At 33.5% G+C, this 127,874-nt stretch overlaps 7 protein-coding genes across 8 annotated transcripts; 4 read left to right on the top strand and 3 right to left on the bottom strand.

Moving 5' to 3' along the window:
* The first annotated feature begins 27,362 nt into the window (after window positions 1–27,362).
* LOC133338263 (23 kDa integral membrane protein-like) lies at window positions 27,363–108,657 on the top strand. 2 transcript variants are annotated; one of them, XM_061546438.1, is made up of 6 exons: window positions 27,363–27,371; window positions 98,159–98,217; window positions 106,677–106,868; window positions 107,000–107,161; window positions 107,230–107,424; window positions 108,574–108,657. In XM_061546438.1, coding segments are annotated over exons 1-6 (681 nt in total). In that variant the 5' UTR covers window positions 27,363–27,370; the 3' UTR covers window positions 108,646–108,657. The 2 variants fall into 2 exon arrangements, with proteins under 2 accessions (XP_061402422.1, XP_061402423.1); XM_061546439.1 differs by lacking the exon at window positions 27,363–27,371 and having other exon boundaries at window positions 98,158–98,217.
* LOC133338257 (protein transport protein Sec24A) lies at window positions 36,924–41,816 on the bottom strand. The gene is made up of 14 exons (XM_061546433.1): window positions 41,095–41,816; window positions 40,270–41,036; window positions 40,089–40,191; window positions 39,889–40,015; window positions 39,449–39,558; window positions 39,159–39,390; window positions 38,904–39,061; window positions 38,623–38,848; window positions 38,306–38,559; window positions 37,871–38,239; window positions 37,574–37,803; window positions 37,407–37,504; window positions 37,199–37,337; window positions 36,924–37,127 (listed from the first exon to the last, which is right to left on the bottom strand). Exons 1-14 carry the CDS (start codon window positions 41,806–41,808, stop codon window positions 37,016–37,018), a joined length of 3,639 nt encoding a protein of 1,212 aa, XP_061402417.1. The 5' UTR covers window positions 41,809–41,816; the 3' UTR covers window positions 36,924–37,015.
* On the bottom strand, window positions 49,344–51,694 carry LOC133338264 (GTPase-GDP dissociation stimulator vimar). Its single transcript, XM_061546440.1, has 3 exons — window positions 50,766–51,694; window positions 50,040–50,426; window positions 49,344–49,973 (listed from the first exon to the last, which is right to left on the bottom strand). Exons 1-3 carry the CDS (start codon window positions 51,373–51,375, stop codon window positions 49,366–49,368), a joined length of 1,605 nt encoding a protein of 534 aa, XP_061402424.1. The 5' UTR covers window positions 51,376–51,694; the 3' UTR covers window positions 49,344–49,365.
* Window positions 62,235–63,778, bottom strand: LOC133338256 (dnaJ homolog subfamily B member 12-like). The gene is made up of 3 exons (XM_061546432.1): window positions 62,811–63,778; window positions 62,478–62,641; window positions 62,235–62,362 (listed from the first exon to the last, which is right to left on the bottom strand). The coding sequence occupies exons 1-3, from the start codon at window positions 63,776–63,778 to the stop codon at window positions 62,235–62,237; spliced, it is 1,260 nt and encodes a 419-aa protein (XP_061402416.1).
* On the top strand, window positions 90,199–91,876 carry LOC133338261 (G protein pathway suppressor 2-like). The gene is made up of 6 exons (XM_061546437.1): window positions 90,199–90,403; window positions 90,490–90,818; window positions 90,884–90,971; window positions 91,072–91,119; window positions 91,187–91,653; window positions 91,718–91,876. Exons 1-6 carry the CDS (start codon window positions 90,271–90,273, stop codon window positions 91,874–91,876), a joined length of 1,224 nt encoding a protein of 407 aa, XP_061402421.1. The 5' UTR covers window positions 90,199–90,270.
* LOC133338266 (uncharacterized) lies at window positions 96,811–97,568 on the top strand. The gene has a single exon (XM_061546442.1). The coding sequence runs from the start codon at window positions 96,846–96,848 to the stop codon at window positions 97,566–97,568; it is 723 nt and encodes a 240-aa protein (XP_061402426.1). The 5' UTR covers window positions 96,811–96,845.
* Window positions 108,658–113,620: 4,963 nt separating the features above from the next.
* On the top strand, window positions 113,621–115,974 carry LOC133338258 (CD63 antigen). The gene is made up of 4 exons (XM_061546434.1): window positions 113,621–113,699; window positions 115,191–115,382; window positions 115,465–115,629; window positions 115,705–115,974. Exons 1-4 carry the CDS (start codon window positions 113,640–113,642, stop codon window positions 115,972–115,974), a joined length of 687 nt encoding a protein of 228 aa, XP_061402418.1. The 5' UTR covers window positions 113,621–113,639.
* Window positions 115,975–127,874: the final 11,900 nt, after the last annotated feature.

The raw sequence follows: 127,874 nt of genomic DNA, 5'->3' as shown, positions 1-127,874 counted from the left end.
TGCTGTCTTAATCATGGTGTCGATTGTCCGTTCCAACCTTTTTGGTGTTGCGTATACCGGGCTTGGGTATGCGTCCTGCCAGGCTTTGGGTGTGTAAGCGTTAGTGCCGCTAAATATGGTGATATATAGTCGACCTCTTTTTGTAAAAGCGCAGGGAAGACGTTGTCTGGCCCTGCCGCTTTATATGGTGAGAAGCTCTTTATGGCATCTCGTACCATTGATTCATCGATTTTGGGTTCCACAGATCTTGCTTCCATTGTTACCGTAACGTCGTCACTTATGGATGGGTTCGGTGGGAAGTGAGCCTTCATAAGGAGCCGTATTGTTTCTTCAGTTGTTTCTATCCTGTTGCCATCACTGTCTACCATCGTTTCGGCTTGAGTGTGGGTTTTTGACAGAAACTTTTTTATTTTTGAGACGTCGTTTACGCTATCGACCTGTATACTGTAGATTTCTTGCGGCGTGCTCTATTATAAAGTTTTCGGACCTCTTTCCCTTTATTTCGAATCTCCCCGGTCATCCAGGGTTTTTCGAAGGCAGATTTCCTTTCTCGAAGAGGACAACTTTCTTCGAATGACTTTACTAGTGCTTCCGCTAAAAAGTTGACATTTTTGTCTAAATCGTCAGTGCTTAGGTTGTCATAGTTTTGTTGCCCTAGCCTCTCTTTGAGTAGTTTTCCGAATTTTATCCAATTTGTTTTGGACTTGTTTCGAAAATATATGGGTTTCGGCGGTGGCCGTAGGATTTTAAACCTAATATATCTGTGGTCCGAGAAGGAATATTCTTGTGAAACTCTCCATTCTTGTACCTCGTCTATTAGGTTCGCTGAACATATTGTTATGTCTAAAACTTCTTCTTTCACCCCTTTTGTTAGTGTTAGTACTACCCCACGCAATGTGGTGTGAGTTAGCATCGCTACCAATCAGTACTTCGTTACCTGTTTCTTTTGCTCTTCTCACCAGTCGTTGCAGCTCCGCCGTTGGTGGTGGTATCGGCGAGTCAAACGGGAGGTAGACTGATGCCAGGTAAATGTTCCCATTCCCCTGCTTCAGTATGGTTGCGTCCGGTGTTGACAACTCTGGAGAGAATAAAAAGCATAAGTTTTTGTGACATATTATGCAGGTTCTCGGTCGGGAACCTGTATTTGCATAGAATAGTTGGTAATTTATGTGGTTTAAACCAGAGACGTTGTTTTTAACAGTCCATGGTTCCTGGATTAGACCAATGTGTATTTGCATAGAATAGTTGGTAATTTATGTGGTTTAAACCAGAGACCTTGTTTTTAACAGTCCATGGTTCCTGGATTAGACCAATGTGTATATTACCTTTAATTAGTTTTTCCATCAGAGCCATTGTTGCCGTCTCACTCCGATGGAGGTTTATCTGGATGACTTCAATCATTTTTCATCCAGAAGGCGATCTTCTTGGGAGTCAGTGATCTTCTCCTCGACTCCCTCGCCATTGTTGTTGGGTTTATCTCCCTCGCTGCTCTTTTTGGCTTCTTCTTCTCCGATCCTCGCCTTCCCGATCTTGAAGTAGACAGCGTTTGACACGTAGTGGGCCTTGCCTTTAGTCTTGGCCAGACTTGCCATTGAAGACCTGTCCAAGCCTACCACAAGGAGAGTCCCGTCTTTGTTCTCCTCTCTGTGGAAGACCTCCCATTTCTTCACTAGCAGTGTCTTGTTTTGCAGACCAAAGACTTCAAGCATTTCCTCTGTCTTGAAATCGCTGCCCCAACCTCTAACGAAGACCGTAGCTTTTTGTAGGTGTGGGATGTTCTTCCTCACAAGCTTTAATTTGATTGCCTCGTCCGTGGGGGCAATGCTTGCCACTAAATTCTTCAGGACCTCAATGCTTTTTGAGGACTCGAACTCCAGCATTAGGAAGTCTCCTTTGAATTCGCAGCTGTTCAGATCTATGGGCTCTCCTCCTTGCCGCAGGTGCTCCATGATCTTCTTGTTGACCGCATTCATCACCTCACCATGCGTCTCCTTTTTGAGTTTGCCGGATGCACTACGCTCATCGATTACTGCATAGCAGAGCTCGTCCCTGTAGCGCCTTCTGGCAACCTTTGCATAAGACGGCGGCTCCTTACCGATTGTTGCTACTGTCTTCCTCTTACGTGAAGGCTGGGTGTTCCTTTTGGGATTCCCAGTCTTGACGATTTCGATGTAGCGTCCGTCTTCTCGATATTAGAGCCAGCTTCGCCACTCTCAGTCGATGGATTCTGTAGACAGCCTCCTTGACTAGGGGTGATGCTTAGCCTTCTCTTGCTATCGGTCGACGTGAAGCTCCTTTTCTTTTTTGCAGGTTTGACATTGGTATGCTCCTCCGGAGACCTTATCCTCTTCGCCGCTTCCGAGGAAGTGGAGGGAAGGTCAAGCATATCCTTCAGGGCATCCTGTTCCTGTTTAATTTTGTTTCCGGTTCATCCAGGCTAGTTTTCGCCTTGGTGCCCCAGATAGATGCTTTCTTTTTGTTGTGAGCTTCGCTATGTCTTTGCTCACTTCTTCCACCATCCTATCGGCCTCTTCTCTCTTCCGGCATTCTAGGACGGTTATATCGGCCTTACTTTCTTGGTCAGACCCGGAGTTAGAGTTTGAGTCTCCACCTGCCTCTGAGGGTTGGGTCAGGCTTTCGCCTCCCCGGTGGTGACCGAAGTCTAAATTGTTTGTGCCTGCTGGCTGAGTGCTTGTAGCGATACCCTCGACTACAGATGCCAAGGCACCCACATCTGTAGGAGATTTTTGCTCACGATCGCTGGATAACGACGGGGCGTGACTCGTGGGCAGATCAACGACACCCGCCGGTACTGAGTTATTTAGGCTCTGCACCGTAACTTTTTCTTTTATCTTCTTACTTTCCATCTTTTGTTTTAGGGGAACACCCCCGTAGTCAGTTTTGGTCCGCGGGGCAAAAAAGCCCTAAAGTGGGGTGATCAGACTATTCCTTTACCTCCAGGTTAACCTGATAGTAATGAGATAGTCTGATCATCCTACTTCCCCCTATCCGCCACCTGGGGACGCGCCCGGTAGGAGACTGACAAACTCCCTCGGGAAATGTTTCTCTTAAATCAATCAACAAATTAATGATATTACAGAGTTTTTCATTTTGCATGGCAAAATAATACATGTAATCTCATTTCAAAACTATGGGATTTGTGTACTTGAGCCCGTCAAATGCTTTGTTGTTGTTCTTAAATGTCAGCAATGACAAAATATATTGTTTGTTTACCTTTTGTATATTTGTTCAAAAAAAGAAAAAGGAACGTCTTAAAGATTTGTTGATCGATATGAAATTTAGTATAAGAAGAACTGGAATACAATGATATATTTTTCACTTAGGTTGTTTTAGCGTCTTGCCATAATGTGTTAAATTCACGGCAGAAGCCCCGCCACCCAATATCTTCATGTCTTCTATAAGAACGCCACCAGTTCTTCCATATATAAGAAGACCACTATACATTCTAAAAGAATTGGATTATAAAAGATAATCTGATTCAGCTGGTCAGACCATTTTCGGTTGGTCTATAAAACAATGTTCACCAGGTCCATACCTTTAGGTGTCCTAAAATACTGTATTTCTCCTATAGTTCTTTAATAAATCGTCCTCAAGATCTCCTATTTGCATATCTCTCGTTATTTTGCAAGAATACCTCCAGGTCTACAAAGATCTCCGTAAACTAAAATTACAGCTAGCTCATAATGTTATTTATTAACTTCAAAAGTGCTTGCGGGTTATTTGGGATACCATGATGTCCACCATTAATCAACAACTTCGATTTAGGGTCTATGTTTGCTGTCAGGCTCACAGATGGACTTTATAAATACCAAAGCCACATATTAATTTTCCAGTTTTGATCTTTTAAAAATGTTCACATTATGAGAAGTTTATTATTTTGCCATCACCAGTACGTACATAACGTAGGAGGAAATAAAAATTATAATTTTTGGCAATGAAGCATGGCACAATGAATCAATGAATTATTAACTGTCAAAGTGGGTAATCTATATTTGAATTCGATGTGCAGTGTTGCCAACCATTTGAAATATTATATGGAAAATGTTGACAGATAATCGAGATAAAAGGTTCGTTCGTTTACTTTCCCAGTAATATTTACTCAGTAAGAATTTGCAGAGAGTAAATACGAATTTTTCCTTCTCAAGAGAGAAAACTGCAAAAAGTAAACGAACAACATCCAGTAAAAAGATTGTTTCGACACAGCTGATTAAAACAACAAACAAATTGGCGCAAACTAAAAAACAGCATTTTTATTAGAAAAATGGGTAACATGATGTTGTTTGTTCCCCACAAACATTTAAAAGGGTTGTGACCGGTAAGTTTTAACTATTTATTTGGAAATATATTGATGTTGATTGATGTTTACAGACATGTTCCAGATATTTTAGGGATGCACACTTTTTTGTTTGGATTTGGAACCTAAAAAATCGTTCGCCAATTACTCTTGTATTACCTTATTTTTAAATACTTGCGTTTTCTTCATCCATTTTGGTATTTAATGATACAAAATCAAAATAAAATTCACAAAACAATCAATTTTCTTGAGAAAAATTTGTTGTTTGTTTACAAAACATAACAAAACAGCTGATTAAATATCAGCTGATGGTACAAGAAAATTCTTACTGAGTAAATTTTCCTTGTTAGAATTTGCAAATACTCAGTAACACAACTGTCAATTCTGCTCTCTCGATTCACTCTCTTTTACTGGACTTTTGGGTAAACGCCACAGGCAAATTTTTATTTGGCAAATACTGAGTTTGTAGGCAAGAGGGGTGCGAGGCAGAAAAACAAAAATTTGCCTGTTCAGAATTTGCCGTACACGCAAATTCTGCTTTGCTCTGTTCGTTGAAAACAATTTTGTTGACATTTCCTTTTGAACCTATTCGCTTTACTGACACACAGCCGGCTTTTGTTTACAAACCTGTTGTTTTAATTTGTGCAGGTGAAATTTAATTTTTAATATTTGCAATTTATATAATAAAATATATAAAAAATAAATAAAATATTAAAAAAAATCTTTAAAATGCAAACACTTTTGACGTTTTTTTTCTTTCTTTTGTACTTTGATTCGCAAATTTGGCAAAGAAAAATTTGGTAATGGAAAAGCAAGCGAAAATTTCAAAAGAGAAAACAAAAAATTTGCCAAATAAAAATCTGCCTGTGGAAAAGCAGACTAATAATTTGTACAAATTCGTACAAATTATTGAGTAAACGAACGAACCTAAAAACAAAGGTTTTTGTTTTGTTACATCACCTTATTAGGTGTGTCTGATTACTTTTCCAGTAACATTTATTCAGTAAGTTCTATTTCAGAGAGTAAGCCTTTTTCTCTATCTCTCTTTTGTATTGGATTTAATATTAAAAATAAAATGAACAATAAAAGAAAAATTGATTCGGTATGTTCCCCGGGAACCCTCTATCTGGAACTTGCCTAAAAATATATAAGGAATTAGTTTCTAATTTAATGAAACTTTGCATTACTTACGAATTTTCTTCCATTTTCTGTAATTTTTATACAACTTAAGTTCAAATTGAACTTTGCAAATTAAAAAAAATATTTTGAATAATTTTTGTATTTGGTCATAAAACAGCTGATCTCAAAATGGCTTAGTTTGCTAAATCTTACTGAATAAAATTCTTTCAGTAAACTCCAGCAAGTTTGTTGCTGTTGAACTGTCAAACTTGCTCTCTCACTTGACTCTCTTTTACTGGATTTTTGGGTAAACAGACAACATTTAGTAACATTTTGTAACAATTGTTACCAAATATACAGTAAACAGACAAAGCTATTATTGCATCATGGCAATGAAGGTACAGTAACAACAAAATTTGAACATATGAGTGCATGAGACTACCTTCCTTATTATACCATGGAATAAAATATTAAAAAATTTTGTTTTTGCAAAATAATCAGGCTTAATCCCAGTTTGTTGTTTTTATAAAAACAACTATTTATTAGTGGGGAATGTATGGCATTGTCCGCCGAGGGGTAAGGCAGGGAAGACTCGGAGTTTCGGATCTCGCCACTGATCCTCATCAGTTCCCTTAGTTTTTTGTTGGGATATTCTCAACGAAACGAACTTCTCATTGGGGTCGTATCGCTGGTAACGTAAGAACTTCGAATTGTCACAAGAGACATTTGGGTTTGAAAGGTTTTTTGTAAAGAAGCTATTAATAGCTTCTGGGGAGAATATCCCAACAAAAAACTAGGGAACTGATGAGGATCAGTGGCGAGATCCGAAACTGTAGTCCTCCCTGCCTTACCCCTCGGCGGACAATGCCATATATTTCCCACTAATAAATAGCTGTTTTTATAAAAACAACAACTTGGGATTAAGCCTGACTATTTTGCAAAAACAAAATACAAATGGTATACCAAATAACCCGCCAAACACTACTGAATATTAAAAACTAATAATTTAATTATCGTCAGAATTAACAAAATTACAAAAAGTAACAGAAACAATAGGTTCGTTCGTTTACTTTCCCAGTAATATTTACTCATTAAGAATTTGCAGAGGGTAAATACGAATTTTCCTTCTCAAAAGAGAAAACTGCAAAAAGTAAACGAACAACATCCAGTAAAAAGATTGTTTCGACACAGCTGATTAAAACAACAAACAAATTGGCGCAAACTAAAAAACAGCATTTTTATTAGAAAATTTGATAACAAGGGAACATTTTAGATTTTTTATAAATACATGCGTTTTCTTCATCCATTTTCCTGTTTAATCATACAAAATCAAAATAAAATTCACAAAAGAATCAATTTGCAATTCGTTGTTTGTTTACAAAACATAAAAAAACAGCTGATTAAATATCAGCTGATGGTACAAGAAAATTCTTACTGAGTAAATTTTCCTTGTAAGAATTTGCAAATACTCAGTAACACAACTGACAAATCTGCTCTCTCAATTCACTCTCTTTTACTGGACTTTTGGGTAAACGAACAACATTTTGTAATAATTTGTACAAATTCGTACAAATTATTGAGTAAACGAACGAACCTAATGTTAATATAATTTATATAGTATGGCAAAACTATTTCGGCAAAATACCATGTTGACGTTTATTTTTGCTTTCGAAGATTTCAATTCACGTGTGAAGAAGAGCAGGAGATAACTTATGAGGGGAAGTATATGTGTGAAGTGTAAAAAACTCACCGTGTGTTGCAGAACATACCCGATTATTTGTTTTGAAAACTTCGAATTCGCCTCCCTGTTAACCTTATGAATAAACCTTGGTCTTGACCAACCGAAACGTTTCTTTTCATTATAGTTTGACGTTACAATCTTATATTTTTGTATTTAAATTTCAAATTATTTTTTACTTTCCATTAAATTTTTCACGTTTTCAAATTTTTCTTTTGACATCTGGCTACGTCGCTGCTTCAGAGTATGTGCAGATTACTCGGAAAATAATCGGGAAATATTTGTATAGAATTTGGAAAAAATCTGATATCGGAGCCTTTGGCATATGGGATGTTCCATAAGTATGAATGTATTAACTTGCAATTGCTAATCAAATAATGATGGAGGGAAATAAAACATTCTATAAAACTTATTATAGTATATATACTCGTATATTTGTATTACTATTATTGGTTTCATATTCCGGAACATACATTTTCCTATTAAAATCAATCTTTATTATTAGAAACAATTGCATATAAAATCACCACCGCAATGGCCAGAGGTATGGCCTAGGTTTTTACAGTATAGTATACAATTCAAATGGTTTCCAATTTCGTCACAATACACCAGGACTGGCTTCGTTCTACCCTGCATTTTGGAGTTGTCATCGAATTCATTTTGTTGTCCTACACAGATTGGAAATGGGAACCAAACAACGACAACATTTCAATTCAAACATAATTACACAAACAAACATACATATTAATTATCTGATTTGTTCAAATGATGTTGCGATGTATGCAAATGCTAGTTACCAAGTATGGGCACGGCTTGTCCAAAATTGCTATGATGCGTCATTATAGTCAACACAACAAGGAAGATTGTGAACAAGTTAAGACGTCGCTGCAACATCATCGCCTTTTTTATCGGATTTCGAATTTGGCAAATCAATAATATTGTCACGTTCAAAGAGACCACTGACGACTTTCAATTTCGTTCTTTCGATAGTTCTGAACAATGCACCGCGAAGCGAGTGAATGGAGCTGTGGTGTTGACACTTTGAGTAATCTTTTCCAACTGATTGAGGGACGCAGTCAACGCGCGTAGCCCACAGAACAATTAACAAATTTTTGTTTTATTTCGAAATTGTTTGCTTGCGCTTTTTCTGCGTCGTTGGTGATCTGCGCTCAAACGAACAGAACAGAATTCTGTGAGGGTTTTGGCTTTTAATTGAATTTCATGAATATGAAGCGATTGAACGATGTGGATTGAACGGCTTGAGATTGATTGATAGCGGCAAGAAAACGAAACAAAAACAATGTCTGGAACTCCGCATTTGTTTGTAAATATGAATATGGACGTTGTTCACATCTCATCATCCCCACAGAATACGGGGCAGATGTTTATTATTTGTATACATATTATCTGTGTATGCGGATAGACGGATGGATGGTTGATGCACCCTGATTACGGAAATGTAATAGAATTGAACTTGAACTTACGCAAGAGTAAACAAATATCGTTTATAATTCATTACATATGTACATACATAGTTATGATCAAATGCAATAACAAATAAATTTATTTTTGTTATTTGAATTTTTGTGATCATTTTGAAAGTGATTTTAAGTGATTATTTATACTCTTTCGAGTCTAGCTTGATGATCTAAATTTTGCAATTTTCCTTTTCATTGCAAAATTTAGATCATCAAGCTCGACTCGAAAGAGTAAAAATAATCACTTAAAATAAATTTATTTTTATATAAAGAAGTAACATTATTAGAAAACCAAGAATTATGTTTGATTGTGATTCGCCTGGTTTTTATTATTTTTCCAATATTTCGATTGTCATCGACAATCATCTTCAGGGATCTGTTGCAAAGAATACAAACATACTTACAATTTGATAAACGAACATTTTAAATCCACGAATCTTACATTAATATTATTATAGAAGAAAAGTGTCTTCATTAGGGTAACTTCGGGTAATGTGGACTATGTGTTTAATGTGGACCACCTCCATATCTTTGAAAATGCTTGAAATATGGCAGTGCCACCTTCATATATGTTTTCGTAATTAGTAAAAACAAACATCTAACATGCTTTTTAGTACATAATTGCAATGTTGAAAATTTAGTTAAGCTTTTATTGAAATCTGGGATTTGAAACATTTTTTATCACAAGAGTATAACAATTTGTTTTTCTCAAATATAAAAAAGGTTTGTAGAACTTCATTTTCCACAATAAAAATATACGTTTAGCTGTAATTATTTTTTAAGCCGATTTTTTTAATAAAAATAATTCAAAGTCGGGTAATGTAGACCACTATAAAAAGGGGCCATTTTCATGGGCACTAATTGAAATAAATTGAAATTTATAACAACCAATCTACAACCTGCCTTTTAACTTCCTGGTCCACATTACCCGCACATACTGGTCTACATCAATCCCACGGCGGCTGATTATTTGTACCGGATTGACTCAGAGATGGACTTCGACCAGAGGATGCCATCTCAACAAATACATGTTCGTGTGCGTCATTTTTGTCACGGGAGCGGTATTATATCCCGGAATGCCTGCTCCGAACTCTACTGGTTCATGCCGGGATTGAAAGTAACTCCGGACCTTTGTTCTGTAGTGTTTGCAGAAACCGGATCCACAATAAATCAATCTCGGTGAGATGCGATGGATGCATTTTCGAGGTTGCTCTGGACTGAACCGGATCCAGGAGTACTGCGAAGTGAGTTATGTCGCTTCATGCTGCGCCAGTCTGCCAGTGTGTCTCAGGAGTCGTCGTCTGATTCGCCATGTGAATCGTCGGAGTACGAGACATCCTCGCAGTCGCCTCAGCAGCAAAACCCCCAGCATTTAACACCGTATATTGCTGTTCCCCGCCTAGAAAATGCATAGTTCTTGCAGTTCAACTGCGATGCTGTTCAAAACCACCGGACGGCATAGAGATCGTAATGTATGCGGATGATTGTACGATCATGGCGTCGGGACCCATTATTGATGGCATATGTGAGAGGTTAAACTTCTACATCGATCTTGTAAATAATATGAAAATAGCCGCCACAAAATCAACAGCTACACTGTTCACCACATGGAAGGCTGAAATGAAGCTCCCACTGAACATAATGGTCGATGGAGAACTGATTCCGACCACCAACTACCCCAAGATACTGGGAGTAACGTTCGACAGCCTTTTCAAGTCGTCTGCGCAAGCCACTGCTTTATGTGATAAGCTGAGAATTAGGAGAAGTCAGTTTAATTATTTTTTCCGTCGGTACATTTAGGATGTGTAACATTTCTAATGTGCATCGTCTTCTGCAATTATTACCTTGTGCTACAATGTCAATATCTTTGAAGTTTGGTCAGTGTCCAGTCAAAGTGCAATGTATGTGCAGGGATGTAAGTTAAATTTTATACGCTTTTTCTTTCTCTTCTTCAAGTTTTTATTCTGCTTTGCATGTTTCAATAGGTCGTCGATTGTTTTTTTTTTTTGGAAAATCATTTTTTTGATATATTGGTCTCTTAGTCCCAATTTATATTAGGCGAGTTTACTTGCGGCAAGTCTTTGACTGTAGGAGAGAGGGGCAAGGGGAATAGAAATGGAAAAATATTGCTCGTACCGACAATTTTCTGGCAATTCGTTTTGTGTATTTCGTATTCGTTGACATTTTATATTTATATAAATGTGAAAAAACTATTGACATCAAATGAAAAAAAGAAATATTTTCGAAACCGAATTGCCTTGTACAGACGCATGAAGCAAGTTCAAAAGGGAACGATAATAATTGCCGCAAGTAAACTCGCCTAATATAAATCATGACTTATATTGAAAACTCTATGTATAAAATTTGTTGCCGTATTTATCTTCACTCTACGCGGTGATTAGAATAAGTCGTCCAGATGCTGTTGGTTTTTGGTACCAATCTAGTTTAAGTTTCTTGTCTCGTTTGATTATTATTGCATTTAGATATGTCATTTTCCTCTATTTTATTGTTTGTATTTTCGACTTCCGTTTTCTTCACTATACAAAATATATCGTCCATGTTTTTTGTTAGTATCCTTGGTTGCATCGACATCTTTTCTATAGAAGTCACCAATATTTCCTCCATTATTACGTCAGCTATAATCGGTGACGCCCATTGGAAGTCCTTTCCGTTGTTCGTAGACCTTGTCTTGAAATATACAAAAAATCAGTATTTCTATAAATAAATCATTTGGCATTTTGGTCTAGTCTTTCAATATATTCCATTTTCGGCGATAGTCTTAAATGCTAAGTTTATTGGAAAGAATTATAAAATAATAAAATATATGTATTTTATTTTAGAAAAAATACTAATAAAGGAATATCAAATTACTTTCGGGAAAGGCGGTTCTCCACTTCTATATCTATTATGCTGGAATAGAGTTTGAGTAAAATAAAAATGAACTCGTCTTCATATCCGGATTTCGTTAACCCTGTGTCAAATAAATTCTCATAAAGTAGGTTAACCAGGTAAAAAGTTCTAGTGTATATCCTTAGCTAAAATGCAAAAAGGCGTAACTAACAAAAGCATAATTGTGTAGGAGAAGCATCTTTTGTTTTTTTTTTTAATAGAAGTTCCTTTTTTGACCGCAGACGTGAAAAACTTTGTCAACACATGTAGTTTATTGACATTCACAATATTCATTCAAAAAGTCAATTTCAATATTTTGTTAGTTACGCCTTTTTGCATTTTAGCTGACGATATGCCGTTTTATTTTTTTTTTTTTAATTCGTAGTCAATAGCAAACTTCTTTATATAATGATATTGGTTGTGTTTGCACAATAATACATACAACAGATATAATAGACATATTATATATTGGAGGGCAATTGAAAAAATCGGACAAAATTAAAATTGTGATCCATATAGATTGTATTTATGAACCTATTTCCATCAATCCATACATATGTAATTCTGTATGAAATCATAGAAAAATTATGACAGTTCAACAACAACAAACTTACTGGAGTTTACTGAAATAATTTTATTCAGTAAGATTTTGCAAACTCAGCATTTTTGGATCAGCTGTTTTATGACCAAACACAAAAATTATTCAAAACATTTTTTTTAATTTGCAAAGCTCAATTTGAAGTTAAGTTGTGTAAAAATTACAGAAAATGGAAGAATATTCATAAGTAATGCAAAGTTTCATTAAATTAGGAACTAATTCCTTATATATTCTTAGGCAAGTTCCACATAGAGGGCAATGTATTGATGCAGGAAGCTTAAATGTTCCCGGGGAACATATCAAATCAATTTTTCTTTTATATTGTTCATTTTATTTTTAATGTTAAATGCAATACAAATAATTGTTTGTCCGTTGTTTGTTTCTTTATTTTGGCGCAAATAAAAATGTATCCTCGAATCAGATGTTTATTTGCTGAATCTTACTAAATGTTGTCTGTTTACATTCTTACTCTCTGAACTAGAACTTACTGAATAAATGTTATTGGAAAAGTAACCAGACACACCTATAGTTATAGACTCAATAGGATAAAAATAGGGAGTTCAGTGCATCATTTGCATCAAATCGGACTATTTTATATCTTAACCGACTCTGAAAAAGATTCTATACATATTCTCAAAAGGAACCATGGGTCTATCTCGTATCATTTTGCCTGTCACAAACATATGCACAAAAACATAATACCCTGTACCACGGTATGGTGAAGGGTACAATTATAATTAATTCGGACTGATTTAAAGAAAGCTTGACACACGTCATTTGGTATGATGCAGAACAGCGCGTTGTGCAAAATTTCATACTAAGCGGACAAACGTCGTGTATTTATTAGAATATTTTTTGTTCAAATCGAATTATTATATGTTAATCCGATTTGAACAAAATTGTATATACTTTATTCTAGACTCAAAACGTTTGGTACTTAGTGCGCCATTTAGATAAAATCGGTGGAAAATATTAGGTTGGGGAAAAGGATACCCATTGTTATTTTTTAATTTTTTAAAACAGTTATGGTCGATTTTTAGCACCTGGTCGATGTTACGACTGCTACAGCCGATCATTTCTCCGATTTTATCGACAATTTTGACGACCGGCCTACCTGTGCGAGGTGCATCTTTAACATCAATAATTCCTGAACGGAATCTACGAAACCAAAATTGCACATAATTGGCTGTTACAGTATCGGAACCATAAATAACATTCACAATTTTAGCGGCATTATCAAAGAAATACGGTAAGATGTACCGAATTTTCTCTTTTTTCACTTCCATTTTTAACACCCTGCTCCAAACAAAAACCAACAAAATATTTTTTTTACTGGGAAATATTACTCTTCCAACGAGCATAAATCTGAAATTGTTTGATCGATTTACGAGTAATCGATCAGTACAGCGATCTGCCAAAAAAATAATAGATTTCTTTTTCCCAAACGTAATATATATATATATATATATATATGAGAGCTATCTATAAATTTGAGCCGATTTAAGCAAAGCTCAATACACGTCATTCTTAGCTCAAGCGTTGGGTCTTTTGCACGATATATCTAAGTCTAATTCCGTCGGCCAACCAAATAAATGAACTGTGTCAAAATTAAGATGTTCCGTTATATCTTGCAAATACTACCTAGGTTATAATTTTCTTTAGGTATTTCTGAATATTTTCCCACTACTCAACATGTCGAAGACGTTTCTGACGATTGTATTAAGAAAATTAAAACACCTTATAGTAGCATACTTTTTGGCTTCTATATGAATTTTGAAAACTATCAAAAAGTCGTAATTTAAAAAAAAAACACTTCAAAATTATTGCAACGAACAATATTGGATATAACTTAAGGAAGTTAACTAAACAGTTTTTAAGAAATTCTGAAGAAAACGTAATTTAAAAATTTTTTAAAATTAATTTTTAGTGTTCAAAATTCGACCGATCCATGCCAGGATGAAAAAAATGTATCAAATAAATTGTTCAAGGAAATATGATGAGCAGAGGATAAGAAAAGATGGCGGACTTCTCATTCCTTTAGGATATAAACTATGAAAAAGTTACTTTCTAAAAATTGATTAAAAGGGTCATATCAAAAAAATATCGGTTGTTATATCAAGTGTTTAGTATTATATTTTAAATATTAATTATTTAATTGGGTTCAAATTACAAAATTTCAATTCCTTTGAAAATCTACACGCGGGGTCGATTTTGTATTACTTCCCAGTAGTTCGAGTAACTGGTGATGAACTAGATATTTTACTAATTACCCGTAAGTGCCACTAGTTACCACTTCATGCCCTAGACTGGTGAATTTAACATGGGTATGTCATTAGGGAAGTCAATTGTCCCCTGCCTCCGTTACCAGTATACAGTCATTTCGATAGCCGATTCATTACCCTTTGCATTACCAGTAACTACTGAATTGGTATGATGTGCGTAGACAACTTTTTCAATTGACAAAAAAATCCAACAGTATATTTTGTGTTCCTTTTTGGAGTATGAAGTAACTAAATCACCAAGTAACTAGCAATATAACTATATAATAGCAGACAATTGATATTTTTTGAACAACTGGGTTACTACTCTAATCGTTTTCAGCCATTTGCTGTATATAAGAAAACCAATGGGAATGTCTGGAGAAGAATTAACTTGTTCGCTATATGCGTGTCTATTATATCCGGTTTATACTATGGAAATCAAAGTTTTTTTCTCTCTCTCTCTCTCTCTCTCTCTCTTGTACATATAAATAAGGTGACCATACGTAATTTTTTTAGAGCACAATCATCTTTTTTATAATCTGTTATCTTTAGTCACCTATATTTTTAAAACGTTGATTAATATTTATATAGAAAATGTTTTGCAGTGCTTGTACTGTTCAAACTTTTACTGAACTCAAAAATTGTTCACACATTTTCTTATAATCAACTTTATGACTACGTGGTTATCACACAAAACATTTCGATTTTTAGTATCAGAACCTATAAGTAAATCTTAATGTATGTTTTTATATAAATATATTATTTTCTTGTATTAAAAAAGTGTTTTAAATGTATAAAGGGAAAATCGAAATCAATTGTGATTAGTCCCAAATTAGATTAGGAGAGATTCTTGCATGGACCTGCAAGAATCTTGAACTGCAAAATCGGAACAGAGCAATAAACTCTCAGAAATAATATTTTCGTTGTGATTGAAAATGTATAATTATTTCTGAGAGAAAGGTTACACAAGATGCTAAAACGACTCATTAGCGAAGCCATATATATATATATATATACTAGCATAGGCCCGCTACGTCGTTAGCGGATCTTTTTATATTTAAAATAAAAACATTAATTTAGCTACAAAATACACTATTGGATTAAGTATAAATATTTAAAATATTTCTAATAATGATAGGTCCTATAATTTAAATTTTTTAAGAAAGTATCAGATCATAATCCTCATTTCATTTGAACAGAAACGGTGATGCTTCTATCCTACTTAATCGAGTACAACTTGCTTATATTTTTTCAAGTGTAATATTTTCTCGATCCTCCCGATGGACCTATAGAAATAGTACCATAATAGCGCTTTTAGACTTTTATGTTCCTTTCTGTAATTTAATACTAATGGTAAAATACGAAGTACGTTTTTGTACTTTGGTACCCTTATAGTACGAATTCCTAATATAATATTTTGCACAGCTCATTGTTTATTATGCAGAGACATGCCTTTAGAGGAAAGATTTCCATTAAAATTTCAGAAATTTAGTATTTCTGATGCGTTACGTGTTACAAAATCCCCATTGTAAAAAATTGTCAGTATTTTTAGTATAAACGCGACATAAAGATCCATATTCATTACATCGGAAGTAGCTGTAGTATAATATATTTCCAGTGTGGTTGGAAACATCATTGGAAATTAATATCAGTACTGTTATTGTAGAAAATTAGAACCATTTGCTTATAACAGTGCCAACAATATAGTACTTGTGGTGTTCACTAGCTTGTTTGCATGGTTGCACCGGAAGTTTAAACCAAAATTCACATAATCATTTGCTGTAGACCCATGTGGGATTGAAAACTATATATCATATATTTCAGCACTTTTAGTAAAATTATTTGAAAAATATTTCCATAAATCATTTTATTTGCCATTGTCAAAGATAATTACTAAAATTCGGATATCTTTACTATTTAGTGCTTTTTGTACAAATTAAAAAAAAAAAAACTTTTTAATTTGTTACAGCTAAATATACATATTGTTTTTTCATAGAAAAAACCTTGTACCAAATTCTATAGCCCCCGTACCGTCGTATACAATGTGTTGTTCTTTTTAGTAAATTTTAGAACTTATTTCTGGAAAATATTTATGTATAAATGTTTATTGTTGTAGGTAAGTTTTTAATAACAGGTTCTTATCTTTATCTGGTCTACCATACACAATATTTAGTACTGGTTCGTACTGTAAGTACAATTTTCTAACTTTTTGACGTATTTCATTTGTTTTTAGTATACATAGCTACATACCGAATTTTAGAATTATACTTTTTCCCACACGGTGCAATATTTTGTATTTTTGGTGCCAATTAGTACGAATTTCCAATAAATAAACCCTCTTATTTGTACTAATTTTCAGATTTCAATCTCTAACTTTTCCGTAATAATTTAATATTATGTACTATTTTAGTATTAATTTCAAAAATTAGTACTTAAATGGTATTTGTAATAATAAATCTACGTATCGTTTCTATTATACTACAGTATTTAGTACATTTTAGTAGTAATTTCAAAAGAATTATGCATAACATTCTATTCGTAATAGAGTAAGCTACAAATTTCAGATTTCAAATTCTACCAGTTCCATTGTATTTTATTATTTAATACTTTTTAGCACCACTTCTCTACTAATTTCCAATAAAATGTTATGTATAGTATTATATTTATAATAGTTAAAGCTATATGCGAAGTTTCACTTTTCTATATCTATCTATATTTATATTATAAAATTTTTAGTACTTTTTAGTGCTGATTTCCAAAATTTGTTCACACTTTCAGATTTACTTATCATTGACAAAGCTGTATAACAAATTTTAGAGTTATATTTCCAACCGTTCCACAAGTTCCACAAGTTTTAGTACTATTAAGTACCATTTTAGTACTAATTTCCAAACAAATATTTTTGCACATTATTCTTTTTGTAATATCTTAAAATAAATACCAAGTTTCACAAATGTATATCTACCGATGCCATTCAAATATAAGATTTAGTACTTTTTAGTACCTCTTTAGTACTAAATTCCAAAATTTTTCACACATACCACTTCGCTCGTCATAGACAAAGCTATGTGCCAAATTTCTAAGTTCTACTTCTAACCGTTCCGCTGTATTACAGTTTTAGTACTTTTTAGTACAATTTTAATACTAATTTTCAAAAATATTTGTGCACATCATTCTCTTTGTAATAGCTTAAACTACATACCAAGTTTCAGATATGTATATCTACCGATTCCATTCAAATATAATATTTAGTACTTTTTAGCACCTTTTAGTCTAAATTCCAAAACGATTTCACACATACCACTTCACCCGTCATAGGCAAAGCAACGTGCCAAATTTCAGACTTCTACATCTAACCGTTCCCGCGCAATACAGTTTTACTTTTTTTTAGTACCTTAACTTTTTAGTACCTTTTAGTACGAATTTCCAAAAACCCCGCCTTATCACACGCCTACGCACCAAACCCCACCTACATGCCAAATTTCAAGTTTCTAGCTTTAGCCGTTTCGCCTGGGCGTTGATGATCAATCAGTCACTTATAACGCAACTCTTTTATATATATATATATATATACATGTATATATTTCAAGTTCTAATCGATGGATTTGGGTAAAATTCCTTACAGGCATTCATGATCGGACTGTATAAAGAAAATATATAATAACAAATTTATGATCCGTAAAATAAGGCTACCAGATTTTAAAATAGAATAGATGACGAAAAGAAAAAAAGGGTATTTATAATAAAAGTAATACTATGTGTATAAAACGTGGATTTACTTATTGTTAAGTCCGCACTATAGGGACTTGGGTGGTTGGCAGGTACAGTGCAACAGATTCTCCAATTGAGTCAGTACGCCCCACGCGTACTCGTGAGCAAATATAGATACTATTACAAGGATGTAATAAAGAGGAGTGAACAGATTTCAACGGCTATTGCCTTTCAAATCAAAGGCTAACTATTTAACTATTTTAAATAGCAATTCTTGCTTAAACATTTGCCGCCTCCCTTGAAACATCCATATGTTTTAACAAATACAATAAATTATAAAAAACGGCATAGTGCATGGTGAGCAAAACCTTTTACATTTTTTCAAATATTTTTTCCATTTTTTTTTTTTACTTTTTTCAAATAACAATCTTACTTGCTAACGAAAGGGCCATTAGAGACCCCGCGGTTATATGAGGCCAGAAAGGACCTGCGGTACGAAAGGGCCATTAGGGACCCCGCGAAACGATAGAGCCATGAAGGACCCCGCGAAACGAAAGAGCCATTAGGGACCCCGCGAAACGAAAGGGCCATTAGGGACCCCGCGATATGTGAGCCAAATTGTGTTAGGTTTGTTGAGGGTCGCCTTACAACGATTTAGTACGATATACGAAAACAATTTATGTTATAGGACCAGTAATTATCCAGCCAAATTTAGTATTTTGAGCGAGCAGCGATCCAGACGAATGTCGAAAACTATGATTTTTTACGATTTGTGGATATAAGTCTGCTCCTATCAAAATATCTACTGGACGAGATTCAAGGAAATCGGGATCTGCCAAAACTATATTTGACAAATCCGATTTAAGATCCGAAGTAATCGAAATGGATGGAAGATTTCCCGATATGGAATCTACTACCAATGCTGACGTTTCCAAACTGTGAGACCTATTACGACAACTACCCAGTTTAAATGAACATTTTCTCGACAAGTTGTGGCAACAGTACTATTTACTCCACGAATTGTCGAAATTGTGGGTTTAACCGGCGATTTCAATTTCTTCTGAAGTCGTTCGGAAATGAAAGACGACTCAGAAGCCGGATCTATTAACGCCCGAGCAGGAAAACAAGCACCATGGTGAACAATATTGACCATGGCTGTCCCCAATAGAACTGCTTTGTTCTGCGTGGCGTGAAAGGTCTGTCGAATAGCAGTGACCGCCGATGCGGGTGGACCGATCACAGTGGAAGAGAATGAATGACTACCATTAACATTTAAATTGCGTGGTCGAAAAGCTGGTGCCGAAGACGATAAATTGGAATTTGTGGGAGTCACCATCTGACTCGGAGTGCTCACCATACAGCTATCTCTGTGCAATAGAGTGTGATGTCTCTGATTGCACTTTCTACAACAACGACTATTACAATTTTTGACTTCGTGTCCCCTACGAAGACAATTAACACACAAACGATGCTTTTTGACCAATTTAAATCTATCGGCAGGTGTACAATTTACAAACCGATAGCAATAATGTATTGTATGTTGCTCTGAACAAAGAACGCAACATGAATCAGGCGACGAACGAGGATTGGAAGCTATACATTTACGAAATACGGAACTCTTTCTATTATTTGTGTTTGACACAGTATTACCATTTCTCATCTCATGCAAACACAAAAGAGTACGAATTCTCTCTGTCAAGAATGCATCTAACTCTTTCCAAGATGAAAGAGACGATTTGGATTTTACACTTTGCTCCCATAAAGCGTGTGTCAATTTGGGTAATTTTTGCAAACAAATAAATACCACGATCGGATCCCAATTATCCGTAGGTATGTCATAGATTGCCATTGCGGAAAGACAACTATTAATTCCGCGTTGAATCGACTTTAGTCCAGAACTACTTTCCTGATCCAGCACAGGAAGGCCAAACAACATTTTCAAATGGCTATGGACAATAAGACGTGGATTATCATACGTGGAATTCAATGCATTTCACGCAGGTTCAAATCTCCGATGAGTCAAAGGAAATTTCGAGACGATTTCTCGAGCCTCACCACTAGTTTTACTCACCAGATGACATAGACGCTCAATGTCTGTCAATTGGGAGTTATTAATATATACCGCACTAAACAAATCTCTGAATGTGGGCCAATTAAGAATATCTCCACTGAAAATGTCGATATTGCAGGGAGGAATCGCAAGATTATGAAGGTTATCTGTGTTTGGAGGATCTACGGTAAAGCTTTGGCCTATTCTAGAATTCCCAATATTCAAAATTGTGGAGCTAGATGCCTGCGTTCCCACATCACAAGAAGTTTGATTTTCCTCGACCGATTTCCACAGTTTTTTGATTTCATCACTCCTAACCTCCTAACCTAACCTAACCTAACCTCACTCCTAATTCGTCTTCCTTGAAGTGTGCGGCGAATCTCACCATAGAGTTGGAAGCACGAATGAATAAATTCAAGGAAGTGTAAGCCATTTTATAAATTTAACAAAAAATATGAGATAATTTTAAGTTCAAGACAAATCAGTGAACACACACAAGAAATGTTAAATTCAAATAAAATTAACACAAACAGAAAAAAACTTGCAAAATTTTAAATAAAAATCCAAAAGTTATTCCAGAGGGAACGAAATTGTCCAAAAATTTAATATTTTTAAAAATAGTCTGCGAATCAGATTATATTTATATTACTTTGAATAAAATTTAGCAAACGAAAACAAACTACCAATTGTAGCAGACAATAAAACAAACTAACTACCAATTGCAGCGTATAAATGATTAAATCAAACAAATAAGCTACCGAATGTAGCGTTTTTATAATAAATGATATTACAAAATGCGAAAAATTATTAAAATCACCAAAATCAATATGCAACTATATGCCAAATATACACCCCACACAATTCAAAAGTCCAAACGACCGATTGTAGGGCACTTTTAAAATTCGCAACAAATATAAAATAAATATTAAAAAAGAAAAAATTAAATAATATGCAACTATATGCACAATAAACACAAATAAATATTTAAAATCCACAAAATAAATATAAGCAACAATATGCTAAATATGTACCATACACTATACAAAGGTCCAATTGACCGATTGTAGGGTGCGCTAGATTTTAAAATGTCCAAAATTATGTAAATAAAATTCCCTGACACAAATATTATATTTACCATAAAAATATAATAATATGTGTCACTGTACTAATATACCAGCCGGGGACTGTGTAATAATACATTGGCCGGACAAAACAGAAAAGGGAATTAGCGAAAATGCAGTATGTATGCTTATGCCATGTTCTGACGGGCATCCGAACAACGTAGTTCGCTCTCAGAATTACGTACATGAATTAACCCGTTCATACAACACTATTCATAATTCATATCATCAGAGTTTTTTATTTCAAACTTTTTGTTTCTTGTTTTACACCAAAAATGTAACATATTTTAGTGAATTACATAGGGATCTAAATAGAAAAAATAATTCTCTTTCTCCTGACTATAGTATGAACCCATATCTATTTACTTTTCATTCATGTTTTCCATTTTTTCTGAAAATGTTGTTGTTTTTAATACATTTTTATATTTTCTCAATTCAAATGTCACATACTGTCACAAATAAAAATTTGGAGAATTTTTTGTTTGAGTTGCCCCACATTTGTTTCTTGTTTTGTACGCTAATTAGAACCAAGGGAAAAGAAATGCATATTGCATTATGTAGAAAATAAAATTTACATCCTGCTGCATATATAAAAACTATACAAGTTTTTACTTTTCATTCATGATTTTCAATTTTACTGAAAAAGTTTGAAAATTTCATAAATATTTTCAAACTGTCAAAATTAATTTATTTTCGATAAACACTCTCAATTGTTAGGGATGGGACAAATTTATTGGTTATTCAGAGAGTGATTCGAATTGAACAACGTACAAAAGTCGGTGTTCGCTCAGACAATTTTGTATGGGGAAGTAAGTAATTCCTTCATAATTAAGGGTCGAACAACGAATGAGAGAGCGAACAACGCTCGTCTGTACATGGCATTACATGCGTGTGTATATTTATTCGCATGCAAGCGACTGGCTGACCAACTAGCCAGAACAACAAAGCGACGATGCTGGAGTATGTAACAATACGTACGTATGTAAATTAAGAAATAGATAGGCTGTAAACGTACGTATGTCACACGCGTATATATGAAAATATTATTGTGTATTTCTGTAAACGAAAATATTCAAAGCAATATGATCGAGATGTAACAATAGAAAATAAGTTCTTCCACTAATTTTACAACAAATTATGGAATGTGAACGATAATTTCTCTACGAGTTTAGAGAAAAACAAAAAGTAACCAAATATAAAGAAGAAGAATTATTACTTTTTGTTTTGTTTTTAATATTCTCGTATGGTTGTCCGCGAATGGACTTTGACCGATCGTCAACAAAAGGAGGGAATCCGTGACGCGTTGTAATGACGGCCACACAAACAAACGAAACACTTTATTTTTTATTGTAATTGCTCACTTGCACTATACGTACCAAGATAAATATATTTAGGTGGACTGTATATTTAGGTTCCAGGAGCAATGCTGGGATATCCAATCCGACTCGAAGGACCAAATGTTAAGTCCGCACTATAGGGACTTGGATGGTTGGCAGGTACAGTGCATCAGATTCTCCAATTGAGTCAGTACGCCCCACGCGTACTCGTGAGCAAATATAGAAATAGAAATAAAACACGATATGTTTATGAATAAAAGTTTCGACCAATGCCGATATTTATTTGTGGTAAACGATATTACCTGTAATGTACAACAATATGTACGATGGCTTACAATTTAAGCGCTGGTGATCGATCACAACAATATGTGTGGCCAGTTGAAAGGTTACAACGAGAGTTATCCAAGTAATAATAATAACGCTTGTTGACATATAGATGCCTTAAGGTGGCGCAAACTCTAAAATGTAAACAAAGGCCGTTGAAATCTGTCAGTCTCATACTATTACAAGGATGTAATAAAGAGGAGTGAACAGATTTCAACGGCTATTGCCTTTCAAATCAAAGGCTAACTATTTAACTATTTTAAATAGCAATTCTTGCTCAAACACTTATAAATATATAAAATGAGTTAAAAAGTCGTTAAGTAGACCGGGCCAAATTTTTGGTCCGAAGAGAGAATAATCTTGAGATCTTTATATATGGAACATAGCAGAAATGTAGAGCTATGTCCACTATGTTTTCCAAGGATTTTTACCACAAAGAATATTAAATTTGTTTCGAGTCCTTTATGTAGCTGAGAGATGTCCATGGCTCGCCGACTCTCATGGGATGGGTACCATCCCGAAGATATATATGACACTACTGAGAATGCATCCAAACATATATTCTTAAAAAATCAACGACTTATAGTTATATATAGTAATCTTAAAATATAGTATTCTTAAAAAATCTACGATATTCTTTCAAAGTCCACATTATGTCATTCGAAAAATGTTATTTGTAATTCCACGCCCTATTGTCCCTAAGAAATAATATTAAATCTATGCCCTAAGCCCCTTGAAAAATTGTCTTCAAAATCCACGCTTATTGTTCTGATGGTCCCACGAAAATATTCTTAAAAATATCAAGCTCCGAAGTCCTTTAAAATATTCTCAAAAATTCACGCTTCGTTGCTTTTCTCATTGCCTTGAGTATAGTAAATTTGGTGAAGTGATCCACGACGATAAATATAAAAGCGCTGCCCTTTTTGGAACGAGGGTACTTCCCTAAGAAATGCTTGGTATCATGTGTATGTTACTAGATTTCGTTTCCTTGCATACTTGACATTTTCGTACATATTCCTTAACTTGTATTGTCATCCGAGGCCAATAGAAAAATCGTTTCACACGTTCAAGTGTCTTTACCATTCCACCATTTGCCAATATTATAGAATCATGAACCTTTTTTTATTAATTCCATAGTCATATTTGACGGAATCCATAATTTCCATCGAATTTCTTTCTCTGAATCTATGTAACACTTTTTAAATACATATCCGTTTCGACTTTTAGATCTGGTAATTTTTCTTGGTTTTCCGTGATATTTTTAATAAGATCTTTATACTTGCTACTTTCAAATTCTTCCGTCTCGAAGTCTAGCAGATCATATTTTGTGATGTCATTAATCTCGATGACTGGGGACTGGATAACATGTCGGCAACAACATTTTCGGTTCCTTTTCGGTGTTCGATATTGAAATCAAACGCCTGTAATTGTAATGACCAACGAGCCAATCTCCCAGTTAGATCTTTCAAAGACATTAACCATTTCAGCGAAGCATGGTCGGTGATTACTGTAAATGGCATCATTTCAACGTATGCTGGAAATTTCTTTATAGCCATAACAGCAGCTAGACATTCTTTTTTTGTCACACTATAGTTTCTCTGACACGTATTCAACTTTTGTGCTCTTCCTTATTGTCATTTAGCTGGTATAACACCGCACCAATGCCATACTCGGACACATCACATTGTGTCCTAGAAATCGGCATGTTGATGTACTGGTGCTGATGTCAGTGCCTTTTTCAAATCATCAAATGCTTTGATGGCTAATTCGGCCATTACAAACTTTTTACTTTTCTTTAGTGTGTCCGTTAGGGACGCTGAGATGGTAGCAAAAACTTTAATGAACCGTCTATACCACCCTGCTGTCCCCAAAAAGGTAATAACTTCTCTGGCATTTCGTAGTACTTTAATATTCTTGATTGCCTTCCCCTTATCTGGGTCTGTTTTCAATTGTCCATCGCCAATGATGAAGCCTAGATATCTTAATTCCTTAAAACAGAATTGCGATTTCTTTAGCCCAATTGTTAAATTTGCCTTTTTAAGGCATTCAGCCACTTTATAGAATAGAGTTAGATGCTTATTAAAATCCCTAGATATTACTAGTAGGTCATCTAAGTAAATAAATGCATTTTCTTTAAAATGAGGCGGTATAACATTGTCCATTGGTCGGCACAGACGTTGTGCCGCATTACAAACTCCAAATGGCATAGCCCTAAATTGGTATAAAGTTCGGCCAGAAACTGTAAATGCCGTATATGCTTTGCTTTCGTCGTCCAATTCTATCTGCCAACAGGCATATTTTAAGTCGACGCTGCTAATATAATCAATTTATTTAAATTTCTAGCATCTAAACAAAAACGATTCTTTCCTGGATTACGGACTATGATGGTCCTGTTACTCCAGGGACTTTCATTCTCCTCTATTACATGGCCTGGGGTCTTTATGAATGTCAGTTCTTCTTATAGCTTCGACGATTGATTTAAAGTTTTTTTTTTTCTTTTATTTATGAATTTTTGGCGGACTTTAGGGACTTTCGTATTCTCATTTTTTTTCAAATATTCTATCTCTTACTTTATCATATTTGATTCATAATTGGCAACATTGTTTTTGGATTTATCACAATTAGTTAATATTTTTACTTCTTGGGATTTCAAGTTGGGTTCACCTCTCTTACCACGCCCCTGTTCCCGTTTCCCTGTTGACAAATGCGACATCTTGGAGTAGTCGTTCGAGGGTTGCCACATTTGTAACGAAACAACGACCTTACAGTTGCCTCACAATATCGGAACCCATGACCAGTCTTCCTACAGTTCCAACACGTTAGCTGGGGGTCAGTCTTCCTCACATATTGATTCATAGATATCTCCTCTATCTCCTGATCAACATATTGTGGTCCAGACACTGGGTCAATCTCATCACATATTTCGCTCATTTGTCTCATCGGTCGAGAAGTTACAAAAGCTTGCCTATTCTCACGTCTCAAGAATTTCCTTTCATTACAGCTTCATTACATTCGATCCTACGGTGCTCTACGGATTAACCCTGCATTGAATAGACAATCCTTCCGATAGTTTCTTTTATATTTTTTCCTGATTTTTGTCATATCAAAATATTATATGGGTAGAACCAATTTGGATCTAATTTGACCAATATTTTGATAAAAAGTTATCGACGGATTCGTCTGGCTGTTGTATCTCGAAATTTGACCTTGAGGATTGATACTGACTCAGGAGACTATCAGCCTTATTCTGGATGTCAATTCCACGTGAATTTATTCGCTCTTCCCCTTCGACACATTCTGAACAACATTTTCCTGTGAATTTTTTCGCATTCTCGCTTTCGCCGTATTCTGAATTAAATTCGAAAGCGAAAAAATCCGCTTTGGGGAAAAATTAGGTATTCTGGATTACAGGGAGTAGGAGAATGAAGTTTTGTGCGAATTTTTTCGCTAATAAATTCAAAGGGAGCTGACTACAAAAACATAAGTAATAATAAGTATATGGGTTGAACCAATTTGGATCTAATTTGACCAATATTTTGATAAAAAGTTATCGACGGATTCGTCTGGCTGTTGTATCTCGAAATTTGACCTTGAGGATTGATACTGACTCAGGAGGCTATCAGCCTTATTCTGGATGTCAATTCCACGTGAATTTATTCGCTCTTCAGCTGCGACACATTCTGAACAACATTTTCCCGTGAATTTTTTCGCATTCTCGCTTTCGCCGTATTCTGAATTAAGTTCGAAAGCGAAAAAATCCGCTTTGGGGAAAAATTAGGTATTCTGGATTACAGGGAGTAGGAGAATGAAGTTTTGTGCGAATTTATCCGCTAATAAATTCAAAGGGAGCTGACTACAAAAACATAAGTAATAAATATTGTTATGAAAAATATTTACACAATACTTATTCTATACGATTCAGAATATTATAAATGATAGTAAGCAAATTTTTAACCGGAAAACAACAAATAAAATGCCATTGGAAATCCTATTGATAACGATGCATGCAGAACCAAATATTGCCAAGGAATGTATAAAAGTAATAAGGAATATTTAAGTCGAGTTTGATGCATTTTGGAGGCGAAATACAGACATTTTGGGTGAGGATCTGTCTCTCAAGAAAAAATTATTGAAACCCCAAATTTGCCTTATGAGCCGCTTAACAGTGAAAAACTTAAATAAACTGCATGATTTGAAGGAAGAAATAAAGGAGTAGGAGCAAATCATTACTGACCACTTTAAGAATTTGGGGAGATAAAATATCGAAATTATATAAAAAGGCACACAATTATGTAGTGAAATAATAAACTGTGAATTAATTAATTCAATCGTAGACTTTTTCCCATTATTGTGTGTTGTGTTTTAGCCATCATAAAAAATGTTATTTTATTTGTAATTTATTGTAGTTGTTGCACCAAATTGCATCAAAACAATGAACAGATGTTTCACATGCCATATTTTCAAACTTTAATTTATTTTCTTTTAATTACAAAGCGTTTATACAGCGGATTATTGATATTTCACATTTGTATTGTTATTAAGTTTAAATAACAATAAAAAGTAAACATTTTTAATAAAAATATTAATAAAATATTGAAAAATACAACACGAATCGAAAACTCGAATCAGCATCTCGGATTATTTGCGTCTCCCTATTCATTCAGAATAAGACGAGAATGTAAAAGCGAAAAGTTGGCGATATCTGCCAGCGAATATCCAGAATAAGGCTGTATATTTCAGCTCAAGCCAATCATGGAATCTGTGGGTTTTCTGGAATAGCCAGTACCACGATTATGCTCTACCGGAGACCAAAAGAGGAAAATCTCGAAAACCTTCAGGCCATATTGACTCTGATAATACACTAACCGGCATACAAATTCCTCAAGACCTAAACCATTCGTTGATCCATCAAAAGTTAAACCCAGTTTGTTAATACGGAGTGGATTAGCTTCGTTCCTATAATCTACCGGAGTTAATTTAGTTTGTGGAACATTAATGTCTGTTTGACCTGTTGTGCCATTTGTTTGTGTTGTTGGAACTTGTTCCGCCCCGCCTTGAACTATATTCGTATTTGCTTCTTAGGTTATTAAGTATTGAAGCCACTTCTCCCAATGTTTTGCGAATATCACTCATTTCATTTTGAACTGACTGAACAGAGTATTCCAACACAGTTAATGGATCTTGATTGGGACTACTCCGGTGAGTTTCAGTATTACCTGTAAAAATACAGGTCCTATTGAGTTCGAAACGGGTGGTCTAGCATTTATAGTTTAGGACCGATCCCTAAAGTGAACATCGCCTGATTGATTTTCTTCAGCCATTGCTGGTAGAAAACTTTCTTTCTTCCTCTTTTCTTTTGTCGTATCAATAGTTCGATTCAAGTCAAAAACCGCGGGTCTATCTTTTTCATATTTTTAACTTGTGACCTCGTCTCTACGTTCATTACACCTGTCTACTATAAATTAATTATCTCAGTCTATTACTATTTTAAATTAAATACTAAAATCTTATAAATGTCACTAAATTTCTCAAAAATGTTTCTATTTTAATTTCAGAGGGTTTGTATTGATGAGAAGCGGTGTGTGCGGATTTCTTTTATGGCTAAATTTATGTCCGTGAATTGCTACGATTCATTCATAACAAAAAAAGAATAAATGTTATTCAACAATCTGATTCGTACACTGATATCGTTTCTACAAATGTCATCAGATATCAGTCCATACATCTCAGTATTACAGACTTCTAGAATAATCTAGAGCGGATACCATTATACCTGAACTGAATTTCTTCCTAAGATATTAGCTGCAAATACTCACTCCTAACAGCGTATGTCAACTAGTATCCAGGTTTGTGTACTGTATTACATCTTACCCTCTCTAACATGGAATATCAGAAATCTTTATACATCAACTTCTGGCTCCTGTCCTGAATGGTTACAAAGATTATGGATATGCATGTTTAAGATTCAAAGAACCAATTTTTAATCTATTTCATTTTTTTCTAGTGGGATATGGGTGTGTTGGTGGTATACACTTCCTAAAACATCACACCGCGAGGGTTTCTATCTACTTGGTTTGGGCGCCATTGTTGTTACGAGTCCTTTATGCAGCTGAGAGATGTCCATGGATCACCGACTAACTCCGTCGACTCTCATGGAGCAAGGACCATCCCGACGATATATATGGCACAACAATTGCAAAGAATGAAACAAAGTAGGACTTGGTCATCGGCATGCCTCCGCAATAAATTTAAGCCACTTTTCATGGTGCAATTATAAAAGGTAACAGCAAATCCCAGCTGATTTGATTCCAACGAAATACTAGTGTCAATATTAATTTGACTAATTATGTTTTTAAAAATCACCCAACAGGAAAATTGGGAACGCATACAATTCGAAATTGTTCTTTTTTAAATGTCCTCCTATATTCAATTTACTCAATCTGCCTGCTGGGAACGTTTGAGGAAGCAAATCTTTCTTCATGGAATAACTCGCAATAACTTCATATGTGTTATATATATAAGTGGCAATGGCTCAATTATATGAAAAGATGTGGAAGCGATAGAAATATAAATTTGATAGATGTTCATTCATGTTTTTTTCAATTTTAATTTGAGAATTCGAAAATATTACATTTCCAAAATAAATATAATTCAAAATATACACTAGTATAACTTACAACAACAAATTTCCATGTGATTGTTGTATTATTCGTTGTACAACAACACTTGCTGTTACCTTCTATTATTAGGTGTGTCTGTTTACTTTTCCAGTAACATTTAGTCAGTAAGTTCTAGTTCAGAGAGTAACCCTTTTTACTCTCTTTTGTGATAATACTGAAAAAAGTAAACAGACAACATTTAGATTTAGCAAATAAACAGCTGATTCGAGAAAACATTTGATTTGCGCCAAAATAAACAAAAAACAAAGGACGAACACAATTATTTGTATTGCATTTAATATTAAAAATAAAATGAATAATAAAAGAAAAAAAGTTGGTATGTTCCCCGGGAACATTTAAGCTTCCTGCATCAATACATTGCCCTCTATCTGGAAATTTCTAATTTAATGAAACTTTGCATTACTTACGAATTTTCTTCTATTTTCTGAAATTTTTATACAAATTAATTTCAAATTGAACTTTGCAAAATGTTTTGAATAATTTTTGCGTTTGGTCATAAAACAGCTGATCCAAAAATGGCTGAGTTTGCAAAATCTTACTACATAAAATTCTTTCAGTAAACTCCAGTAAGTTTGTTATTGTTAAACTGTCAAACTTGCTCTCTCACTTGACTCTCTTTCACTGTATTTTTTGGTAAACATACAACATTTAGTAACATTTGGTAACAATTGTTACCAAGTATCGAGTAAGCAGACAGAGCTATTATACAATGGTATACAGCCTTATTCCGGATATTCGCTGGGAGATATCTCTCATGTAAAAAAATTTTTACTTTCACAATCTCGCCTTATTTTGAATGAATAGGGAGACGCAAAAAAATGCGAGATGCGGATTCGAATTTTCGAAAATGGTGGTTGAAAAAAAGATTCGTGTTGCCATATTGTAATTTAAGTTCCAATGTGTGTTGCCCTATTGTAATATAATTGTGTAATATTTTTCAATATTTTATTTATCGATTTTTTTATTAAAAATGTTTACTTTTTATTGTTATTTAAACTTAATAACAATACAAATGTGAAATATCAATAATCCGCTGTATAATTGCTTGGCAATTGAAAGAAAATAAATTAAAGTTTGAAAATGTTGCAACCTACAATGTGGCATGTGAAACAGCTGTTCATTGTTTTGATGCAATTTGGTGCAACAACTACAATAGATTAAAAATAAAAGAACATTTTTTATGATGGCAAAAACACAACGAACAATGTGAAGAAATCTGTGATTGGATTAATTTCTTCACAGTTTATTATTTCTCTACATAATTGTGTGCCTTTTTATTTAATTTCGATATTTTATCACCCCAAATTCTTAAAGTGGCCAGTTATGATTTGCAAACGATAATTTGAAAAAAATTTTAGCTTTATTTTTGTATTTTCATAATTTGTATTTAAGTTTTTTACAAGGCAAATTTGGTCTTTCCTTAATTTTTAAAATTTTTTTCTTGAGAGACAGATTCTCACCCAAAATATCTGTATTTCGCCTCCAATAAATATTCCTTATTAACTTTATTCATTCCGTGGCAATATTTGGTTCAGCATGTATTGTTATCAATAGGATTTCCAATGGCATTTTATTTGTTGTTTCCAGTTAAAAATTTGCATACAATCATTCGGGCATGTGCTGGCATTCACTTCAAGGGCAGAAGTGTATCGAACACACGCCGATGTGTTCTGTAACACACTTTACACCCATTTGAGGTGTATTCTTTACACTTACATTTTCATAGTGAGAGTCGGGTGTATTCATATTTTTCTATATAAAAGAAAATCTTTTTTTAAATAAAAAAACTCATGCTGATAGAATAATATGTTATTATTGCGTATAATTTGTTAAAAATTACAAAATTAAGACAAAACGTCTTTAAAAACAAATTTTAAATAGATACTAAGGTTTGTGTTCGATTTTCTTCAACTGGATTGCTCGCTTGACACAAACAGCTGATTTGAAGTAAGGCAGGGTTACCAAATGATCCTCTTAAATCAATCAACAAATTAATGATATTACAGAGTCTTTCATACATATATTTTATGTTGCGAATAATATTAAAAAATAATAGCAAAATTATCGTTAGAACTAACGCTTGACACAATAAGCTGATTTGAAGTATGGCCGAAGAAGATAGGGTTACCAAATGTCCCCCTTAAATCAATCAACAAATTAATGATATTAAACAGTTTTTCATACATATATTTTATGTTGCGATTAATAAAATATTAAAAAATAATAATAAAATTGTCGTTAGAATTAACGAAATTACTAAAAATTACAGAAACTGTGTTAAAAACGAATACAGTTTATATTGTATGACAACACTATTGCTGCAAAGTACCATGTCGACGTTTATTTTTGTCGCAGTTCAAAATTTCAATTCACGTGAGAAGCAGAACAGGAGGTAGCTTCTGAGGTGAAGTGTATATGTAAAGTGAAAAGAACACACCGTGAGTTCCAGAACATACACGATTTATAATATTCTAAATCGTCATAGAATATGTATTGTGTAAATATTTTTCATAAAAATATTTATTATTTATGTTTTTGTAGTCAGCTCCCTTTGAATTTATTAGCGAAAAAATGCACACAAAATTCTCCTACTCCCTGTAATCCAGAATACCATATTTTTCCCCAAAGCGGATTTTTTCGCTTTCGACCTTCATTCAGAATATGCCGAAAGCGAGAATGCGAAAAAATTCACAGGAAAATGTTGTTCAAAATAAGTCGAAGGGGAAGAACGAGTAAATTCACATGAAAATATTGCAGCAAAAAACGTAACCCTATCTCACAGAACTGTATGTTTATATTGTTGCAACTGAATATTGACAAAACTGTATGTATATATTAGCTCTGTCTGTTAACTCCATATATGGTAACAATTGTTACCAAATGTTACTAAATGTTGTCTGTTTACACAAAAATCCAGAAAAAAAAGAGAGTCAAGTGAGAGAGCAAGTTTGACAGTTGAACAACAACAAAGTTGCTGGAGTTTACTGAAAGAAATTTATTCAGTAAGATTTTGCAACTCAGCCATTTTCTGATCAGCTGTTTTCTGACCAACACAAAAATTATTTAAAACATTTTTTTAATTTGTAAAGTTCAATTTGAAGTTAATTACAGAAAATGGAAGAAAATTCGAAAGTAATACAAATAATTGTGTTCGTCCTTTGTTTGTTGCTTATTTTGGCGCAAATCAAATATTTTCTTGAATCAGCTGTTTAATTGCTAAATCTTGCTAAATGTTTTTTGAAAAGTAACCAGACACACCTATTATTGCAACTGAATATTGAAGTTTGGCGTTGTCTCATTATACCCTTCACCACTATTGAGCGCGTTTTTCAACCGAATTCGCTGAAATTTGGTAAAATGGGTTCTTTTTCGATACGAAATTTCTTCACTAAAAAGTATAAATATAGGTCCACTTTTTCTGGTAGCGCCCATATAACGGTACCTCCCAATTTTCAGTTTTTGGGGGGTTTTGACCCGATTTTTTCACCGAATTGGCTGTAATTTAGTACTTTGAGTTCTTATTGGGTATCAAATCTCTCCACAAAAAATTATAAATATAGGTCCATTTTCGGGTAGCCCTCATTAAGGGAACCCCCCAATTTTCGGTATTTTGGCGTTCTTGAGCCCGATTTTCAACCGAATTCGCTGAAATTTGATACTTTGAGTTCTTATTGTGTAGCAAATCTCTCCACTAAAAATTGTAAATATAGGTCCATTTTTTCGGCAAGCCCCCATATAAGGGTACCCTCCAATTTTCAGTATTTTGGGGTTCTTGAGTACGGTTTTCAACCGAATTCGCTGTAATTTGGTATTTTGTAGTCGTATATGGTAACAAATTTCTCTACCAAAAATTATTAGTATTCACCCCCTGCACGAAATTTGGCGCAGCGTACTGAATTAAGCCTAGAATGATGTGTGCTAAGTTTCGTGAAAATCGGTTCAGATTTATATATAGCTTTCATATATATTTTCGTCCGATTTAAGGTAAATGGTGCACCAAAAATATCTTTCGATTTGCACGAAATTTGGTATAGCGTATTGAACATAGTCTAGATTGATGTGTGTTAAGTTTCCTGAAAATCGGTTTAGATTTAGATATAGCTCCCATATGTATTTTCGTCCGATTTTAGAAAAATGGTGTACCAAAGTACCTATATATCTTTCGATTTCCACGAAATTTGGTACAGCGTACTGAATAAAGTCTACAATGATGTGTGTTAAATTTCGTGAAATTCGGTTAAGATTTAGATATAGCTCCCATATATATTTTCATCCGATTTTAGGTAAATGATGCGCCAGAGTCCCTATATATATTTCGTAATAAACTTAGTATAACCTATAAGTTAGATATAAATGCTGAACCGAATTCCCCAGGTGGGTCCGATTGGCACAAAATTTTGCACAACTTATAGAAATTATTATGAGATAACGTGTAAAGTATGAAATTAGTTCAGATTTAGATATAGTTCCTATATATAGTTTCGTCAGATTTTAAGTAAAATGTGCACCAAAGACCCATTGTTATATAGTTTATATAACTTAGCGTGTGGAAAGTTTTATTGAAATCGGTTCAAATTTGGATAGAGCTACCATACATATTTTCTCCCGGTTTTAAGTAAATAATGCACCAAGAACTCATAATGTGGCCGATATTCTGTGACAAGTTTCGATGAAATCGGCTTAGATTTCGATATAGCTTTTATAAATATTTTCGTCCGATTTGAAGTAAATGGTGCACCAAACTCCTCATGTTTATCAGATATGTATCCAAATAATCAACGGGTATCCGACTGATATATGCTTTAAATTGATTTACATAATTTTGTCCCATTGTAAGAAGCAACTCTATATCTGACCAAATGAAAAATTTTGTACAGGTTGCAGAAAGATATGTTTATGGGTCCAATTTAATTTTACTGATCCTTAAAAATGCGACGTCTGTTAAGATTCATCTGTTGAATATACCCAAAGTGGTGAAGGGTATCATATAGTTTGTGTTTATTGATTTGTGCATTCTCTCTCTCAAGAGTGTATCGTCTGCTCTATAACAGCTCTCGGTTATGTGCTGAGAGAATGCAAGGTAGGTATACAAGGTACCCGCATCGGCGAATTTTTACAACAAACATCGCAAGATTTTTTTACACAAATTCTTGTAGAAAATGTTAATAAAAGTATAGCCAAACAAGGTCTTTGAAATTCGGAGATTTTCATTTATATTTTTTTTTTTAATTTTTTGCTTCAACATTTTTGACATTTATTTGCACCAACAGCTGGGCCGATGCGGCTACCTTATTAAATATACCATGGTATGTCTGCATCATGTTCGCTTAGCGGGATTTTACATTTATCGGGATCGGGATTGGTGTTGAGAGTTTCTCTCTCTCTCTAAGTGGTAAATTGTGTTGGAAAACATTAATTAGGAACGGGGTTTTACACTTGTGGTGATTGGGATTGGTGTTGAGAGTTTTTCTCTCTTCAGAGAGTAATAAGAGTTGTGATATTTTTAATTTTGTAACAAGCGTACTTTTTGTTCACAAAAGGTACGAATTGACAAATGTACCAAAACAAAAAGCAAATTTTTTATTATTCGTGAATACATTTACGCTTAAATTATAACATATATTATTTATGCTAATAAATGGTATCAATATTGGCCAATATTTCTCGATAATTATGATTTATTATCATTTGAAGTGGAATTTTAGGTACCTTTTCGTACTTTTTTGTTCTTACCTGTGGCAATGTTTTCCAACTCTATTCCCAATTTACCATGAGAGAGAGAGAGAGAGAAAAAAACTCTCAACACCAATCCCAATCACCACAGGTGTAAAACCCCGCTAAGTCTGTATATTTCCTGCAAATATTGATGTCAAAGCGAAACATTCTCATCACGAAACAGCATTCTCAATTTGGAATTCCTCGCCCATATTCGCGAAAACGCTGGTAGTTTTAGATCTTACTATTCATTCAGTAGATTAAAATATTTATAATACTTACATGACCTCATAAATCGATGATAAATTATTATTTTTTTGGACATGTAATCGATTATATATATATTTAATATGTAGATATTAATTTCTAATTACTTCGTACGCATTAATGTTTATCCACAATAAAGTAGTATGTATATATTTTTGTAGAATTTTATATCTCATTTTAATAAATCATACCTATTTAAACAATGGTTTTTCGTTTGTAATTACTTTTATTATCTTAGAATAAAACTGTATCTCGCGTAAGAGTACCATTTCTCGAAAGGGTTTTAGCATTTCATATATTGGATAATCTTAAATAGTAAAGTAAAATATTTCAATAAAAATATATATACTAAACATGACAGCTTATAGCCCAGAGTATGAAAATCATAAATAGACAGATATAAACCAACAGAACAAATTGTAAAGACACCTTGTTTTGAAAGAACTAGGAATTTGAAAAATAGTTTATAAATAATAAATAAAAATGTCTAGAATGAAGATTAAAAATGCAACCGAGGAAGGCGTTAAACCATTATTGAATGTAAACGTTTAAAGGACTAAATAATCAAAACTAGAATTATTATTTATTTGTTTATATTTACTTGTAGACTGCAGAAATAATAACAAAAAATGTGATAACAATTTTAAAAGTGGGACTGACTGGACTAAATAAAATAGGATTTGGCGATAAAATTTTAATTCCGGGCGGACAATCACCGTTTTGTTTAATAAATTCGCCTTTATGCATAAAGAGATATACGTTACAATTATATTTGAATAGTTAGATCACCCCCTCACATACGGATGTTGTTGTGTTAAACTCTACATATAAAACGTTCTATTATAATTAAATAATTAATTCCTATCACGTTTTATTTATTTATTTTTGTTTACGCTTGTTCCTTGTTTACTTTTGCTTAAGTAATTTGCACGCAATTTAGGGCAAATTATTTAATGTTAACTACAAGGGAAGTAATACAATACATAAAAATTGCACAATTTTCTGATGGAATGGCGCGTACAATGCAAGCTTGCCATATTGCCATCGATTGGGGATTTCCATCAACATCATTCGTTCATAATTTTAATATATTCAAAAATGAATACCAATTAACAATCAGATAATACCGGGTAGAGATTCCCACCCATGCAATGATTCCTATGACAATCTCAATGCAATTTCTATATATGTTTGAATGTATGTGCTGTATCAATTTGTTATATATCGATGTAATGATAAGAGTACATATATTACCCACTCTTCCACTCGTCTCTTTCACGTAATTCAAGAAGCATGAACGATCATATGATTAAAATTAGAATATTATCCCGACTTTATGTTGAATATTTGATGATGCTTTTTATCATTAATATTTCTTTTATCATTTCAACTTATTAACGATTATTAAATTACTATTTAACCTGAGTCCGTATGTGTTGCAAAAATTCATAGTATGATAAACTAGATTCACTTCTATCGTCAACTAATTTCTCTATTAGTTGTGGTTTGGCTGTACTTGTATCCCTGGAATAGGAAAACCAATTACAAAATTAGAAAATGTTGTTTGATACGACAGATGGATTTTTAAGACTTACCTTATGATCTGTACAATGGGAGGATAGGGTTTTTCATCGTTTAATTTCATTATGAAACGTTTCAGTATATCATTTTCTGTACTATTTACATTTGGCAGACCATAATAATAATCTGGCAATTCAGCTGTTGATTTTATACCTTCAAGAAACAAAACAATAATTAATTGCATTTTGTTATAACAAAATAGTAAGTTATATAATAACTTACCAAAGACAGTTTCCAAGATGTTAACTGGCACATTAAGGCCGACATAGATTATTATCAATGTACCACAGTCCAGTAAAAATATCGAGCGCGAGTCCAAGCTATTTGAAAAATAAACATAACATGTCAATTGTTGGGTAGAATAAATAAAAATGATTTGTAATACTTACTGTTCGGCCGACAACTGCAAACGTTGAACCTCTGGCAAATCTTCATCGTCATCATCTCCGTCACCGGTAGCATTCATGTTTGCATTTTGGTTATGGTAGAACAATATATCGATGTTATAAAATTCAGGATATATGAATTTCATCAATTGATCTAAGGGTAATGTTTTCATGCAATCCATTGCAAATACACGATCATCAAGGCGTGTGCTTGTACCAACACGGAAGGCAGGCTGCAATAGTACCGAATCAATTATATTACCTTCAACAAAACCATTGGCATTTATTGCAATAACTTACATGTTTCAGTAAGGCCGAAATGTACAAAGGCAACAGTGCCAAACTACGTGGAACAATAAGTTGGCCAGACTGTCCAGAGGGCAAATTTTGTGCAATTTTAAATGCGTTCAATATATCAACGGTGGCATTAATGAATGCTTCTCGGGCGTCGGCTATATTAGAAGTGATTGACCGATCAACGGCCATTTTAGATAGCAAGCCTATTATTGCTTCGGTGTCGGCTGCGTGCATTACTTCCGGCAATGAAGCGGTGACAGGCAGACACATCGTATGAACTCGAATGCGACGTTCTCCTTCGCTGTTTGTATAAAGCAAAGCAGCTTGGAAGCATATAGTTTTAACGTCTGTCAAGCTTTCTTCGTACGAAATCTATAAAAGTAATGGTAAAGATTATGTTATTCCGAATAACACATATAGCAATTCTTCGATGCATACCTGCATGCCGTATCCGGCATCTGGATTAACGTTGGGCAACGACAATAAGTCTGTAGAACGTACAAAGAAATTGCCATGGAATGTGTGCACCTGTAGACCCCTAGTACATCGTATACGCATAACAGCTTCGAAGCCGATCTTGCGCACTAAATAACGCTTAAAGCAATGTCTCAACGAATCCACCAAATGTGCCTTAGTCTTTTGATATAATGGGAAATGATGAACACAGCCACCGCTATGTTTACTAATGCCAGCTATCCAAAACAAAACAAACATGATTCATACATAATATGAAAATATTAATCTTTAGATCTTACATATTGTTGCTATATCACTATATTGTTGATTTAGAAGGAAAAGGTCACAAGCAATTTGATAACCGGAGCATTCCAATGCATATCGTTTGTAAAAATCAGTGGCTGGATTTAAATGGGCGACATCTTTTGCCGAGCGGTTGTTTGGATCTTCGCGAGGCTCTAATGCACCAGGCCCTTTATTAGGAAGGCACGTTTGGAAAACGGTAATTCGACCACCTGAAGCTTGCTAAAATACAATTTTCATTATATATATTTTTTTCGAAACACATCTAATAACATACCATTAATTTGAAAGCTACTTGTAAAGCAGCACCCAGTGCTGATCCTGGATCATGTGTGTCTGCAAAACGTGTTGGCAGCTGGCTAAGCAAATCCTTAACAAGTTCTTTGCATTCCTTTAGATTGACCAACAAATTATCTGGTCTTGGCAAAAATGGATCTAGAATAAAGAACATAAAATAAATATTAAAGAAGCACATCGCTTTCTAATTTTATTTAATGTCATATTTGTTTTAACTTAAACTACGAGTACTTACCATCAATATCCAACAATGTCATTTCATGCGGTTGATTATAACCCTCTGCCATGCTATAAAAGTGAACGTTGCTATTATACGCAATAAAACCAACTTGAGTACGAGCATCGCCAGGCATATCATCTAAATGTTTCGATAAAAGAGCACATACGTTCTCCAAATATCCACATTGTTGAGCAATTATGGAAACATCGAAAAGGAATAAATATATTGCAGGTTGTGGGGGTCGCAACTGTAAAAATAATACCAATGATAATTTTATAACATTTTCGTGTGTATCAAATACTAACCATATATTCCGAAGGAGCTATAAATTCTATTGTACTTGAACGAACTTCCGGACGACGAGTAACATCGCCATAGGTTTTTGTAGCAGGGTCAAATTGAAAGTCTTCGGGTACTACAAAGAATCAAAAATAGTAAAACAAACATATTAGGAGATGCATTTTACATTCTTTTCAACTATTGTAAATAAACAAATAAAATAAAATGCGCAATATGACAATCTTTCATTATAACAAGGTAAATTTGTCTCAGATTACTAACAGCTTGTCACCTTGTTATTGTTATACATTTTTCAAATTATTTCTTCTGTAAATTTTTAGTTGACACGCACTAAACACAAACATAGTAGTAGTATGTAAACATTGAAATAAATCGTATATCCTCTATTTCACTAACACGCTCAACCCTAACATGATATGTGTATAAACAAACAATTGAAACTTACACTCATTGACTCTGTAGCACAAATTACATTTCCACATTTTACTGTCCACGAAATAAACAAATGGATTGATATATGTTCGGCATAAACGACAACGTACTATATTCGGACATTGGATTACGGGTAAACTCTGAAAGGAAGAGTGATAAAAGGAAAGTGTAATGTTCGTTGATAACTGAGGAGAATGTATTCATAATACTCACATTTATATCACGGAATGGATGAATTACAATTCCCAGTGGTAGTCGAGATTTCTGCAATAATGAATTACTTTCCGGAATCTTGGCTAAAGTACAACGCATTATACTGGAAAAGACAAATAGAAAAACAAATTCGAGGAAACCGTGAAAAGAAAAATATGCAATATATATTTGTAGGACATACTTTGGATTACAGTTGATAGATTCGTGGAATTGATTATGCAAAACAATTTTAGGGGGTGCTAATGTAGCAGGTGATAATATATGACGATTTTGCATTAAATCAATTGTATCTTGACCCCACAAACGATTGAAGCCTTGATGGACTACACTCCCCGCTGGATAGTGAGGATTTTGCTGTGGCTGCTGTTGTTTTTGTGGATACGCCTGGTTCTGATTTTGGTATTGCAAAGGTCCACTGTTTGGCTGTCCATTGAACATTCCTGTAGGTTGCGAAGGACCCGACATTTGCTGCTGAGGGTAATTGTAAGCGGCAGAATATGCTTGTTGTGGCTGCGGTTGCTGCTGATGAAATTGTTGTGACGGCTGTTGTTGCTGCATCATGGGAGGCAGTTGTTGATTAGGATACATAGGTTTTCGTTGACCCATCGGTTGCTGTGATGTATTTGCTTGCAATTGTGGCGCCTGTTGGTTATTGTTTATTTGATTTTGCAGGGCGTTGCCGCTATTTGTTGGTGGAGGAGGCATTGGTCCGCTGGCAGGAGGACCGCCAACATTGGGATTAGGATAATTAGCATTCTGCGATGAGCTTTGTTGATACGTCATTGGAGTAGACGTATTAGTGTTGTAAGAACTAACTGGTGGTCGTTGACCTAATTGCTGTTGTGGTTGGGGAGGGCGATTATTTAGGGTACCTGTCGAATTTTGAATTGGATTTGGCGAACTTATCGGGACATTCTGTGTATTCAAAGCAGATGTTTTGAAATTTGTCTGCAAGGAAAATTAATCAATAATTGATTTTACCTTTATAAATATCGTTTAAACTTACCGGAAAATTATTCACAGCCGGTTGGATCTGGGAATTTGGTGTTGAAACAGTCGGCATATTTTTTCCAGCCATTTGCATTGATTGAGATGAAGTATTGGGTTGTGGTGGTGCTGTGCCATTAACACGGTTAATATTAAGGTTTTGCATACTGCCACTTAAATGATTCACGGTTGACGATGAGGCTGTGGCGACTGATGGCTGTGCCGACTGTATACTTGCTGAGTTGGTGGATGACGTTGGGGCATACTGATACTGCTGTTGAGTTAATTGGATGGAAGGGGAGGCTGTCCTTGAAGAATTAGCACTAGCTGACATATTTCCAACGCCACCACCATTTGCAACTGCATTTGGTCCAAGCGATGGACCATTCATTGTACCCGGTGGTTTCATATGAGGAGGTAAATTGCTGGCAACAGGCGGTTGACTCGAAGGCATTCTTTGTGGGCCGTTCGTACTTGGTGGCGGAGCAATGTTTCCTCCTGGCGTCCCACTTATTGTCATCGAAGGTGGCATAAATTTACTCAAATTTGCATTTAAAGTTACGGGTGGTACTGGCATACCCGGAAATTGTTGTTGTTTTTGCTGCATCGGTTGTGACATTTGTTGCTGTTGTTGTGGAATTTGATTAGAACCTAATGGCGGCATGCCGTTGACGGCATTATACTGCCCCATATTTGGTGGTGCTCCGTAATTTGAATTGGCATATGACGACATATTCGTTATTATTTAGTAAAACATAGAAATTTTGGAAACACAGGTTGAGATCTAAAAATAAAAAGGTACTAACTGTTATTATTTTCTGAAATTTCTTAGAACATTAGGCCACAAAAATATGACCAATTTATCTTATCATTACAATGTAGAACCGTGACCTTGCAAATTACAATAAAATTTTGGAGATAGTAGTGTTATTTATCAAGAGAATACATGCCAGGTAAAGCACATTGTACTCCGACCAACTCAAATATAAGAATGTGTGTTCTTTCCTTATCAATACGTGAATTCTGAAGACGTACGCTACATACACTCTTGCTAAGTTTATCTATTAAACAAGACAGCGAGTCAATGACTGACATTGGCAGGGAAATCAGCAATGGCTTGGAATGGAACATAAAATCAAAGAAAATAATTAAATGAACAAATTTTATTTGCATTTAATTTTGTTAGAACAATGCTAAAATGGATGTTTAAATAAAAATACAATGCTTATTTCTACATTGAATTTTGAACTGCATTTGAATTTTTCCTTTCGAAAAAAACATGGGCTCGAGAATCTTATCACTTAATAAAGGTTCACATTAGTGACTATTTTCCGAACAAAATTAATATTTCTGCAAATATTTTAATAAAGAAAAAATATTTAAAATGGTGTAATAATTTAATTATGATATAACAAAATCAGCCTTAGTATCAATAAACAATTTCTTTCCCGCAACATGTATAAAAAAACTATTTAGCACAAGTATTACCGATAATTATCTTTATATTTATAAAAGATAATTATCGGTAATATCTTCATATTTTTTTTTTTCATTACTTTTCCCAAAAATATCAATCGAACTTTAAATAAAATCGGAAGTAAAACGCTCTCTTATTCGGCTAAAACGGAAACAAAGAGCATGTTTGATATTGACCTAGATAAAGCATTGAAGACTCACGATAGATAGTAGACAGTGCGAATGTGTTGACCAACGCACACACGATATGATATACAACTGCATTATATACAAAAAAAAACTTAGAAACAAGTTATACGGGTGTAATGAACTATATGCCAACAAAGAATTTTCAAAACGAATTTCAATTTCAACCACGAGAGTCAATTATAACAAACATGAAAGAAATGTGTGCACAACTCATTCACACGTATGTACATTCTTTCATTTTCATTGAGGCCAGGCACAACACCCAATGATCACTTCTCCTCTCATCTTCGAAGATCATACAAATTGGGAATTGTCGACTGCATAATTACAAGGAAAAATGGTCAATGGCACCCATTGGGGAAGGAATAAAGATGACGTCGTCATAATGGGGACATTTAATTGAAATTTGACATTTGTTTTTGGCACAAATATCCGACGTAGTGCCTTGTATTAAAAACGCAAATTCACGGGGTGGTACATATACACACACATATCACATCACCAGACACCAGCAGCAAGCAAAGGCGTACAAATTACGATAATTGGAATGTGTGCATCCAATGAAAATTTCACGAAGCAAATAAAAAAACTAACTTAAACACAGTTAAATAGAATTAATATTTTCATTTTTCCAACTTTCTCTTTGCACTGTTTTACCTCGAAAACTATTTCTTTCAGCGTGTAGTTTTTGTACGGAAATCCTTGTAATTTTACAAATTAGGTTTCAAAGTTCGAGAAAACTTCGGCTGCCTTGGCGTCGTCTCCTCCCTTTTATGACCGAATAATGTTTTATTTTCTTCACTGTTTGCTTTCTTTGCAATCACCACATGCACTTGCTTTTTCACTTATCACCGTCCTTTATGACTTAATTTGTTTAATTAGGCTTATTCCTTTCCTTGAAAATTTCAGTTTTCTTTTAGCAAAAATAGACAACTCAGCCTCATCATGAGAATTGCCAAGACTTTTCTGATTGACAGCTCAGCATGTAAGTGTTGCCAAATTACACTAATTATTATATGGCAGCATTGCCATCATGAATGGGGTGGCATTTCGAGTTACCATTCACCCTGAAAAGCAAATACGGTTCACATGTATTGTAACCGATTGAGACCGTAAAATATATTTTTTTAAATTTCGTCGTTTTAAATAAAGTTTCTTATTATTTCTTACAGTCAAGCTTTTTTATCGCGGGAAACCAATTAGATCAAAACAAAAACAAAAATATCGTTAAAAAATTAATCTAGTATTGTGCACGTATGTTTTGGTTCGAAAAAAAATATTTTTTTATTTATTCTTCAAACAATATATATTAACAACCAATAAAGAACCGACCGTATTAATAAACCTTGCCATGTTTCCCACATAGTAATATTTCCAAGTATGAATAAACTATTCCTGTTTAGTTGTAATCATGGTTGTACTGTGATATTGATGGGTAAATTTAATAATAATTTATTTGAAATTAGAAAATCTGCTTTAGTTAGAAATGTTTGTAGTAATTTCAATATATCCATAGTCAATAATAATATACCGACGCATTATGATCTTTGTCAAGTATATACTTCGCTAATTGATTTTTTGTTGTCTTGTTTAATTCTCCAGTCAAACAAAAAATGTACTATTCGAAGGGGTACGGTTTCACCTTTCGTAAAAGATGAATGGTTTAGTTCTCATGAAATTAATAATTTTATATCTTTACGTGGCCTGGCTTGCCGGTCTTACTAAGAAACACATACTTCATAAAACTGGAAACATGTTTTTAGGTATAGAAAAAAATGCCAAGAGGCTTATTACGATGCTTTGCTTCGAGATAAAACTGGCAAGGTGTTATGGACGGTTTTAAATAAACATGATCTTGGTAAGAGTAAATAATTAGTTAATGCAGATCTTGCACCTTGTTAATACAGTCAAGTACGGTTATAACGTGTAGGCACCAAGGAAATTAGTTCGTTATATCCAAGGTAAGGTAAATTAATTCATTAACAATCAATATTATTTAATAATAGTACTTCATTATATTAGTTATCAGAGATCATTAATGAAAAAAAAAAACAACATAAAAACTGAAATTTTTTGTCAAATAAGTTAATTTGTACGCTAAGACTAGCAACCTTTTTTTGTAAAGGTTGTTAGTCTTAGCGTACAAATTAACTTTTTTGAGGATGGTTATCGTTCAGTATTACGCATGGTATAATTATTACAGCTACCAACTGATTACATTTTTTTTCTAAAGGTGCCTTGTTCCATCAAATCACTAAACTAAATGCGCAATATTTGGTCGAAATCGTAATGATTTACCGGTACAATCAATTGTAATACAAAATTGCATTGTTCCATTGTCTTGTCTTGGGTTTGATATCGATATTGATTTGAGTTTTACTTATCACATTGCACGAAGCAATTATATAGGCTTGATGGTTGGTTACTTTCTACCCATATAAGATCCAAACTTGCCCAATCTTTACTTAAGCCATATCTTCTGTACGGACTTGAAGTGTACACTGGAAATAATTCTTTCAATAATCGCAAGATTCTATCCTGCTTTCACAGCATTTTATGATTTGTATATGGAAATCATGTTCGCTGAAATTATGATTCCTTTTGTTATTTGTTTCTGGAATGTTCATTGATAATTATTTGAATCTAAGATGTATCTATTTTCTATACCGGGAGGTAAAATTGGCGCACCGGTTTATCTGTTCAACAAAATTACATTTTTAAATAATAGTATAGGTATAGGAATACTCAAATACTTATTCAAAGTTTCACGCAAATTTAATTGAAATAAAAATTATGTTTTTGACACGTTTGTTTGGAAGTAATTACTTTGTTATGGATGAAACTAACATTTTATGGTATGTCCCTACTGGATTTTGGGAAGAAATCATAACCTTTCATTAATTTTTCTCGTTTTTAGTTGTGTTGGAAAAATGTCAAACTCAGTCACTTGTTGCTTATATTTATTATATATTTGGCAGAAGCCACCACGTACATAGTTGCTATTATTGATAGTGCTTGAAAATTAACTTTGGTACTTGTTAAATTATAAATGAACTGGCGTGTGCGTTACTTACAAATGGGTTTATATATTGCTCATTTGCTGCAAGACCGGCATAAATCAAAATTCGAAATTTATCAGACTTCATATTGTGTAAAAAATTCAGATGATTATATCATACACACTGTAATTGAGAGGCTGTCGAATTGTCTCTGTCTTTTTGATTTATGCCGGTTTTGCAGCAAATGAGCGATATAATTATATATAGCTCCGATTATGGATTGAGTTTTACTTATCACATTGCACGAGTATGTTCTCAGGTGAATCTAACTCTGAAGCAATTATATAGGCTTGATGGTTGGTTACTTTCTACCCATATAAGATCCAAACTTGCCCAATCTTTACTTAAGCCATATCTTCTGTACGGACTTGAAGTGTACACTGGAAATAATTCTTTCAATAATCGCAAGATTCTATCCTGCTTTCACAGCATTTTATGATTTGTATATGGAAATCATGTTCGCTGAAATTATGATTCCTTTTGTTATTTGTTTCTGGAATGTTCATTGATAATTATTTGAATCTAAGATGTATCTATTTTCTATACCGGGAGGTAAAATTGGCGCACCGGTTTATCTGTTCAACAAAATTACATTTTTAAATAATAGTATAGGTATAGGAATACTCAAATACTTATTCAAAGTTTCACGCAAATTTAATTGAAATAAAAATTATGTTTTTGACACGTTTGTTTGGAAGTAATTACTTTGTTATGGATGAAACTAACATTTTATGGTATGTCCCTACTGGATTTTGGGAAGAAATCATAACCTTTCATTAATTTTTCTCGTTTTTAGTTGTGTTGGAAAAATGTCAAACTCAGTCACTTGTTGCTTATATTTATTATATATTTGGCAGAAGCCACCACGTACATAGTTGCTATTATTGATAGTGCTTGAAAATTAACTTTGGTACTTGTTAAATTATAAATGAACTGGCGTGTGCGTTACTTACAAATGGGTTTATATATTGCTCATTTGCTGCAAGACCGGCATAAATCAAAATTCGAAATTTATCAGACTTCATATTGTGTAAAAAATTCAGATGATTATATCATACACACTGTAATTGAGAGGCTGTCGAATTGTCTCTGTCTTTTTGATTTATGCCGGTTTTGCAGCAAATGAGCGATATAATTATATATAGCTCCGATTATGGTCAGGTTATTTATGGTGGCTAGATAACACACACACGTGTACATCCATACCCAAGAGGTAGCTAACAAATAGCACAAAAGTACAAATTTAATTTGTATAGAAAGTGTTGTACACTTCAAAGCTAATATACTTACTATTCATTTCAACTAAACCCCTCTTGTAAGACACAGTGCAAAGGTACTTGAATTGGTTGCCACATACACATACTACATACTCAAATAGTTCATACCTTAATAATAAAACACGGTTCATAAATATAATAAATAGCATTTTATTTGTGCCTCTTAAATAGAATTCATCTCAGTTTAAAAGAAAAGCGTTTACAATGCCACGATGGGAGTAAAACTTTAAAACGTCTATGGTTTTCATGGGGTCATTAGGTCGATACATAAATCTTGGATGGAAGCGGGGGCTTTGTAAACGTCCTTTAAAAAAATACTGTAGCGTAATTACAGTGTTGTATGTTTCATGAATAAATTTTCAAATTTTATTTGAATCCTTAAAGTAAATTGGTGTATATATTTATTTCCTCTTCTCTATTTTTATTACTAATATATTAATTATACGTTTTGTATAAATGCAATGTTTTTTTCTTTTTTTGGTTATTGATTGTTTTGCATGCATATTTGCTACAACAAATGGAAAAAATTGTGCTGGAAATGGTGCTTATTGTTTTCATATATTGTAAAATATTCTTGTATGGTGGTTAATTAAAAATATTGTATTGAGACTTACATTGAAAATAATCGCGTATTAATAAAATTGTTGTTATTGTTTATTTTTTTTAATATTTAGACAAAAATATTATTCACAATCATCTGAATCTCAGCAATTTGTTCTCTTTATATGATTTTTTTTATTTTTAAAAGGCAATAATTTTTAAACAATTAGGGGCTCTTCTAGTGTTTCGCTTACATCAAGTATGTAATTTAAAAAATATTGTTTTCTTTTCAACATATAAATTTGACGTTTCCTTTCAAAGCATGACGATATATAACACGGAGGATTATTGTTGTTATGCCTATGTAACGTTTAATATCGTTTCAACCAATATTATTGTTTTTATATTTAATTGTTATTATTATATTTACTATTACTATGTTCCATTTGTTACTGTTTTTCTTGTGGAAAGGCTTTCCCTTACTTATGGCGATTGTTACGGTTGTATCAATTGAGATAAGGTGTGTGTATATATATATATATATATATATATTTTTAACCATAATATTTTTGTATAAATCTACATAATTTCAATGCTTTAAAACTACAAGTCTAAATTTGAATCGTTGTCCTATGATTGTAACTACCACTGACTGTGTTTACCTTATTTCTGATAGAGTGTTTGCAAAAAAAAGTGTAAAAGGGGAAGAATAGAAATAAGTCTTAAATATTTTCAACATATACAAACGTATATGTAAATGCAATCATTTATTCGTTTACAGTACTTTAGAGTCATGTATACATAATAGTCATATTTTCCACTTCCTGATAGATTTGTATATATGTATTTATATATCCCCATATACTCCAATCCATGTTACAAGTCCCAATCATTAAAACCAGAATTATGTTTATCGAATAAAGCAATTGGAGAGAAAATTATTTCCTTTTCGAAGGACATTGTATGTGATACACTTATTCAGGTAAATTTAGCTTACCACTGGAGTATAGAAGGATAAGTAGGTGTGCGTTTAAAAGAATAATATTAAAAACAAATCAATATTATTATATTCGGACATCAATATCTCTAAATGACAAAATCACTTCACTTAAAGTTGTATGTATATATAAAATTATAGCATAAAAAATTCGTCGGTGTTATGACATTGTAAAATTACTATAACATTTCCGCACATTTCTTCGCAACCTGGCAATTTATATAAGGTGAATATAATGTATTAAAATTATTACTCTCAATTCTCTGCATCGCAAAAGTAAAAAGTATACAGTTATTCTATAAAATTCGTTCAAATTAATAGTTTTTCCTACGAAGATGTTCGTGGAGAAAATGAGAAGACCGAATCACCCCTTTATGATAATTATACGAAGAATTGACAATAAAGCTTTAAGATGGTATTTTCAATAACATCGAAAACAGTTTAATTTCAATGAACACAAATTTAATAGCATAGAATTAATAAATGCATGAAACAAACATTAAATTACTGCTTTTAAGACTATTGCAAAGGCATGTCATGTTAATAAATCGTGTGCATTTTTAAATCTGACTTTTATTTGTCCATATTTTCCTTGTGCAAATCGTATCATCATCGTTTTCAACATGCTATATTTTCTTAACCAATCAATCAAATTAACCAGAAACATTCCCTAATATTCTTAAACATACATACATGTCATCTGTAGTTTTGAAGATTGGCATGTTAAAAATCTCACTCAAGTATAAACCCGTTTATATTGTGCAATATTCCGTTAAAATCGGTATCGTTTTCAATAGCTCATTTATATTGTGCGCTTCTAAATGACTCACTAACTTTTCGGAGGTACGTAAGAGGTTTATAAAGTTTTGTAAATTTTCCACAATCTCTTTTGTCATTGTATCGGAGGATTTGTTGATCAGCTCTGCTAGTTTTTTACCAACGTCATATTTAATAAAGGCCTCCTGCAGCTGAGTTGCCGATTCTTCCGGCTTAGAGGACGATGAACTCAAATACACAACACAAAGTATACACAAGGCAATCAGGGCTTCATTTTGCATAACCAGATGTTGAGACGTTAGCATGTTTATCATCGCCTCAACGGCTCCCTCGTGACTAATGAATTTGTCTAAGCTGCTGCGATCGTAATCCATGCTGGGTATTTTATCGGCCAATTGCTCGGCTGGTGCATCACCCTTACGTGGCAAAGCATAGGCAATTTTACTAAGATAGGCATGCTTTATGAGCCAGGCCATAAGGCGATATGATTCGCCTGTTACTCCCGCATAGTCTGAGCTCTTACTCCAATGTACCAGTTGATCAATTAGAGTAGAATTTTTTAAAAGTTCCAACGCCAATTTTTCTGAAGCAAGTATAAACACATTTTTTATTTTAAGAACTCACTTCTTATTTAACAAAAAATATTTACCTTGGCCATCGACTGTCATTCGTAGCGTACCGAGCAGCTTAAAAACGACCGGTGGTTGGTGTATTTCCAGCATTGGCAAAATGGTCTCTACAAGTCCAGCTTGTATGACGGCACTTTTATTTGCTTTCGGAATTACCAAGTTTCGCAATGTACTCAGTAAGGCATGCTGGAGTCGTACGTCATCGCGAACGCCATTATTTTTGGCAAGCACTTCCAACAGTTTGTTCATCGTTTTATTCTCTACCATATGAATGCAATGACTGTCGGTTCTGGCAAAGTTTCCTAATGCTAATACGCCCGTGGTTAATAGATCCACATCATCCGAATCCAACCAATCTTCCATATTTTTCAGTAATGACGTTGTATACAAATAATTCATGGATTCGTCTGGAAGACAAGAGTACAATTTTATAAAAAAAATAATAATAACAATTAATATTATGAAATTATGTCTTCAAAACACTAGATGATTAACATCGATCAACAAAAATTGTACTAACATTTAATTTTAACCCTTTCAGTGTTTTATATGATCTTAAATACAAAATTTTAAATTTTTATTCCGACAAAAATTGTTTTTGACATTGAAAGGGTTAAATACATATTTTTCTTATTAAGTACGGAAAGGGATAATAATCCACATGCCAGAAAGGTGGAAAAATGCGACCTCGCCAGTTAAACGTTAATTATACTTTGAATCTTAACTAGATTTTGTACATTACTTACCGCCCGTCAAGACCAGAACTATTAATTCACAAGCAAGCTTCATTAGAGCTCGTGCCTCACTGGTGCGTGCCAGAGTTTTGTATTTCTCTAAAAGCTGATAAATGGTTTCACACAGTCCATCTTTGGCTAGCAACACTTTCACGTCATCATTTTCGGCCTGGTAATGTAAAAGTTCAAGGCACATTTCTGCTAAATCAGGATTTGTTGAGGCAGCCAGTACGCGAGCAAGTTGTAGATTGACATTTGGCTCGAAATTCAAGTCAGCCACATTTTCCGTCAGTATGCTCATCAGCGGTAGGGTATTCAATAGAAGATCTTCATTTTCCTCGACATTTTCTACTCCGATGGCAATTATTTTGGATATTTTTGCCATGATATCTAAATCCATTGCTCGCTTTGCCAATGTCTCACCACCGAGCAAGTAATTGGATAACAGGCCCCCTCTTACTTTTATAAATTGCAGAGCATTCGTTTTATCTTTTAGATGTGTAATGTCCAACAGTTTGATCAATACCATATCGCCTTTAAGATCCAATATAATTTCTCGAGCATCATCGTTCAAATAGCAAATGTTACCTAAGGCTCTGCAGTTCTGTATGGTCAGCTCCATATTGTCAGAATCGTTGTTAATGTTCCGCAGATAGTCAATAAACGCTTTTATCACTTCCGGTTTGGTAAACTTTTTACGTTGTTCCTCGGATTTGGTTAGCTCGGCTATGCATTTGCATGCCTCTTTGCACACAGTGATATTATCACATTGAATTAAGGTTAAAAACTCTTCGGATAGTTCATATTTGTCGAAAAGTTTTGGATCTTTTGTGGCGACAATCTCACTCAAAATCGTTGTGGTGTTGTCTGGAATATTGGTGGGATTCACGGTGGTAGCTCTAAATTTTTCAACAAGATCATCAATTTCACCTGTGGGAGAGAAACAATAGAATACAATTATAAAAATTTTGTATATAAAATTACAAAATTCTTTGAAATGTCCCAACAATGACCAACTACTGAATGATGAAACCCATTTAACCTTATTGTGGATATTCGGCAGTGAGAGATTTCGCTTGTGAAAACATTTTCGCTTTCACATTCTCGCCATATTCTGAATGAATAGGGAGAAGCATTCGATTCGAATTTTCGAAAATGGTGGTTACAAAATATTCATGTTGCCATATTACAATTTAAGTAGTAATGTGTGTTGCCCCAATTGTAATTTAATTTTGTAATATTTTATATGGAATAATTATGGAAGTTAATCCCATGACTTTTTATAGTTATTTAAAAGTTTTGGCAACCCTGTCGTGATTGTTGATAATTTATTGTCGTGCTCCTGTTTTTGATTAAAAATATTTATTTTGTGTTTTTTAACTCGTTTGTGAATCTTAAAAAGTGTTAACAGTGTTTAAAATCTATTTTTGATTTGTCTGTGCTAATTGGTGTAGTGAGTTTTTGTGATAAATAATAAAAATCAATTTGTTTTCTAATTGGTATTCTGTGTTCCATTCCCTGTTTGTTTCCCTTGTTACATTTCTTCATTTGTTTGTTGTAACATTATTCTTCTTTATTTTCTTATTAACTTCTCAAAACAGAGTTGCCAATAAGACTTTTTTTGTAGAATTCAAAGGATTACGAATTCCAGCTACTTTTTTGAATTTTATCGTTTTTTTTTCAAATATTTAAATTAAACATTTTTTACAATGGTCTGTCCGTATGAATTGTGTAACATCTCTAACGAAGATGAATTGTGCGTTACATGTTGGTTTTGTTGAAATCAGTGGCATGTTAAGTGTGCTCGTATCAACACGAAAGTAGTTGATACTATTAGAGACAATGTTGGCGTTCGTTGGTGCTGTGTTCACTGTAGAAAACTTTCTGCCGATTTTTATATATGGGAATACTGCATCACGAACAGCGTCAGATAATATTGATAAAACTGATGCTGTTAATGATCAGACTTATGCCAGTGTCGCGTCTCATGCAACCATGGAAGCTAGCAAGGATGTATTTGAAGTGACAATACCTCATAACGCTATGAGTATTGATAACAGTAGTCTTGAGAAGACCGCCAAATCTACTCATAGTACACAGGTGTTGTCAGTTCCTTCATCTGGTGCGTCTTCCGAGGTTGTAGCTGGCAATTCCCCACTACCTACCCAAAGACCATTATCAATGGCCCCTGTCATGAAAATGGTTTTTGTGTCTAGGTTTGCGCCTGATACCTCGGCTGAGGATATAAATTACTATATCAAATCAAAAATAAATGGTAATTATTTTCTAAGATGCTACAAGCTTCGATCGGCTTACTATGAAAGTAGATCATCATTTAAAATATTAGTTCATAATGACATATTTTCAAGTTTGATATCGAAAGATTTTTGGCCTGCTAGAGCGTTTGTTAAAGAATTTCTAGAAAGATTAGATAATTTATCTCATTTACCTCAGAGATCTGAACCGGTATCAAAAAACTAGATAACCTATTTACCATTTGCTATCAGAATGTAAGGGGGTTAAACACTAAATTAACTCCTTTATTTACTGATAACCAATTAAACTTCCAGGTCCAGATGGTATACCTAGCATAATTCTCAAATATTGTTCTGACACTTTAGCAACGCCTCTTACGTTGCTATTTAATCAGTCCTTAAATTTTGGTTATTTTCCCACTATATGGAAGAAATCTTTTATAGTACCGTTGCACAAGTCTGTTAGTCTATCAAACGTCTCATACTACAGAGGAATTGCAAAATTAAGTGATATCCCAAAATTGTTCGAAAAATTAATTACTGCTGTTATTTCTCACAAAATTAAATCCATTTTAAGTCCATATCAACATGGCTTTCGTAGTGGTCTTTCAACTATAACAAATCTTATAGAGTTTACTTCAATTGTAATAAAGGGATTTGTTCAGCGAAATCAAACTGATACCATTTATACAGATTTTAGTAAAGCTTTTGATAGGGTTAACCATGAACTATTATTATATATCAGATCACAGCTAGTTTTGTTTGAAGAATGTCTCCCAAAATCGATTAACGCACCTTCAGCTTTTCCACAAGGAAGTCACCTCGGGCCGGTTCTTTTTCTATTGTTTATAAATGTTTGCCAACTTCTGTAGTAAAATCTAAATTGTTAATGTATGCAGATGATGTCAAGTTATTCATGACCCATAATTCTGAGAAACAAGCCAATTTACTCCAAAATGATTTAAATAACCTTTTTCAGTGGTGCAGATTAAATTGTATGGATTTAAATTTGAACAAATGTAAACATATGTGTTTTTCTAGAAATTCTTCATTGATGAGGCAATACAATATTAACGGTTCGGTTATATCAACAGTTGAAACGTTCGTGGATCTTGGTATTTTAATGGATCCAAAGTTAAACTTTAACAATCATGTTATTTCAATGGTAAATAAAGCTTATGGTGTATTAAGTTTTATAAAACGGTGGGCCAAAGAATTCTCGGATCCTTATATAACAAAACAACTATACACGTCTCTTGTTAGATCTATATTAGAATATGGTTCTGTTGTATTTTCATCGCACAAATTATTCTATGGGAGATCCACTCAGTAAAATTTGTATTGATTTTAATTCTGTGTACTCTAATGTAGATTTTAGCAAGAATGTTGAGCTTATAAAATCTAATATAATTGTATTTTTAAATGAGTAGTGCAACTTAATAATAAACTGGCTGTTGGAGTAGATTCTGTAGCTGGTTTTCCATTCCCTTCTCACATTCCACCATGATGCGGATTATGGTGTGTACGCGATCCCTAAGAAAGGGGAGGTCGCCCCCTCGATCGGCAGGGGTGGGAAAGTGAGGCGTGGGAACGGTCGAAAAAAATATATATATAACAATAGTTCCGTTCCAGAACCTAAAAGATTCTACTCATTTTACATGTTTTGCAACTTTTTACTCGAAAACCGTTCCTCAACCCACAAAACTGGTAAAACATTGACTCAAATTTAAGAGAGCACAAAACAAAATGGCGTTCTCTTTCTAAACTTTTTACTCGAGAAATTTGGTCGAGTAAAAATGGTAAACAGGAATGCCTACTTCTGATTGGCTGTTGATTTTAAAGTACTGCCATCTAAGTTTGGCAAATTTACTAGATTTGCTTTCCCGAACTTTTAAAATTTTTTTTGTACTCTGAGAGCAATTTTAAAATGTTTCCCTTTTACTAGATTTGCTATTAAAAAAGTACTGGAACAGACCAAATATAAATGTGAAATATCAAGAATCCGATGTAAAACAGCTTTGTAATTAAAAGAAAAAAATTAAGGTTTGAAAATAGGTGTGTCTGGTTATTTTTCCAGTAACATTTATTCAGTAAGTTCTAGTTCAGAGAGTAAACTTTTTTTACTCTCTTTTGCGATAATACTGAGAAAAGTAAACAGACAATATTTAGTAAGATTTAGCAAATAAACATCTGATTCAAGAAAACATTTGATTTCCGCCAAAATAAAAAACAAACAAAGGACGAACACAGTTATTTGCATTGTATTTAATATTAAAAAGAAAATGAGTAATAAAAGAAAAATTGATTTTGTATGTTCCCCAGGAACATTTAAGCTTCCTGCATCAATACACTGCCTCTATCTGGAACTTGCCTAAAAATATATAATGAATTAGTTTCTAATTTAATTTTTATACAACTTAACCTGAAATTGAACTTTGCAAATTAAAAAAATATTTTGAATAATTTTTGTGTTTGGTCATAAAACAGCCACAATATGCAGTTGAATACCACTGAAGAAAAATATTGTAGTCTGTATGGAAAAAAGTCCGTCACTACAAGAAAAATCTGCTCTGAAAAGGAATGTTCTGGTGTGATCCCAAATGTCCGAACCTTGACACGGTTGAATTTAATTCGTAGATGCAATTTCGCAACAATAGTCGACATAAATACAACTTATCATGTAAAGACATTTGTAAGCCACATTGCCCATTATGCCTGATGAGACGCTTAACCAACGTCAAAACGCGTCGCATGGTGGTGGGAATGTTGTATCTCTCTGGCTTTCCTCTTCATTGCATCTCCGATCATGTTGCTCATCTCGAAAGAGAAATTAATAAAAAACAAAAATGGCTGATTTTGCAAAATCTTACTGCATAAAATTTTTTCAGTAAACTCCAGTAAGTTTGTTGTTGTTGAACTGTCAAACTTGTTCTCTCACTTGACTCTCTTTTACTGGATTTTTGGGTAAACAGACAACATTTGGTAACAATTGTTACCAAATTTCGAGTAAACAGAGCTAATAGGGCAACATACAACGGCATGTGAAACAGCTGTTTATTGTTTTGATGCAATTTGGAGCAACAACTACAACAGATTACAAATAAAATATCAGTTTTTAATGACAAAAAACGCATTGAACGATGTCAAAGACAACGAATAATGGGAAGCAATATGCGATTGAATAAAATTAATTCGCAGTTTATAATTTCACTACATAATTTTGTGCCTTTTTATTTAGTTTCGATATTTTATCTCCCCTAATTCTTAATATTTGGAAATACAGAGGTCCATATGTTGGGAAGTATGGACTTCCCCCACGAAAGTCGTATATTTTCTCAGTCAGGGAGACGACATCTACCAGTGGTAAAAAAATCGGAGATGAACCCATAAACTCAATTTAAGCCGAAATATTTATATCTTGCTATGTGAAAAATTTAATATTTACATACGTGTGTGTGAATATGCAATACCATTAAAGGGGACATTAATATTGTGGAGCTAGCGGTAGTAGGTTGTTATTACGTGTATACAAATAACGAACATTCGGCTAAAATAATAGTAATGAAAACCTCATTTCCATCAAATGTTCTAGTTAAGTTTTTTGCATGTAAATGATGTTGCATAGCTTACTCCGAGGATGTAACGAACTGGCACAGAGTGGTATAAGTAATTGTAACTAGTTTACTTGTTTATATTCACAACAACATGCATCACACCGGACCCAATGCAATAAAACAGCGAAAGTCTTTTCTTTCATTTTAATGAAATGCACTCAAAAAATGGAGTATAAAAAAAACACATTTATCCAGAAATGAAGCAGACATATATATGTATGTACATATATGTTTTTAAAAATCTTTTTAATTTACACCGAAATTATTTTTTTAAAGAATGTTTAACAGGGAACCTACGATCCATTGATGAAGATAAAGAAGAAAATCAAATTCTTTCCATTTTCCTAATCAATGTGAGCATCTTACGGTAATTAACTCAAATCAAACAAAGATATCAATACATAATTTGTGTTTGTTTGGGTAATTACATTTATTTAGTAATATAGAACCAAAATTACATGTAAGATCATTTTAATCGATATTTTCCAATGCTTAGTACTGTGATTTATCAAATTACATGACATATTTTTTACTTGTTATTATTGTTGTCGGGGGAATTCAGTGGATACCGTTTAAACACGAATAGCGAATTTTAACACTAGCACTAAAATTGTTATTACCTTTCTGCTTGGGAGGGAATTACGAATTCGAAATTGAATAAATTGATAGTGATGGTTCGATTATTAGTGTAGAGTAGCTTCTGGTAATGCGGACTATGCGTCTAATGTGTAATTACAGCTATATCGATTTGATAACAAACCTAAGGACCTTCAATTTATTTCGATAAGTTTTGTGTTTATAGTTTAGCATCTTATGTCTGATGTTTTTTCTAATAAAAATAGCCAGACCTCCACCTCATCTATCACAGCGATCATTACGATAACATGTATAATATTGATTTTTAATAGAAATATTTGAATCAAGCCAAGTAACTCATTTGTATTAAAAAAATTTAAGAAGTTATTCCTTACGCCATTCGCGTTACAGGATATTATTTTTATGTTCTTGTTCAATTTATAAATTTAAACGCAATAACAGAAATAACATTGAACTGGTCATGTTTTGTTTTACAATTTCTTAATTTTGTAATTTATTCAAATGTTAAATTTTTCGATTCTTCAATTGAAAACAAATCGTTTAATTCAGTTTTAGCTTATCTGTTCTGTACCCACCAAATATTTGTGGGATTTTACGTTTGATCCAATTTGCTTGGAATGTGATTTTTGTAATTTTGAAATGTGGAATAATTTGGTTGGCTGCGAATATTCCTTTTCGGCTTAAGTCTATCTCTCATTTCGATGTATTTTAGTCTGCTGGGGCATTGTGGAAAGGTTGACTTATGCTCACCACCATAATTTGCAAATTTCACAAAATTTTTGTTACAGTTTGCTGTAATATAGTTTCTGGCACAATTCGAACAAAATATTTTGACCTTGCATCTACTGGTTGAGCACAATGGACAAATGTCTCTTTTCTAATAACGATCAGGGCATTTTAGACGCCGAGCTACAAAAAAGCTTTTTATTATTTGAGGATCCCTTTTTCCAGCTTCAAAATGATGACTTACAGATTATTCGAAGATGCCTTTTCCCCAATTAGTTTGAAATCTTCTTCTTTGGTTCAGAATAGTTTTATGCCAATAACGTTTTAACTAACTCTTTACATGCGACTTTTTTGTGAGCAGTTCGAGGACGAACTGGCCAATTGATATTCTCTGGATTGAATAGTCCAAGATCTATTATAACGTCACCAAGATAGCAATCGAAATCGGAAAACAGCTGTTTTTTCTCAAGTCTAATGTCAAAAATTTCTACTTTGTTTACGTTTTCATAATGGAAGTCAATTCACAATAATGCATTTTGACAGCAAACTTGAGAGGTATCGATAATCAGCTGGTCTCCCTTGGTGACCTTATTTATAGGCCATGGAATAGTCCTTTTAAAATTTTGCACATTTCATGTCATGGCAATCGAAATCGGATAACAGCTGCTTTTCGATATCTCTTAAGTTTGCTGTCAAAATGCATTATTGTGAATTGACTTCCATTATGAAAACGAAAAAAAAACGAAATTTTTGACATTAGACTTGAGAAAAAACAGCTGTTTTCCCGATTTCGATTGCTATCTTGGTGACCTTATTAATAGATCTTGTTTCATGTAACTACTCAGATGTAAACTTGAGAAGTGTTATCGGAGGTCTTACCAACATTTTTACATAATTATCGATAATTATTTCTTCTGCTTCATTGTCCCCAACAAGATCTATTAACAAGATCTCAAGATCTATTAATAAGGTCACCAAGATAGCAATCGAAATCGGATAACAGCTGTTTTTTCTCAAGTCTAATGTCAAAAATTTCGACTTTGTTTACGTTTTCATAATGGAAGTCAATTCACAATAATGCATTTTGACAGCAAACTTGAGAGGTATCGATAATCAGCTGGTCTCCCTTGGTGACCTTATTTATAGGCCATGGGCCATGCAAGATCTATTAATAAGGTCACCAAGATAGCAATCGAAATCGGAAAACAGCTGTTTTTTCTCAAGTCTAATGTCAAAAATTTCTACTTTGTTTACCTTTTTCATAATGGAAGTCAATTCACAATAATGCATTTTGACAGCAAACTTGAGAGGTATCGATAATCAGCTGGTCTCCCTTGATGATCTTATTTATAGGCCATGATCTATTAATAAGGTCACCAAGATATGGTCTGTTCCAGTACTTTTTTAAGTTCGGGAATGCAAATCTAGTAAATATGCCAATCAGAAGTAGGCATTCCTGTTTACCATTTTTACTCGGCCAAATTTCTCGAATAAAAAGTTTACAAAGAGAACGCCATTTTGTTTTGTGCTCTCTTAAATTTGATTCAATGTTTTACCAGTTTTGTGGGTTGAGGAACGGGTTTCGAGTAAAAAGTTTCAAAACATGTAAAATGAGTACTATAGCAATCGAAATCGGAAAACAGCTGGTTTTTCTCAAGTCTAATGTCAAAAATTTCGACTTTGTTTACGTTTTCATAATGGAAGTCAATTCAAAATAATGCATTTTGACAGCAAACTTGAGAGGTATGGATAATCAGCTGGTCTCCCTTGGTGACCTTATTTATAGGCCATGATTGTGGCTGTCATCATCGATCGTTTGCAGTGGGCGAAAAAATTTTTGATTTTCTGCTCTCGGAGAGCTGCAATGTTTTGTTTTCTTACTCACACTGTGACCATGACTAAGGGCGTTTCCTCCGCGAGCACGTTTAACGACCCTTGCTAATTAGAAAAAAAACGTCTGAACTCGAGAAACGAATGCACAAGAGTGAACCTTCAAAATACTATATAGACAAGTATATAATAGGTTCGTTCGTTTACGCAATAACTCAGTTGTGTTACTGAGTATTTGCAAATTCTTACAAGGAAAAATTTACTCAGTAAGAATTTTCTTGTGCCAACAGCTGATATATAATCATCAATTGAGATATTCTGCAAAATCCTAATTGAGTAAATGTTAGTGGGAAAGTAAATGAACGAACTTAATATGTCTGTTTCAGAACCTACAAGAAAAGCTGCGTCTGTTTATTTGATACTTGTTAACAATTGTTGCTTGATGATGTCTGTTTACTCCAAAGTCCAGTTAATGAGAGCGAAATAAGAGAACTATTTTGACAGTACTACGCTGAGAATTTACTGAATGTTACTGGGTAAATTACTTCTAGTATGATTAATCCAGCACAATTCGATGTGTTTCGATTAGCTGTTAATTTTAAATGTTGACCAAAGTCAAACAATATTTTTTTCCTTAATGAGACTAAAAAAAAAAAGTTCAAGCATTTTAAGTGACATTACGTGCTATTTTTGATGCTGTCTGTTTACTTTTCTCAGTATTATAAAGAAGAGAACAAAAACCGCTTACTCTTTGAAATAGAACTTACTGAGTAAATGTTGCTGGAAAAGTAACCAGACACAGCTAATATTACTACGAGAACAAATTTTCCTTTATGATAATATCGAAAAAATAGTAAAAATTAGAAGATTCTTGCAGTACGACATATTCATTTTATGCCGTTGTTACGCCGACAATATCAAAACAAAAAAAGTGTATGAGAAGGTGTCTGTGGACCTGCGCTCCACTGGAAATAAACGATAATAATCAGATTCAAAACTAAGACATACTGATGAAAATAATGGCATAAATTTACCAAATTTTTGATGTGAAGAAGATTTAGATTTGGGGATTTTTTATTTATTTATTAAACTCAAAGCCTCCTAAGCCAATAATATAACGCATCATTCCAAATAGAAAACTTATATCTAAATACAAAATAATTAAAAATATATTCAATTATAATTGGCTCCCCAGCCATAACCAATAAAACAAAAGAGTGTAAATGGCAAGAAATCGATAACTGTTATGGAAAGTCTAGCACTTACTTGTTTTTGATTGGCAATGCCACCTTTACAAGACAAATGTCATATTTTTTATTCATTTATTTAAAGCAACTATGGACAACTATATATATATATATATATATATATATTATAGTCAAGGTAGTTGAATTTAAAAGTTTGTCGTACTTGGTATTTGTTATGACTACGACTTTTTTTAATAGATTTTATGTATAGCATACGACACACAAAGTACCGATATTTGTAATAGATTGCCGTGATAATAGTGAATATGCAGCTCTGGCAAAGATAGAATGATTCCATTAGCATCCTTCTATAAACATGATTTACAAATTTTATTAAATTAACATTTCAAAAATTATGTGTATTGTTAATAGCATGGTACAATTATAAAAGGTAACAGCAAATCCCAGCTGATTTGATTCCAACGTAATACTAGTGTCAATATGAATTTGACAAATTATGCTTTTAAAAATCACCCAACAGGAAAATTGGGAACGCATACAATTTGAAATTGTTCTTTATTAATGTGCTCCCGTATTCAATTTACTCAATCTGCCTGCTGGGAAAGTTTACAAATCTTTCTAAGGAATTACTCGCTATTCCAAGCATTGGCATATGTGTTACACATATATATGACAATGGCTCAATTAAAGGAAAGATGTGGAAGCGATAGAAATATAAATTTGATAGATTTTCATTCATGTTTTTCAATTTTTATTTTGAGGATTCGAAAATATTCCATTTTCAAAATAAAAATAATTTGATGATAATTTGTTTGTTTGTTTACATTTTTCTGTCAAATTAGTTGACACTAGTAGAACTTACAACAACAAATTTCCATGTGGTTGTTGTATCGTTTTTTGTACAACACTTGATGTTACCTTTTATTATTATACCATGTGTTAATAGAAAAAACTATAGCAACACATGCTCAAATATCGTACGTCCAATATTTCATACCTTTCGTTCTCCACTGAATCTGATTTTCAAAATAAAACAAAATATATTTTTAAAGTAGATTAAATCGATCGATTCTAATATTTTTGACATTTATTAAGCGAATACTAGAACAACATGCATATTATGTCATCATAATCATCGTTTATGTATGAATAATTTTATTGCGTCAAAAGTGGACAGCAGTTATGAGAGAAATAAATATCTAAATAAATACACACAACAATTCATGGCATCCTCCACTACTGCCCTTCTTCTCAGTACAAAGAATAACGAGTTATGCCAATTTTGGAGAGATTATCACATGAGGGCATTTTTAAACCTTGAGCCTGGGCGAATTGTGCACGGCTGCCAAAACTGCGTGCACGTGCCATCATTGCCTCACCTGCAATACAAAACGGAGAAGAGAACATGAACATGTTGTTAGCCGTGTGTGAAGACGAGTCAAGTCTATAATGTGATAGTCCAATATAACAAAATTTGGAAAGCGTTTGACTTACGATAGCTTCGCTCGCGGAAACAATGCTGTTTCATGGTGTAGACGTAATCTTCTTCAACGGAATTTTCTAAACGTGCCAATGAACCCTGATAGTCATTCTCGAAATTCTCCTTAACGTAGTATGGTATCGACAAATGCTGTGTTTGGCGCCGCACATTGAATTTGCTACAATTGTACGAGGGAATACATTGTGAGAAATAGTAATGTGTCACATGGCAATTGATTGAATTCCAAATGTTGTCAATGTCGACGAAGACGACTGTGGGCATTTAATGCCTGTGGTCATCATTTCAACATTCAATCAATTACCAAAATAGGGCACTAAAACACTTACTTGGAATGGGATAAACTATAGACGGGATCGGTTGAGAAGAGCGACATAAACATTGACAGCATTATCATGACAAGTAGCAGTACAAAGACCAAGCTTGGTTGTTGGCCGTGTTCTTGGGGCTGGCGCTGATTGGCCGGTTGATACGGACGACGACGGTATGTACCCTGAGATGGTGGATAATTCCCAAAGAACATGTGAAATAATTCTTCGGCCGTAAAATCTTCATTAGCATGATACGAAGCTTCCGAAGAACTGTATTGTTCGTGATGCCGATGATGATGGTGGTCTCTATCGTTGTGATAGAATTGATGATACGAGGATGAAGTAGATTTGTGATAGGCTGTAGTACCCCCCGTACCACTTATGTAATTGCCACCAGCTAAATCATATTCCTTACGTTTTCTAACATCGGTTAGGACATTCATGGCATTTCCCAGGGTTTTGAAGGCTTCTGCTGCGCCTGGGGCGTGATTTTTGTCAGGATGTAGATGTAATGCCAATTTCTTGTATGACTTTTTAATTTCACTCTCTGAAGCACTGCGCGACACAGACAAGACATCATAATAGTTGTGACAACTGTTTATTTTCTTGACCAAAGTCAATTGTTCGTTTGTATAGTCGATTCGAGTAGACCCAGCCTCCGGGTGACGCGCGTTGTCCGATTCGCTTTGTTTACGCTGGCGCAGCGTAGTTGCCTTACTCTCAGTCCTGTTGTTCTTTAAAGTATTGAGTTTCAATTTCATTATTAAATCCTGCAGCTCCTCGGCCCTAGAATTAGGATAGCGGTGCTTAGCCGTATCCAGTAGATTAATGGCCTGTTCATAGTTTCCATTATTCATTTCAAGCAAAGCTGCGTCGATCATTTGCTGCAACTCTTCGCTTTCATGCATGTGCTGTCCATTTGTGTCAGTTCCCATGTCTCCATCTCCTTCGTCATTGTGATCCATAGAATTGGCAGCTTGTTTCATTGAAGAATAACACAAATATTTTGTTTACGTTCTGTTTCTAATTTCATTTTAATTTTTTGGTAAATAGTACATAAATTGAAGGAATATTTTGTTTATCGAATGTCAATGAACAAAAACGATAATGAAGTTACTTTAATAATCAAATATTCACTAGAGTGGCACAGAGCAAAACTACGAGTTATGAGCCGTACACGAAAATGAAACAAGCACGACTTTAATGATTTGGCAAATATATAAGGATAAATTTAAAGAATACAATGAGATATGTATATAGTACACAATTGCAAAATAACACTAACAGAATGTTCACTATCATATCTTTAATACACTTCGGGAATCCTTATTATTGTGTTACAAAGTTACAGTTTTTGTTTAAATTCCAAGAAAATATCGATAATCCGGAACTCGCAAATCCGGATTGCTTTTTTACAACTCATAGCATAGCATATTCTATAATTCGGATTCTTTGACTCTAAAATCCGGATCGTGAAGATACACTAAAATCATTGCATATGGTACCAAAATATATAATGTTCATATTTTTGCAATGAATAATTTTATTTTTTTTAGTAGAACGTAAAATTATATAAAATTAAAATTTGCAAATTTGAGAGATTTTGTTACGCCGCTTCAATTCCGATTGGCAAAATAACAAGAACTATACTGTACTACTTCAGCAGATTTTTAACTTTTTACTATTTTATAAGTTCAGCATAGCAATTTCAAACAATTGAAAATTGAACTTCTTCAATTTCAATTACACGAGAAACAATTTTTGGTAAAATAATGTTGATTTAGCTGCCTTGTATATAGCTGCACTTTGTATTTAGCTGCCCAAAATACGCTTTATGGTACTTTTTCTCATATTCCCTCTCACATATTTTGTGTTAGCGAACAATTTATAACTGTACATTTAAGATAACAGCCCCTTTGCACTTTTTTACTCACCGCACAGAAAAAATGTAAGTGTTACTTGTGCATGTAAGCCGAAACTACTGTATATTGTACTTATAACATCGTATCATATACATATTCCCAAATCTGAGCTTTTCTAGGTTAGTTTTTCGGTGTATAAATTTAAGAATCGGAAAGTGTGATGTTTTATTTCAAAAATTTCATTTCTACAAATTTTAGTTGAACAAGAACATATGGGAAATTACAAAATTCCTTTAAAGTTCCATAAAAAAATTTAAAAAAAATGTTTGCGATAAGGAAAATATTCTGATTCAAAATTTGTTTGCTTTCACAAATTCGGATGCTGCGCACAAAAGTTATAGCGGTTTTAAATCTTGTATTTCAAACATAAATTATTTTCTATTTATTGTAATTCGCGAATTTCTTCACAAATGGTTTAACACATTTTTTTAACACATACTAGTCAAATCACATTGAAATACGGTTTAATGGTCGCGAAAAAACAAAAAAAAAAACTTGAAAATATCTGAAAATAAAATAAATTAATTTTTGAATTGCCACAACATGTTTTCTTTCAATTTTTGATTTTTTAGTATTGTTAAGGGAATACGGTTTTGCCTTAATCTTCTAAAATATATGACGCTTTCTTCTGTAAATTCTTTTAAATGATTGTTAAATATCGGTAAATCCTCTGTTAAGAGTTTTGACTTTAAAAATGACCAAATATATTCCAGTACAGCATACAGTTCGCGTATTAGTTGAAATCAGTTGATGCGCGTGCGGTTTTCGTATAAACCGAATAAATTTCTTCCAATAATTATGCATTTTTCGAGGTTTCATTAAGCGGCCAAAGTGTGCAGCTCGATGCACTTTACTATGCAAAAACATTAAAAATGACTGAAAATGGCGCAACGTGCATACGATTTTTATGCGCATCCGATTTCAGTAACCTCCTATGAAAATACACAAAAGGACGCCTATTTTAAACGGATCGGTTAAGAACCGCGGATGTGCCCCCACAATCGATTTTGGATGAAATACGCATATTATTCGCGTTTCGATATATTTTTGACCTATTTTCACACAGATTCGCGAATATGATAACACAAGAATGAATGTATGTGAAATCAATTCGAAGAAAAACGCGATTATATACGCGAATTTGTCAAAATATTTTTTTGCAGATTTTCCCACATTCAAAATGGATGGGCTCATTAGATCCGGTACGTAAAAAACTAAAATCACGCGGGGTTCCACGGAATTTGAATGGCCTTTTTTAATTTTAGACTCAAAAAATTTGTTTCTTATAAAAATTTACGCACTAAATGTTCGTCTTTTGAACCCAATCGCAAAGTAGCTACGGTGAGCACATTCATGAGACATACACTAAACGAAGCAAAATCACGAGTTCGACAATCCAATAATTAGTTTAGGCCATTATCTGGATGCGCGTTCTAATTATAAGAAAAATTCAAAAAACAATGAAAATCCGGCTTCAAAATGTCAGCATCCATTTTGGGTGGATGCAGTGATTATATCGAAAAATCATACATTAGAACCATATTGTCCATGGGGTATTCTGCAACTTTGTCACTGATCACATGTGCGTGCGTTGTGTAGTGTAGCCACAAATCAGGAAGTAACACAAAAAAACTCGTTGGCTTCAACACATGTTCGCCCATTCTTTTACATTACCATCACAGCTTCCTCGCCAATATTTTAAAATTTTGACAAGAACACTTTATTTTATAGAAATGAATTTAAATTATATGCAATATGATCATATTTCGCGAGTTATAACCTTGCAAACCTCAGTTTCAAGGAATTTAAAAGATTTCTGTAATTTCCCATATATAAGTCGAGCTCTTTAAATGAGCATATTGTATAAAATGCATGGTAGAAGATATTTTCATCAGTTAAATTGTCTGTTTCTTATGGAACATTGTTGCGTATCTGTTCTAGGCATGCTAAAGGTTCAAGTGGATGAATACCTAGGAAGTTGTGAATATATTATTTGCACAGTTTATCTGGATCTCTAAGTTAAAATAACAAAGTGTGCAGAAACATTAACCGAAATTTTGTTTACTTTGTTTATTTTTATTATCTTATTTGGCCAAAATTTCCAAACGGGTATACAAATCGACAACCAAGTTAAATAATAAATGCAATTGTGAACATCTGTTACAGGTTTTGCAAAAGCACACACTTTTCCCACATAAAATTCGAAATGGGGATAGATAACCAAGCTACGTACATCATGTGTTACTAAGTGACATTTTTTCAGACATTACATGTTCAGTTACGTTTTATGAGTGTGTGTGTGTGTGTGTGTGAGGGAGAGAGTCGACGTGCTTTTATTACACCATTTTCCCTGATACTTAAATATTCAAGTTCCCGGCAGGCAGTGTCAATCCACCACCAGCCGCCGGTACCACCTCCACCCACTACTAGGCAAGCAAAAAATCATCACCGTCTTTAAACTTCACACTACCGTTGTTTATGTTTATGTGTAAATAAAGTAGCAAACGCAAAATAGGCAAAACATAGAAAGGGAAAAATTGGATAGCATTTGACAACAGACGGAAAGAATTCCACCGATAGCAAAGTTATCGCTGTGTGTGGAGACAGGCAGTTAAGCTGGATGGCTGACAAACCAACCCACTTGGTTTGTATGTTGGCATAATCATGCTCAACAGTAGCAGTACCAGAAAAATTCTGTTGGTAGTATTAGTATGTTCATATCTCTGTTATTTTATTGTTATTTGGCATTCATTGTTTCCATTTCCATCACAAAGAGAACGAAAGCGATGATGTCGACGACGATAGTCATTCGTCGTAATATATCCGTAAAAAAATCGTTGTACAAAGCGTGCATTAGGATGTTCAAGTTTATAATATATCGCAAGTATTATTTACTGATTTCTAAAATAATTCACATTCGAGAGGGGTGTTTGTAGAAAATGTATCCGTATTTTTAAAATACGATCTAGCAGAATTTTATTCAATTATCTAATTAGCTGTTGCTACAAGGTTACTGCTTTTGTTTACATTAAAAGTTGCCGTTTTTACTTGCTCCATTAAATGTGATAATTTATTTCGACTATGGAAAATGCTTAGAAGCAATGAAGCAGATGCCATGAAGAAAATCAAAATAGTTTTGATTTTGAAAATGAAACCCTTTCAATCTGGTGAATTTTATTCATTTTCAAAGTTGGCAGTAAATAATTTTGAGTATACAAATAATAAAATTGTGACGAAATAAAAAAGAACTGAATTTGAATTCAAAATGTGATTTTTTTGGATAAAAATCGATTTTTTGGAATAGTGATTGAAGAGTTTGCCATACACTAGTCAATCTCACATATACAAAAAGGCAGGGACCGTAACGGTTATAACTTATATCAAATCAGGTAAAAAATAACTGTTATTATGTGACCTAAATAAAAAAAATCCACTTTAATTATTTATTTTTTAACGGAAAAAATAAACGTTGATTTTTAACTGTTAAAAATTATTTTTATTTTTTCCGTCAAAAATAAAAGTCTTTTTGGGATTTTTATTTTTTCCGTCAAAAATAAGAGTCTTTTTGGGACTTTTATTTTTTCCGTCAAAAATAACAGTTTTTTTGGGACTTTTATTTTTTCCGTCAAAAATAAAAGTCTTTTTGGGACTTTTATTTTTTCCGTCAAAAATAAAAGTCTTTTTGTGATTTTTATTTTTTCCGTCAGGAAATAAAAGTCTTTTTACGTAAATAAACATATAGAGTTTGGTACCAGTTATATAACCTTTGACCTAATAGTCAGGGGAATGATTCTTTAATTTATATTCATGATTTGGTACACTAGACTATTTTTTAAAAATTTATAACAAATATTTTTTACCTTTGATCTTGATTACTTATGTGTACACTTATTGTAATAAGGACAGAGATTTATAAATTGTAATTTTATAACTGATTACAAGTTGTATAAACTTCTTTACATAAAAAAAGTTTTATTTCCTGACGAAAAAAATAAAAATCCCAAAAAGACTTTTATTTTCTGACGGGAAAAATAAAAGTCCCAAAAAGACTTTTATTTTTGACGGAAAAAATAAAAGTCCCAAAAAAACTGTTATTTTTGACGGAAAAAATAAAAGTCCCAAAAAGACTTTTATTTTTGACGGAAAAAATAAAAATCCCAAAAAGACTTTTATTTTTGACGGAAAAAATAAAAATCATTTTTAACAGTTAAAAATCAACGTTTATTTTTTCCGTTAAAAAATAATCCTTAACATGGGAACTGAGAGTGTTTTCTCAAGATCACTCAATATCCTTAATGGGCTCCTCAACACGAATCTATTGGTATATGACACTATTGGTGTCCCATGTCTCTAACATGAAGATTTTTTTGTTCGCATTTTAAAAATAACTGTTATTTTCGGTCCCTGCAAAAAGGGGTTCATCGGCATGACGGCATGATGTATAGTGTATGGGGCCTTAGAGCTTATATTTAATATGCAGCTAGTCGATAAAGAGAAATAAAAAAATCAAAATTTTGGTAAAGTTATGATCTTTTCAATAAAGAGACGAGGGTAAATTTGTGTACAGCACTAATTTGTGTATACAGTCCAAATTATTCAAGTCGCTTCGTATTCAAACTGTACGAGTCCTGCCATCAGAATAATTTCCTTGTAAAAATGAATATAGAGAATAATTTAAAATGTTTTTCTTTCGATTTTGCATTTGGTTTTCTTGATATTTGGCTTTAATTTTTCCAAAAGAATGTACTGTATCTCCCGAATTCAAAGATGTAGCAATGTCAAATTTTGTGCATATCCTATTTAGGACAGTTGCATTAAATCTGTGAACATGAATTTGTGTTAAGATAGCGGAAAAAATTCGGGGCTGAAAGTGTTAAACATCTAACCATCCATAGTTTTGACACACATCTTCTAAAAAATGATTCTGGTGTTCAATAATTTTTCATCAACTGACACAAAACTCTCTTTACTGATGTTTAGCATTAGAATAGAGTGTTTAATAAATATATTTGTAATAATTTATTTACTGCACACTGTCTAAAGACAGACTCACCGGCTTCCTGTTTAAGATACGCCACTAGTTTAATCTAATTGTAAAGCATTCCATACTCAAATGTATTTTATCAAACAAATTAGAAATTGAACCATTTAGATAAATCTAAAACGAAATTCAGTTAAGAGATTGTCGCGATTATAAGCGTATATCAGTACAACATAACATTGTCAATTCAATATCTGATTAGGTAATACCGATGGGACCACACCTCTCCTCATTATCGAGGAACAAGGTTTATCTGGCCGTATGGATGCCATCACTCTGCCAGTAGAACTATACACCACCCAACTATAGCAACAGAAAACACCAGCTGCCAAAATAAATCCAATTGATTTTCGGCTTTGCTAAATTCCTATTCAATTCCTATTTGTATATGGACTAGAATCAAACAACATATCATTGAACCTGTTCAGCTGTCCAACGAAAGCAAACATAATTTTAAAGTCGCATCTTACTAATTTAAATATGACTTCTGTCTACATCATCATCGCACTATAAGATATTAACCTGCTTACATTCCATCTGTTCACTTTTGTATGAATGTCCCTTTCAAAGATTTTGTCACCAACTGAGGCCTGTGTCAAACATTACTTTAGATTTTCTTATTTCCATTTTGTTTATCACAACAGTAATGCGAAGTTTGAAGGTTGCCTATATGTGATATAACATCTATTTTGATATTTTGTATCACAGACGGAAATCAAAATAAGGAAAGTAGTAAAGTCGGACGGGGCCGACTATATGATACCCTTTACCACTATGAGTATATTAAACAGGACTGTTATCATGAAATTGTATGAAATAAAATATGTGATATTTATCTACATGTGAAACGACCTAGATCTATCCATAAACATGTCATTCGTTTGTTACAATTTAACAAAAGTATGTAAATCGACTTCAAACAAATATCTAAAGGTCATCCGTTGATCTAGGTCTGTACTTCTAGAAAACCCAACTACGTTATTCTATACTCAATTTTGTACGTTGTGCAAAATTTGATGTCAATCTAACAAATATGAGGAGTTTGATGCACAATTTACTTATATATGGATGCTATATCCAAATATGAACCGATTTCTACGAAACTTGTCACTGGTTAGGCTATACTGATTTCAGTACGTTTTGTTCTTATCAGCCATATATTGGTTCATTGGTGCGTCAATTACTTAAAATCAATCTTTAATATAATGGAGCTACATCTAAATCTCAACCGATTTTCACTAAACTTGGCACACATTATTCTGGACTAAGTTCAAAACGCTATGCAACGTAAGAACTTGGTACATTATTTAGATTAAATAGGACGAAAATATATATATATATATCAAAATCTGAATCGATTTTCACGAAACTCAGCACACATCATTCCAGCATCAATTCAGTATGTTATGCCAAATTTCGTGAAAATCAAAAGATATATAGGGACTTTGGTGCACCATTTACATGAAATCGGAAGAAACTATATATGGGAGCTATATCTAAATCAATACCGATTTTCTCGAAACATGGCAGACATAATTCTAGGCTCAATTCAGTACGTTATGTCAAATTTCGTGCATATCGAAAGATATATAGGGACTTTGGTGCACCATTTACATGAAATCGGACGAAACTATATATGGGAGCTATATCTAAATCTGGACCGATTTTCACGAAATTTGGTAGACATCATTCTAGGCCCAATTCAGTACGTTATGTCAAATTTCGTGCATATCGAAAGATATATAGGGACTTTGGTGCACCATTTACATGAAATCGGACGAAACTATATATGGGAGCTATATCTAAATCTGGACCGATTTTCACGAAATTTGGCAGACATCACTCTAGGCCCAATTAAGTACGTTATACCAAATTTCGTGCATATCGAAAGATGTATAGAGACTTTGGTGCACCATTTACATGAAATCGGACGAAACTATATATGGGAGCTATATTTAAATCTGGACCGATTTTCTCGAAACTTGGCAGACATCATTCTAGGCTCAATTCAGTACGTTATGTCAAATTTCGTGCATATCGAAAGATATATAGGGACTTTGGTGCACCATTTACGTGAAATCGGACGAAACTATATATGGGAGCTATATCTAAATCTTGACCGATTTTCACGAAATTTGGCAGACATCACTCTAGGCCCAATTCAGTACGTTATGTCAAATTTCGTGCATATCGAAAGATATATAGGGACTTTGGTGCACCATTTACATGAAATCGGACGAAACTATATATGGGAGCTATATCTAAATCTGGACCGATTTTCACGAAATTTGGCAGACATCACTCTAGGCCCAATTAAGTACGTTATACCAAATTTCGTGCATATCGAAAGATGTATAGAGACTTTGGTGCACCATTTACATGAAATCGGACGAAACTATATATGGGAGCTATATCTAAATCTTGACCGATTTCCACGAAATTTGGCAGACATCACTCTAGGCCCAATTCCGTACGTTATACCAAATTTCGTCCAAGTCGAAAGATATATAGGGACTTTGGTACACCATTTACATTAAATCGGACGAAAATAAATATGGGAGCTATATCTAAATCTGAACCGATTTTTCCCAATTTTAATAGGGTTCGTCCCTGGGCCAAACAAATGAGCTGTGCCAAATTTCATCCAATTCGGATCATAAATGCGACCTGTACTTTGCTCACAAAATATACATGGACAGACAGACGGACGGACGGACATGCTTAAATTGACTTAAAAAGTGATTCTATGCATATTCTCAAAAGGAACCATGGGTCTATCTCGTTTCCTTTTGCCTGTTACAAACATATGCACAAAGACATAATACCCTGTACCACAGTGTGGTGAAGGGTATAAACAGCAACTCGGCTTGTGTGGTGAAGGGTATAAACAGCAACTCGGCTTGTGACGCTGCGCTTGACTATTACCACCCTCAAATCATATTGTCTGTGTGTGTGTTTATTTATTTTTTTTTTTTTTGCTTTACATTAATTGGTCCTTTGTGTGCGATTCTATTGTCCTGTGAACGACGAAAAAAAAAAATATAAAATACCGTGAAATGATGCTTTGTAGCATAAGGCCAAAGTCAAATAGCATGTTGTTTTTTCTTAACGATGTTTGGCAATTCAAGAAGACATTAACAAACAAACACAACTAATATTTACCCCAAGTTTATTGGAATGGTTGAACATCCCCTTGTTGTTGTTTTTGGTTTTATAACAGTTTTTCTTTCCACTTTTAGATTTTCCAGGATAACGTAAAAATATTTGTGTTGAATTTAATTTCACGCAGATTAGTGGAATTTAAAATTTATCCACGGTCAATTAATGACCCTTGACTTATATTTCCTAAAATATATTGCCTTAAAGTAACGGTAAGTGGTTGTTTTCTAAAATAAGCTGCTATTGCTATTTACTACGAGGACACCAAAACGGACTTTCGTTCATTATACGAAAATAGATTTCATAGATTATTTTATTCTGATTATTGCAATCGGTACAAATAACCGAATACTACCCTTTGTCAACATCATCTATTATTGTGCAGGTATTTGAACCGAATGGCCTCCTTTCAGCATTCATATAAGATTTTTTATATGTGGATATACACTGCGTATCATAACTATAGACGCACCTTTAATTCAATTGGTATGTTAGTTGACAAATAAAATGGACCCATTAAGTTATTGTTCACAATAAAACGATCAAAAACATATATTATTAAACAAAAATAATTAACTTATTCTTTATGCTTTCGCCGAATTCTGTACTTTCAAAATTGCTAGTGTTGCATAACTATAGACGCACTTTTAAAAAATTAGAAAAAATATTTTTTAAAACTTAAAATAAAATAACTTTTATAATTAAGGGGTAGGGCCTCCCTTATTTTGAATAAGTTCAAAAATTTTATCCATCACACTGTTGATCAAAATTATTCGCAAGTCTTCATCGATTGACCGCCATTCATGGATAATCACTTCTTGGAGGTAAAATACAGTTTGGTATTGGAGGTTTTCTGCATAGACACGATGAGTCAAGATTCCACACATGTTCTCGATCGGATTCTGGTCGGAAATTTTAATATTTTTCGATTTTAACCATACTTGAGTATGGCGACTTTTATGAACTGGTGCGTTGTCCTGCTAAAAAACGAGTCCTTGATTGTTCCTGCTCCCAAAATGGCAATAATTTGTCTTCCAAGACTTGAACGTACTCTACTGAATTCATCCCACAACATGGAAATGTCAAATAAAGCATTCCGTGGCTATAAAAGTCATTAAGGAACCACCACCGAAATATCGTATTAAGAAATAACGATATTTCGGTAACCGCCACCTTGGGAGCATTTTATAGCCACGGAATGCTTTATTTGACATGTCCATGCTGTCGGATGAATTCAATGGAGTACGTTCAAGTCTTGAAAGACAAATTATTGCCATATTGGGAAAGCAGCAACAATCAAGGACTCTTTTTTTTAGCAGGACAACGCACCAGTTCATAAAAGTCGCCATACTCAAGTATGGTTAAAATCGAAAAATATTAAAATTTCCGACCAGAATCCGATCGAGAACATGTGTGGAATCTTGACTCAACGTGTCTATGCAGAAAACCTCCAATACCAAACTGTATTTTACCTCCAAGAAGTGATTATCCATGAATGGCGGTCAATCGATGAAGACTTGCGAATAATTTTGATCAACAGTGTGATGGATAAAATTTTTGAACTTATTATTTAAGTTTTAAAAAATATTTTTTTCTAATTTTTTAAAAGTGCGTCTATAGTTATGCAACACTAGCAATTTTGAAAGTGCAGAATTCGGCGAAAGCATAAAGAATAAATTAATTATTTTTGTTTAATAATATATGTTTTTGATCGTTTTATTGTGAACAATAACTTAATGGGTCCATTTTATTTGTCAACTAACATACCAATTGAATTAAAGGTGCGTCTATAGTTATGATACGCAGTGTATATTATAAAAGCGCCACTTTATATACCTCTATTGCTTTAAATTTTAATTTGGGAATTGGCTTGCGAATTTCCAAAAAAAAAAATCAAATGTCCCCTATTGTACATGTACAGACATGTACTCTTTCTAACACCCTTGGAATTTCCGGATTCCGATGTTCCAGTGAGGAGTTATCATGCCCGCCATCAAAAATAAGGACTTTTCTTTAATCCCATAAAACAACAAAACAATAACAAACATTTTTTGTAAATTATTGTTCTTCTCTTTCAAATCTACAATTATATATGTGTTAAGTTACAAACCTTAACATGCATTGGTATTCTTTTCGCAGACCAATGAAAATCTTGAAAATTTAAAAATTAATATTGTTACCATATGTAGCCTTAGTGGCCTTGATTACATTTTTTCCATACCGATATGCCCCTAATGTTTCATGGATTCTTATGTATTTAATTTTAATTTTTTTCTATGGGGTATGACAACACCGAAAGATTTGGTGTATGACGGCCATATGGATACATATTCGAGTGCAAAAATCGACTTTCAGTTTTTTACATTTGACTAAAAAGACGACTTTTCGATCTATTGATTTTGTATAACCTGTTCATAATCGATTTTCGACATTTACCGACTAATACAAAATCGACTAAAATAATGTTCTGGAATGTGTAATTTTTGGGCTTTGTGATCTTGAAAAGGCAGTTTTGAAAGCGTGTACTCATGTATACGAAAAGTACTAAACTGTACTAAATTTGGTATAATTTGAATATAGAGAAACGGATGAAGCTGGAATTTGAAATTAACATTACCCTCGGAGTGTAGCGATATGTAGTTAGTTTTTGAAATTTGTACTTATTTGTACGAAAAAGTACTAAAATGTACTATATTTGGTATAATTTGGATTTAAACCGAATTTAGGACCACTGTTGTATGATTTCTATTGGATTTATATTAAGATGGTAAAATTAAAGCTCAAATCATGGAATTCGTTTTGGAAATAAGTACTACAAGAGTACGAAAGGAAATAAAAGGTACCAAACTTAGTATAGAACTAGATTTCTTTTGCGATGAGAATTGGTGTGTTGTGTTGAAATATATAGGTAGTTTTGGAAATACGTACTATAGAATAACAAAGGAACTAAATGGTTTTAGCATTTTAATTATGGTCATTTTTGGCGTTTATTTTGATTAGCTTTAGTCAAGTTTAAATATTTCTCACATCCGCTAACGAAGTAGCGGGGTTATGCTAGTTTTACAAAATCAAATTTAATGCGACGGTCTGAATTACACTACCATGTATCCTGCATCTTTTATTGTTTGGAAGGAAGCGTAAAACGATTTTTGACAATAAAATAAAAAATTCTAGCAAAAAAAAAACAAACAAAAAATTTTCTTACAAGAATTTTTAGCACATAACATATAGATGTTAGGGGCATTCTTCACGCAAACATATTGGAGGACTGTGTGTTCTAGCCATTTTCCGACACACACACACACACAAACACATTCAATATGTTTGCGGTAGCACGCAAATCTGTAAATCGACATTGTTTATATGGTATTGTTTGAAGAGAGTGCCAAAGAAAAAACTCAACTCGGGCTGTCGTTGGTGGGTGGGTAGGGGTCCGAAGCTAGACAGACACTCTCATTACAAACGAAAACATGGGGAGCACAAATAAATCCTTTATAAAAAAGGGGCAAACAAGCAATCATAATGAGTTGTAAGAACTGTGAAGTGAATAGACGAAACACAAAGCTTGAGGTCAAAGGGAAAGACCTCCTATTCACAACAATCCGTGTACAGTTCTTGGTGGGAGGACATTGCGGTGGTGATGTTGGAGTTAAATACAGCTCTTTTATTCGCAATATAAATACATATGTACATATATTATTACTGTTGATGGCTATGGCGGGGAAACTACGTAAAACATGAACCACAATTATATGTGGCCACTACAATACACTCGCAAGAGCATCCACACACACATGGAGCTGTATTGATTTTCCCAATAGCCTCAAATAAAGGCAAACACTCGGAAAGAAGACTTAAACGCTGAGAAAACAATTCAAAAACATAAATCGAAAAAGCTGTAAACTAACAAAACAAATAACAATAAACCGACGAACTGCAACCAAAAAGTGTATACTTTCAATCCAATTAAATTTTTTTTATTATTATTTTTGTTGGACCAACACACATTTGGTCAAAATCTTTCTTCAATCTCTTTCAGGACTTTAAACAGAAGATGATTTAAAATCAAATTTAATCAATTGAATATCAACAATATCACTGTGAGTGTGGGTTTTTGGTGGTGTCTATTGTTTATATTAGCTGCATAAACAAACAACATAAATATTTTCACATCTCCCAGGGTTAGAAACAGGAAGAGAGATACCCCAACCAAACCTAAACATTAAAGTTGATGTTGCGATGTGTGTTGTGTTGTGTATATGAGAATATTTTATTTTTACTATTTGTTTGCTTAAGATGAGATTGTTTCTACCGGCGGTCGGTCGCAGTCGCCGTGTTAATTAAAGGAATTGGAGAAATGTGTAAGCAAAACATTTTATGGGGAGAGGGAGTGTGAATTGGTTGGGTTGTCTGGAAGGAATTTGTGCATTGTACTTACTCGCCATGGTTTGATGTTTCCTAGTTGCTGTTTCTGGCGGACTGGTTTATCGCTTCACGTCTGTCTGTCGGACTGTCTGGTTGTTTGCCTCTGCCTCTCGAGACTTTACTGCATTTGTTTGATGTTGGATTATTTATGTTTTCTAGTTTGTGCCAAGAGAGAAATACCTCCGAACAAATAAACTAATGATAAATTTAAATGTACTTTATGTTTTCTTTTTTCTCTTATTTTTTATCCAAGTCGACGTTTTATTTTATTTTTGTTTATTTTCTTTCTTTCATCTGTATTACGGTGGACTTCTTTTTTTAACCGTAATGAATCACTCTTTTCATCCAAATTCACATCAATTCTTTCACTTGTTACAATTCTTACAATTTATTTTCAAAGCAAAGCATTTGTCACTGCTTCGAAATATTTTTCTTTTCACAAATTTCCTATGTACGAATTATGTATAATAAATATGTCAACTATGTCACGACGATTTATAGACGATTTCACTAGTCACCAAGAATATTTTTCTGAATTAAATCAATTTATTTTCAATTTTTAATGGTGTTGCAACAAGGTTTTCCTATTCATCTCACTCAGAAAATAAAAAAAGAATATTTTCAATTTCTATACATATTTTTTTTATATTTTTATCCTATACTCCAGATGTATCCTGCTTTTTCGTCGTACTGTCGCACACTGTCCACTCTTTCCAAATGTCTTCTCAGCGACTGAGAAATAAATTAAAAATCGTTCCACCAGCCACAAATGGAGGAGAAGAAAAAATGGCCGATAAAGAAGAAACTCAAAGTGGAAAGCGGAAAAGTTACGAATTGGGTGTGATGGACACGGCAGAAGAAGAGTATTGTTGAGAAGGAGGGGCATGGGAGAATAGCGGATTAGGGATTCCGCATGTCGGCCGCCTAATCTAAAAACGTTTCGAACGCTGGCAAAGCATATGTAGTGACGCATAATGCCGTGACACTCGTCATGTTTAGAATGAAGACAAGAAGGAATAAAATTTTTTTCATTCCTAACCGTTGCGGTTTGCCACACGGTCAAACATTTGCTCGTTTGTGTTTAGTGTTTATATTTACATCACGTTTAAAACATTATAACTTATCAGAAACATGGATATTGATTCATCCACAAATCATAAATTTCTTATCCCATTTCATTTGATCTCATTCCGCCACTTACAGAAGGATTGATTCGTATTTGACGATGCGGTTCATCGCGCTTATTTAAATTGTCCGGGCATGTTCTGGCATTCACTTCAACGGCAGAAGTGTATCGAACACACGCCGAGGTGTTCTGTAACACACTTTACACCCATTAGAGGTGTATTCTTTACACTTACATTTCCATAGTGAGAGTCGGGTGTATTCATGTTTTTCATATAAAAGAAAAACTTTTTTGAAATAAAAAGGGCACATGATGAAAGATTGATATGTTATTATTGCGTATAATTTGTTTAAAATCACAAAATGAAAATGAAACACCATTAAAAACAAATTTTAAATAGATACTAAGGTTTGTCTTCAATTTTCTTCAATTGAATTTCTCGCTTGACACAAACATCTGATTTGAAGTAAGGCCGAAAAATATAGGGTTACCAAATGTTCCCCTTAAATCAATAAACAAATTAATGATATTACAGAGTTTTTCATACATATATTTTGTGTTGCAAATAATAAAATATTAAAAAATAATAATAAAATTATCGTTAGAATTAACGAAATTACTACAAAATTACAGAAACAATGTTAAAAACGAATACAGTTTATATTGTATGGCAACACTACTTCTTCAAATTACCATGTCGACGTTTATTTTTGTCGCAGTTCAAAATTTCAATTCACGTGAGAAGCAGAACAGGAGGTAGCTTCTGAGGTGAAGTGTATGTGTGAAGTGAAACGAACATGCCGTGAGTTCCAGAACATACCCGGTCAATTATTTAATAAATAGTGCGCTTCATTATTTTTGAAAAGGTTTTAAACAATGTGCAGATCTACTATACAGGTTCATTGTTCGTCTGAAAGTTCACTTGATTTCATATCGAATTTCCCGAACAGGGACTTCGTTAATGAAGTCAATTAAAATTCACATATGTAAATGCACTTTTACATTATTGATCTGTTCCCGTACTGCAAGAATCTACTATTTTTTTTTTTTTTTTTGCTATTTTCTTCGATATCACAGAGGAAAAATTGTTATCGTAGTAAAAAGTTGTACATTCTTGTAGGTTCTGGAACAGACCACATATTATACCATGAGCCAAGATTTGAAGCATGGTACAATTCATGGTATAATAATAAAAGGTAACAGCAAGTGTTGTTGTACAAAAAACGATACAACAATTACATGGAAATTTGTTGTTCTACTTGTGTCAACTCATTTGACAGAAAAATGTATACAAACAAACAAATTATCAACAAATTATTTTTATTTTGAAAATGGAATATTTTCGAATCCTCTGGCATTCACTTCAACGGCAGAAGTGTATCGAACACACGCCGAGGTGTTCTGTAACACCTTTACACCCATTTGAGGTGTATTCTTTACACTTACAATTTCATAGTGAGAGTCGGGAGTATTCATGTTTTTCCATATAAAAGAAAATTGTTTTGAAATAAAAAAGGCACAGGATGATAGATTAATATGTTATTATTGCGTATAATTTGTTTAAAATCACAAAATAAACATGCAGCGCCATTAAAAACAAATTTTAAATAGATACTAAGGTTTGTGTTGCATTTTCTTCAACTGAATTTCTCGCTTGACACAAACAGCTGATTTGAAGTAAGGCCGAAGAAGATAGGGTTACCAAATGTTCTCCTTAAATCAATCGACAAATTAATGATATTTCTGAGTTTTTTTATGTTGCGAATAATAAAATATTAAAAAATAATAATAAAATTATCATTAGAATTAACGAAATTACAGAAACAATGTTAAAAACGAATACAGTTTACATTGTATGGCAACACTTTTTCTGCAAAGTACCATGTCGACGTTTATTTTTGTCGCAGTTCAAAATTTCAATTCACGTGAGAAGCAGAACAGGAGGTAGCTTCTGAGGTGAAGTGTATGTGTGAAGTGAAAAGAACACGCCGTGAGTTCCAGAACATACCCAAAAAATTGAAAAACATGAATGAAAATCTATCAAATTTATATTTCTATCGCTTCCACATCTTTCCTTTAATTGAGCCATTGCCATATATAGCATTTCCACATTAAATGAAACCTTTTACAAATTAAATGAACCCTTTTCCAAATTAAATGAAACCTTTTCCAAATTAAATGAAACCTTTTCCAAATTAAATGAAACCTTTTCCAAATTAAATGAAACCTTTTCCAATTGAAATGAAACCTTTTACAAATAGAATGAACCCTTTTCCAATTGAAATGAAACCTTTTACAAATAGAATGAAACTTTTTCCAAATTAAATGAAACCTTTATTCTTATCTAAGGAAATATAATATTTGCAGTAATTTTAAACCAATATTTGAAAATTAAATCAATGAATATTAACAAATATTATTGTATGGCTATGTAATTAACATAAATATTCTTTAATTCGGTGTGATTTCATTTAATATCTTTACTACATAAAACTAAATAAATAGTAATACAAACTGGGGTATTTCTTGACATTTAAATAAATAAATATTTAAGAACAAGAATTGAATACCCGGTCCTAAATGCGAAATACATATTTGACTTAATAAATTGTTGATGATAAGGTAACTGCTTATCTTAATGAATAGAGATGGTATTTACCGGGTAAATACCCAAGGGGTGGGTAAATACCGGGTAAATACCCATTTGCGGGTATTTATTTGGGTATTTACTATATTGACTCGGTAATACAACATCTTACACCTTATTTCCGGGTTTCTGTTATCAAATCGATTTAGAATAGATAGTTTTACGATACTTTAAAGACGTGGGTAAATACTTGGGTAAATACCCGAGTATTTACCCGAAAAATGGGTAAAAACTCATTAACTGCCGAACCACTTGACATAGGCGGCCAAAATTTTGCACACATGTTTCTAATGACAAAGCAAATATAGAAATCCAACATGGGGTCCCTGTATCTCCCGATTTAAGGTATTTTTTGCCTATTAGACACATTTTACAACCAAATTGGCTGTAATTTGGCACAGAGTGTTCTTGTTGGGTACCAAATGTCCATGCAAATTTTTATGTATAAAGGTCCACGTTTACTGGTAGCCCCCATACAAAGGTACCCCTATTTTGAGTATTTACCCAAAAATTGGGTATAAACTCATATAAACTATATCATTAGAAACATGTGTGCAAAATTTTGGCCGCCTATGTCAAGTGGTTCGGCAGTTAATGAGTTTTTACCCATTTATCGGGTAAAAACTAGGGTATTTACCCAAGTATTTACCCACGTCTTTAAAGTATCGTAAAACTATCTATTCTAAATCGATTTGATAACAGAAACCCGGATATAAGGTGTAAGATGTTGTATTACCAAGTCAATATAGTAAATACCCAAATAAATACCCGCAAATGGGTATTTACCCGGTATTTACCCACCCCTTGGGTATTTACCCGGTAAATACCATCTCTATTCATTAAGATAAGCAGTTACCTTATCATCAACAATTTATTAAGTCAAATATGTATTTCGCATTTAGGACCGGGTATTCAATTCTTGTTCTTAAATATTTATTTATTTAAATGTCAAGAAATACCCCAGTTTGTATTACTATTTATTTAGTTTTATGTAGTAAAGATATTAAATGAAATCACACCGAATTAAAGAATATTTATGTTAATTACATAGCCATACAATAATATTTGTTAATATTCTTTGATTTAATTTTCAAATATTGGTTTAAAATTACTGCAAATATTATATTTCCTTAGATAAGAATAAAGGTTTCATTTAATTTGGAAAAAGTTTCATTCTATTTGTAAAAGGTTTCATTTCAATTGGAAAAGGGTTCATTCTATTTGTAAAAGGTTTCATTTCAATTGGAAAAGGTTTCATTTAATTTGGAAAAGGTTTCATTTAATTTGGAAAAGGTTTCATTTAATTTGGAAAAGGTTTCATTTAATTTGGAAAAGGGTTCATTTAATTTGTAAAAGGTTTCATTTAATGTGGAAATGCTATATATGTGTAACACATATGACAATGCTGGGAATAGCGATTAATTCCTTCAAGAAAGATTTGCTTCCTCAAACTTTCCCAGCAGGCAGATTGAGTAAATTGAATACGGGAGCACATTAATAAAGAACAATTTCAAATTGTATGCGTTCCCAATTTTCCTGTTGGGTGATTTTTAAAAACATAATTTGTCAAATTCATATTGACACTAGTATTATAGTACGTTTACATTATACCGGATTTAGTTAACACAGTGGGTTTAAATTGTCAATTCCTTTATATATATGCCAAATAAATCCTCATGAAGTTGGTTAACCCGGTAAAAAGTTCTAATGTAAATGTCGTTTTACGTTGGAATCAAATCAGCTGGGATTTGCTGTTACCTTTTATAATTGTACCATGGGTACAATTCAAGGCGTATTGTAAGTGACAATCATATGGTTTCAATCTTTATTCCTTATTGTTTTAAATGTAGTATTTTTTTAATAATAATTAATAATAAAAATTAAAGAAAATACATTAATAGAGACGGACGGAAAGGAAACCTATGCTTAAATCAGTTATAACCTCGTTCGCCGATTGGTCCACATATTTTATGTTATGTGTGGAAATCTGTCCATAAATCCCAGCTATTCATGAAATCGAGGAGATTATGTTAGCCTATATTGGAATCGGTTCCTTGGTGCTTGTCACAATCCTCGGCGGAGGTTAAATACGCATATAGAAATATTTTATACGGTTAACACAATTTCCATGATTTAGTCTTTGGCCGGGGATTGAAATTGAAGGTAATACAATTTTCTTTAAGAAGGCAGAATTTGAATCCACTCCATACTTGGACTTGGGCTGCATGTGGGAAACTTAAAATTAATCGCGACCAGGTCTTAAACTTTATTTTTCATTCACCTAAAACCGCCAATAACCCAAGAATACACAAATTCATTAATTATTCCTCAAAGAATAGCTCTTGACAAAAACTTATTGTCAGCATGACAATTTAATTTCTATAACAACAATGTTGTTTTTGTAAAATATTTGTTGTTGTATCTGATGCATACACCTTATTAAATACACCTTGGTACAATTATAAAAGGTAACAGCAAATCCCAGCTGATTTGATTCCAACGTAATACTATTGTCAATATGAATTTGACAAATTATGTTTTTAAAAATCACCCAAGAGGAAAATTGGGAACGCATACAATTTGAAATTGTTCTTTATTAAATATGTTTATTAAATTTGTTTCTGTCAATATTTTTGTAGTACACTCGATTCAGACTATTTTTGTTTTGTTTTCATATTTCGAGAATAACGACATTTTCGACGACATATCATGTGTTTAGACATATCATGAATGACAATTCCATAAATTTCGTCAACGTTTCGTTAACGAAATTGTCACGCAAGAGAGTATTTTCTACTGGGGATTGATGACAATGGGTATTCAGTCGTCAACGACTGTGTAAACGACATAGTCGATGATAGTCGTTAACGAAAAGTAGGGAGTTTTGTCGCCGAAGTTGTCGTCAACGACAACTTCGCTTACCCTCTCGCCCAAGTTGTCTTGCATGAATACTTCGACACTTGTGTGAAAATTTCGGCAAGGATCTCACATTGTTGTCTGCAATGTGTCTTCAAGGAATTGTGTATTTTCCCAGTAGAAAATACTATCTTGCGTGACAATTTCATTGACGAAACGTTGACGAAATATATGGAATTGTCATTCATGGCTAAATGTCATGATATGTCGTCGAAAATGTCGTTCTTCTCGAAATATAAAAACAAAACAAAAATAGTCTGAAACGAGTGTACTATGAAATATCGACAGAAACAAATAGAATTTTTTTCTGAAAATATATATAAGAAATTTAGGATAAAGACGTGTTTTCTTGGTTAAAATAGGTAAGTTTAACTAAATATATAATTATTTGTATCATTATTTAAATGATTTCTTTTACTCTTAGTATGGAGCAAATAAATGGCAATTGGTAAAATATTGTAACTGAAGGATGTTTCATATTTTAATTCGTTTTAATGTTTTTGTTTCATTACAGATTATGTTAAAATGGAGAAAATCATCTCGACAACTTCTCAGGCAATGTGTTTATTTATATTATTATAAACGTAAATGCAATGTGTATTTCTTGTTATATAATAAATTACATGCTATAAAAAATATAAATTGAAAATGTATATGTATATTTTAATTTGAATTTTTAATGGAGTATGATTGATGACAATGGGTATTCAGTCGTCATCGACTATGTAAACGACATAGTTGATGATAGTCGTCAACGAAAAGTAGGGAGTTTTGTCGCCGAAGTTGTCGTCAACGACAACTTCGCTTACCCTGTCGCCCAAGTTGTCTTGCATGAATACTGCGACACTTGTGTGAAAATTTCGGCAAGGATCTCACATTGTTGTCTGCAAAGTGTCTTCAAGGAATTGCCATTGTCTTGCACGATTCGTTAATGAAACCCACTGGGTTAACGAAATCCGGTTAAATGTAAACGTACTATAAATACCGTTTAGACAGTACCCGAATTTACTCTATTATTACTATCGAAGATAAAGTCCCAAAGCGTCTTAAGTGAATCATGAAAATATCATGAACTAGTTCATGTTTTCTTCTCAGTTAATTTTAAAACAGCTGAGCGTTCTGCAAACATCTTTCTAGTTGGAACGAATAGGACGCGCAAATTTTTTTTTTCAAGTGAAAAATCATTAGAATTCTTTTTTTCACATTCATAATTGAATAAGTGAAAATGGTCTGGCCTGAGCCCGATGAAATTACTTTGGAAGATGGGTACACATACCCATTACCCCGAATAAAAAAATATACGTGCTACAGACGTGAATACATTGCAATTTTGCAGTCATACCAAAAAAGATCAAGCATCCCAATAATGAAAATTGCTAATGATCTACACGAGAAATATGGAAATTTAGAAACGCATTTTGTCACGAAGCGTAAATTAAAAATCATTTGCAACGATCGTGACACTATTAATATCATTGCTGCTAATGAGGATTTTCGCAAGAAATACAGCGTCTTTATACCTGCTGAGCTTTGCGAAATAAAGGCTGTAGTACAAATACCAGCGGACGAAGAACTCACAGAAAAATTTCTATTTGAAAATCTAATCATCAAGCACAAAGCCGAATATGAACCGATTGCTGAGAACGTCGATATAACTGAAGTCAAGCGCTTCACCAAACCTGACCCCTCCAATGAAGGTGGTAGAATCAATTCGGAAGCGGTAATGTTGTCTTTCTGTGGTGACAAATTACCATCTCACATATGCCTAAACAAGGTCTTCTTTCCCGTAAAACCGTTTATTGAGAGGATACTTCAATGTAAGAGGTGTTGGAGGTACGGACACTCCTCCAAAGTTTGCAATCGATTGCACGACCTATGCCCACGCTGTGGCACCACGCACTCAGGCATCTGTTTATTAATACCTAAGTGTGTTAACTGCGGAAAGCCACACGACTCAAGGTCCAACCACTGTGAAATTCGAGAAGCAATTAGGCAAAAGGCAAAAAAGGATGCTGAAGAAAAAGCCCCGAAGATCAGGGCAAAACCCGAAGTTGCTAAACAAACTATATGTCCAAACAATTTCATCTTTTCGCAAGAAGATTTTCCAGAAATAAACGCGAAACGTCCAAAGATAAAAGGAAATGCCAAAGCAGGAATGAAAAGAAAATTTAATAAAATTCCAAATACGTTTTAATGACCATGAAGATTCTTCAAATAAATTTAAGAAGCATTAGAAATAAAAAACCGCAATTGTCTCAATTCCTGAAAGATTCAGGTGCTGACATTGTTTGCGTTTCGGAGACGTACCTGGATAAAACGGATGATTTCTCAATTCCCAGCTATGACATTATAAGAAAAGACCGGATTAACTACGGTGGCGGAGTGGCCATACTAATCAAGAAACATATTAAATTCACCAACATTGACATCAATATTTTAAATACAAATCTAGAAATAATCGCTTGTTGTATAAACAGCGAAATCGGCCAAATTGTAATTATTTCCATTTATATTCCACCCAACGTGACCTTCAATACAACTGATCTCATGAACATTGTTTCATTTGTTCCGCAAAATGCCAAAGTTATGATGTGTGGTGATTTTAACTGCCATCATCAGATATGGGGATGCAGTAATACTGATGCTCGTGGCGAGAACATGCTTCAATTCATTGAAGACAAAGACCTCGTTCTCTTGAATGACGGCTCTAAAACATATTTCGGCTGTACAACCCCTTCAACACTAGATTTGTCAATTTGTAGTCCTGCAATCGCTTTGGTTTCTACTTGGTATACTCTAAATGAATGCTTTGGTTCTGACCACTGTGCCATAATTATTGATGTAAATATATCCGAAACTTATCGCAAAACCACTTATGGCATCCCAAAATACATACGGCAAGCCCGTCTCAATGATGGTATGGTTGAAATATTTGAAGATAACTTGTATGCCAATTGTGCTGACGCAATGAAATTTGAATATCTGTCTCAAAAATTTTACAAAAAATTTAAGGCTCCAATTGGAAAAAAAGTGTACCCCGATAATGGCTGGTGGAATTTGAATTGTAAAAAAGTCAAAGCTAAGTTGACTAAGGCCCTTGCGCGTTTTAAAAAATTGCCAAACAGAGACAACAATGAAAAACTCAAGGTTTGCCAAAAAGAATACTTCTACACCCTAAGGGAAGAAAAGCGAAAGGGATGGCAAACAATGTGCGAAAATATAGACGCCGATATAACTCCAACAGAGCTATGGAATACAGTTAAAAAGTTCAGAGGGAAATACACCAATAAAATCCAAACCATACCAGAAGCGTGCGTTGATAAATTCTACGACATACTGTCTGGACCAATTGGCCCAATAAATTCACCATCTCCTGTGAACCCTACGTTAAGTGATAGTGTCTTTTCTATGGATGAATTGAATGCAGCTATAAAAACTTCCAAGGATACCAGCGCAGGCCTTGATGGCATTCGTCATGGCCACATGAAGGACTTTAGCGATGAGGTAAAAAACGAATTATTATTCTTATATAATCATGTTTGGCGCACTGGAGATATTCCAAACTCTTGGATGCGATATAAGATATGCCCCATACACAAAAAAGGTAAACCTGTTGATGATCCACACTCTTTTAGATCTATTGCCTTAATTTCTTGTTGGCGCAAAATATTCGAGCGTATGCTATTTCGCAGGATTGATCACCAAATAGAATCTAACAACAAATTAAACAATTCCCAATCTGGATTCCGCAAAAACAGATCGACACGGGATAATGTTACCTGCTTATGGTCATCAGCTCAACTAGCAAAAAGGGAGTACAAATATTTGATAGCTACATTCCTCGACATAAAAAGTGCCTTCGACAACGTAAACATCAACATTTTAGTTGAAAAATATAAGCAGCTCGGCATAAGTGATCACACCTGTTCTATAATACATCGTCTATTTTATTTCAAAGAACTTATCATTGACACCGAAAATCTTCACACACGAAGGTCTTTTACAGGAACACCGCAGGGCTCCGTCTTGAGCCCGTTGAGCTTCAATGTGTACATCAATGACATATTCAAGGACTTAGAAGTGGAAATCTTAGGCTATGCAGATGACCTTGTCGTTTTCTGTTCAGATACCGATCTCATTGTTGCTCAAAGGAAAATACAGCGTGCACTAAATTGCCTGGTCAACAGACTTGAAAGCCTACAATTGGAACTTTCACCGCAAAAAACAAAATACATGATTTTCAACCCTTCTAATCGTTCATCCGTACATTTACAGATTGATTTTCATATCAATGGCGAACGTATTGAATCTGTTAATAACTTTAACTTCCTAGGGTTCATTATGGACTCTAAACTTGGCTTTGGACCACACATTGATCATTTACATAAAACTACTTTCCACTTCATGAACATTATCCGGTCACTTTGTGGTGTATCTTGGGGAGGCAACCCGCAACAACTCATTCGCCTATATATCGGAGTGGTAAGGCCAAAAATTGAGTATATGGCACATCTTCTACTTGATTGTCCATTGAACAAAATCCTCAAGGCACAAAGAATTCAATTTCGTGCACTACGAACTGCTCTGGGAGCAATGATTTCCACACATACACAATCGTTGGAAGTAGAGGCCAATGTTATGCCATTGCCGGAGAGATTTAAATTCCTGGCCAGTAATTATATTAATAATATTATTGCTGATTGCAGGAATCCAACAAATAAATTTATCCAAAAATATAACGATCGTTATCAGTCCCGCCCTACATTGTTCCAACTGTACCATGAGAAAATAGCAAGAAATAACCTCATCAGATTACATCGACCTATTCAATATAACTATCCGCTTCAAGCCATCCTTCTACTCCCAAACATAACATTTCTGGACATCTTTAAGAATCGATCGGCAACATCAGACATTGTTAATATGTACAACAACACCATGCATACTAAATTTCCCGATTTCAAAACAATATTCACTGACGGCTCAAAAACTGCAGACAAAACCAGCTGTGCCTTATGGATACCTTCGTTGGACATCGAAGCTTCCTTCACGTTAGATAAACACTGTTCTATTTTCTCCGCGGAAGCTTATGCAATTGTTGAAGCTTTAATGCTCATCAAAACCTGTGATCCTGGGAAATATGTACTCATCACTGACAGCAAATCAGTCCTTCAGGCCATTGGATCCCTAAACTCTAGAAATACCCATCCCTTTATTTACAGAATAAAAGATGAGGTTTACCAAATGTCTAGGGAGGCCTACACTATACACTTTCTATGGGTGCCTAGCCATAGCGGCATCGATGGTAACGAGTATGTGGACTTCATTGCCACTAACCATAATCCAACCGATTCTTACCCAAAATTATGTCCATCTGACTTGAGACAAAACGACAAATCTTCGGCAGTCACATCTTGGCAAGAAAAATGGAATGGAAGTATATATGGCAGACGATTTTACTCATTTTCCCCCAAAGTCAACTGTATTCCTTGGTTCCGAAGTGTTAAAATGCCCCGAAGTGTCGCAACAACAACAATCAGACTACGATTTGGCCACAATCAGATGAAACATCATCTCCACAAAATTAACATAACCAGCTCCGACAGATGTGATTGTGGAGACATCCAAACTATGGACCACATCACCTTTAATTGCCCTGACATTGACCAAAATACCAGACGTTCTTTATTGCAAAATCTACAAAAACTCGGAATTTATCAACATTCAATCGATATAATACTAAAATCTAATAATATTAGGGCATACTTTGCCTTAGCAAAATACTACAAAGATGCAGCTATACGAATTTAAAAACAAAAACTAATCAAAACTATAGTGAAATATAAGCCAATTAATTCTACCCGTAAAACACAAAAATCCCATGAAATATATGAATACCCGTGAAGGTGGCAACATAGACTCAGTGTCTCCTGCCACTTTAAATTCCACCCCAAACACGGTGGAATTGATATATGAAAACATATGTCAGAAGAAGAAGAAGAAGATCTTTCTAGTTGGCCGTCTTTGCTTTCACCTCGTTCGTAAATACGTGAATTGTCATCGTTTTGTTTGCTTTTACTTCGTTTACAGTGTTGTATTTTTGTACATTTATCTACATCATCTGTCGCATTATCTATTTATTATTCCATACAACTATAGACAGTGCTAATAATTTAATTTATTTTTTGGTTAATTTGCTATACAAAATCGTCAAAATTACGGAAAAGAAGTTTAACTCCAAAATGCCGCCCGCTTCGGGGTCCAATAGTGCCACGAACGCGGCGGCAGTGCAGGCAAAAGCTGCCGAGCGGGAGGAAAAACTTCGTGGTGCCTTAAAATCATTTATTCTAAAGGAAAGACAGAGGAAGAAGGAAGGTAATCACGTTTAGTTATCATTTAGTTTCCGTGGCACTAAATTCTCCTATTTTGTCCAACTTTTCATGGCACGTGGAAACAAAAAGAGTTTGAGGCGAAATTGGAGGAGGATAGACAGCGCAAAGAACGCGAGGCACGTGAACGGGAGAATGACATGACCCTGGAAGAGACTCGCGGTCAGATCACTAAACTGGAGCAGAAACTAACCGAGCTGCACAATCAGAAGCAACAATTGTTTTTACAGTTGAAGAAGGTCTTGAACGAAGACGAGAATCGCAAGAAGCAACAAAAAGACAATGAGACGATGTATGCAATGCAGGCTTTGCAAGCTCAGACCACCAGTGCACCTCAACCGCAAGTGTTTTTGCCACCCGTCCGAGTGCAGCATCATCAGCAACTGCCAGTATTGACAAAGGTGAGTCTAGTACCAATTATTGACAACCAACATTAGAGGCTAATAACAAAATTTCTATGTAATAGCCACCAAGTAATCCTCCAGTGAAAAGGGGGCGTAGTCCCTCACCAACACAACCCGGTTACTATAAGCAAACCAACTACAATCCTCCAAGTAAGTTATATTCCTTTCTATACCACATATTTCATAAACGAACATATTTTGTTTGCCCACAACTCGTCATTTTATTATAAATTTGTACGTTAAATTCTAGAACACGATGAACGTCGTGGAGCAGATTCCGCCAGAGTGTTGTGGAACAGTAAGATGTTTTAAATATGCATATAGAAAACATATCACGTATTTCTTCATTAATGTAATTTTTGTAGAACCTCATACACAATATCAGACACCGGGGACGCTTTTCTACCAGACAACAAGTAACGCTCCTCCTCCGCCCCAACAAGCTCCCCCTGATGCTAGAGGTCCAGCGATTATTTACACCCATTATAATTTGCCACTTCGCCAAGGCTACCATCTAGAATTGCCGCCAGCCTCTAGTGTGCCTGTGTCGAAGCCGGACGCACCAGGACAGAAACCAACACAAGTATATCATATAAACCTGGACCAACCTCCCAGTTCACAGACCGGCGGAAGTGTGAATAGCAGCGTTCAATCGCAAAAGCCTCAGATTACGATGGAAAAAATTTCGGATCGATATCACGTCGAGGTTAAACATGACGCCCACGGGGGTCCACCGCCAACGCATCAGTTATCTGAAAGTGTAGTCTACATACCGAGTTTGCCCTTGCATCCAAATGTAATGCAGATAAGTAGCGGCGCACCACCACCACAGGTAAGGAAAATGTTTATTCATTGACATATTTCAGACTATGCTAATGGGTTATTATTTATTACAGAGTACAAAACCAGGGCCGAGCATTCAGGGATATGCACCAGGCCGTGGTCCCGTTGGTCACGAGACACAAATGTCTCGACAGCAACAGATAACAGTTATGTCGGGACAACCTGGTCAACAGCCCCAACAGCCCTTGCATTATCCACGTCGAATGTTTTAGTTCTAAACACAAATAAAAAAACGAATGCGTAACTTCAAGCACATTCTTATTTCAATTTTTATAAGATGACAAACAATGCAAGGTGATCATTGTATTTCCACAGAAAATGAAAAATTTAATTTAATTATTTTTAAAGGGAAAATAGGTCATAATCTAATTTTAGATTAATTTTCTACTTTTATGTAATTATAGGTAAAGTTTTTTTTTCATTATCGCTACTGTAAATGGAAATAAGTCGACGATTCTTTAATGTCTGGCTCGGATTAAAAAAAACTTTGCGTAAAAATGTGTTGATATCGTATCTACATTTTTCAGATATATAATATAGGTATAAATTATTGAATAAACAATATGTACTATAAAAGTAAAATATATATTTTTCATTTATTATATACGAATGTGCTCAGTTTTTCTTCATCAAAATTATTAAAAATTTCACAAAATATGCGGATTGTTCCCGTACTCTTCCAAAGGTGGTAAAACTTTTAGTAACAAACATTTTTCTTCAGGTTTTGGAACAGAGCAAGAATTTTGGTTTTAATAATAATTTATGATAGAATACGTTCGGTGAAAACGCACCTTTTTAGTGTTAAATTTTATTCAGGATTTTCATGTTTATTTTATATTGTCCAATGATACAACATTTCGGCCAATACTTTGAATATATAAGACAATATACATACACATATTATACGTGAACTTTTAAATTATACACCTTAAACTTCGCATGGAAAGATCTAGTAGAAGAGAACAATTGGAATTTTTGTTAAGCTCGTCTTATGGAACGTATGTTCTGTCACAAACCAACTAGGTACCTAAGAACTTCGCATGTCCGTCATAAAGAAAATAAAATTCATCATCATAACGAGGAAATTCAAAACAGGTATTTCTATTATGATTAATAACAATTTTATTTTGACGCTGGAACAAATTATTTTTGTTTTTTTGTCAACGAAATTAATTCATAACACGATCAATTTTTATTTTTCGTTTATATAAAAATTTTGTTTTCTATTTTTTAATATGATAATAATATTAGTTTGGGGAAAAAGAAATCCATTATTTTTTCGGCAGATGACTGTACTAAGAGATTTCTTGTAAAATATCGATCAAACAATTTCAGATTTAAGCTAGTTGCAAGGGTGACATTTCATTTTCCTGTGAGTGCATTTTGTGCATTCGTTGTGAGTTACAGGGCGTTAAAAATGGAAGTAAACAAAGAGAAAATTCGGTACATTTTACAATTTTTCTTTAACATGGCGAAAATATAAGCCAAGCGGCTAAAATTGTGAATGTTGTTTATGGTTCCGATGCTGTAACAGCCAATTATGTGCAATTTTGGTTTCGTAGATTCTGTTCAAGAATTTTTGATGTTAAAGATGCATTCGCACTGGTAGGCCGGTCGTCGAAAATGTCGATAAAATCGGAGACATTATCGACCATAAAACTGTTTTAAACCATTTACAATTGACCATAAACGGCCAAAATTGACCAACAGGAGAGGTGTCGTGTTCCACCAGGAGAACGCTAGGCCACACACAACTACAGTGACTCGCCAGAAGTTGGGAAGTGGTTGGGAAGTTTTAATGCATCCGCCATACAGATACCAATTTTAATAGATACCAATTTTAATGATACAAAATTGGTATCTAGGGAGAATTGTGAAAATCTACTACTAGAGTATTTTTTTTTTTTTGCAAATAGAGAGAGAGAGAGAGAGGTCTTCTATGAGGTAGGCATTATGAACTTACCTTTAAAATGGCAACAAATCATAAAACAAAACGGTGCATATTTGTCATAAATCGGACATTCCGAAGCATGCTAAATAAAGTCCTATTGTTCATATAAAAATAATGGATTTTTTCCCCAAGATAATATAAAGTTTCCAAAAATAGTCTAACAGCAAACTTAATAATCAAATGGACTTACTGTCCGACCTAGTATAGGCCTTACTTCATCTGGCCTTATTGGACAAGTTATAATTAAAATATGTAAATCTTGATATTCGTGAAATAGAACGCAGACATACTACTTCTAATTATGGATTTAGGATGGGATTTTCCAAAAATATACCGTTGAATGCCAAAAATTAAATGATTGTTAGACATTTTAGAATATTTTCACATCTGCTTATAAAGCGTAACTAAATATCAGCTTATGGTGACAAAAAACTCTTAATTGAGTCAAAATTTTCCATCAAGAATTGGTAAACTCTAAGTAAAACAAGTCATTCTTTCTATTGAGCAAACGAACAAACCTTACATTTGATCAAACAGATTTTTGGTTTGTTCCCGTACTGCAAAAATCTACTACTTTTTACTACGATAACATATTTTCCGTCATAATATCGAACAAAATAGTAAGAACTAGTAGATTCTTGCAGTATAGGAACAGCGATTGGTGTGGTTGAATGCATATACATTAGAGCAGATTCGAGATAATTTAGATAGGACTCGTACCTGGTCCAAATAATGAACGTTGTAAAATTTATATGTTGATTACAGAAATATATGACATGTGAGGCGGACGGACATAAATCGACACAGAAATTAATGAACCCACACTATATGTATGTGGGTACCAACATATGAATTCAAATTCCATTCTCATGTAATTGATCTTAAAAATTCTGTTCAGCATTGTCCGATGTTATCGTTTGTAGAATAAATAAACATAAATTCTCTTTATTTTTTTTAAATCTTTTGAACGGCATTCGTAATGTAGAGGCGCCAATATCTTTCTCTTAGAATTTAAGAAACACGAGGTCACATTAAGTTTAAATAGTGACCGTGAAGACGAAATAGCCTATACTTGTGTTATGAATCAACCGCCTTTATGATGTCACAAAACGTATTGGGAGACAAATATAACAAATAAATAGTTTATTAGAGTGTTCAGCATAAAATAGTACAAGAAGATGCGTAAATAATAAGCAGCAATAGTATTTTTCGAATAATAAAAGTCTCAAAGAATTCAAGCGTATTTTTTATAAAATATAAACAACAATAATTAGCTGATTTATGTACCATAATTATTAATTAAGTACTGCAGCTGAATAGAAAAATAACATACTTTTCGGAATATCGTAATTGGACTAATAAATTGAAAGTTTTATATACCAGCGAAATAAGCACCAACATATTGTTAAAGGAAAATATTCAATGAAATCGAACGTTTGTGTATTCAAGTTGTATTTTTACTGTAATTATATGGTCTGTCACTGTACGCTCATCTATAAAATATTTATGTTTTTAATAAATATAAAATATAAATAAATTCTAAAGAAAATAATAAGCGGGAGGATTACCTTTAATATGACTGCCCGTCTCAGCCACTTTGTAAATATTTGTAGATTTATGCTATATTGCCAATGTTAACACCTCTAAAATTCGGTGCACTCAAATATATTACGACGATGTTTACGATTCAAATTTTCTTCTTGTTGACAATCGTCCAATTTTTTGGTCTCGTCTTATCCATGAGATCGCTAATTTAGCAAACAAAAAATATATATTTGTTATTAAAAAAATATTAGATATGTACACGCATACATCTTGTGCTTTTTCAGACGCCGAGTTCAATCGGCGTGTCAAACTATGATCATTATTGTGGGAGAGAGAGTGTTGTGGAAACAATCGACAACTCACTCACAATTTATATATCGTCATACGAAAAAAGTAGCTTGTAATAAATTACGGTGAATTAATTAATGAATGATTATTGTACGGTCTCTATTAGGAGATGAATGGGTTGAGAATGCGGCTGAGAGTAATTCAAATGCCAAAAGCAACAACTGAATGAAATTGTCAAACATCATCAATTCGGAATGAATTCTCTGCTGTTGGTGGTGGACGTACTGGTAGTCCGAGCGTCTCGTTCGTTCCAAACACAAGTTAACACTATTAATCGAGCAGTCAGTTTGTAACGAACATCGCGGTGGTTTAGACGTGTTTAACGCTCAACAGGCAACAACGCTAATAAAACTCAAAAGCAAACATTTGTTTCGGATCGAATAGTTTTTGTGAAAATAAAAAAAACAGGTATTGTTGATGGACAAGATCGGAACGTTTCAAGTTATAATCTTAATAATATTCAAAATAACTAACCTCTCAAAAGCGCGCAATGAATATACATTATGTGCGTATGTGTGTATGTTTGTGCTAATGGTTTTATGATGCAAGAGCTTTAAAGCTCACAGCGTGAATACAGTGAACACAGATGCATGTGTAGTTGTTGTTTGGATCATAGGTTTGTTAGGTTAGGAGGGGGAGGGGGTAAATGGTGGGAGATGAAAGGGATTGGAAACTTGTTTTTTGTTTTGATAAACGAAACAAAGCATAAAATAAAAAAAAAAAACATCTCGAAAGAAATGTCAAAACCAAACGAATAGGTGGGGACAAAACAAAATTGACATTTTATAAATAAAACACAAACAGAATGTCAGTGAAAGTTCAAAATCAAATCAAAACGAATTTAGTGGACAAAGTTGAATGTTGAAAGACTCGCATCGAAAATACACACTGTATCATTTGTATATATATCAATTTTATTGAATAATACCAAACGGGGCTAAAGGTCCAACCGTACGCTGGCTGACCAACTAAAGAAGCAACCGCAATATTAACGACAACAGCAGTCAAACTGCCCAAGTCACAAACAATCTCCTACAATTTGGACATCCGCTGTGTGGGGTATTTTGTAGTGAGAGGATCATCGATCTTGCTTATTAAAAACCTATGAGGTCATCTCCTCCTACTGCTTGCTAAAATATTTAAAATATTCTATAATAGCCTTAACGCGTCCAATTCTAATCGGTGTCTCAATTTTGTAGGTTATATCACGAACAGAACAGAAAAATATCGAAAACTCACACAAATTAAGTACTTAAAAAAGAGGGCAACACAAAGACTAACAAAAAGGCTGAAACACTTTTATTTCTGTGATAAGGAACGAACACGAATCCTCCAATATGGACAAAACGAAATCTTTTCTCAGTGAAAAATATCAAAACTTATGCAATCTGATGGAACGCGAAACGCTGGGTACAGAAGTTCTAATCTACGGCACCTCGGGACTAATGTTGCTGGCAGCCTATGCTAAACGTAAACCGGCATATCTGGTGCGTCCCTTCAAAAAACCATCTCACATACCAGATCGTTTGATAAATGAACGCGTTATGCACACCGGACGCATTGCAGATATTCAACAGAAAGGTACAGATACTCTACTGTATATCAGTCACCGTCCGCTGATACCATTCTTTATGAGTAACAAGCGTTTACTACCAATTAAATTGCCTGGTGTGAAGGTAAATGGTAATGGCTTTGCATGGTTGCAGCAGTGTCTTGTTGGAAAAGAGGCCACATTTATTCCACTAAACAAGAAAGCCTCAGACGAGTATGTGGTCTCACAATTGTGTTTGGTGCATCCACCCAAGGGCAATCGTTTACTTGACATTTCGGAGACACTGTTGAAGCTGCGTTTTGCTCGCTATGACCAAGATGCTAATGGGAGCATAAAGAAAAACGCCAAGTACTATCAGCACTTGTCAAAAGTTGAAGCCACTACACATAGCCGTGAGGCTTTACTGCTCAAGGTGGCCAGCAATCCATGGATTTGGAAAAAATTCTATGAACTGAAGTCGTCATTGTTACCCAAGGAAAAGCTACTACCCGAATTGGTTCGTCAATGAATAAGACATTGTTGATGTGCGATGTGGGAAAACAGCAATGCATTGAAAATAAATATATTTTTTAAGTTAATTTTAAATAGTACATATTTGGAAACTATGTACACACTTTTAGCATACACTTAGACCGTTATTTTATACTGACTCACTAATTACTGACGACAAAGAAAAGAATTATTATGCGCCAACGCATTTAATTTATTTTATAACAACTTTTTGTTTTTGCTTAATTTGACTTAGTTGGTGCATTGTGTTTTTAAAATTTTATTGAAATAAATATTTCAACAAATGACCTAAGTGTATTTTTGTAAACGCCATAAATGGAATTGTTTACTTTTGGACTTAAAGCGACAACTTTCCACCAGTGCAAGGAGCAAAATCTGTACTTTAAACATGTCAATTAAATATTACAATCAAATGACTACGAGTATACCAATGTACATTATAATACTGTTAAAAATAGTACATATAGAATAAAACCATTAATACTACATACACACTTGTTAGATATTCAAAAACGTGTAAAATAAATGCAAAATTTTGGATATAATACAATTGTTTTAAATTTCAGTTATAGAAACATTTTTTCATCATGAGTTGCGGAATGACAATGGTTAAATATACTCTATTTCTGTTCAATCTGCTATGTTCGGTAAGTATTTCAAAAGCTATTAAAAAGTATTTTAAATTTTTTTTATTTAATATTTAAGCTGTAGGAAGAATATTGCAGAAATCCTTTCTAAAATTAGAAGAATTAATTTCATATATTAAACAATGTCTTTTGAATTAATTCTTGATTAGAAAAAAATCTGTTCCCTTTTAGGTGGGAAGAAGAAGATTGAAGAAATTACCGTTTTAATAATAGAAGAAGTCGTACTACCATGTGAGCATTATCATCAAGGATGTAAATATAATGAAGCGAGGTCCACAAGAATTTAATTTTACACGTTTCTCTGTGAGTGTATAGCTATCGTATGAACTAGGATAAAGCCAATCAGTGAAGATCTTTCTTATTATTTAACTCGGTTTTTGGTCAAAATTCGGCAATTTTCCAAAGATATTTTTTCGAAGATCCGCCATTTTGTTAATTTTAGAGCGAAGTCAATAATCCAGTGAGGAGTTATCATGCCCGCCATCAAAAATAAGGGATTTTCTTTAATTACAAAAAACAACAACAAAATAATAACAAAAATTTTTTGTAAATTATTTTTCTTCTCTTTTAAATCTTCAAATATATATGTGCAAAGTTACAAACCTTAACAAGCATTGGTATTGATTTAAAGAGAAGAAAAATAATTTACAAAAAATTAATCTTGTTGTTTTTTGTAATTAAAGATGGCGGGCATGATAACTCCTCACTGGAACATCGGAATCCGAAAATTCCAACTGTGTTAGAAAGAGAAATGTCTGGATCTCGTATGAACTAGGATCATTGACTTCGCTCTAAAATTAACAAAATTGCGGACCTTTGAAAACATATTTTTGGAAAATCGCCAATTTTTGACCTAAAATTCGCAAATCATTCGCAAAACATGGCCTAGCAACCGTAGTCGCTGCAGCTCAATACGACTGACTATGTCCATGTCCGCGTATAAATTGTAAAGCTCGTGGTTCATTCGACGCCGATATTCACCGTCGACGCAGATCGGCTCGTAGATCTTTCGGAGAATTTTTCTTTCAAACTCCCCAAGAGCTGCATCATCTGCTTGAGCAAGTACCCATGCTTCAGATACATGAGACTACCTTTCTTATTATACCATGGCTTATGTGTCAATTGAAGACGGCGAAAGTAGATGAAAATATTTTTTTTTTTTAATTGATTGAAAAATCGTTTCTTTTATAGAGATTTCAAATTTGCGTACGAATCCTACACAAAGTAAATTTATTTATTTTTATATTCGATACATTTGGATCAAAGCTTGTGATGTACAATGTGAGATTAATATCGCAAACGCTATTGCTGAATGTTCTCCGATGCCGAAGGTGTCCTAGTCTCCCCTACAACCTTCAACAAATCATTGTTAAAAACATTGAACACAGGCAACATATTCTTGAGTTTGAAATTTTATGTTGAATATGTACGAATAATTTTCTGGCAAGTGCATTTTTCCATTAAAATTTACCAGCAATTTTCTATACAAAGGCTGTACTAATAAGTGTAAGGATTGAAATCGTTCTTGACAAAACATGTCTAAACTTCAGCATCTCCTGAACGATAGAACGTATGATAGGGTTTTTAGAAAAGCTATACATGTCCATTACATGGTTATAATTTCAATATGGTTCTTCAAATTGTTATGTATATTCAAAGGAAAAAGGATATGTAAAACCATGGCTGGATAAAATGGAATGAAACAACAACCAAATACATGTAACATATCTGCTTATTTTGTTTATTTTACATTATTGGAAATTAAGAAAATATAGAGAAAAGCTTTTCTCTGTGAATATATTTTTATCACAACTGAAACTCGGTTATGTCGAGAAAAAAGATGACATAAAAAAATTAAACAATTTACTTGGATTGAGGTTTTTGTTACATATTTTACAGACAAATTATTTATAAAATAATAATATTATAAATATATATTGAATCTTGCCACTTTTTTCAATACTGGAAAACATATTTATATAAGAATATACATTTTGATATACTTATAAGTATATACATTTTGTAAAATTAACGAAATTTAAAAACCAATTGCAATATTGTTATATTTATTATTCAATATTGTATTTCCATGATTCATGAAACATTGGCGGCATTTTATTTTTTAATAGAAGATTTAACTATGGTCCTATTTATAGGTATTACAGACTGGGAACTTCAATATATTACTAAATATAACGTTTTTCGAAATTTCGTACATTTCGAAGGAAGATATTTTCATTTCAATTTTTAAAGCGGAATGTTGTAAAAAGCAAATTTATGAAAAACTTGGAAACATATGACTGCATGAGTAGTGTCCAGTAAAAGTTTGAACAGTACTAGCAATGCAAGTCATGTTCTATAAGACTTCACTGAAATAAATATTGATCAAGGCTTTAAAAATATTGATGACTAAAGATGAGAGATTATAAAAACAGATGACTATCTGTCATACCATGCTCTATATATATGACAATCAGCAACTTATCTGCAAATTTTGCAAACATTTATGTAAATGGGAGAGTTTACAAAAGCTTATTGGACACATTTGTAAAACAAAATTTTTGATTTCTTCAGAACGAAAAAAGTTGTTTTTATCTTGTCGAATATTACGATGACGGTATACAATATTTGAATCACATTTTAATAGACACACCTTTAAATAGTTTAATTTCATCACTGCCGTAATGTTTCCCCCTCCAACGTTAACCAATTCTAGCCTGTAGCTTCCGTGCTACTATGAGACAAAAATCTCATTGGATTAGAAACTAGTTTCAAGGCAATACTAAATCTACCCAAACATCAATTAATTACAACAGAACGCTGCAAAATAGTTTGTAGTAAAAATGAGTATCGAAGATGTGAATGTTAACATATGGCAGGGTCCAATTTTGAATATGCACGAAGATACTATATGTCATTGTGATATATATTTGAGTGTTCTAAAATAATTTAAAACTAAAAAACATTAAAATATAAATCATTGCTGAGCTTTTTTGAGATAGATAACGAAATTGTCAATAACTTATACACATGCACATATAACATATCTATGGTTGTATGAAACAAACAATATTATTTATGTTTGAAACTTGTTTACAAAAATGCATTCAGCGTTTCCCCAACTCGAGGTTAACCACATTTTGTAGCAATTAGAAAAAAAAAAATACTTCAGCAGCTGTTCAAACTGGCAATTGCTAAAAATGGTTTGTTGTTTTATATGTACGTATGTATATAAACAAACAAAATGTTCAACATTTCTATAGTCAAATAATAAAAAAATAAAAAACAAAACAAGAAAATGAATTCATATTTTTTATGTTTGGGCGTGAAAAGAGTGAAACGGAGAAACATTAACACTCCATATCGCCCTCTATGAGCTCGTTTGTTATTACTATGCACGACAATGAATTTGTAATCAATAATTATTTTGTCCCACAAGAGGGTCAAATACGGAGATCAACTAATTTAATTGGTTTGAAGATATATGAATATACGTACATACATAGATACGAGTACATATGTATGGTCATTTATGTTAAAAAGTCACGAAACTGAAAGTTTCGCAGCAGTCAGTAGACCACTGACTAAGTTAACTGAGTCAATAGTGAAATGAGGGTTTTGACTTCGGAAGTAATGAATTCATATTCTCACATACAATACATACAGATGTAATTTAAATATGTACATATCTATCGAAGAGTATTCATTACAGTTTTTCGTTATACTGTTATAATGTACAGCCATTTGTTGTGCTGAGTTATATTGAGTGAGAGCAGCTCCCACAATTGACGTTGGAATTTCGTATTGTATATATATTTTTTTGGTATTGCAAATATGTTTTGCATAAATTTAATATTAATTAAATTCGGAAACACTTACGTCATATTCTATATAATATCAAAATATTTAGCATTTAAAAGAATAATAAAACGTCTTTGTTGGAAGAAATGAAATGAAGACCGAAAAAAACAACAACAAACATTTTCGTAGCTTGTTTTGGTTTTTCAAATTTCATGGCATCATCATGAAATATTAAAAATAAATGCGAATTGTTTTTGTTGTTGTGAAATATTCTCACGTTCCGTCACCCCTGCCACTTGTTACATTTGAATCTCATTTGTCTCCTCCCCATTTATTAAAAAAAGAAAACATTCCAGCTTTCCGTTGTGAAACGTAAATTAAGGAACACTTTTTGAATCATTGACAATTATTTTTGCAAAATAGATTTTCAACTGTAAACAAAAATACGATGTCGTATTAACAATTATCTACATGTATTATAGAAATGTTTTTTTTTTTCAAAACAAAGAAAAACACAGATAAATTTAATTTGAACTTGGGAATAAATATATTTTTAGTAATATTTTATTTATTAATTATCTACATTAATCAAAAGATAATACATTAATACAGGTCAGTCTCGTTTTATTAAAATCATTTTTCAATTTACAACCGTAAAATAGGCCGATTTCGTTGGTTTTTTGTAGCTACCACTTTACAAATTTCTACATGGAAAATCGAAATCAAATGCAATAAATAGTAGATTCTTGCTGATTCTAGAAATTTAACAACTATTTTATCATTTGGAAATATACAAAAATAAATTGCATTAAGAATCACGTGTCTTCGATTATTTTTTATATTAAGTCTATTGAGTGCTTTGCAGAGTCATATCCACTGGTTTTGGTAGAAGAAGTAATTTTGAGCAAGGCAGTGATCCAAGACACACGTCCAAAATCGAGAGAGATTATCTTGGCGAGCAAAATCGAAAAAAAAACGCAGTGGCCAGCACAAAGTCCCGACCTCAATCCGAATGATAATTTGTACCAATAGCCCATACCAATTTAGACTAGATTTGACAACGGATCTGAGATGAATGGAAGAATATTTCCAATGGAATTGTGTGGAAGTATGCCAAATTGCATAAATGAGACTTCAGTATAAGTACTAAAAATATTTATATCCTCCAAGCTTTTCAAACGTTAGTTTATTGCAAACACAATCAATTCTTCACGACACTAGATCTGTCTGTATATTCGATATTTGGTAACAATTATTACCAAATGTTGCTAAATGTTGTCTGCTTACCCAAAAATCCAGTAAAAGAGAGTCAAGTGACAGAGCAAGTTTGACAGTTCAACAACAACAAACTTACTGGAGTTTACTGAAAGAATTTTATGCAGTAAGATTTTGCAACCCCATTTTTGAATCAGCTGTTTTATGATTAAATACAAAAATTATTCAAAATATTTTTTTAATCTGCAAAGTTCAATTTGAAGTTAAGTTGTATAAAAATTACAGAAAATGGAAGAAAAATCGTAAGTAATGCAATGTTTCATAAATTAGAAACTACTTCTTTATATATTTATAGGCAAGTTCCAGATAGAGGGCTATGTATTGATGCAGGATGCTTAAATATTCCCGGGAAACATACCAAATAAATTTTTCTTTTATTATTCATTTTATTTTTAATATTGTTGTTTATTTTGGCGCAAATCAAATGTTTTTTTGAATCAGCTGTTTATTTGCTAAATCTTACTAAATGTTGTCTGTTTACTTTTCTCAGTATTATCGCAAAAGAGAGTAAAAACGGCTTACTCTCTGAACTAGAATTTACTGAGTAAATGTTACTGGAAAAGTAACCAGACACACCAAATGTCAAGTTAAACCCATTGGATTTATTTATCCCAGTGTAATGTAAATGAACTTTTATGAAAGAAATATAAAACTTGAATCACATTTTAATTGATTGGGGAAAAAGAAATCCATTATTTTTATATGAACTATAGGACTTTATTTAACATGCTTCGGAAACTCCGATTTGGGCCAAATATGCACCGTTTTGTTGTGTGTGGAACACGACACGACGTTTCTAGCCAGATTTTATCGACATCTTCATAATGGATTTCTTTTTTCCCAACCTAATATATATGAACTGAACCGATCGATCTGCAAATTCTAATCGCACAGGTCAGACTCTGTTTTGATTTGTTTTTTTTTTCTCTTTCCAAAATCGAGTTTTGTTTCGACCTGATATTAATTTAAGATAGATTCAAGATATTATTTTATTGAGACTTTAACATGTACATTAGAGCTTTTAACCAGGTTAATCTACTTTATCACGACAATCGGATATACGCTCCAGAACGACCCGAGTTCGACTCGGCCAGGTATTAACTCAGCGACAGCCATATGAGAAGATGTAACGACCTGCGTTCAGTCAGGAATTGGAATTCCGGCTTTGTAGCTGATTGCTGCATTAATAATCCAGCACTATCCGCTGGAATCCAGTTGAGTCCCTCCAATACTACGGCTAGCACTCCGTCTAGCTTTCCATCCGATAGTACTGCTACTAGTGTGTGTACTAGTGGCACATCTAGTTATTGTACTAGCTTTTCCTTCAGTTCTGCTGCTAGCACTCCGGCTAGTTCACCGTCAATCAGAACTCCTACTAGTTCCAATGCTGGTAGTCCGACTAGTGATTCCAGTACTAGCACTCAGTCTAGTTCTCCAACAAGTAGAGCTACCACAGGTGTTCATGCTAGTAATCAAGTTAGTTATTCTACTTGCTTCTCTTCCTATTCTACAGTTAGCACTCCGTCTGGACATTCATCCAGTATAAGTCATTCCAGTGCACTATAGGTAATTTGCCCTGTTTTGAGGCAAAAAATAATAACAGCGGTGTTAAACGATTTTTTGACTTTTTAAATGAGTTATGTGTACAAGAAAGATATTTTCATTAGTTTTCTTAAACACAACAAACGGTTGAAAACTATTAGGGTAGTGTGTTAAAAAAATTTCGACCCCGCGATCAGATTTTTAAAGGAATAATTATTACAATGTTGTGTGTTTTCGCAGAATGCATTAATAACTATTAATTCAGTACCCATTTTTACTCTTTAATGTTATTAATATGTAAAAGTGAGATAAAATCATGCGTACTACAGTCGAACACGATTATAGTAAACCCTGGATATACTGAACAACAGTTTTCCATATGTCATTTTTTATTTTTAATCAATGCTGAAAAAAATAAATTTTTGGTTGTTTATATTCTAAGGGAAACCCAAGCCCGCCATTTCCTCTTCTCCACTTTTTAGATTTTTTCTTATAATATTTCCTTCAACTACCTATTTGCGGTTTACGAGTCTTCTTATTTATTTTGTAATCAAAATTCGAGAGTATTCTTTTTTTTCGTTTGAAGTCTATCATAGTTTTAAGTAAACTTGACACTAGTTTATTTATTACCCTGAAGATGCAATTTAAAACAATTGCGAAATATTGATCGTGAAAAATAAATAAAAAAAATACCTCAAGCTCGAAAAAATATATTGTTTTATTATATTTTTTTATTTCTTTAATTTTATTTCCAAAGTGTAGATTTTGCCTACGATTTCCACCGCTTTTAAGACACTTTTACGCAAAAATCTTACAGAATCATAAATTTTGACATGTTTTCTTTTTATTGCCACCAAAAAATATATTATTTTCCAAAATTGAAAAAAATGACTTTTTGCCCAAAAAACTGTCCATATTACCTATAGTGCAGTGTTCCGACTATCAGTCCTTCTTGTCCTTCAATTCCAACATCGAATGCTCAAAACTTCCTATCCAAACAACATCCATTTGCTGCAGGGAGATAATAAAATTAGTCTTGGCTATTTAAACCTCTTGAGATATGGTTTCCTTATACTCTTATTGCGACCCAGAGGAATTGGATTTCGTTTCCATCAATGAGGAATCCTCTACCAGAGCTACTGTTAGGTGTTCGAGCTCTCCGGACATATCATTAGTCAGCCCATCGCTAGTTCCGTCTACTTCCTGGCAAACCATGTTCGCTTTAAATTCAGATTATATTCCTATCCTTGCACTACTTTACAAAATTCATTGAGGACTTCTTTAATCCTATGCCTCAATCCGTATGCGCCGGGAAAGGTGTGGAAGAGTGTGGATGAGACCAAAGTATCCATCCAGGTCATACAGATTGGCACAGCAACGCGACCAATTTCGTGCCAAATGCCCCGCTGACGACAGAATTCCGCAGCGCAACATCCTCCTGGAATTTCGGACAGTCAAAGGCTTTTTCCTAGGCAAACCCGTTCGATTCTGGCACAATGCAGCAAAATTCTCAATTTGTATCGAGAGCGCATTGTCCCCGGAGTCCTAAATAGGTGTCTCTTCTGCCAGCAAATCTCTCACGACACACACCATCTATTCAATTTTCCTATTGTCTATTGTTTATGGCCGTATTTTCAATATCATTTGGAATACTTTCTTTCAATATCCAAACACAAGAAAGGTGATATGTACATATAACCCCATCCAAATTCGCGTTGATTAGAATACACTTCTTTCCCTTTGTTGGATTTCTTATTCAGAATTCATTTTATTTCTTTACATTTATTTAAATTGACTTAGAAATGATAAGCTAATATAAATATTTGATTCAATCTTTTTAGATATGTGGCATTTTGCTGATTGTGTTTGGTTCTCTGCTCTTCTCCAATATACATACGGTGGAGGATTTTGCGGAAGCGGTTAAAACACAACAGGTTCCCCTGACTATGATTGTATTGGGTATTGTCATCTTGCTGATATCGTTCTTCGGCTGTTGTGGTGCCATTCGTGAAAGCTATTGCATGTCAATGACAGTAAGTAACAGGTGTCATATGTTGGGAAACACCAATATTTTGATATATTCAAAATCGATATTAATGATTGCGGTTTATTTTTCTGATTCTGATTGATATTCTGATATATGCTTTGTTGTCTTTATCCTCAGTATTCTATACTTTTGTTTGTATTAATGATTGGTCAATTGGTTTTGGTGACATACATGTGGCTGCAAAAGGACAAGTATTTGGTCATTATGGGCGATGTTGTTGAAAAAGCCTGGCAAAATAGGACACGCAAATCCGATTATATGGATGCTCTCCAAATAAGCGTAAGTATTCATCGATTTGTAGATTTGAGTTTTTACTAAGAAATGTCGTTTTTTTTATTAACACACAGATGGAATGCTGTGGCCGAAGTGGTCGTGATGACTATCATTTCCAAGGATATTATCCACCCTCATGCTGCAAGGATGTACGCCAGTGTAATGATTCTACCGCATTCAGGGTTGGCTGCAAACAAGCCTTCGTCGATTTCTGGGATAGAAATGCTGATATCATCAAATACGCTGGTCTGGTTATTGCCGCAATTGAGGTACACAGATATATTAAAATTAATTTATTGTATTTCTCTATAAGGTAGCTTTTGGGGACTGATGAATTATAGTCATTATTTTGATTTTAATTTTTTATAACAAGTACCAAAGTATCAGTCGGTTTTGTCTACCTATATTTCGTAAATGTCTGCAGCGTTGAGTTCTATAAGTCGGGGTCAAACAATTTTCCAGGACTATTTTTGTTATTAGATAATTATCTGAATGTATCCGATAAAAACATACGTTGAGTAATTTTAGCCTACCCATGGAATGAAAGTGCTAAATATAAAAGCAAAAACGTTATTAAGTTCCGTCGAACTTTTATACCCTCCAGGTGAATATTCAGTATACCTAAAATCAATCGGGACTTTTATTTGAGGAAGATGTCATGGTAATTTAGATATTTCCAGGAGAAAACGGAATATCAAACTATAGACACTCACAGTTTAGAAGATTAAGCTAAGATATTGGGTAACACCTAAATTAGATCCCTGTAAAATAATAATTAAAGAAGCTAAGCCCATTCGGAAACGAAATTACTATGATTGTTTTAGATAGATTATTTAGACATGTATTTTAATATATGAATATTCCTTTAAGCTCAGATTGATTTGAATGGGTACAAATGTACCCGATTATTGATCTACATACATACGTATACTTTTTTTGGTATTAACCGTAGGGTTAAGGTAGAGCTTTGAAATTTTGAAAATAAATTGCTATTACTCTCGGTTGTTTAGTATTGTTGGAAATGGGATATATCGGTCCACGTTATAGTATAGCCTCCTTGTAACGATACCCACAAAAATTCAGTATTTTAGGGAATTGGAACATTTTTGGCTGTAATTTGGTATATTGAGTTTCCATCTTCCTACTGACAATGTTCAATATTGGTCCAATTTTTACCATAGCTCCCAAAAGAGGTATCTCCCAAATTTCGGTATTTTGGGTGTTATGGGCACATTCTTGCGTTAGTAATTTCTTTTGATGAAGTTGATTTAAAAATTTTAATTTAAAAATTTTAAATTAACATTTCTACTTTGTCATCACAAACAAATTTATTATATGCAATTTCGTTTAGCTGTATAACTAAACTATTTCCAAATAACTTTTACTAATCTAAGATCCATTTTTGTTATTTTTTGCAGTTTGCCGGTTTTATATTTGCCTGTTGCTTGGCCAATAATATTCGCAACTACAAACGTCGATCCGGCTACTAAGAAGTTATTTAAGCGTAACAGGAACAACAACAGCAACGAAAGCCAGCTTCAAATAAACAAATATTAGCCGTCAACTTGGAGGCATTTACAAACTATCGTATCCGCCCAACACCACCCAACGAGGATCCAAATATAATAATAGTGTAAATTAGATATTAAAAACGTTAATGGAGACATTAAAACAAAAAACCCATTCACATTTCAACAAAATGTCTTCATTTCCATAAACTGGTTTAGTTGTAAACCATGTAAACATTATAAGGAATCTCTTTTAAATTTCATTTGTCGTATTATATCGTTGATTGTACTAATTTTAAAGTGTACAAATTAATATTAATAAAATAAAAAATATAATAATAATACTTTTCTAAACACTGTCAAATTTTATTTTTGCATAAACAAACATGGGTACTAAATCATTTATATGTATGTATGTCAGTAATTAATTAAATATATATTCCAAGAAATAACATATATATTGTGAATCCCCCAACCACTTATTGGAATTCCCAAAAAAAGAACACAATGTCAATCTTTTTGATTATTTTATTATTTTATATTGATTAGATTAGTACCGATACGTAACTTGGCCAAGTTTATAAACAATTTGATTAAGGAAGTACAAATGTGTCCAATGAAGTACCTCTTTTGAAATCAAAGTTATGAAATTACTATAAAAGATAATAGAAATATGCTGAAAAGTGTGAAGTACTTTTTTGATTCAACACTTTTTTCTTATTGATGACAATGTTAAACTTTATAGTATTTATTTTATTTTATACCTCAAATTTGTTGTCTACTCGTAATATATTCTATAATGAAACGAAGTTCATTGGCTTCTATGTTCTATGATAAATACCAGGCTTGGTATGATACAAACAACAACACAGGAGTCCATGTTTTTTTTTAAGAATAAAATATCTCCTGAAATCATCAGATAGCAGCAAAGTAATCAGTCTTCCGATTACCTCTATTCTCAAGGAGTTTTCTAACGTTCTTATCAAAAAATGTTTGGATAGAGCAAAATAACTGTATATTCTTGGAAAGTTGCAATCATCAAAACAAAGTAACGAAAAGTGTCCATATCAAAAAAATACCAAACCCTACAACAAATTCTTCATGTATTTTCATATTAATAAAGTGAATATCGAAAATGATTATCATTGATAGAATGTTTTTGCATTCATACTAAATTAAGATTGTAAAGTTTGAATTTTTACTTCAAATTTTGCCACAACTATAATATTGAAAATTTTATATATTGGTCCAAGTTTTGGTATAACCAAATATTTGGTATTTTGGGGATTTTTGGCACGTTTTTTTAACCGAATTGCCTGTAGCTTGGTACTTTGAACCCCCATTGGGTAGCAAATCTTTCTACCAACAATTAACGAATAGCGATAAAGCAAAATTACAATTTTCAAAGAAATGAAATTGTGCAGAATTGAGCACATCTTGTGCTCAATTGATATCTCTTACCATTTTTTGATATCTCTTACCATTTTCGAAAATGGACGAAAAGTTGTGCTAGCACAAATCAGCACAACTTTTAGTTTTTCGATATCTTGTTGAGAAACATGTGATATTGATTTTAACGAGTAGCGATTTGCACAACATGTGATTAACTCATCACAACTTTCATTCTTGAGGTATTTTAACTCATAATTGAAGAAAAAATTTCTATATTTTCTATACACATATAATTTTTATAAGTTTTTACATTTATATGTATACATTTATATATATATATATATAATATTGAGCATCTACATATAGATCCACCAGAAAGACCAAAAATAATATCTTCAATTTGAGAGAATATTTGCTTGCAAAATTCCTTTTCATCGTTGCCGAACCAGTTGTTCACATCAATGTTCAATAGGTTTGAGATGGAGATGGTAAAACGGTACCCAATAAAATTTTGACCACGTTTTTGAACCGAATTAGCGGTGATTTTTATTTTAGATTCTAATTTAACAATTATCTTGTAAAAATGTTCATTCTTCGTGAAGTTTTAGTACACGTTCATGATAATATTGGCTATGAGGTTATATTTTTTGGTCTGTTCCCGTACTGCAAGATTATACTACTTTTTACTACGATAACAAATTTTCCTTTATGATATCGACAAAAATAGTAAAAACTAGTAGATTATTGCAGTAAGGGAACTGACCAATTATATTTTATAAAATTTAAGGGATGACAATGTTTTTTTTAATAAAAAACAACATAAAATTGTGTGTCAAACTATAAAAAGGAAATCAAATAAATTTGTAATCATGAAAGCCAGAGGTATACAGCTTATAACAGCAGATATTTTGAAATTAATTTTAGGATGATATTTTAGACATATATTTACTCATTTGGCGCCATCGTTCTTTTAAAGAACACCGAAAATAACAATACCACTTCGAGATAATAGCCTTCATATAAGCGAATTTCAATAAATTATTTTATTTTATTGTTGTATCTTGTTCTATCTTGCTTTATGCTAAAACAAAATTTTATTCAAAAATATATATTTATTAATAAAATATTAATTTTTTAAAATTAAATTTAAGATTTTGAGGAAAAAATCTCTGCGTAATGTGGGCTAAATATAACGTAAACTCGAATAAATTTAATTTTTTTTCGAATTATCCATGACAATTTACAACTTGTTTACGAATATTAAGCATTTCACAAATATTACCATTTTTTGCAAAAAAATACATTATTTTTATCTAATACTCAAAATTTTAAATTTTAATTAAAATTTTGCAAACAATTTTATTTAACACATTAAAGTTATTGTCCATTCTGAGATTCAAAAATCCAAAAAAAAAAGCTAACAAAAATGTTCTTAAATACAGATGCTGATAACGACCTACTTATTCTAATGAACAGGACTGTATCTACAGTCATCGTTAACTGAGTCATCGGTTGTTTTCTATGTACGCAATATTTATTTATCTATTTTAGTAATTTCTTATCATTTAAATTTGTTGGCAAATATAATTTAATAACCGCAAAGACAATAAAGATATGTTTTAGTTTTTATATATTAATTGTCAAATTGTATTTGCTATGAAACATACCATGAGAGTACAAAAGTGTGCATCAAAACAGAAAAAGAAGTAAAAATTATGAATTTGGTAATTCTTCAAAGTCAACAGAAGAGCCAAATTGGTATGACTCGTTACAATTTTTACACGAATAAAAGTTCATGGGCCACATTAAATGGCACCGATAAAAATTCACAAGAGAATATTATTTAATTGTATTTACACACCTCTTATCAGATATAATTACAAACATTTCAGTTGTAATTTTATGATTCCAATAAAACATGGTAGTTAACAACACCAGATTCAAGCATCTCGATATACACAAGGGCACCTGGATTTCTTCCGATCAAACAACGAGAAATCAAATCGATCATGTTGTGATAGACGAAAGATATTGATCTAGTGTTTTAGAGTTCGATCGATTCGAGAATCTAATATCGAGTCGAACCACTATCTTATAGAAGCCAAGGTTCGCACTCGTCTTAATGTAGCAGCAAAGGTGCAATCTAACACAACACAGAAAATCGACGTTCAAAAGCTGCAAACACAACAGGTAGCAGAAGCCTACTCCGCTCAACTTACCTGCTTGACGAAATCACTCATTGTCCCGATAATAACATAGAAACATAATGTCAACGAATTGCCCACTCCCTACAACCTGCAGACAGTATCACCACGTAATGTGAGGGAGAAAAGTATAGAGAAGAAACGTATTTTCAGAAAAAGAAAAAAAAAACGTGAACGGGGCAAATCAAGATGAACAGGAGTCACGAAATTTTACCAGCGAGCAAAATCCCAAACCGAAGGCTTTGGTGGAGGCACATTCACCTGTAGAGATGAAGTTGGAAACCTGGTGACAGATACAGATAGCGTGTTGAGGATCTGAAAGGAGCTTTTTGCATAGCATCTGTTGTCAAATAGTGGCGGTTAACATTTGCATTTAAACATTTTTATAATTTGTGGGAGATGTCAGAAGAGAAGAACCGATTGACTCAATCTTCAGAAATATATAACGATATGTCACGTATAATAAAATTGGATATTCTCTTCGCAAATTAATTATTCACAAATTAAATAAAATTAAAATAACTTAGTTACAAGATTTAAATTATGAATATGAACTAAAATAAAATATGTATTTCTTTATTAGCTTTTTAATTTCTTAAATGGATTTAAATCAATTGATTATAATAAAGTGATTTTCAAAAAAGTCAAATTTAGGGGAAATCACTAAATGTGGCATGAGTCATAATTAGGTAGAATAGCACCTTCGCCAGCAGAACAGAGGCAACTTTGTATATTTGTATGTATGTGCACATGGAATATATGTGTACACACATTTGTTCTATTAATTGTTAAGTACATTTCGTCCATTATTTGCAAATACCCATAGAACTCTAATGATAATGAGCCATTGTAAATCTATTTGTTGTTTTTAATATATTTTGGTTCATTCCAATAAGCCCGATTGGTTCGGCGAAATCAACATCCCTTGAATATGGACTATATTTTGCCTTTTCGGATTTGCTTCGTTTTTTGTTTTTGCTAAACGAAGGTGCATGTGACACATTGTGGGGGGCGGCAGATAGCTAGCCCCAATTCTCTCAGCCAACTTCTGTTATCAGTTTCGTTTGTTTGTTTGTCTCCATGATAACAGCTTCGATAAGATACACGAAGTCTGGGTGCAAAATTGTTCCAAGCGGTATACCTGGGATCCATTAAAAGGCTTTGTTAGTTAAATACTTGAAATTATTCGAACGATTCGCAACGACAAGTTCACTTTAGCATTTAAACGAGAGCGTAACAACGACCGCTAATTCGATTCGATTCGGCGGAAATAAACAAGTGAATTTATTAAACTAAAAATTTAAAATACATACAAAATAAATATATTATTTAAATTAGTTAATTGTTAACAAAAAAAAAAAAAAAAAAAAAACAGTCAAGATGAATTGCATGGCTCATATCGTTAAATATATTTTATATATTTTTAATTTAATATTTGTGGTAAGTGTTGGAATAAGAAAAAAATAACATATGTTTTAATTTTTTTATTAAACCTCAATCGGAAATAGAGTGTTCAATCAAAATCAAGTAATTACCACGTGCAGAGAAAGCAATGTTTTTTCATGAAAGATCTTGTAGTGTGAAATTTTGGCAGAGAAAACGTAACCAAAACTTTACAAAACTAAAAAAAATTGGAAAATTAATTGCACGATTTGTTAGCTTTACACTTTATTCAGAAGTAATTCAAAACACTTCAATTGTAATTCATTTGTATTTCAAGAATTAAATTTGAATTATTACAAAATATTTCAAATGTAATTAGGGGATAATTTTTGTATTACAATTTTAATTAAAATTATTTCAATTGTCATTCATAACCTTTTATTTGAAACTCAAATTATTCTACACCTTCTTCAAATGTTATTCAAAACATTTCAATTGTAATTCGAGAATTTAATTATAATTGGAATACTCAATTTGCAATTCATAACATTTCAGTTGTAATTCGAGAATGTAATTGGTATTTACAACATTTCATTTGTAATTTTAAACTTTTCATATGAAATTCAAAAATATTCATTTGAAATTTAAAGAATTTTATTTGAATTTCGTAGAGTTTCAATTGAATGTCAAAGAAATGAATTCAGAGAATTCTATTTGAAATTCATAACATTTCACTTGTAATTTATAATATTTCCATTGTAATTCGTAACAATTCATTTCAAATTCATACATATTCTTTGTGTGTTACCAATAATATTTTTCGATTTAAAAATTAAACGTTATGAATAACAAATGAAATGTTATGTATTTCGAATCAAATGTTATGAATTTCAAATGAAATCCTTTCAATTTCAAATGGAACTTTGTTAATTTAAAATTGAATTCTATGAATTTCGAAAGGTAATTTTATTAATTACAAATGAAATTCTCGAAATGCAAATTATATGTTCTGAATTACAAATGGAATTCTCGAATTACATTTAATAAAACAAGGTCAATAATTTTTGTACCCCCTCTGAAAAATAGCATTTTCGATGAAACTTTCTCATGTTACCGAATAATTTATATTGGAAAAATTATCGTACAAAAATTGCAGCAAAAAAATGTCCATGGCACGTACTGGCTACGTTTCTGAAACTATACATTTTTATCTCCAACGATTTTGTGAAATATTGACACCCACAGCTAATTTCCGTTCCCTAGAACACAATATTATAAAAGTATGGCATAATTGTTGTTGTTTTTTTTTTCATACTTAAATGATGACATATCGTCAAATGGAAATTCATCAATGATAACAAATGATAGATAAAGCAGTTATTACAAATGTTCCTGGAATAGGTTGGCAAATAATAAAGATATCGGCCAACTGCAATAAATTTCAGATCGCTTGCTTCAAGTGCCCATAAATAGAAAATGACCTTGCCTTAGATGTGGATTAATGTTTTATTTATTAACCTATTCTCTTCTCCTTTCTCATCAACACAGCTATGCGGTATTTTACTTATCGTTTTTGGTTCTATTATGATCAACAATGTTGGCGATCTATCGGACTTCAGTGATGCAATCAATACAGATCTCATCCCAATTTTAATTATTATTTTGGGTTGCATAGTATTTGTGATTGCATTCTTCGGCTGTTGTGGGGCGATACGCGAAAATGTCTGTTGCATGTCGACTGTAAGTAGATGCCTTCACATTAGATGTACATAGCCGCCGATATATTACACTACCTATAATTTTATTTTTCAATTTCCTTCAGTATGCCGTCTTCATGTTTATCGTTTTCGTCCTGCAAATTGCCTTGGTGGTATGGATGTTCGTCAAACGTAACGAGTTCTTAAACTCCATGGATCAAGTGGTTACCACCGTTTGGGAGAAGAATGACTCCGCCAATGGATATCCAATGGATGCTTTACAAATTAGCGTAAGTCACCACATCTCATTCTCATCAAATGTCTCTCAGTCTAATTTTTCATTATTTTTTTTACCACATTTTTAGTTCAAATGTTGCGGCCTTACTGGTTCTATCGATTACACCGCCAATAATCTGCCAGTTCCAAATTCCTGTTGCGGAACCCTAAACGGTGCTTGTGACGCCAGCGTATATGTTACAAAACCTGGCTGCCGTAAGGAATTCTCAAACTTCTGGTCATCTAACATTGACATAATTCGTTATGCTGGCATTGCAGTTGCTCTTGTCGAACTCGTGGCACTGACATTTGCCTGCTGCCTAATGAGCAGTTTTCGTAAATCACGTCACAGCATGTAAACATAACGACAGTTGTCATTAATTTTAGGTTTTAGAAATATGATCGTTTGTAAGATTTTCTTTAGAATAATTCATTAAGTTTATTTATGGCAAAGAAAAAATGAAAATAAAATATTATATATGTATAAACCTATAATAATTCCAATGTATTTTTTTTAACCCTTTCAGTGTTTTTGTCGAATATATTCGACATTTAAAATTACTATGTTTCTTTGGGATTTTTCGGTTATCCCATATTCCATATGCTTTTTGTTCTAAACTCTGAGCCTTTATATGATTTTAAATACAAAATTTTAGATTTTTATTTTGACAATAAATTTTTTTGACACTGAAACTTATTTTGCGATATTTGTTTAAACTAATGATGTCTTCAATATATACGAACATTCTTATAGATGTCATAAAAAATTTAACAAAATGACACAAATGAATTATCTTAATTCAGCACTCAAATGAGACGTTGAGTGCACACCTTCTTCCATTTGGCAGACTCGTAAGTTATAAAAGTGTTATTTCTTCGTGTAAATAAAGTGTTATAACTTTGTTAGCGAATGTGGGATGTATTTAAACCCTATATCGGTCATTATTAAAATTTTAGAACCATTTAGTACGTATGTTCTGCCATAGTATGTTCTTAAATCTACCTCTATACCTCAACTCTACACACCCATTCCGACCGCAACAGAAATCTACCTCTATACTAAATTTGCTGTAATTTTTTACCATTTGTACTCTTGTAATTCTTATTTCGAAAAAATCTAATATAGCTTCACCCAAATCCAAATTGAGTATCAGTTAGTGCACATTAATATAAATTTCCATAACTACCTACTTTGACAATCATAAGTACGAATTTCCAACACTTCCCACATACCTCAATCTTAATTCCAAATGTCAGGATTCTATCGGTTCACCTAAATCCAATTCGTATCCATTTAGTACCACTTAGAACACATAAGTAAAAATTGCCATTACTACCTACATCATGCAATCCAATTGAAATCATGAATTAGATAAAATCTTAATAATAATCCAAATAGTATCAAATTTAGTACACAGTAGTACGAATTTCCAAAACTTCCTACTTAACCCAAACATACACTCTCACAGTGATCCTAAATCCAAGTTTCAGTTTTCCAACTCTATCGGTTCACCCACAATATAAATTTTACCAAATTTAGTACACAGTAGTACGAATTTCTAAAACATTCTACACACCCCAATCATACCCCCACACTGATCCTAAAACCAAGTTTCAGGATTCCACCTCTATCGGTTCACCCACAATTCAAATTGTACTAAATTTAGTACATAGTTGTACCAATTTTCAAAATTTTCTACATACCCTAATTCTACACCTCCACAGTGATCCTAAATCAAAATTTCAGGATTCCAACTCTATCGGTTCACGCACAATTCAAATTGTACTAAATTTAGTACATAGTAGTACCAATTTCCAAAACTTCCTACATACCCCAATCCTACACCTCCACAGTGTTCTTAAATGAAAATTTCATTATTCCAACTATATCACCAATTTGCAAATCTTCCTATATACTCCAATCCTACACCTCCACAGTGATCCTGAATCAAAATTTCAGGATTCAAACTTTATCCCTTCACCCACAATTTAAATTGTACCGAATTTGGTACACTTAGTACACATTTCTAAAACTTCCCACATACCCCAAACCTACACCCCCACAGTGATCGTAAATCAAAATTTCATGATTTCAACTTTATCGGTTCACCCACAATTTAAATTGTACCAAATTTAGTACACATTAGTACAAATTTCTAAAACTTCCTACATATTTCAATCTTACACCTCAACAGTGATCCTGACTCCAAATTTCATGATTCTAGCTCTATTGGTTCATCTAAAATTCTAATTGTACCAAATTTAGTACCATTTAGTACCCATAAGTATTATTTTCTTAAACTGAATCCTGACCCTAATCCTACATCCCTACAATGATCCTAACTCCAAACTTCATTGTTCCAGCTCTATCGGTTCACCCAAATCCAAATTGTACCAATTATTGTACGATTTAGTACTTTTTGTACACATAAGTAAAAATTTCCAAAACTACGTACATATCCCAATCCTACACTCCGACGGTAATGTTAATTTCAATTTTCAGGATTCAAGCCCAATTTGTACCTCCAAATCAAAATTGTACCAAATATAGTACCATATAGTACTTTTCGTACACACGAGTACACGCTTTCCAAACTCTCCTCATATTGACCCTACTTCTCAACGTTAATTTACATTCCAAATTTCAAGTTTTAAGTTCACTCCATTCACATGCTATGAAATTGTACCAAATTTAGTACATTTTCGTACTTTTCGGATAGTTATAGTTCGAATTTCCAAAAACCCTTTGCTACACCTATCCTACACTCCATCAGCGACCACCATTCCAAATTTCAGAGTTCTAGCTCTACCGGTTCGCCAAATACAAATGGTAACACATTTAGTACTTTTCGTACCGTTCTAGTACGAATTTGCAAAAACCCAGCCTTATCTGTCACCTTTGGACCAAGAGTGACCCTCACCCAAAATTTCAAGATTCTAGCTTCATCCCTTTCGTCTGGGCGTTGATGAATCGTTAAATCAGTAATCGTTACTCTTTTATTAGTATAGATTAGTACTTTTTAGTACTTTTCGTACCGTTCTAGTACGAATTTCCAAAAACCCAGCCTTATCTGTCACATTTAGTCCAAGAGCGACGCTCACCCAAAATCTCAAGATTCTAGCTTCAGCCGTTTTGTCTGGGCGTTGATGAATCGTTAAATCAGTCAGTCAGTCAATCACTTTACTCTTTTATTAGTATAGATTCAGTAGAACACAAAACGGCGCTTAATCTTTATTATATGACTATACCAAGGTCTTTGACACTAAAGGCGCATTTAGACTATATATGCTTAATCAAGACAAGACAAATATTTGACCAAAAACGTGCAGTTCGGATACTTCTTAGCCAGCACAAAAAGCACGGTTTGTGTTTTGGAAACTTCCGTTTCTGTTATGAACACATGTTAAACTTTGTTTCGACCTGGCAACTCCTTCATATGGAAACAGGTGTTCAAAAAAGACGCATCCACAAGGATAATCGGGACAAGAAATTCATAATGATATGGTGAATGTGTTATGCCATGTACAGACGAGCGTTGTTCCCTATCTCATTCGTTGTTCGGCCCTTAATTATGAAGTAATTACGTAGTTCCCCATGCAAAATTATCAGAGCGAACACCAACTTTTGTACATTGTTCAATTCACTCTCACTCTCTGAATAACCAAGAATTTTGTCCCATCCCTAACAATTGAGAGTATTTATCGAAAATAAATTAATTTTGACAGCTTGAAAATATTTATAAAATTTTCAAACTTTTTCAGTAAAATTGAAAATGATGAATGAAAAGTAAAAAAATTACAAGTTTTTATATATGCAGAAGAACGTAAACTTTGTTATATACATAATGCAATATGAATTTCATTCCCTCTTGTTCTAAAAAAATCCAATTTTTTATATGTGGCATTTAAACTAAGAAAATATCAAAATGTATTTAAAACAACAACGTTTTTAGAAAAAGGTGGAAAACACGAATTAAAAGTAAATGTAATGGGTCCATACTATAGTCAGAGGAAAGAGAATTATTTTTATACCCTCCACCATAGTATGGAGAGTATATTAATTTTGTCATTCCGTTTGTAACACATCGAAATATTCATATCCGACCCTATAAAGTATATATATTCTTGATCAGGGTAAAATTCTAAGACGATCTAGCCATGTCCGTCCGTCCGTCTGTTGTAATCACGCTATCTTCTGAAAGAATTGAGATATAATGCTGAAATTTTGCATAAAGTCTGCAGGCAGGTCAAGTTCGAAGATTGGATATATCGGTATACCGTTTAGGTATAGCTCCCATATAACAGTACCCCCCAATTTTCGGTATTTTGGGGTTCTTGAGCGCGTTTTCAACCGAATAAGCTGAAATTTGGTACATTGAGTTCTTTTTCAGTACTAAATGTCTCCAAAAAAATTATAAATATAGATCCACTTTTTCTGGTAGCCCCCATATAACTGTACCCTCTAATTTGTAGTATTTTGGGGGTTTTGATCATATTTTTCCACCCAATTGACTGTAATTTAGTATTTTGAGTTCTTAATAGGTACCAAAACTCTCCACCAAAAATTATGAATATAGGTCAATTTTTTCGGATAGCCCCCAATTTTCGGTATGTTGGGGTTCTTGAGTGCGTTTTTCAAACGAATTCTCTGAAATTTGGTTCATTGGGTTCTTATTTGGTCCCAAATATCTAAACTAAAAATTATAAATATCGGTCTACTTTTTCTGGTAGCCCCCATATACCCCAATTTTCAGTGGTACCCCCCCATTTTCAGTATTTTGGGGATTTTTATCGCATTTTTTCAGCGAACTGGCTGTTATTTAGAACTTTGAGTTCTTATTAGGTAGCAAATCTCTACAGTAAAAATTATAAATATAGGTCTATTTTTTGGGATAGCCCCATATAAGGGTACGCCCAATTTTCGGTATTTTGGGGTTCTTGAGGGCGTTTTTCTATCAAAATTGGCTGCAATTTGGTATTTTGTAGTCGTATATGGTAAGAAATCTCCCCACCAAAAATTATTAATATTCGCCCCCTTTTTGGGGTAGTCACCATATAACCCCCTTTTTATATTAAGGGAACCCCCCATTCTCGATTTTATTTTTTCAATATTTTCAATGGGCTGGTAAATCAATACCAATGCTTGTTAAGGTTTGCACATATATATTTGAAGACTTAAAAGAGAAGAAATATAATTTACAAAAAATTTTTGTAATTGTTTTGTTGTTGTTTTTTGTAATTAAAGAGAAGTCCTTATTTTTGATGGCGGGCATGATAACTCCTCACTGGAACATCGCAATCCGAAAATTCCAACGGTGTTAGAAAGAGTACATGTCTGGCTCTCGTATGAACTAGGATTATTGACTTCGCTCTAAAATTAACAAAATGGCGGACCTTTGAAAAAATATTTTTCGAAAATCGCCGATTTTTGACCAAAAACCAAGTTAAAAAATAAGGAAGATATTCACCGATTGGCTTTATCCTAGTTCATACGATAGCTATACACTCACAGAGAAACGTGTAAAAATTTGGAATCGATTGGGTTATTAGTTTTTGAGTTATCCTGCCCGCCATTCGCAAAAAAATGTTTAGAGAAAAACGCGTTTAAAGTTTGAGAAGCCCTTTAGCCTTCATTTGATGCTCACACAATAAATCGGCTATATCTTCAAGAGTTCTTGAGATTTTCACATGAAATTTTGTAGGGACATCCTTGAATTATTTTTGACCCCGAGAATGGGGGTGTCCCCTTAAAATAGTTATCTGATTTTGTTTGGATGAAATTTCTCAAGCTTGTTTGAATAGTTTTAAGCGAAATAAAAAGGAATTTAAGCGTTGTTTCATAACTATTGATGAGACATGGGTCCACCACTATACTCCAGATACAAAAGAACAATCCAAACAATGGACTGAAGCTGGAGGAAGTGCCCCAAAGAATGCAAAAACAATTCAATCGGCTGGTAAGGTTATGACAACGGGTTTTTTGAGACTTCAAAGGTATTTTATTGATTGACTATCTGCAAAAGGGTAAAACAATAAATTCAGAGTACTATTGCAACCTTTTGGATCAATTCGAGAAAACAGTCTTGGCTTACAACAGAAAAAATAATTTTTCACCAAGACAACGCACCAGCGCACAAGAATGTACGAGTTGCTTGACCACCATGTTGTTCTCCTGATTTAGTTCCCAGTGAGCTTTACTTGTTCCCAAATCAAAAAAATCCTTGCTGGCAAGCGTTTTACCTCAAATGAAGATGCAATTACAGTTGTAAACCACTATTTTGAGGAAAACTATTTTAATCAAGGGATAAAATTGCCAGAAAAGAGTTGAAAAATAAAAATATTTTTGAAAAACTAACTATTCTCTTTCATTGCTAAGCTAAGAAGTTTCCGAACCGCCCTCGTATTATAATTCGAAACAAAAAAAGTTTTTTTTTTTGACCTAATGATGAGCAAATTCCTATCAAAATCATGAACATATTCATTGAAAAATTGCCACAGAAAAGTTAAACACAATTCTTCGGAACTTTTTGTTTAGAGCTCTATATCTCAATACTTATTCAACAGATATAAAAAACTTTATCTGTTTATTGTCCTTTGATACTTCATTATAAAGACTAGTTTTGTTGTATGATTTGTTGCCATTTTAGAGGTAACTTCATAATGCCTAGTAGTCGATTTTCACAATCCTCCCTCACAATCCTCACTGTAGATGTGTGTGGATTAAGGTTGTCCTGGTGGAACACGACACCTCTGCTGTTGGCCAATTCTAGTCGTTTCTGGCCAATTGCTACCTTCAAACGGACCAGTCGTTGACAGTAGAGATCAGAATTTAGCGTTTGGCCATATCAAAGCAACTCATAATACATAATCCCCTTCCAGTCCCACTAAATGCATAGCAGAATCTTCCTGGCCGTTAGTCCTGGTTTGGCCACCGTTTGAGGTGCTTCACTGATCGTCTTCTCACAGGGTTATCTATGTAATTCATTTCTCATCTCCAGTCACCATCCGTGTAAGAAATAGGTCTATCTTATTCAGTTTGGTCAAGGTTTGGCAGATTGAAATTCGATCCATCCTATATTCATCTGTTAATTGGTATGACACCCAAACATCGCGCTTCTTTTAGAATCCAGCTTTGTGTAAATGGTTTAAAAAAATTTTATGGTCGATTTTTAGCTCCTGGGTGATGTTACTACTGCTATTTTCGATATTTTCGACGAAAAAAATAATGGATTTCTTTTTCCCCAACTAATATTTTTACAGTTTTGTCAAAAAAAGTAAACTTTGCCGAATGTGCCCCTGCCTAAGGGAAGTTTCAGCATTTGATGGGGAACATTCTATTTTTTTTAATATGTGACTCAATGTTTGACTTTTAAGGCTATATTTTCTAACGGCGGACGTCTTTTTTTAATGACTTCTTAATAATACTGCCTTAAAATTTGAAAAGTCTTATACACGAAATACTTTCAACGTGGAAAATAATACAAAAACATCTGTAAAAATACAAAAACCCGTGCATCTACATAAGTTTATTAGCTAGAGATTTCAAACTTTCCGACAGTTATTTTATTTGATATTCGATACCTATGGATCAAAGCTAGTGATGTACAATGAAAGCATCTTATAGAAAACGCCATTGCCGAATGAGCAATGAGTGTACCCATGATGCAATAATAAGGTGATGTATCAAAAAAATTTAACACTTTGACAATTAATCAAGACATCCGCTGCTCTAAATGGACTACCTATTCATCAACAGCTGATGTCTTGATTAGCTGTCAAAGTGCGTAATTTCTACTTGAATTCGATGTGCAATGCTGCCAAGTTTTTGAAATATTATATGCAAAAATTTGACAGATAATCGAAAAAAAACAAATGTTTTTGTTTTGATTAGAGATGGGCAGTGGGTAAATACCCAAAGGGTAAATACCCGGTAAATTGGGTAAATACCCATTTGTGGGTATTTATTTGGGTATTTACTATATTGAATCGGTAATACAACATATTGCACCCTATTTCCGGGTTTCTGTTATCAAATCGATTTAGAATGAATAGTTTTACGATACTTTAAAGACGTGGGTAAAAACTTGGGTAAATACCCCAGTTTTTACCCAAAAATTGGGTATAAACTCATTAACTGCCGAACCACTTGACATAGGCGGCCAAAATTTTGCACACATGTTTCTAATGCCAAAGCAAATATAGAAATCCAACATGGGGTCCCTGGGTCCAAGTTTTGATATAGCCCCCATATAACCGTATCTCCCGATTTAAGGTATTTTTAGCCTATTAGACACATTTTACAACCAAATTGGCTGTAATTTGGCACAGAGTATTCTTTTTGGGTACCAAATGTCCATGCAAAATTTTATGTATGAAGGTCCACGTTTTCTGGTAGCCCCCATACAAAGGTACCCCTATTTTGAGTATTTACCCAAAAATTGGGTATAAACTCATTAACTGCCGAACCACTTGACATAGGCGGCCAAAATTTTGCACACATGTTTCTAATGTCAAAGCAAATATAGAAATCCAACATGGGGTCCCTGGGTCCAAGTTTTGATATAGCCCCCATATAACCGTATCTCCCGATTTAGGGTATTTTTTGCCTATTAGACACATTTTAAGGCCAAATTGGCTGTAATTTTTCACAGAGTGTTCTTTTTGGGTACCAAATGTCTCTGCAAAATTTTATGTATGAAGGTCCACGTTTACTGGTAGCCCCCATACAAAGGTACCCCTATTTTGAGTATTTACCCAAAAATTGGGTATAAACTCACTAACTGCCGAACCACTTGACATAGGCATATGACATATGGGGGCTATATCACAACTTGGACCCAGGGACCCCATGTTGGATTTCTATATTTGCTTTGTCATTAGAAATATGTGTGCAAAATTTTGGCCGCCTATGTCAAGTGGTTCGGCAGTTAGTGAGTTTATACCCAATTTTTGGGTAAATACTCAAAATAGGGGTACCTTTGTATGGGGACTACCGGTAGACGTGGACCTACATACATAAAATTTTGCATGGACATTTGGTACCCAAAAAGAACATTCTGTGCAAAATTACAGCCAATTTGGCCTCAAAATGTGTCTAATAGGCTAAAAATACCTTAAATCGGGAGATACGGTTATATGGGGGCTATATCAAAACTTGGACCCAGGGACCCCATGTTGGATTTCTATATTTGCTTTGTCATTAGAAACATGTGTGCAAAATTTTGGCCGCCAATGTCAAGTGGTTCGGCAGTTAATGAGTTTATACCCAATTTTTGGGTAAATACTCTAAATAGGCGTACCTTTGTATGGGGGCTACCAGTAAACGTGGACCTTCATACATAAAATTTTGCATGGACATTTGGTACCCAAAAAGAATACTCTGTGCCAAATTACAGCCAAATTGGTTATAAAATGTGTCTAATAGGCAATAAATACCCTAAATCGGGAGATACGGTTATATGGGGATAAATCAAAACTTGGACCCAGGGACCCCATGTTGGATTTCTAAATTTGCTTTGTCATTAGAAACATGTGTGCAAAATTTTGGCCGCCTATGTCAAGTGGTTCGGCAGTTAATGAGTTTATACACAATTTTTGGGTAAATACTCAAAATAGGGGTACCTTTGTATGGGTCTACCAGTAAACGTGTACCTACATACATAACATTTTGCATGGACATTTGGTACCCAAAAAGAACATTCTGTGCAAAATTACAGCCAATTTGGCCTCAAAATGTGTCTAATAGGCTAAAAATACCTTAAATCGGGAGATACGGTTATATGGGGGCTATATCAAAACTTGGACCCAGGGACCCCATGTTGGATTTCTATATTTGCTTTGTCATTAGAAACATGTGTGCAAAATTTTGGCCCGGGTATTTACCCAAGTATTTACCCACGTCTTTAAAGTATCGTAAAACTATCTATTCTAAATCGATTTGATAACAGAAACCCGGAAATAGGGTGTAAGATGTTGTATTACCGAGTCAATATAGTAAATACCCAAATAAATACCCGCAAATGGGTATTTACCCACCCCTTGGGTATTTACCCGGTAAATACCATCTCTAGTTTTGATACATCATATTATTATTGCATAACGAACTTTTATTTATAGCTAACCCATTTCCTGGTCCCGAAGTTTTAAGACATATGTTTCATACAAATCGTTACTCTTATAGCGAGTAAATGAACATACTTAAAAATGTTGGATTTCTATATTTGCTTTGTCATTAGAAACATGTGTGCAAAATGTTGGCCGCCTATGTCAAGTGGTTCGGCAGTTAATGAGTTTATACACAATTTTTGGGTAAATACTCAAAATAGGGGTACCTTTGTATGGGGGCTACCAGTAAACGTGTGCCTACATACATAACATTTTGCATGGACATTTGGTACCCAAAAAGAACATTCTGTGCAAAATTACAGCCAATTTGGCTTCAAAATGTGTCTAATAGGCTAAAAATACCTTAAATCGGGAGATACGGTTATATGGGGGCTATATCAAAACTTGGACCCAGGGACCAGGGAAAATGGCTGTAATTTGGCACAGAGTATTCTTTTTGGGTACCAAATGTCCATGCAAAATTTTATGTATGAAGGTCCACGTTTACTGGTAGCCCCCATACAAAGGTACCCCTATTTTGAGTATTTACCCAAAAATTGGGTATAAACTCATTAACTGCCGAACCACTTGACATTGGCGACCAAAATTTTGCACACATGTTTCTAATGACAAAGCAAATATAGAAATCCAACATGGGGTCCCTGGGTCCAAGTTTTGATATAGCCCCCATATAACCGTATCTCCCGATTTAGGGTATTTTTTGCCTATTAGACACATTTTAAGGCCAAATTGGCTGTAATTTGGCACAGAGTGTTCTTTTTGGGTACCAAATGTCCCTGCAAAATTTTATGTATGAAGGTCCACGTTTACTGGTAGCCCCCATACAAAGGTACCCCTATTTTGAGTATTTACTCAAAAATTGGGTATAAACTCACTAACTGCCGAACCACTTGACATAGGCATATGACATATGGGGGCTATATCACAACTTGGACCCAGGGACCCCATTTTGGATTTCTATATTTGCTTTGTCATTAGAAATATGTGTGCAAAATTTTGGCCGCCTATGTCAAGTGGTTCGGCAGTTAGTGAGTTTATACCCAATTTTTGGGTAAATACTCAAAATAGGGGTACCTTTGTATGGGGACTACCGGTAGACGTGGACCTACATACATAAAATTTAGCATGGACATTTGGTACCCAAAAAGAACACTCTGTGCCAAATTACAGCCAATTTGGTTGGTTGATTTTGGCCGCCTATGTCAAGTGGTTCGGCAGTTAATGAGTTTTTAGCCATTTTTCGGGTAAAAACTCGGGTATTTACCCAAGTATTTACCCACGTCTTTAAAGTATCGTAAAACTATCTATTCTAAATCGATTTGATAACAGAAACCCGGAAATAGGGTGTAAGATGTTGTATTGCCGAGTCAATATAGTAAATACCCAAATAAATACCCGCAAATGGGTATTTACCCACCCCTTGGGTATTTACCCGGTAAATACCATCTCTAGTTTTGATACATCATATTATTATTGCATAACGAACTTTTATTTATAGCTAACCCATTTCCTGGTCCCGAAGTTTTAAGACATATGTTTCATACAAATCGATACTCTTATAGCGAGTAAATGAACATACTTAAAAATGTTGGATTTCTATATTTGCTTTGTCATTAGAAACATGTGTGCAAAATGTTGGCCGCCTATGTCAAGTGGTTCGGCAGTTAATGAGTTTATACACAATTTTTGGGTAAATACTCAAAATAGGGGTACCTTTGTATGGGGGCTACCAGTGAACGTGTGCCTACATACATAACATTTTGCATGGACATTTGGTACCCAAAAAGAACATTCTGTGCAAAATTACAGCCAATTTGGCTTCAAAATGTGTCTAATAGGCTAAAAATACCTTAAATCGGGAGATACGGTTATATGGGGGCTATATCAAAACTTGGACCCAGGGACCCCATGTTGGATTTCTATATTTGCTTTGTCATTAGAAACATGTGTGCAAAATTTTGGCCGCTTATGTCAAGTGGTTCGGCAGTTAGTGAGTTTATACCCAATTTTTGGGTAAATACTCAAAATAAGGGGGCTACCAGTAAACGTGGACCTACATACATAAAATTTTGCATGGACATTTGGTACCCAAAAAGAACACTCTGTGCCAAATTACAGCCAATTTGGTTGGTTG

This window comes from Musca vetustissima, unplaced genomic scaffold, assembly GCF_032173495.1.
Source record: "Musca vetustissima isolate MV318-11 ecotype Yass unplaced genomic scaffold, APGP_CSIRO_Mvet_v1 utg1061, whole genome shotgun sequence".
Lineage (NCBI taxonomy): Eukaryota > Metazoa > Arthropoda > Insecta > Diptera > Muscidae > Musca > Musca vetustissima.
The sequence above is the reverse complement of the archived record's forward strand: the minus strand, read 5'-3'. Positions and strand labels throughout refer to the sequence as shown.

Coding starts and splice junctions, on each gene's coding strand:
- LOC133338263 (XM_061546438.1), top strand. Junction 106,869..106,999: donor GCTATTGCATGTCAATGACA/GTAAGTAACAGG, acceptor CTTTATCCTCAG/TATTCTATACTTTTGTTTGT. Junction 107,162..107,229: donor TGGATGCTCTCCAAATAAGC/GTAAGTATTCAT, acceptor ATTAACACACAG/ATGGAATGCTGTGGCCGAAG.
- LOC133338257 (XM_061546433.1), bottom strand. CDS start 41,808: ATGTCGTCATATGCCAATTCAAATTACGGAGCACCACCAAATATGGGG. Junction 37,804..37,870: donor TTTCGGCCTTACTGAAACAT/GTAAGTTATTGC, acceptor GTACTATTGCAG/CCTGCCTTCCGTGTTGGTAC. Junction 37,128..37,198: donor CCCATTGTACAGATCATAAG/GTAAGTCTTAAA, acceptor TTCCTATTCCAG/GGATACAAGTACAGCCAAAC.
- LOC133338264 (XM_061546440.1), bottom strand. CDS start 51,375: ATGGAGCTGACCATACAGAACTGCAGAGCCTTAGGTAACATTTGCTAT. Junction 50,427..50,765: donor AGTTCTGGTCTTGACGGGCG/GTAAGTAATGTA, acceptor CTTGTCTTCCAG/ACGAATCCATGAATTATTTG. Junction 49,974..50,039: donor AATGACAGTCGATGGCCAAG/GTAAATATTTTT, acceptor TACTTGCTTCAG/AAAAATTGGCGTTGGAACTT.
- LOC133338256 (XM_061546432.1), bottom strand. CDS start 63,778: ATGAAACAAGCTGCCAATTCTATGGATCACAATGACGAAGGAGATGGA. Junction 62,642..62,810: donor TATAGTTTATCCCATTCCAA/GTAAGTGTTTTA, acceptor GTACAATTGTAG/CAAATTCAATGTGCGGCGCC. Junction 62,363..62,477: donor TTTCCGCGAGCGAAGCTATC/GTAAGTCAAACG, acceptor TTTGTATTGCAG/GTGAGGCAATGATGGCACGT.
- LOC133338261 (XM_061546437.1), top strand. CDS start 90,271: ATGCCGCCCGCTTCGGGGTCCAATAGTGCCACGAACGCGGCGGCAGTG. Junction 90,819..90,883: donor AACTGCCAGTATTGACAAAG/GTGAGTCTAGTA, acceptor TCTATGTAATAG/CCACCAAGTAATCCTCCAGT. Junction 91,120..91,186: donor CGCCAGAGTGTTGTGGAACA/GTAAGATGTTTT, acceptor TAATTTTTGTAG/AACCTCATACACAATATCAG.
- LOC133338266 (XM_061546442.1), top strand. CDS start 96,846: ATGGACAAAACGAAATCTTTTCTCAGTGAAAAATATCAAAACTTATGC.
- LOC133338258 (XM_061546434.1), top strand. CDS start 113,640: ATGAATTGCATGGCTCATATCGTTAAATATATTTTATATATTTTTAAT. Junction 115,383..115,464: donor ATGTCTGTTGCATGTCGACT/GTAAGTAGATGC, acceptor AATTTCCTTCAG/TATGCCGTCTTCATGTTTAT. Junction 115,630..115,704: donor TGGATGCTTTACAAATTAGC/GTAAGTCACCAC, acceptor CCACATTTTTAG/TTCAAATGTTGCGGCCTTAC.